Source organism: Euprymna scolopes, chromosome 40 (genome assembly GCF_053919585.1).
Source record: "Euprymna scolopes isolate OS-2025 chromosome 40, ASM5391958v1, whole genome shotgun sequence".
Taxonomy (NCBI): domain Eukaryota; kingdom Metazoa; phylum Mollusca; class Cephalopoda; order Sepiida; family Sepiolidae; genus Euprymna; species Euprymna scolopes.
In genome coordinates, this window is record NC_136521.1 from 71,822,868 (window position 1) to 71,967,046 (window position 144,179).

Genomic DNA, 144,179 nt, shown 5'->3' on the forward strand with positions numbered 1-144,179 from the left:
AATATATATATTTTTTCTACTCATTTCTATCTCTAACCTATACCAATTTCCTTATTAATTTTCTTATAAATTTTATATCCAAACCTTTTACTTCAATTTTTCAGATTCATCTGCCTTACTTTTAATGCTAGGTTTATTTTTGGTGTCTTTTCAATTCAATAGAAATCCTCCTAAATTTGCTGATGAGGAGACCGTGCTTACCAAAAAAACTATGTATAATTATTCTACGTGACTTCATGTATACCACAAATAAAAAGCACGGATTTCCGAAACGATCGTACAGATAATTGACTTTGTTGTTGTTCCTTCTTATGAAACTGATTTTTAATTTAATTAAATTTTGATTTTTAAATTTTAAAAATTTTAAAACTTTTAAATTATAAATCACATTACTTAATATATATATATGTATATATATATATATATATATGCATATATATATATATGCATATATATGTATGCATATAAGTATATGCATATATATATATGCATATACATGCATATATATCTATATATATGTTATACCTGCCGTCCTTGAACAGAGGAATTTTCACCGATTAGCACTATAAATAGCGCTAGTAATTCCAACACCGGTGAGAGAGATGCGATTGCACTTCAACTGCTAGCCGAGTGCCCAGCAGATATATACGCTTTCCTATCTTTGTACATTATTGTTAATACACTTGTTCCTTAACTGAACCTCGACTTGATTGTTCTTATTTTCACTGTTGTTCCATGACACAACAGATTGGCGACAAGGAATCGAAACGACCATCACTGCAGAGAATCACCAAAAGTGATTGAAATAAAGATTCGTAAAATCTTTACGGCGGAACACCTTCGTCATTTCAACGGATATTTTGATACGCAAGGATTAATAGCGAATTAATTACTACAATAGTGATTTGGCAATGGAAAAAAACTTGCTACCAAAAGCTATAGCGAAAAACGCGAATGTTGTCAATTATTTAATAATTGAACACACTTACCAAGTGTTTTACAAATGAAAAAAGGGTTCATTTTTTCTTCATCAAAAGCCATTTTTCCTACGGTAAGAATTTTCTTCTGCAAAGTTAAATGTCTAAAACGAACTAGCAAATACCGTGTAAGCTTATCGTTATTTCAATAACATCTAGAATTTGAAAAAAAAAAACAAAAAAAAACACGCTGAACTTTGTCAAGAGAAAAAGAGACAGACTGTGAAAAATAATTATTCGAGTACGTCATTTGTGCTTAGCAAACACGTAAAGAATCAAGTCATTTTTTCAAAAGGCAAATAGGGTAAAAAACAAATTCGTCGGATATTTAAAGCGACGGATTTTATTTTTGCTATGTAAAAACGCGTGCAAATAAAAAAAGATGTTAAACAAGTATTATTTCGCTGGATTGTCTCTAGTAAGACTAGAAAGATAGCGTTCAACAAATTAAGTTACAAAAGGACTGCTAAACTGTTGTTCTTCAAACAAAAGAATTAGAAAAGAAAACTTGGTTGATTTTTTTTTTACTAAGGAATATTTATCTAATACAAGCGTAAATTGTAAACTGAATTCGTATGATGGATGTGAAATCCCAAGATTCACTGTTGGAATTGTTTCAATTCCAGGCAGAACAAAATTTCGTGTTACAAAAGCAGCAAATTCAACAAGTAGAAAGAGAAGAGAGATTTAAACAAGCATTTGAAGGAAAAATGCTTCAACAACAGAAACGCTTTGAGGAAATATTGATGAAAACACAGGAGGAACAAAGAAAAATTCTGGAGGCGACACAATTAATTAAATGCACGATAATCATAACGCATTTTCTCAAACAGCTGTGTGTGCCGCTATTGAAAATTTCAATTATAATTCAGAGGACGATGTCACTTTCGTCCAGTAATATAGACGATATGAGGATATTTTTATATCGGATTGTAGTACCTGGTCAGACGCGAAAAAAGTTAGGCTTTTGCTAAGGAAATTGGCAACAGCCGAGCATACAAAGTTCGTGAATTTTATTCCCCCCCCCCAAAAAAAAAGACCAGTGAGTTGAGCTTCCAAGAAACAGTTACACTACTTACAGAACTGCTTTCTGCAAAAACGTCTCTCTTCCATAGGCGATATAAATGTATGAATGTTACTAGAAGAGAGGAACACGACTACACTACTTATGCAAGTACAGTGAACAAGCATTGCGACGATTTTAAACTGGAGGAATTATCAGCAGATAATTTTAAATGTCTAATATTTGTGCAAGGGCTGGTCTTAAATAAAGATGCTGAAATCAGGCGTTGTGTTTTAAATAAACTCGAAAAGGAACCGAATTTTAAACTACAAAACTTAGCAGAAGACTGTGAACGGTTTATTGCGTTGAAACAAGACAGTCGTGACATAGAGGAAAGCGGAGTGTCGCATATTAAAAAGATCCATCAAAAGAAAAATTCGACCTCAAAAAATAACCAGAGAAAGAAACAGGGAAAAGATCCACCTGGATCATGTTGGAGGTGTGGAAATAAACATCGGTACAATGAGTGTCCCTACAAATTCAAACAATGTGACAACTGTCACCAGAAAGGGCATAAAGCATCGCATTGTAGAAAAAAATCTGGTAGAAAGACATCCATTAAACTTAGGAAAATTGAACCTGAGGAACAAAATATCCGGAAATATGTACAGGTCAAAATGTTTATAAAGAAAGTAAGGCTACAGCTTGATAGTGGGTCTGATATTTCCATTATTAATGTGCAGACATGGAAGAGGCTTGGGAGACCCACTATGATTATACCACATAAAACGGCGACAAGCATCAGTGGCGACAAAATTATTGACGAATATTTTTTTCCAGAACAGGGCCGAAAAAGCAAGAAATTTTGTCATGCAAAAATCAAACAACTTCTTTGGAACTGATCTGTTCGAAAAGTTTAGACTATCGGATCTGTCTTTAAGCTATTTTGCCAAAAGGTTGAGGATTCGAATGTGGAGGCAGAAAAACTTAAGAGGAAGTTAAGAGAGAATTTCCCAGACGTATTTTCAGGCAGTTTGGGAAGGTGTACAAAAGCGGTAGCAAAATTTGACGTAAAAGTAAATGAACAGCCAGTGTTCAGAAAGAAAAGAAATGTTCCATACGCCACTATCGAACAGATAGACGGTGAATTAGAAAGGCTCGAAAACATGGGTTTCATATGAAAAATTGATCACAGTGAGTGGGTGTTATATTCCTAAATACTTAGGAAATAAAGACAAACGTGAGTTACACCGAGTGGTATGTGTAATGGGGTTTATTTATAATACAGAAACGTAAGGCTGCTCGCCTAAGGTAAATAGAAGTACATAGTAACAAGTATGGGGAAGAAAGTCTGATAATCAACACGTAAGACTATCCGTCTTACTGCGACTGCTTGTCTGCCGCTGTCTGCCGCTGTCTGCCAAACAGTCCAATATATATATACAGTTTGTAACCGGTGTATAGCCAGTTATGTTCCTTCACAACACCTCCCCCTGAAGCTGAAATCTTCCTGATTTTAGCTTAAATACCTCTTCCTTTTAGGGTCAGGGCTTAATCTCCTGGTAACTTTTCTCTTTCTTGCGCTTTTCCTTCTGGTCAGCGTTACCCGGGGTAAAGGTTTCTGTCCAGCCCGTATGGTCGGTTCAGGCAAAATATTCATTGTTTGCGGTACACACGCTGGTTTTGGTATATCAAAAATATCGCACAATGTTTCCATTGGTGTCTCTTCCACATTTGGAGACAGTCTGGGACGTATTTGATTTCTGTGTCTTTTGCAGACAAAACTTAATCCTTGGATGGTATAGACCATGCTCCCAATCCTTTTTTTGATAATACCTTCAACCCACTGATTTCGTCCATTTTGAAAATTTTTGAAATATACATTTTCACCTGGGGAGAAGCACTTGGTATTAAGGTTTTCTTTTTTGAAAACTTTCTTTTTCTCTGGTAGCAGCCTATCGAAGACAGATCTTATCTTTCTTGCAAACATTAGCTCAGCCGGGGAAGAATTGACATTATTATTAGGATTTGGTGTCACCCTGTAAATTGCTAAAAATGTTTGAATACATTGTTCGTCTGTGTCCGTAGTAAGATTTTTCTTAAGTGCCCTTTTAAACGTATCTACAAATTTTTCGGCCAACCCATTCGATCGTGGATGGTACACAGGTGTTGTCATATGTAGAATATTTAGTGAGTCACAGAATTCCTTGAATTCATGAGCAGTAAATGCTGTTCCATTATCGCTCACTAAGGTTTTTGGCACTCCAAAACGGCTAAAAATTTCATTAAGCGCACTCACAGTGTTTTTTGCTGTTGGATGTCTAAACTTAAATATTTCTGGCCATTTTGAAAAAGAATCTACAATAATCAAGTAAAAATAACCATTTATAGGTCCCGCATAATCAATATGCAGACGTGACCAGGGTAGGTCCGTCTTTGGCCATGGCGTCGTTTTTACTGGAGGATCTCGAGCTGCTAATTGACATCCTCTGCATGTCTTGACACATTTTTCAACTTCCTTGTCCATACCAGGCCAGTACACATATCCTCTCATAAGGGATTTCATTCTCGAAATGCCCGGATGACCTGTATGAAATTCCTTCAGAATTTTCCTCTGTAACGTTAGTGGAATTACGATCCTCTCACCATACATGAGCACATCTTCACAGATGGAAAAAGGCGTTGTTTGATCTACCTTTTTATTTTTTTTTATCCATCCCAATTGATTTTTCATTTTCTTAATGAAAATGTCATTTACTGCCTCTTTTTTTATTTTTTCGAAAGTTACCGGAAGTTCACGTATCATATTACACATTGAACTTGTACATTCACTTTCGTCTTTAAGCGCAGCAATTACCGTTTCTTCGAAACTTTCGCTTCTTTTAGGGATCAACCGTGATAATGCATCTGCGTGTCCTAACTTTTTTGAGGATACATGTTCCATCTTAAACTGATAGTTTAAGAGGGTTACAGCCCATCGCTGTAATCGATTCGCAGTATGTGTGGGAATGCCTTTCTTTGATCCAAATATGGTAAGTAGGGGTTTATGGTCGGTTTGCAAAATAAAAGATCGTCCATGGAGAAATCGATTGTACTTTGTAATTCCAAATATTATCGACAGCGCCTCTTTTTCAATTTGGCTGTAATTTTTCTCCGCTGCAACCAACGTTCTTGAAGCATGGGCGATAGCTTTTGTCCTACCATCCTCATACTTGTGAAGTAATACAGCGCCAACACCGTAATCACTGGCGTCCGTTGCTAGTATTAGTTCCTTTTCTGGATTGAAATGTGCCAATGCTAAGTCTGACAGTAGACATCTTTTGATATTTTGGAAAGCAGATTCACATTCCTTATTCCAGTTCCATTTAACACCCTTTTTCAGTAACTCGTTAAGAGGAGCTCTTAAATTATGTATGTTAGGGATGTAAATTGCATAGTATTGAACTAATCCCCAAAACGATTCTAATTTTGTCACTGAATCTGGAGCAGGCATCTTTTCAATTGCTTCAGTCCTTTGTGGATCCGGTCTTCGACCCTCTTTGTCGATTATTTGACCTAGATATTTAATTTTTTTCATAAAAAAATCGCATTTTTCTGGGCTCAATTTAAAACCAAATTCCTGTATTCTTTTGAATACTTCTTTTACATGCTTCTTATGATCTTGCAAATTTTCACTTTTAATTAGGATATCGTCAAGGTAGACCATTGAAAATTCCAACCCTGCCAGCATCGTGTCCATAATTTGCTGGAAAATAGCAGGAGCAACCTTTAATCCAAAAGGAAGCCTCTTTAGCTTAAAAATGCCCTTATGAGTATTTATGCCTAAGTATTTGGAGCATTCATCGCTGATCTTAATTTGCAAGTAAGCATCTGAGAGGTCTATCTTAGAAAAAATTTTTCCTCCGTTAAGCTTAGAGAACAGATCTTCTGCGGACGGAAGGGGATAATTATGGTCCAATAGACAGTCATTTAAACCCGTTGAAAAATCTCCACAGACCCTTATTCTGTTATTTTTTTTCTTTACATACACGGTTGGACTTGCCCAATCTGTGTGGTTAACTTTTTCAATGACTTCCAGTTGTTGAAGTCTATCCAACTCTTTTTCGATTGCGTCCATCGCTGAAAAAGGCACATTCCTTTTAGGTTTGAATACTGGAGTGGCATTTTTCTTTAATTCAAATTTTGCCTCTGTCTTAATACAGAGTCCTAGTCCTTCGGCAAAAACATTGGGAAATTCAGTTTTCAAATCCTTCAGGAAGTCTTCCCTTTGGTTTGCTTTTTCTGCAGTTAAAACGTTACAAAACGAATTTATGGGTTTCTCCCATAAATTAAACAGGACAATCCAATCTACCCCAAACAGGCATGTATTCTTTCCTGGTACGACGTACACTTTGGATTTATGAGTCTGGTTAGCGAATGTCACTTTGCATTTTAATTCTCCCTTGAAATCTTTTGCCGCACACACTTCTCGCCGTCTTTCTGGTTTTCGCTAATTCAGGTCGACCTATCCTTTTCCATATATCTTCATTTATAATACTAATATCTGCACCGCTATCCAGAAGCAATGTAACCAGATGTCCATTTATCCGAACATCAACATATTTCCGTCTTTCGCAGCTTTTTTCTTTATTCATGCGAAGCGTATTTACATTATCGGTCCCTTGTCTTTTCTTCTGGGCACAGTATGTTCCCTTGTGACCTCTGAGACCACATTCATAACATATTTTGTTCCTAAACCAGCAGGTCTTATTGTTGTGTCTTAAACTACCACAACATTTACACTTTAGCTTTGGGTCTTTGTATCCTTTAAGGATCCTGTGTTCTTGGAACCTGGACTTTCTTGTGGTCCCTTGCCTTTTTACTTGCTGCACCTTAAAAATATTTTTCTCTTCAATGCGAGTGTTGTCTTTCTTTATGTTAATCAGACGTTGACACTCTTCAGTGACTTTTTGCAATGTTATGTTAGGATCCGCCTCCATAATTGTTAGGATCCGTGAACGTATATCTTTGTCCCTTGGTGCTGTGAGACCTTGTACAAAGATTAAACATTTAAATTGGTTTGCGGAAATTTCATTCAATTTAAATGATTCGCATAAACAGTTCACAGTGCAAGCATATTCTAGATAGCCTTCAGCTTCTGCCTTCTGAATGTTCAAACATTTGTATCTAGAGTGAAATAGGCTATCCCTTTTATCAAATATTTTCGACAAGGTACTAATTGTTTCCTCGAACGAAACCTCCTCCGGTTTTTTTGGTAGAATTAGATTTGCATACTTGGTGTTTTCATCAGTACCCAGTTTTTGTAGTAGCAGGGTAACTTTTTCCTCATCGGTCCAGTCTAAACATCTTTTCGTAAAAATTGTTTCGTATCTTCTGTAGTATGCAGGGAAAGTAACACCAGTATCCGGGGAGTAACGAAATTCCGTTAGTGAATTTGAAATACCCTCGGCAGAAAAATTAGTCTTCTTCCCGGTCGACGTTAGAATTAGCTTTTCTAAATTCTTTTGCTGTGTCGACATTTGTCGTTGTAGTATGTTTGTTTGTTCTTGTTGTGCCTCTAAAGTTTTTTGTGTTCTTTCTTGTTGTTGTTGCAGCTGTTGCTGTAGCTGTTGTTGTTGAATTTGTTGTTGTTGTTGTTGTTGCGCTAAAAATTGTTGAGTCATTTTTGTCTGTTCCTGGATGCTAAGGGCTAGAGCCTTAGTTAACTCTGCTAATTGTTCCATGTTAGCTTCTAGTACAAAAATGTCTTTTCGAATTCTACACAATAATTCCAAAGAAAAATCGTAAATTTACGTATATCGTAAATTAGTAGCAATATGCAGACACAACACGTTTCAACAAAGTTCATCCATAGTAATTCAACAGGCTTTGTAAAATAATTCTTTTTTTTTTTTTTTTTTTTTTCAACAACGTAAGTTCATACACAAAATATTTCTTACTTCCCACGACAAATAGTTCCAATTATTTATATAAAGGCAATAACAAACAATTAATTTTCCAAAAAAAAAAAAAATATATGGCTGCCGTTCCCACGTGGCATAAAATGGTACAATAGTCGTTGTATTTATATTTTTTCTTTCGAAACTCGTAATCCTTTAGTGTAGTTTCGAATTCAACTTGCGACCATTTTTTTTTTTTTTTTTTTTTACTTGTCAAAATAAATATAAATTCCACTTTACCTTGAACATGTTTCTATAATTTCTTGTGAGTTCTTTACGAAGAAAAATCCGTACTTTTCGCTACTTTAGGTAGGAAAAATTTTTAAATTCATTGACGCACGTGGTCAAAAATCCTTGTGTAGTTTGTTTTTTTTCGTAAAACAAAAAATCCTTGCATTGTACACAGTCCTTGGTACGGTAATTTATCTCTGTTAAGAGAAAGAACATCCTTTCGTCGCCATTGTTATATTCCTAAATACTTAGGAAATAAAGACAAACGTGAGTTACACCGAGTGGTATGTGTAATGGGGTTTATTTATAATACAGAAACGTAAGGCTGCTCGCCTAAGGTAAATAGAAGTACATAGTAACAAGTATGGGGAAGAAAGTCTGATAATCAACACGTAAGACTATCCGTCTTACTGCGACTGCTTGTCTGCCGCTGTCTGCCGCTGTCTGCCAAACAGTCCAATATATATATACAGTTTGTAACCGGTGTATAGCCAGTTATGTTCCTTCACAACAGTGGGATACACCAACGGTTTACATCAAAAAGAAGAATAAGGAGATTCGGGTTTACGCCGGCTTCACGACAGGCTTAAACAGAGCATTACACGATCACCATTATTCTCTTCCGAGCCCTGAAGAGATATTTGCGAAACTGGGTGGAGGGAAATAGTTTTCTAAAATCGACCTTAGTGACGCGTACTTACAAGTTCCAGTCAATGAGGAGTGTTCAAAGCTGCTATGTATTAATACCCATAAGGTATTGTACAAATTTAACAGACTTCCTTTTGGGGTCAAAGTCGCCCCTGCGACTTTTCAGCAAATTATGGACATTATATTACATGGGTCGGATTTGGCAGTAGGGTACCTGGACGATGTGTTAATAAAAAGCCTTAGCAAAGAACAACACGAAGCTCATGTAAACCAAGTATTCAAAAGGATCCAGGATTATGGATTTAAAGTAAAACAGGAAAAATGTACAGTTTTCATGGAGAAAATAAAATACTTGGGGCAAATCATCGATAAACATCGAAGAAGGCTGGATCCAAATAGATCGAGTGCAATAAAGGATATAAAGAAAATATTGCGTCATTACAAAGTTTCTTAGGTTTGGCAAATTACTACAATGGATTTGTGCCAAATATGCATAAACTAAGGTCACCTTTAAATGAACTGTTAAGGAAAGACCAAAAATGGATCTGGACGCAAGAGGGCGAAGAAGCATTTTGGGAAATTAAAGAGACTTTAACGTCTGACTTGTTTCTGGCACATTATAATCTCAAGCGTGAAATTATAGTTGCAAGCGATGCCAGCTCCTATGGCATAGGAGCATGCATTTTACACAAAATGGATGATGGAAAAGTGAAACCCATAGCTCATTCATCCTGATCACTTTTGCCAGCTGAAAAGAACTACTCACAAATTGAAAAAGAGGCGCTAAGCATTATATTCGTGGTAAAGAAATTTCATTGTGTCCTGCACGGTAGACGATTTCTGTTAGAAACAGACCACAAACTATTATTTTCGGATCGAAAAAGGGACTACCACAACATACGGCGAATTGACTCCAAAGATGGGGTACCATACTTCTGAATTACAATTTTCAAATGGAGTGTGTACCATCTAAAAAGATTTGGTCACGCAGACGGGTTATCGAGGTTAATACCTAAGCAGATAGAACCATTTAAGGATATGGTAATAGCAGCCATTCAAGCAGAAGTTGAAGTAAAAAATATGTTATGTGACACAATAAGAGAACTTCCAGTAACACTTGATGAGATTAAGAGTAAGGCAGAGGTGGACGAATTTATTATACGCACGAAAGAAAAGATCAACAATAACGAACTGGATGAAGAAATTTATTCAATTTGCGATAACGTCCTGTTATATAGCGACAGGGTCGTAATTCCTGCGACATTGCAGAAAAGAATGCTCAAGGAATTCCATGTAGGACATCCAGGTATATCAAGAATGAAAAGCCTTATGCGCTCTTTCGTTTATTGGCCAAACATGGATAAGGATATAGAAGGAAAAATCAGGGAGTGTAGAGGATGCGCATTTGCTATGAAAGCTCCTCCAACTCAATTCGGATCGTGGGCAAAACCAGACCGACCTTGGTCTAGGATTCATTTAGATTTTGCAGGACCGCTAGATGGGTTCTACTATCTCATTGTAGACAGCCTATCTAAATGGTCGGAAGTATTAAAATGTAAGAATCCCACATCCGAGGTAACTATCAACTTCCTGTATGAACTATTCGCTAGGTTTTGGAGTAGTAGACTGCATTGTTACAGACAATAGAATACAATTTACGTCTACCGAATTTAAACATTTTTGCGAGGATCATCTAATCAAGCATATAACCATTCCACCATACCACCGGAGAAGTAATGGACAAGCATAGAAATTCGTTGACACATTCAAGAGAACTCTGAAAAAAGCTAGAGGGTCGCCGACGGATATGTCAATCCAACAGTTTTTACAAGTCTACAGAGTCACTTTGAATGCAAACATCGAAATGTCGAAGACACCTGCTGAGGTTATATCGATTTTTCGCAAGTTGTTACCAAACCAGGATAGGCCAAACCTAAAAACAAACGATAACAAAAAACAGTATAAAGTTGGCGAAAGAGTCTTTTACAAGATCCACAAAAATATTAAGACTTTCTGGGAGTCCGGCATTGTTGAGAAACAAATAGGCAACATGGTATACATGATTAAGGGACCAAACTTCGTGCACAAACGTCACACTAACCAAATTCGGAAAAGATACTCGAACAGTGAGGTGACCAGATCGCCTGAGGAAGACATCATGGGCACAGTGTTTGATACTTTTCAGGTATCCATACCAGAGACAGCTCCGAAGAACAGAAGATCAAACAGAAAACGGAAATCAACAAAATTGATTAGGGTGAACCCAAAACAAAAACGTTATTAATCCCAGACGGGATATTTTCAAAGAGGGGTGTTATACCGGCCTTCCTTGAACAGAGGAATAGTGCTAGTAATTCCAACACCGGTGAGAGAGATGCGACTTCACTTCAACTGCTAACCGAGTGCCCAGCAGATATACACGCTTACCTATCTTTGTACATTATTGTTAATACACTTGTTCCTTAACCGAACCTTAACTTGATTGCTCTTATTTTCACTGTTGTTCCACGACACAACAATATATATATATGCATATATATATGCATATATATATATATATATATATATATATATATATATATATGCACACACACATACATATATATATATATATATATATATATATATATATATATATATATATATATATATTTACCTTTTATCAATATCGGTATATGATTGACATCATCATTCCTGTCACTATCACTGTTGCTGCTATTATGTTTATTTTTATCACTAAAAAATTTTTTTAGTAATAGTAGCTTTATAAATATTATTATTATCGCCATCTTTATTAGCGCTTTTTATTATTATTACTAATTTTTTTTTATCATTTTTACTGCATTTTTAACATTATTACTAAATTTGTTCCTATCATTACTAAATTACTATTATTATTATTCATATGATCATTGACTATACGTTTATTAGAATTACTTTGCATTTATTATTATTATTATTATTATTATTATTATTATTGGCTCACATGGATCTTTCACACAAGTCAACAAACGATCTGATTGGAGACCTGTGGTATTTTCTGGAAGCTGAGTGACAAGTCTCTCTAGACGTCCAGCTCTCTCCTCCTCCTTCGATAGCATTTGCAAATAAATTTGTATCATCACAACAGCCTCTTACCATTGATTTCTCGCTGGCAGTGGCCATTGGTTTATACTGGAATTTGAGTGGCACTAAGCCTCCCCAAGATCCCAGTTCTCTTCACACTTGTCCAGCAGAGGTCTGACCAGTGCTCCCTCCTCGGTCTTTCCATCTTCCTTGATTCTTGTCGGTTCTTTGGTATCACTTTTCTATTGGGGGAAGGGTGGTGAAACAATGTAGGGGGATGCATGATGGGGGTGTATAACATGTAGTTCTGCAGCTTCGGTGTTCTTCATTCCCTGTAACACTTCTTCATTATATTGTCTTGTGTTATTCTCCGCATTCAAGGGTTTTCCTTAATATTTCAGCCGTTTTCATTATCGTTAGGTGTTGTATTTTTGCAGCTATTCCTCTGATTCCAATTTCTGCCATTCTATTTTCCAGGTTTTTCGGAATTGTTCCTAGTGCTCCTACTATCATCGGTACTATTTTGATTTTCTTCATCATCCAAATCCCTTTTAACTCTCTGGCTAGTTCTGTGTATTTGCTTCATTTCTCCTCTTCTTTCATATTCACCCTGTGGTTAGCTGGGACAGCAAAGTCTGCGATTTGACAGGATTTCTCTTTCTTGTTAATTATTATGACATCTGATCTTCTTGCTTGGATGGGTTTGTCCGTTTGTATGTCCATGTCCCATAGAATTTTGTGGTTCTCGTTTTCGAGTGCTTTTACTGGTTTTGCTTGTACCATTTTTCTGTATGCTCAAAATGCAGCCGTTAGCACAATTCCTAGTGCACCGCCCTACCCACTTGGTCATGCCTGTTTTTGTATTCATTTTGGGCCAGTTTGCTGCATTCACTTACTATATGGTTTATCGTTTCGTCTCTTTGTCCACATCGTCTACATTTGCTGTTTTCTTGTGTTTTATCGATCCTTGCTTTGATATGGTTGGTTCTTATCGAGTTATCTTGTGCTGCAGTTATTAGAAATTCAGTTTCTCGGTTTATATGTCTTTTTTGCATCCATATCCAGGTGTTTTCGTTATTCTCATCTTTTGTCATTCTTATGAATCTTCCGTGGAGTTGTTTCTCTTCCCATTTCTCTTTTCTCGTTTTGTCTTTTGTCTCTCTGTTTTCTGTTTTGTTTGTTTTCTCCGTGTCTCTCACTGCCATAATTATCCTTTCAGTGCTTTGCATTATGTATTTTTCTAGTTCTTTTTTTGTGTCCTTCACACAGTCTTCTATACAGATCAGTCCTCTCCCGCCGTCTTTCCTTTTCACGTAGAGTCTGTCAATATCGTCCTTTGGGTGTAGTGCATTATGCATGGTCATGAGTTTCCTGGTTTTCTGGTCAAGCTGTCTCAGTTCTTCTTTTGTCCATCCTATAAACGTTCCAGAGTATCTCACTAGTGACACTGCCAAGTGCCCATGTATTTATACCTTTTATTAGGTTTCTACTATATAATTTCGTTTCCAGGAGTGTTCTTGTTCTCCTGAGGTATTCCTTTCCAATTTTCTCTTTCATTTCTGTTGCTCTGATGGTGTCTGCTTCCAGAATTCCCAAGTATTTATAGTCGTCTTGTTCTCCTAGTACCCTCATTTCTGTTTGGTTGGGTAGTTCCATGCCTTCTCTCGTTTCCAGTTTTCCCTTTCTTATAACTAGTTGTGCGCACTTTTCCATTCCAAATTCCATTTGGATATCTTGGCTGAAGATCCTTGTAGTGTTAATTAGTGTCTCTAGCTCCTTTTCGGTCCTTGCAAAAAGTTTCAGATCGTCCATGGTTCATTTTTTCCTCTGTATTGAGGAACTTTATCCGGCTTGGCACATTCTCAGAATACTATTCAAGGGCATCATGGCTATGATGAACAGTAATGGTGATAATGAGTCTCCTTGGAAGATGCCTCTTTGTATGCTAATTTATGTTATGTGTTGTCCATCAGCTGTCAGCTCCAGTCTCCATGTTTTCATTGCATTTTCTATTACATTGGTGATCCCGCTTGGTATTTTGTACATTTTTAGGCATTCTATTATCTATGTTTGGGGGATCCTGTTGTACGCTTTTTTGTAGTCGATCCATGCCATGGCTAAATTTTTCCTCCTCCTTTTTACCTCCTTTAGGATCTTTTAATCAACATATAACAGATCATGTGTTCCTCTTTTCCCTTTTTGGCATCCTTTATGTTCCTCGGGGATGAGTCCACGGTTATTCAGTGAGTGGTAGATTTGTTCCCTCAGTTGTGCTGTCAGTATCTTCCACATGATGGGTAGGCACGTGATTGGCCTATAATTGCTGGGGACGGTTCCTTTCTCCGTGTCCTTCTGTAGCAGTGTGGTTCTACCTTTTGTCATCTAGTCTGGCACGTTTGCTTCCTGTATACAACTTCGCAGGTTTTAGGCTAGCCTTTTGTGTAAGGTCGTGAATTTTTTGAACCAGTATGCACGTATCCCATCGTGCCCTGGTGCTCTCCAGTTTGCCATTTTTCCTATGGTTTTCTTTAGGGTTATTTGCTGATTTCATTCACTGTTCCTTCTTCGATTTGTTGTAACTCTTCTTTCATGTCTTTCAGCCATTCAGCATTTCTATTGTGATCTCGTCGCTCTTCCCATATGTTACTCCAGTAGAGTTTTGTTTCTGTCGGATTTGGTTGTTCTGTTTTTGTTTTTCCTCCGTTCACATTTTGGTAGAATTGGCGTTCATTAGTTTCAAATGTTCTGGTTTGTTTGCATTGTTCAGATTTATATCTATATCGTCTCAATCTCGCTTCTTTTGCTTTTATTTTTTGGTCCAGTTCTTCATGTTTCTTGTGTAGCCTCTCCCTGCCAGTTACATTTCCAATATTCCGTTTTCTCCACATTGCTTTCTTCCTGTTGATCATTTTGGTTTCTTTTTTATGTTTCTGTATTTGGGTTTCTAGTCGTATTTCCCATCCAGGTTTTGTCGGTCTGCTTGTCCCCGGTTGTTTTTCTGATTTGAGATATTATTATTATTATTATTATTATTATTATTATTTTGTCATCTTTATCATCATCATGACTTTTCAACAGCCTTATAATTACTAATAAACTAAGATTCTGCCATACTTAAAACTTTATAATCCTCACTCCCCCACCTTTTTTTAATAATGATATCGAATTTAATACTTTATAAAAAGGTCGGTTTCGTTCTGTTTAGACAATTTCCATTTAGAGTAATACAAGCTTTCACAGACTGTTTTTTTTTCCGCTTAGTCTGATCTTAATTTCTTTAAAATTTATATCTGAAATCCCTTTTTCTAATTAAGCCGATGATGAAGGTTCTCATACTGGTTTTCTCTCTTTTTATTGCTCGATCCCATTTGACTGGAGATCGATTTCTCTTTGGTCTACTGCACTGTCCAGAAAAAAAAAAACAATTTTCATTATTTCAGCTGTTTTGAAGGCTTTCCAATCGGATTATATGCATCGTCACGCTGGACTTATTTTCGACTCTATTCTCTCTAAAGGACTATTTTCGCATTTTGGATCAACTTGAGAGGATTTTCATGCAAGTTGAAATACTATGCGTGGTTTGTTTTTATATTGTTTTTTACATATCTAACATTTTTTCACTTCTTTTTTTTCTTTTTGGTAATTTATAACTACAACAAATTGTGGTTTCACTTAATGCCTTAACTAGCAAATTCTAGCATTGCTACAAATATAATTTGTCTCATTTCTTTATGTCCTCTAAGAGAAGAATAACAAGAATAGCATTCTTAGAAACTCCTTGGAATAAGGACTTTGTAAATTGTTTTTTGGACTATTCAGCTGAACAATAAATTTAGATTGTAAAGTTTAACTTACAGTTTTAATTTTCTTTCTCTTATTATAAGCTCTACTCCCTATGGCGTATTGAGCTTTTTTATTCGCTTAGGATTAAATTTTCTATATAAATTTACTGTTATTTATATTAGTTTGAAGTTTACCATTGCGTATATCAGGTAAAAACTATATCCCTCTGATTTCATTACTGCACACACACACACACACACACACACACACACACACACACACACACACACACACACACACACACACAATTACAACTTCTCTTCCGATTTTCAGATTTAGTAATCATGCCCATATTCATTTATTTTCTTTTAAAGTTGATAAGTTTATATTCTTCTGATGATTATCGGCAGAATAAATTTAAAAAAATTTACATAATAATTACATGAATGATTCTGTGCTATTAAACAAGTGCTGTCAAGAATTGAACATTTTAACATGCTGAAAAAATAATGGTGACATGAACAGCATCTTGAAATTTGGAATATAGACTTTTTGTCATTTATTTATATATACTATGTAGTTATATCTAGCTTCATAAATTAAAGGATTTGTCTAAATAAAAGTGAAATATAGCTGAATAAGCACATATCTATATCTATCTATCTATCTATCTATCTATATGATTATTGCAACGTCTTATCAGACGAGTGCCACTCCCTCAGGTACTGAAAGTCCATGAGCCAAAAATGACTTTAGTCCTGCCGGCAAAATTCACACGCACAAGCAGACATGACACTGAAGACGGTCACTGGTATATATACATCTATATACATGCACGCATGCATACATATATACAAATACATACACATACACACATACAAATAACCCACATATATGCATACATACATACACATTACATATATGCATACATAGACATGCTTATACATACATAAACATACACAAGACGGTCATTCGCATACATACATACATATAGAGATATAAACGCAAATATACATATCTACACATACACACATACATATCTGTAAAAATACACACATATATACATACACCATGAATAATACACATACATACGTATACAGACACACATGCATACATACAGATATACATACATACATACATACATACACATATACAAATACATACACACATATACATACATATACACATACGTACACATATGCACATACATATATACATACACTTACCTACATATACATACATGTACATAAATATGCACGCATACACATATACATACATGCTCAGACATACATACACATATATATGCATACATACACATGCATACATCTACATACATACACACATGCATAAATACATATACACACGCCTATATACATACATGCACATACATGCATATATACACATACATACATACACACACAAACATATGTATACACATACATATATACATACATATACACATAGATATACACACATATACATACACATGTACATAAACATACATGATGATTGCAAACATACATACACCTATACATAGATACATATAATAATGGCAACTCAATTATTACATGCTTCCAGCATTTCAGACCTACACGTGTCACAACTTTTCCATCACAATAGGACCATTTTTTTTTTTAAGACAAATGCCTGAGGGAGTATCTATACCTGATGGTGTTACAGAGTTTTAGCTTTGTACGACAGCTAAATCTCTCTCTCTCGCTCTCTCTCTCTCTCTCTCTCTCTCTCTCTCTCTCTCTCTCTCTCTATATATATATATATATATATATATATATATATATATATATATATATATATACATATATATATATATATATATATATATATATATTTAGCCGGAGACTTGAGTGAATCAGGCGGTGATCAGTGGAGCATTTAGCACCACACATGACACAGGTCAAGAGTACATCACACAGAACCTTGGGTACATCCAGGACATCTTGTACATGTCACATAGTTGAAAGATGGTGTTGATAACAGAGGGACAGAAGTCGGAGACCATTTCTGTTTATGTTTCCAACTTTATGTCGTCCAATGACTCATTGCCATATCTCATGGGTTTTGCCAACTCTGGCGTTAAAATCGTCCATCAGAATAATCTTATCATTGCCTGATGGTAGCCATTAGGTTTTCATTGAAACGGTCCTTCACGTCCTCTTCGGAGTCAAGTGTGGGAGCCGTGGCACTGATCAGGGTGGCATAACGACTCCTGGTCAGTTGAAGCCATAGGATCAGTAGACGTTCATCGATGGCAGTTGATGTCTTGGGTAGATGGCAAATCAAAGATGATTTGATGGCAAAGCCGACACAGTGAATGCGATGTGCATCCTTCGGATACCTTTTCAGAAAAAGGTGTAGCCCTCACTGACCTCCTCAAGTGATCCCTCGCCAGCAAACTTCATCTCACTAAGGGCAGTGATGTCAATGTTGTAGCAGGCAAACTCCATGGAAACTAGGGTGGCGTGACACCAACGGCGATTTTCTGTAACAAAGTCCAGAAGGATTCACACATTCCAGGTAGTGACTGTCAGAGGTCACTGTTTGCTATTCTTTATGTTTTGACTGCAAGTGAGACGTCCTGGCAGATGCGATTGTCCACCCAGGAAATGTTGAACAGACAGTGTTTAGGCAACTTTTTCCAGGTCCCTCCTCCATTTGTGCAATTCCTGAATAGAACTGCTCACTCTAGTAGGACCAAAGGGAGATGCTGTTCTGGTCCCAAACTTTCAGCGACCATCTTGTCAGGGCTGCCTAATGTGCAGGACACAAGCTGAAGCTTCCAGATTGCCCCCGTCACCCATCACGGTAGGTTTTGGATGTGGGTGATGAAGAAGATACCTGTGCAAAAAGAAATTGTAAGTGTAAGGAGGGGTGAACAAGCCCCAGTTCACTATCTTGACCGCCCTCAGAGGGTTCAAGTGACACGGATGAGAGCCATAATGACTGGCTCGTTGGTTGGCTGCAGCATCTTACCAGAAATTCAGTCTGTTGGAAGTCCACATATGCGGGGATATCTCATGGGTTGTTATTATTTAGCCATAGCTGGATCAACATTTCACCATCACCAGGTCGTGTCCACATTCTGGTGTGTCATGATGCTGATACTGTAGCAGAAACAAATAGAACTCTTTTCTTGTGCATCACTGCCTCCCCTGACTGTGCGATATGGCACATATCAACCAATCAGAGGCATAGCGCAGGGACCTTCCTTATCCCCTAAGGAACTCTAACTGCTTCCGTTCCGGATGAGAAAAACTCCTCCTTTTCCAGCCAGACGCCAAAGAGAGCAAACCTGTTTCCTCACTCTACCTCTCTACCTACACCAGTATCGACGATTCCCACTTGGGAATAAACACTGACTCGCTTCAATAAACCTTTTCCTTGTTAAGTTTTATGAAGTTGTTTGTTCGTTTATTCAGTAGCTTGTGTCGAATTATTTATTTTATTAGGGAGTGCCCGAAATGCACTAACTCAACTCCCTAAAGTACTATGCGGTACTGATCCTCCAAGGTTTCTGTCAAGGACCTTACCCTTAGCCTTTGGCTCAAGAAAAGAACCTAGACTGCAAGGCAGTGGGGTATCAGTTATTTTCTAGAGCCCAAATCGCTCGCACATAGCCAGAATCCAGACTAGAAAAATAGTTTTTATCACGAGCAGGTGGAGATTGGCTACACCTAACCCTGATCATGGGGCTAAAGTGGGTACTACTTTTTAACAGAAGATCGCGACCGAGGTCTGCTCATTACACGTATCGTTTCTGTTGGACATGTATTGTTTTAATTTATTTATGTGTTCATCATCACCATCGTCATAAATATCAAAGAGATTTGGCGTCCTTAAAACGGTTTTCCTATGTAAACTTTTTAACAGAAGATCACGACTGTTACAGGTATCGCTTCTGCCGGACATGTTTTGTTTTTATTTATGTATTAATTTATAAATAAATAATAAATTATTTCACCAACAGAAGAAGTAAGGTGCCTCCTGCCTTCCGTTAGCCTGTGGGAGATCCTTGAGATAATAACAATACTTAACCCTTAAATGAAAGCAAGAAATAAGTATATTGCAAAAGTAAACAAAAACATAAAAGAGTAACAATAGCCTATTTTCTATTTAAACTTTTCTTGCACCGCCTAAATTATCGTTTCACACTCCCAGAAGGTGAAAGCACTCCTAGTTGAGAAGCCCTTATCTTTATGAATAGACGAGAAAGATTTTGTTTCATGTTTGCAACAAAGTTATGAATGAAATGTTTATTATTTTAAATTTATGTCGCAAGTATTTCAAGTAGAAAAATTTGCAAACTGATAGTGAGTCGGTAAAAACAAATAGAAATAAATGAACACAATAGAATTAGAAATCAATATTGTCGGTAAATATCGATTTTTGTAAACTTTAATGTTATATCACTTGTACTGAATAATTAAAGTGTAGGCTTATGGCCCATTTGAAACATCCCACAATTCCCTAATGAGCAAAGAGTTAACTCCCTTGGGGAAATAATCAAGAGTTCACTCCCTTTTATCTGCCACCATCCATTTTATATTTGTTGGGTGTGAACCTTTCGAAGTGGCCTTTTAAAATGTGGCACATGATAATGTCAGCTTTCAGAATAAATATTTCTACCATCATTAAATTGTTGTAGTAGCTACGTCCTTGAAGGTCTGTAACAAATTTGTCCGTCTGTCAGCAACCCATCGGTCTGTCACAAAAAATTTTAGAAGATAATTTTTCCTATTCAATGAACATATTGAATGAATGCATCTATGTTATATTACTTCCTGTTTTGTTTAAAATTGCATTATTATTAAAGAAAGTCAGATGAAACAAGTTTCCACAGACACACACACACACGCACACACACGCACACACACACACACACACACACACACACGCACACACACACACACGCACACACACACATATTTATATATATTATTTCTCTTTATTTTATATTTTATTTAACTGTATTTTATTTTATCTCATTTCTTTCTAGTTTACTTAATTTTAGTTTAGGTTACTATACCTTATCTCCATCCCTTACCCTCATCTTACCTATATGCTATATTATATTTGTATCCCTTTTCTTTTCCTCTTTACTTTTTACCTGTACTCGTGTATATATTTTTCATTGGATTTATTTACTATACTATCTACTGCATTTTAGTTTATTATATTTCATCTTACTCTACTCAACTATCTCATTAAATTTTATTCTCCGTTTCATAATCTTTAGCAATCCGTATAATCTTTAACAATTCGTACGCATCTAGTTACTCTGCTCATTGAATGTGACATTTACCTTGTTATCCAGCCCTCTTCTTTTATGCCTTCTCCCTATAGCGTCACCACCATCCTCCACATTATATTATCCCCCCATTTCTCACACCTCCTATTCCTTATAGCTCCTAATCTCTCGCAAATTCCCAGCTAACTAAAATTCACCTACGTTAGTTTAAGATCTCCTTTACCAGATACATTAACATCATTCCAATAATCTTCCTAACTAGATGTTGTAGGGAAATGTTTGCAACCTAACCCCTCTTGTGATGAAAAGCATTAGGCTTCGAAATACCTAGGTATAAAGAGTATATAACACCTCCCCCAATTACATCGACAAATAAATTTATGTATACCAATATATGGCTTTATCTGGTCTATATATATATATATATATATATATATAAAGTGAAAGTGCCTGTGTGTCTGTGTGTCTGTGTACATTTTCATACGCAATACCTCTGTCAATTTTCAATCTACAGACTCGAAATTTTATATACCGGGTACTGAGATTTGGGAAAATCGATGTGACTGGATTTCGGCCAGAAATTTGGCAATTAAGGGGTCAAAGTTCAACGATTTGACTTTTGAGAACTCTACCAAACTCCTCCGACAATTTTTGGTCTAAACACTTGAAATTTTAGATATAGGTTCTTTGGACATGGATCTAACTTAATAACTTGATTTGAGCCCAAAACAATAAATTTTAAGGGGTCATAATAGGGGTAAAATTTAAAAAAATTGACCGCTTTTTTTTTTTTGTTTTTTGCTCAACATACACCTCCAAATACCCGGGCAACGTCGGTCTGAAATGTTAGTATATATATATATATTATAGCAAATATTATTAAATGCAATGGAGAAACTTTATGATTCTTTTTTTTAATTTTTTGATTTTCCGTATAATCTTTTTTATATCCAAATCAAAAATATTAATAAAAGTTCCATAATTGTTACTATCACGAGCGCTTTCGATTCGTACACGATTCATCTTCAGGTGTTATGAAGTAAAAGTTCGAAGGAGCGAAAATGAGAATTAAAAGTGAAAACTAAAATATACATTAAACGAAACGGCGTTAGGCGATATTAAGTTAAAATATATAGAGTCGATAAAAAGTCGATCAAAAATGTAGGTCGATTTAGAATTCGAGTATTAAAATCTTGTTGATTGTAATAGTCAAATTTTTAATCGACCTATATTTATGAAAAGTCGATCAAAAATGTAGGTCGATTTAGAATTCGAGTATTAAAATCTTGTTGATTGTAATAGTCAAATTTTTAATCGACTTATATTTATGAAAAGTCGATCAAAAATGTAGGTCGATTAAGAATTCGAGTATTAAAATCTTGTTGATTTTAATGCTCAAATTTTTAATCGACCTATATTTTTGATCGACTTTTCATCGACTCTATATATTTTAACTTAGCATCGCCTTACGCCATTTACTGTATATTTTAGTTTTCACTTTTAATTTTCATTTTCGCTCCTTTGCACTTTTACTTCAACACCTGAAGATGAATCGTGGATGAATCGAAAGCGCTCGTGATAGTAACAATTATGGAACTTTTATTAATATTTTTGATTTGGATATAAAAAAGATTATGTGGAAAATCGAAAAAAAAAGAGTCATAAAGCAAAGTTTCTCCGTTGCATTTAATAATATTTGCTTGAATGAAAAAATGCTGCCTAAATATACCAATTTCAAATATATATATATATATATATATATATATATATATATATATATATATATATATATATATATAAATGTAATTCTTGGTTTGTTACAAGTGAATAAAAACATATTTCTACGTTACCAATTTATTTGAAATTTTCAGATCACCCATCTTTACAGTCGAGAGATGTTTTTATGTTATTAAAATAAATTTACCTTGCGAATTATTAAAATATTAAATAAAATAAATATATTTTTTTAACCGTTAGTGCGAACCTGCTTTGTTGATAAGACTGAACTTCCGGTCCGATTCATTTCACAGCCATGAATTGACGAAAAAGAAGTAGATTTCATTTTCTGTTTACTCGATAAGTAAAAAAAAAACAAAAAAAACATAATTCATTTGTTTATCTTCCAAATTTTTTAATTTACACATTTTTTTCTTTATTATATAAGGCCAAAAAAAAGTTTGTCGCTTGCTTTTTGAGTTTTTTTTTTGTTTTTCGATATAAGATTGGTTGGTAAAAGTACAGTTTTTTTTTTTTTTGGTGCTAATGTAAAGAGTGGTCCGCGCTATTTTTTAAATCGTATTTCCAGGTTTAATTAAAGTTTTATTATATGTTTTTTTATTCAATTGTAAGGTTAAAATACACCCTCCCCTCCCCATGTTAAGAATGGCTTTTAAAATATTAACGTTATTATTATAACACGGATCACTCTCTGCATGAGTACTGTACTTTCACCTAACAATTTAATAAACAAAACATGGTACTTATGCAGAGAAAGTACCATAATAATATAATAATAGACTAATAACGTTATTTAGAAAGCCATTCTTAATATGGGGAGGACGTTTTGTTACTATTCTATACTTTCACCTAACAATTTAATAAACAAAAGATGGTACTTATGCAGAAAAGGTACTGTGCTGAAATAACGCTATTGAGAAAGCCATTCTTAACATGGGAAAGGGAGTGTTCTGTAACTATTTTATATTTTCACCTAACAATTTAATAAACAAAAGATAGTACTTATGCAGAGAAGGTACCCTGCTGAAATAATACCGTTATTTAGAAAGCTATTCTTAACATGGGGAGGGAGTTTTGCATCTATTCTATACTTTCACCTAACAATTTAATAAACAAAAATAAATAGTACGTATGCATAGAAAATACCGTGCTGAAATAATGTTATTTAGAAAGACATTCTTAACATGGGGATGGTATTTTGTAACTATTCTGTCCTTTCACCTAACAATTTAAAAACAAAACATGGTACTTATGCAGAGAAGCTACCCCGCTGAAATAATGACGTTATTATTTAGAAAGCCATTCTTAACATGGGGATAGGGGTGTTTTGTAACTATTCTGGACTTTCACCTAACAATTTAATAAACAAAAGTTAAACTTAAGCAGACAAGGAACAGTACTGAATCATTAACATTATTTAGAAAGCCATTCTTAACATGGGGAGGGAGGATGTTTTCTAACTATTCTGTACTTTCAGTGCTGATGCAGAGGGTGATCTGCGCTATTTTTTAAATCGCATTTCCACGTTTAATTAAAGTTTTATGATATGTTTTTTATTCAGTTGTAAGGTTAAAGTACAGAATAGGTACAAAACCCCCTCCCTATGTTAAGAATGGCTTTTTAAATAATAACGTTATTATTTCAGCAAGGATCACTCTCTGCATGAATATCGATTAACGTTTTGTTCTTTGCTTTTTTTGCCGTATTTTTTTGTTTTGTTTTTCAAGAAACCCTTTTTTAACAAAGATTGAAAGTGCACGTTTTTTCTTTTTTTTTTTACAGAAGTTGTTTTTATATAAGAAAATATGAATGCTTATAAAGAAATTGGGTACTCGTGCACTTATTGATCCGTGCTAAAATAATAACATTATTATTTAAAAAGCCATTCTTTACATTGGGAGAAGAGGGTGTTTTGTACCTATTCTGTACTTTAATCTTACAATTGAATGAAAAAAACGGTAAATTTTTAGATTAGATCCTCCTCCACAATTATATAAATTGTATAATGCATTGTAATCTCTGGCAGCCATCTTTTTTACATGCTTGCGAGCGTCATAAACAAATCTATGCGCTTTACAAAGATGGCCGCCAAAGCATACAATGCATGAAACAACTATCTATATCTCGATAACTACTTATTTCTGCAAAATTTCAATGCGATTTCTGTATTCAGCATAGTCGGAAACCTTTAAAAGTCGTCATTTAAAAGAAAATTGTGGAGGTGGACCTAATCTAAAAAAATACCAAAAAAACATAAAACTTTAATTAAGCTTGGAAATACGATTTAAAAAAATAGCATGGATCAGTAAGTGCATTAGCACCCATTAATCGACGCACGTGACCTTATTAACAAATATTATCAAAGGCAAGATATGTTACTTTATTACCGAAATGGATAATTTTTTTTGTTTTTTTAATGCAAAATTTTTATTCGGCTCAAAAAACACAGTGTTTACTGTTATATTTGAAAATTACAAATGGCGGCAGACTGTGTTAACACATTAGGTTTGGGAAAATGAGTTAAAAGTGAAAAAAAAAACTATACAGAATACTGTTAAAAACCACTGAATACATGTCTGCCTATGTCACAGTAACATATATTGAGTGAGTTCCTGACAGTATTTTGTATAGTTTTTTTAGTTTTAACTCATTTTCCCAAAGTTAATGTGTTCAACAGTCTGCCGCCATTTGTATTTTTCAAATATACAGATAAACACTACATTTTTTCAAACCGATTAAACATTTTACACAAAATAAAAACACTAAAATCTTATCCAGTTAGGTAGAAAAGTAACTTATCTTGCCTTTGATAACATTTATTTGTTATATTTATTTTTCAACAACTTTTTCGTTTCTGTGTTTAGTAATACAAACCCGTTTTATTTACTATAACGTTTAGTCAGCTCGAAGAACAGTGTTTATCAGTGTATTTGAAAAATACAAACGGTGATGGACACTGTTGATGATGTTAAGTTCGAGAAAATGATTTAAAACTAAAAAACTATACAAAATACTATCAGAAACCCACCGAATATGTCAGCCTATGTCACAATAACATATAATCAGTAGGTGTCTGACATTGTTTTGTATAGTTTTTAACTGATTTTCCCAAACTTAACGTATTCAACAGAGTCCGGGATCATTCGTCTTTTTCAAATACATAAACACAGCGTTTTTCAGCCGATTAAACATTTTACATTAAATAAAAACACTAAAAAATTATCCAGTTAGATAGAAACGTAATTTACGTTACCTTTGCATTCATTTATTCGTTTTTGAGCAACTTTTTCGAATCTGTGTATAGTAACCCCCCCTTACCCAAATATTGATTAAAAACTCACATTTTTGAATACAATAAAAAAGAAAATTATTTAGCGTTTCAATGGTTTAGCAACTTTCGGCTTAATCCACTGAATGTTGGTCGAGCCCAAGCCATGATTGATGGTAACTCCCGAAGATCCGGATCCAATTCTGCAAGAGTACCATATTTTTTTTTATTTTCGCCTTTTTTTTTTACTTTTTGGAGTGGATTGCTGTACTAAGAATATAAGAAACATGCATTTCCTCTTTTTATTAGAATTTTCCATTACACGAAATTAAGCCACAGCAACGCGTGGCAGGGTACAGCTAGTATATATATATATATATATATATATATATATATATATATATATATATATATATATATATATATATATATATATATATTCAAGTAAGAATTATTAAATGCAACAGAGATACTTTGCTTTATGATTTTTTTTCGATTTTCCTTAAAATCTTTTTTATATCAAAATCGAAAATATTAATGAATGGTTCCATAATTGTTACTGTCAAGAGCGCTTTCGATTGTCCACGAATCATCTTTAGGTGCTGAGAAAGTAAAAGTGCGAAGGAGCGAAAATAGAAATTAAAAAGTGAAAATAAAATATACATTAAACCGCGGTAGGTGATGGTAAGTTAAAAAATATCAAGTCGATTAAAATATAGGTCGATTAAAGTAGTATAAAAATCAGCAAGTTCGTGGGCACTATTGGCAAAGTCCGTCCATTACACGTTATGCAAGACATTTTAACACATTGCTGCTTTTCTCAAATACAATATTATTCAAAGCTGGGTGATGAATTTTAATGTATAACGTTTCAAGAATTTTTAATTTTTTAAGATCATTTTCACGTTGTCTAATGTTTGTGTTGTCGACGAGGATTTTTCTAAGATTTGAGGGGGGGCAGTCGTGTTCTTTTATTAAATGTTGATATATAGCGCTAGTATTGTTTAAATGCATAGTGATTCGCTTGGAAAACGTTGTCGTGTATGCCCATTATATGTATTATTCTTATAATTATTTTCGGAGTTACATTCTCCTAAAGAACATTTGAATTTTCACACTGCAATGGTTTGTTCCAACGTTTTTATAGCCGGTGATGAGTAGTTTCTAACCACTTCTAAACTTCTTGTGGTAAATAATAACTTTAATTTTAGAATTGCTATCAATAGACGTCAAATATCTACAAACGATATTTTTAATTGCATTTTTTCGATTCTGAAGTTAGGTGCCATTTGATTTTGGTATAATATATTACGGTGCTGGCCAATATTATTATAAGGGTTTTCAAAGGAGTGTAGTATTCGTTTAATGTTTAATGTTTTTCATTTCAATGAGTAAATCTTGGACTCAACTGCCATCTCATACCACAATTTAGCCATAAAAACAAAAAAAAGCCGAGATATAATTGCTCTATGAATGCATGCATTACTAACCTATAAAATAAAATAAAATTACTACTCATCCTGGGTTATGGGATATTCTAAAAGCAGAGTCCATAAAACCTCGATTTTATATAAAAAAAAAAATTAACAATACAACTCAATACTAACTACCGATTTTAAAAATGCTGCCAAAGATCTACGTAACCATCCTAATATAGTTATAAAAAAAAGCTGATAAATCAAACTTCTTTGTCATCCTTAACAAATCTGATTATGATGAAAAACTTTAAAACATTCTTAATGATCATACGAATTTAAAAATAATAGTAAAAACCCTACAAATAAAAACGCAGGCTAGCAAACTAATTACAGTAAATTGGAGACTATAAAACTGGTTAACTATATGACACAGTCAAGATACACAAACCCAATTCTCCTCTCCGACCTACTATATTCCAAATTCCTACTCCCATCTATTTTCTTACAAAAACCTTAAACGAACTTATTAACCCGTATATTCCAAGCAAATATAGCATTAAGTCCACACTCGAACTAATCCAAATACTTTAATCGAAGCAACCGGAAAACAAAATAATTGCTTCTCTTGATGTAGATAGTTTATTCAATAATGTACCTGTAACAACAACATTTATAATAATCCGTCACTCCCTTCACTTAGAATTGATTTTAAAAAAATATTTAAAAAATGACTATTTATCTGCACTACACAAGTAGCCTTTTATGGCCCCAACGGTAACATGTATACCCAAATAGATAGAGTGGCAATGGGATCAGTCCTCGGATCGACCCTAAGTGAATTCTACATGGCAGATCTAGAGAACAAAATATTTAAACCCTCTATATATGTACGCTACGTTGACGACATTCTTATTTTAGCCGAAAATAATGAACAGATATACCAATTACGGGACCTTTTGAAAAAAAACAGCTAAATTCTTAAGTTCACAGTAGAGTTGAAGAAGAAGAAGAAGAAGAAGAAGAAGAAGAAATTTCATTTCTTGACGTCCTTATTGATGCGTCCAATAATACTTTCCACACCCCTGTATATAAAAAACCAACGAGCATAAATCCCAACCTCTTCAATTTTAAGAGTGAGTGCCCACAAAGATACAAAATAGCCATAATTAAAAATTTATTAAATCGCGCTAAAACGATATCATCCACAAAAAAGGCACTACTCATTGAAATAAAAAAAACATTAAACAAGTACTCATTAATAATCACTTTCCGAATTACATTGTTGATGAACAAATAAAACGAATTCTACAATCTCTTGAAAACCCTTATAATAATATTAGCCAGCACCGTAATGCAAACTCCGTTAATATATTTTCCCCAAATCAAATGACGCCTAATTTCAGAATCGAAGAAAATGCAATTAAAAAAATCGTTCGTGGATATTTTAATATTTTAGAGTTACTATCAATAAGCGTCAAATATCTATTTGACGCCTATTGATAGCAATTCTAAAATTAAATTTACTATTTACTACAAGAAGTTTAGAACACAAAACCTCGTGGTTAGAAACAATCATCACCGGCTATAAAAACGTTGAAACAAATCAATGTAATGTATAAATTCAAATGCTCTTCAGGAAAATGTAACTCCGAAAATAAATATAAGAATAATACATACATTGGGCACACAACAACGTTGTCCCGGCGAATCACCATGCATTCAAACAATACTAGAGCTATCTATCAACATTTAATAAAAGAACAGAGGGTAGAACTGCCGATTATATAGTTTTTCACTATACTCATAGCATTATATTACGTTCATTGTTTGTTTTTACTGCTCCTTTCCTCCCATTTTTCCCTTGATATAGTCGGAAGAAACTTAAATATTGGGAAACTTCCTTAATTAGTGTCTTATACCTATGGTTTGAATTTTATTTACATCGGATATTTATTTATTTTATATGCAGACTGTTATCCTTATCTTCATAGTTGTTATTTCGTCACATTTTGGTCAAGTATTCCCTTGGCTTTCTTCAGGTGGTTAACTATGACAGGATAGGAATGCTGAGTCTCTTAACTCTATCCCCAGTAATTACTTCCTTCCATAGTTTTATCCAACTAATCCTCTGTCCTGCTTTGGGTAGGATTGAAACTACTATTTCCAGACAATGCTTACCTGGAAACGTGGTGAGACAATAACAACTATGGAAAGCAGTAATGACTGCTGGAAAACTGCTTCTGTGGTACCAGTATTCAAGAATTCTGGCGAAAGAACTGACCCATTAAATTATCGCCCTATTAGCCTCCTCCCACTTTTTGCCAAAATATTTGAGACCTTAATTAACCATGCTCTAGTCCAGCACCTTACAGATGCTAAACTTCTGACCGACCATCAATATGGATTTAGACAAGCCCGTTCCACGGCAGACATCCTCACTGTAATCTCTGAACGCATATACCATTCACTGGACAAAGCGGGAGAGGGCAGAGCGGTAGCTCTAGATATATCTAAGGCTTTTGACAGGGTATGGCATGAGGGTCTCCTTAGGAAGATTAGATCTTACGGTATCACTGGTAGAATACTTAACATAATTAAATCCTTCTTAGATAAGAGAAAAATCCAGGTTGTCCTCGACGGTCGTACGTCTAAACAATATAATATAAATGCCGGAGTGCCCCAGGGATCTATCCTTGGTCCTCTGCTGTTCCTGATATTCATAAATGACCTCCCCGATAAAATTGCCTCTGAGATGGGTATATATGCTGATGACACCACACTCTATAGCAGGCACGACAGGAAAACAAATGAACATATATCTAAAGTAATGGCAGAAACACTAGAGGATGACCTCAAATCAGTAGTGGAATGGGGACAAAAATGGATGGTAACGTTCAATGCCACCAAGACAAAACTGGTTTCATTCAATAATTACAGGAAACCTTTTCTACCACCTATAGCAATGGCCAACAACTCTTTAGCTGAGAGTACGTCTTTCAAGCTCCTTGGCCTAACGTTCACAGGAAACATGAGCTGGAACAATTACATCGAGGGCATTGCCAGGGCCGCTGCGAGAAAGATGGGCTCTCTCTACCGTGCTAGAAAACTTCTAACACCCGAAAGTATCCTGTACCTCTATAAGGCCACTATTCGCCCATGTATGGAGTATTGCTGTCATATTTGGGCCGGTGCATCGGCTACTAGTCTCTCTCTCCTTGACAGGGTTCAAAAGAGAGTCGCAAATCTGATAGGCCCTAAACTGGCATCAAAACTTCAGCCTCTGTCCCATTGTCGAAACGTTGCATCCCTCTGCCTGTTCTACAAGTATTATAATGGTGAATGCTCTGAAGAACTGCAAGCACTTGTGCCCCCACGACGCGAACACCCTCGACAGACCCGACAAGCTGCAAAATCCCACCCCCACACTGTAGAGATCCCTAGATGTAAAAGATCTTTCTACTCCAGTAGTTTCTTCCCCAGAACTGCTAGACTTTGGAATTCCATTCCAGGTCACTGCTTCCCCAACTGTACTGACATGCATAAGTTCAAGTGCAACGTGAACCAACATCTCGCTGCCCTAATCCCTACATAGTGCCCCAGTAGATGTTTCCCCTGATAGTAGCCCCCTACACCAAAGTGGCAATGTGCCTTGTTTGGGGTGAAAATGTAATAAAAAAAAAAAAAAAAAAAAAAATGACTGAGGATACAGTTAAGAGACTCAGCATTCCTATCCCATTGTGGTTAACCAACTGAAGAAGGCCAGAGGAATAGTTGGCCGAAACGTGGTGAAACAACAACAATTATGAAGATGAGGATAACAGTCCGCAAATCAAAGAAATACTTATAAAAAGTACTCATCTCAAAGGATTTCAATAAAAAAAAAAAGTAATATATAAATCGGATATATCTATTTGAAGTCTTCTGTCTCCATCGATTCCTTAGAAATAGGGTCACATAGATATTCAGCATATAAAGGGTAACAGAGATTTGAGATCACTTCCATTGTATTCTCTAGATAATTCTTTACATTCAATATAAATTTCATGAAAATAGGATACATTTGAAATTTTAAAAGAAGTTTGGCCTCCACAGTTTTCTTAAATTCGGAAGGCACTTATATTCGAGGCCACTTCCAATGACTTGATTAAAAAATATCTATTTAAAACATGTTCATCAAATATAATGTGAAGACTTAGTTTTTATTCTGACGTTTTTATCTGTTAGGGGCAGTACCTTGAAGTCAACATACTCCAAATCAAATGTAGGGCACCTTGCCAGCAAATGAAAATAAAATCTCATTTTAATTGTCGGATATGTGTGGATTGAAAATTTTCAATCAAAATCTCATGTTCCATTTGGAAGTCTGGCGTTTATTTTTTATCTGTTTCTTTTCATGGGAGATAACTCTAGTTCTGATACCGCAAACAAAAGCGCATGTCGCTGAAATTAATTCATATGATAATCTTTTTTATGTAAGAGAGACGGTAAATCCATAATATAAAGCAGAACGTCTGTGTGTGTGTGTCTGGTCACGAATAGGCTCCTATATGGTTGACTATTATAGAAAACTGATCACATATAATGATAGAAGATGTATCGAGACACAGGAATGGGTATGTTTGATCTGGCATAATGATGATTCATTAAAATTGTGGGGTCTGCGTACGCGCCTGGTCCACAAAGTATGGAAATAAAAAATTTAAAAATTAAAAAAAAAACGTTTACAAGTGTTTTTGATATAGATGTACGTAATAATACGTTGATAAGTATATTTTAACTTAAATAGGGATGGTATAATAAAATTGTGGGGTCTGCGTTTGCGCCTGGCCTCCATAGAATGGAAATAGGCACAAGCTTTAATAAAGACTTTTCATATCTATCTGCGTAAGTATATTTGATAATTATGTTTCAGTTTGAAGAAATGTGATATAATAAAATTATAGGGTGTTCGTTCGCGCCTGACCTTCATAGAATGGAAATATATCAGAAAGTTTAACAACTTTTTTAATATAGATCCACAGAATATTGTGATAAGTGTTTCAGTGTGAACAGGTATGGTATAATAAATTATGGGGTCTATCTATTTTATTTTTACTTTCATCATATTTTGCTTTGGTTTTGATCCCCCCAAATTCGAAGCTATCTCTTTACAACCCTTCCTTTTCATAACCTATCATACTTTCATAAATCAGAGTCCATTTTCTGTAGGTTTTTTTTTAACCCAGTCAACGACGGGTACTTTTGCTAATATTATAATAAATCGTACAAATGTAATGCATGAAATTTGTGGAGAGTAGACTGAGTTGGAGTTTTACATAACGAGGGCCGATGTTTGAATGGAAAAGTTTGAGTGACACCTTAAATGTTAGATGTGAATCTCGAATGGAGGATGATGAAACGATGTGACTTTCGGCAAAGGTTTTTCAATCTTTTGGCTGGCAAGACTTCAAGCAGAAAAGAGATGTCATGATTGTCTCCCAATGAGAGGTGGATGTAACTAGGTGCATCTATCTGTCTGTCTCCCCCCTCTCTCATACATACATATATAGGTAACCCATCCCTCTGATATTTTCTGTGACTGTTCTTCTTATACATGTATTAGTGATTGAAAATATAGCAGGAGGATGTATGTTGAAAAGTCCAAGAAAGCATGAAGCACCAGTGACTTGCCATGGGTTAATACGGTACTAAGCTAGAAAGATCTAGTTATATCTGAACCTAGAGGAAGTACCACATCTGTGACATTTTTCTCTAATTATTACTCTCCTTATTATCTTCATTATGAATTATTATCTAATGTACGAATGACATTTCCTGTATGCTTGTTAATGGCAAATGATTAGAGAATTCCTCGGTCAGTTTTACTAAGATTTAACAAGTGAGCTTATTAAAGGGCTGTCATTTTAATTCTGATTTTTATATGCATCCAAGCATCATTGATTCAAGTTAAACTGTTGCGCTTAAATTTGAAATTATGTTTGTTTTATTTTATCCCATGCTTGCGGCTTTCCCTGTATGAAAATATATTAGATAGATACATTACAGTGTCTGTTAAGTGTACCAGAGTTTCATCGATCTGTTTATGTCGGTTTTAGGGTAGAAACTGGCTAGTAGAGAGATCAACTCTTTATCAAACTGTAATGTATAGTCATTAAATAAAATGCCTTAATTTAGCTCTTTTATAACATACGATCAAGCACTTTATTGTTTTTTCAACTAACTTTTAATACATGCTATATATGTTAAATGCAGCATTTTCTCATGGATTGCAAGATGATTATTTCTTTACCTTTAAATAAGCTAGACTCATTAAATTCATTTTAAATATATTTCAATGAAAACTTCTTGAGCAAGCATGCATTATAAACTCCGACACAGTTAAAGAACGAAAAGGCTAGTACAATTTATCTTCTTGAATCAGCAAACTAATACTAATTGGACAGAACTCCAGTTTAGATCCTGGCTAACTATTTTACACCACAATTCCAACAAAAGTTTGTATTATAACATTGGTATAAATGATTTAAAAAAATAATGTTAAACACCTTTATTCCACTTGATAAACACGCAACTTATTTTGAATTCTAATGTCTATTCTTTATTCAAGAAAACAGCAAAATTCTTTTCACATCATTAACACACAATATATTTTTAAGTGTTGACTTTATGTTTTCCTTCAAATCAGTTATCTTGAGAAGTTTTTAAATAAATATGAAACGTTAATTTTTTCATTATCCATACGTATGTGCATGTTCAATTGTTTTCCTTTTTGTTTTTTTATACATCCTGTCTTCACAGCAATTCATTGTATGATATATTGCGTATTTTATCTTTATATGTATGTATGTATGTATGTATGTATGTATGTATGTATGTATGTATGTATGTATGTATGTATGTATATATATGTGTGTGTATATATATATATATATATATATATATATATATGTATATATATACATAAATACATACATACATGCATATATATTTACATACATACATATATATATATATATAAATTTATTTAACAATCAGTTGTTATGGAAACGTGAGATTGTAAGGTTTATAAAATATTACTGGCAGTAATATTCTATAAGTTATCCCATCTAAACAAGAATTGCTCGATATGCAAGATAGAGCAAAAAAATTTAAATTGTAATTCAATAAATTTCAAAAAACTCTCATTGAAATGAAATGAAGTGGTTGAGTTTCATATCAAAGAATTTTTATTATTCTAAGCAAGGCAAAGAATGCTTTAGAAAATTAATCTCCTTAACCTATAGGGTTTCGATGTCTACCATCTTATCAGAGGAGAGAAAATATTAGCAAATACTAATAAAGGTATGCGCCCTATTTGCTAAAGTCAGTGAGACATGGAAAGTCAAAATAATAAATTTATCAGAAGTCCTGTAGCAGGCATCGAAACCCTATAGGTTAAGGAGATTAATTTTCTAAAGCATTCTTTGTCTTACTTAGAATAATATAAATTCTTTGATATGAAACTCAACCACTTCATTTCATTTCAATGAGAGTTTTTTTGAAATTCATTGAATTACAATTTATATATATATATATATATATATATATATATATATATATATATATATATATATATATATATATATATATATATATATATATACACACACACACACACACACACACACACACACATATAAGGATAAAATACGCAATATATCATACAATGAATTGCTGTGAAGACAGGATGTATAAAAAAACAAAAAGGAAAACAATTGAACATGCACATACGTATGGATAATGAAAAAATTAACGTTTCATCTTTTTCAAAACTTCTCAAGACCACTGATTTCAAGGAAAACATAAAGTCAACATTTGAAAATATGTTGTGTGTTAATGATGTGAAAAGAATTTTGTTGTCTTCTCGAACAAAGAATAGACATAGTAGTTGTCCTGAACCGTACTGGCTATATTAATAAAATGTCAAATATTTTAGATGACACTACTAAATTTCTGAAACTCTGCTCAATCAACTCGTGTGATAATAGTTTAAATATTGAAAACAAATTGCAAAAACGCTTGCACTTCTTATTAAAAAAAATTATCTCTCCAAAGAAATGTATCAGAAAATAAGACCCACTGGATCCTGGAAACCCCGACTTTATGGTCTCCCTAAAATTCATAAAGATAATATACCCTGTAGACCGATTTTATGCATGGTTGGTTCCACTCAACATGCCCTTGCCCAATCGCTCACTGAGTTACTTTCACCTGTCCATACATTCTATTCTACTTATTGCGTCTCTAAATAATTTACTTTCTCCAGAATCATTAGAGATACTACTCCTAATTAAAACAATTCTTTCTTTTGCTCGTTTGATATTTCCAGTTTATTTACTAACGTGCCTATTGATGAATCCATTAATATTTGCTGCGATGCACTTTATTGTAGTGAACTTGTTCCTTCTTATTTACAGGAAAAATATTTTATTGAACTCTTTTCTCTTTGCACAAAGTCCGTCGAATTTAAGTTTGACAATATGATGTACCAACAAATTGATGTGGGTTTCCATGGGTAGCCCCTTAGGTCCTATCCTTGCCGACATTTTCATTGGGTGTTATGAATTAAAACTTTTCAAATCACCACATTACACTCCTGCCTTATATTTTCGTTATGTGGATGATACGTCTTACCTCTCTATATAGAAAACCTGCACCTAAAACCACCAAGTTGACGTTGATTTATACGTTGGTACATAGGGCCTTGGTTATTGTTCCACTGTCAGCTAGATCCTGAAATTACAAAAATTAAGGAAATCCTGGTCGATAATGGCTACCCAGAATTCTTAATTGATAAATATATTAAATTTAAAATCAACCAATTTAATAGATATAACCTTTAGCCCTTCAAAGTGTCCTGTATATCTTAAGTTGCCATGGGTAGGAGAAAAATGTGTCCCTCTCATTAACCAACTTAAACAGACTATTAACAATTGTTTTCTGTCTATTTTACCTTGTGTGATTTTCAATATGAAACCTGCATTTTCTTGTTTCAAAAAGGATGGTTTGCCACTCACACAACAGAGTTACATTATATATTAATTCCAATGTCAGTGTGATGCTGTCTACGTCGGGCGAACCAGCGTCCACTTTGAAACAAGAATTGGACAACACGTACCTTCAGGTTTTCATAATAAAAATAAAAATCTCCTCAACCCTACCCACAATAATTTAGATTCTACAATTGGACAACGTTTATTGGATAATACAGATTGTAGTTGGTATATAGGGATGACTTCTTTTTAATTCTATTTTGAGGCCGATCAAATAGTCATCTGAAAACTCTCGAATCCGTCTCCATTGCGTGACTCAAACACTATCTCTGCAGGCAGAAGAGGCTCGTTAATACTCTGGACCTTTTGGGTGACTTGTAAAGGGATACTATAGTTAGATATGTATATTTATACATGTATATGTATAAATTTTCTACTTCTCTTATGCATGTTCTCTATGTAAGATATACAAATGCTACACATTTTTTTTTTCTTTCCCGTATATTTATATACAGGATACCATCCCTCACTCGTGTTATTTTACGAGTTTTTTTTCTCTTTTAAATAATATTATATATATATATATATATAATCGATTTTTTCTCTTCTCCCCTTCCTTCCTCCCTGTGCATATTTATTTTATGGTAATTGTAAATATATTTTTCTCATTTCATCTTAATTTCTTCCCTCTCCTTTATTTTGTAAAAATCAAAATCCCATCGTTTGCCCCTGATAAGGATGGTGAAAGATGTCTCAGGTTTAAAAGAACTCTCTTCTCCGTTATATATGAATTTTGTACCCCCAAAAAACTTTTCTAAGATATATATATATATATATATATATATATATATATATATTAGGCACCGCCAAAACTGGGGGGGCAGGTCAGTACTTTTTGACGGACCGTCTTTTTAAAAATCTACCAAAAATCAGGTAATTATCCGATCAATACGAAATTTTCAGCGATTATTAGGAGAAGAATGAACTTTATAACAGTGTACTTATTTTTCATAAACGATATTTATATATATATTTTTTTTTGCTTACAAACCCCCCCCTTGTTTTGAAGTGGGAACAAATATGCTTAAAATAATCATCTGAAACTGAATAAAACATATTGTGTTGTTGTAAGGGACAGAATTATAAATTAAAAAAAAAAAAAAAAAAAATTCATTTGCATACCTTATTTTGACGTCTGAATATCAGAACTTCGATTGTGTTTAATTATCCCGCTTTTGAGTTTTGAAGTGTGAAATTCGGTGAATATGTTAAGTAAAATAATTAATTTAAGTTAAGCAAAACAAAAAAATTTTTTTTTTAATATTTATACGAAAAAAGCCATTTCAAAATTTTTGATAAATAAATTAACAATTTTTTTTTAGCGAGCCGAATAATGCATGACCATTATTAAACAGGGCATGCTTTGAATAATCGATACCAAAAAAAAAAATTCGATAAATATTGTGCCCTTTGTGTTAAAAATAGCATCATTTTTATCGATCTCGTTTGAAAACGTTTGCCGCCTTTCGACTACGGTGGACCAAACGCGCTGAAATAATTTTTTTTTATTTTGCTTTAAATTGCCCCCCCCCCATTTTGGGGAGCCTGGCCCCCACACACATACACATTAAAAACCAAACTTATACAAATGGTCACCCATCTGGTACTGGCCAGCCTCAGCTTAATAATACATTGAAATTTTCGTCACTGAAAAATAAGTTTTTTTGGCCTGTTTGGTCTTCCATAGTTTTCTTCCCATCAAAAGAAAACGTAAACAGAGTCGATCTGAACTCTACGACGATGCGAAATATCTGGTTACCTATATGAATAAGTGGAATTATTTGAAATTCAGGTACTTATATTATAATATTTTTGCATATTCTCTTAGAAAATCATCCTAAATCTTAGTTAGACAATAAATAAATTAATTAATTATTTCAAAAACCCTTTTTTTTTAATATTTAAGTACGTTTTTTGTGCAAGACAAAAAATGTCAATTGTTAACTTTTTGGGAAAATTTAACATTTAAAATTTAATTAAAAATAGTAGAAAAAGTTTTACATTATTCTGTTTTCTATATGATAAAATTCAGGGTTTTATCTTTCTGGAAAAAAAAAAGTTACTCAGAAATAATGGATTTTAATAAATGTAATTTCGTTTTAAAAAACAACAACAACTTGATTTTGCGGCCATTTTTGGCGGTGCCTAATATATATATATATATATATATATATATGAGATGTATATACATACTATATTCATAAAGTAAAGTCGATATTTTCCTATAAATTCAGTCACAATAGAACTATAAACACAGATGCTATATATAATTCCAATATGGTAATGCTTCCTGCCAATAACTGATGCATGTTTCTAAAAAGTACCAATCCATTTCATTCGATTTCAGAATTTTCTACATTAATTCTGACCTAGCTAACTCTTATAAGTCATACATAGAGGAAATACTTACACACACTAACACACAAAAATCTACCCTCAATCTATCACTGGGGATTCTTTTTCATTGAATACATTTCAGCTCAGCCCGTCATTGTTTAATTTTCTAATTCCATTATATTATCTTTTATCCATTGTAATTTCCCTAAGTAAATACAGATTGATCCCTTCATATTATGTTCTCATTTTTATGGCGATTTGATTTGTTGATTACAAACCTATTAAGGAATAATAAAGTATAACTGCTGAATACTTAAAAAAAAAACTTTGAAAAATAAAACATTGCGTCTTCTATTCCTCAATTCAGTAAAAAAAAAAAAAAAAAATGAAAATAATGCTCATACATTCTCTCAAATATTACTAGTTCCTATTTATATGTAACTATAAAATATCCAACTAATACTGACATATCGGACTGAATATCCAATTCAATGAACGTTATACACAACAATGCTTCATGTGACTAATCCAATGTTATCATTCACATTCCGCTATTCCAAATTACATTCTCAAAAAACACAATTTCAGCAGTTAAGTTAAAAGGACATCACCTAAAGTATATTTTTAACAGCTTATAGTAGTGGTCTATTATGCTATGCAGTTTCAATTACTTCCATCAGTAAACTTAACACATAACGTTACATTTACCCACACAAACTATAAATTGCCTCAGTCTACAATGATTTCTTCAGACTGATGTTGCTAATCTCAGTGTTTTCTGTAAATATGTATTGTTCAGAATTGTCTCATCTATTTCCTCCATTTGTTCCAACTCTTTTGACTTGTTGGTCTAGTGATTTTAATCAATTCGCTATTTTGATGCCTCATTGTTATACGGCTTCCTATTCCAGTAGCTTCTTTTCAAAAACTGAAGACTTCTAGGATTCTCTTCCTACTGACTGTTTTCTTCCTACCTATAGCCTGGGTCTTTTCAAGACTAAGGTCAATAGGCATCTCCTGTCTTTGTAATGAACATCTTTCAGTCTTGTTAGTTTCTTACATCAAGTGGTTTCATGCCTTGTTTGGAGCGATTTTCAAAAAATATATATATAGTTGTATTAGAAAAGGGATTGTGAATTTTCTTAGAGATTCCATGGGTGATATTTTTGTGGGTCACTTTATATATTTTGGCATTAAATGATCCAAAACTTGTTGGTATGCTGTAAAACAGACTAAACTAAACCATCATCGACACGTTTACATATTCTTGCAGATATAAAGTATGAATGGCTTAATCATTTTCCTGACCCAGTGCCCCACATTATAAGCATTTAGATGTTTTTTCCTTGTAATATTTTGATGAATATTAATGCGGGCAAATTATGTTGTTCCCCTTCATTTAAATAATGCAAGAAGTCTTCTCTTTTACATATGCATGTTCAATCCTGTTATGTATCAGGTGATCCTGGGATTCATTGACTATTTGCTTAAATCTATTCAATCTTTCTTTCTTCTTTAACATCAGTTGAACGATCTGCTGACAAATGAATAAAAAATGTATAAAGAAAAAAAAAAAGACTAACTGCAACTATCTTTTTCATATAAACAGATACAACATCTATAAAATTGTAGTATCGTTCAAAAGACTTTTATCCCTATCAAAAATTACTGCAGGGTCTTAAAGTTTGCTACTGCTTCTGAAATGTATAGCATAGTCTAAAAGTTTTATCATCACTGAATAAAAAAAGGTATAGTGTGGTCCAAAAGTATTCTTGCTTCTACCAAAATGTAAGTATGGTTCAAAAGTCTTGTTAACCCTACCAAATTGTATAACTTGGTCCAAATGCCTAATTAATCCTATAAAAAAGTAGAGTGATTTTTCTGAAAAAAGACTTAGTATTCCTGCCAAAAGGTACAGCATGATCCAACAATCTTGTTAACCCTACCAAAAAACTACAGTATTATGGAGAAGGTCTTACCCCTACCAAAATGTACGATTTGGTCTAAAGGTCTTTTTAACTCTACCAAAATGTACAGCATAATCCAAATGTTTTGTTAATCTTACCAAAGAGATTTCTGAAAAAAGTGTTAGTACCCCAACCAAAAACTACAGCATGATCCAAAAGTCTTGTTTACCCTACGAAAAGATACAGTGATGTCTGAAAGTTTTGGTGCTTTTCTCAAAAAGTACAGCATGGTCCCAAAACCTTGTTAAGCCTATCAAAAAGTACAGCAGGGTTCAAAATTCTTCTACAAAAAAGTACATGGTCCAAAAAGTCTTGTTAACCCCATCAAAAAGTATATGGTCAAAAAGTCTTGTTGACCCTACGAAAAACCACAGTATTATGAGAAAGCCTTGTTACTCCTACCAAAAAGTACAGCATAACCTAAAAATATTTTTTTCCCTACAGAAAAATACAGCATAGTTCAAAATGTTAGCACAATCAAAATCTACAGCTTGATGTAAAATTCTTGCTTTCCTCCTAAAAAGTACAACATAGTCAGAAAGTTTTCTAAACCCTACCAAAAAGTACAGTATAAGCCAAAAGTCTTTTTTAACCAAACCAAAAAATACAGCATGGTCAAAAAGTCTTGTTAACTCCACCAAAAAAAAAAAAAAGTTAACTCCACCAAAAAACTCCAGTATTCTGAGAAGGTCTTGTTACCCCTACCAAAAAGTACTGCATGACGTGAATATGAGAAAATACAGTATGGTTCAAAATCTTGTTACGACTATAAAAAAGTAGTTTGATCCCAAATTCAAAAAAGTTCAAAAAGCACTAGGCACCATGATTAGGGGTGGCAAAAGGCTCTTTGGTTTTGACCAAGTCTTCATTATGCACCTATAGTTTAAAATAATGTTACCTGGGTACCACCCTTGTTGATATGACATTTCACCAATTGAAATTTAATTAAACATTTACCATTAAAGATTCAATTTCTATTGTCTGATGAAACATCTCGTCCATAACTCATGTTCTTGATTAACTTAGTCTTTTATGATAAAATGGAAATTCAATTATTGATTAAAGATGCGCTGCCATTCTGTTCTTTGACAGAAAGCGCTAATTAGTTGTTCGTTAATGTTGTTTGAGTTTAATTGTTTATTTTACTTATCTTACTTAAGAAGTATTTCAGAGTATATAAATATATCAATTGATGATTGTAACACCATGCAAAAAATTTTGGTAACAATAATAGCGAAATGTAAACAACTAATAATAATTTTGGAGACTAAATTAAGAAATAACACTGTCATCACATATCTTAGTCGGAATTACTGATTGATTCTGAATCACTAGGTAAAAAAATCGACTTTATTATATAGATTAACAGTACCAGTACTTTACTTCCTAATAAAAAATGTTCATTTTTTTTCAAATTTTCCTTTAAACTTTTTTAGACATACTCCCATAGTTCAATATTGGAGCATGAAATTTCTTGACTAAGCAAAAAACCAAATCGGCTATTATCCTACATCATCACATATATTAAAAAAATATATATTTCACTCTTAGCAAAAAATTTTTTCAACAGTTTAGTTCAAATTCTGTAGAACTACCAAATAAAACACACACACAAGTACACTTATTTTAGAATTTATATTGAGAATTAGTTTCAATATACCTTCAACGTTACATGGTGCTCTTTTATTAACTTACAGAGTATTCCATAATAAATATGTAAATATTAACAATATCTGTACTTCATTTACTCCCAGTTTCATCTTCAAACTGTCTTTGATGGATTATCGTCGCCAGCTATCCTAGAAGACACTGAGGATGAGTTGCAATAAAATTTCAATAGTCGTTTTTTTTCTTTTTTTTTTTTTACAAAGGAGTCACCATTTACCGAAGCCTGGAGGTCGTTCAAGGATAAGAGTTAATGAGTGTACAGTGGTCAAATGTACTTCACAAATGGTCACCTTTGCAGGCCGGAGGAGTGGGGTGCAGGTGAGGTTGCGAGAAAGCTGCAGGAGTGAGCTGGAAGTGCAGGAGTGAGCTGGAGGCACCAAGGATTGGAAGGCTGCAGGAGTGAGCTGGAGGAGCTGGAGTGAGTTGGAGGCACCAAGGGTTGGAAAGGCTGCGGGAATGAGCAGGAAGCCGCTGAAGTGAGCTGGAAGCGCTGGAGACTGGGAGTGAAGTTTGCTGCTGGTGGGTCTCAGGAGGCAAGCAGTAGTGAATCGCATTAGTAGAAAAACTTATTAGCCTTAATAAGGGCTGGTTGTTTAGTTCTGATAAGGGCTGTTTGAACTACTGCTGAGATGGCTGGTGTCGCTGGGAATTCTTCGGCTGGTGGATTTGGTCAATGTGAGTGATAGCGTCAGTCGTCGTTTTGGGAGCCTCCTCCTACTCCCCGGCCAAGTTGCCTGACTGGGCTGAAACAAGCTGTATTTATTTGGAAAGAGTGATATTACTGGTGTCGCTCCCCATAAGAAAAACAAACGACTCTAATTAATTCTAGAATGAAACTTATGCAATCAAGAGTAGCTTGGGAGTTTGTTTTCCATTTAAATTAATTTCGTCTAAAAAGTAAAAAGTCAGTTGCTTGAATTATAAGTGTTTTGTTTGATATATTTGAATTCTGACATGTGTAGCGAAGTCGACGATGAAAGAAAGGGAAGGTGAATGTATTCACTGAACCCAGATATTGTTCATACGTTAGCTCGTGTTAGCCAATCACGTCCTTTGTTTAAGGTAAGGGAAAGCGAAAAGAACAGTGGGGTGGAGAGAGAGAGAAAAAATGGAGGCAGTGATTTTGCAACATATATATTGTAATGAAGTAGAAGAAAAAATATATATATAAGACACAGCTGTTCCTTCCAAAAGGTTGAGCTCTTCAACGTCCAAAACTAATTCACCGTCACAAAAAGAATTCACCGTCATTTCTTCCAACCATCGTTTCACACTCTGCGCTCTTCGCCTGCTTAAAAAAAAAAGTACCATTTATATGCTGCCCATTTCTCCACTTATGCAAATTGACTATCAACCAGAGCCATCTAGTTTTCCATTTCTCCAAACAGCCAATTTGCAAAGGGGGACAACTCAAACCACACAGAGCCATCTAGTTTTCCATTTCTCCAAACAGCCAATTTGCAAAGGGGGATAACTCAAACCACACGCCCCCTTGATCTACACGATCATCACATGTCAACCCATTACGTAGTCGCTCGACCAACATGGCGGCCGTCTCTCTCGCTGCGATCTCCGCGGAGCCTCTTCGTGAATGTCGCTACTTGGCTCGACGTCGCTGTCTTCCTCTGATGACACCACTACCGGCCGCACATCAAGTATGTGTCGAGGGATACCGTCAATAGATACATTGTTCGGGGACTGGACACTTGTCACAATGCCCCTCCTCCAGCGTGTGGTACAGCGAGCATCAAGTGGTTTGATCCACACTTCCTCTCCCACTTGCACAGTCGCTCGCTTCTCGCCTTCCTCCGCGGGTACCTGCGCTGTTCAGGGATGCCACCACTCGTACTTGAAGACTGCCCTCTGCGGCACTGACTCGCCTTTTTGCCCTGACTTTGGAGCCATATTATACCAGAAGACAGCTTCTGGCGGCGAAATCTGGCCCCTTTCAGCTATAGTCTTAATGGTCCTGTGATGCCGCTCCACAATTCCGTTACCGCCTGGTCTATATGAAGCCCTGAAATAGCGCCGCACTCCCCACTTATCCAACACATTCTTCATGGCAGCTGAGTGAAAGGCAGTTCCATTGTCCATTAGCACTTCCGTCACTGGACCCCTCTCCAAAAACACCTCTTCCAAGACCTTTGCAATTTCACCTGCATTTTCCGCCTTGATCTCCCTCCAAACGGCTACTCTTCCTGGTCCACAGTCGACCATTGACGGATACGGCCTCTGTCGATAGTGCGTTACGTCTATCGCCAACCTGCTCCAGTTCTTTGCCACCTGAACCTCACCAGCTTTGTGTCTACTCGGCGCAGGGTTGATTGATTGACACCGGGTGTATCTCTCAACCACTGTCCTAATGGCCTCCTTTGTGATTCTGGGGTCCACCTTCCTGGCCAAGAACAAGGTTCTATCCACTCCAAAATGGTGCATGTCATGCAAATCCTCCAGAGTGTCTTCATTCACACAACATATTGCAGCAGCTGCCTCATTCGGCGCCTTTAGCCAGGTCTTCTGCACCCTCGTCATCACATCTGCTCTGTTCTTCGCTGAAGGAACGATAGTGACCCTAAGTTGAAGATCAAATTCTCTAATCAGCTCCCTTAACATCATCAATCGATGCTTTACTAGCATCTCGGCAGCGCTTTTCGTCTTCACCCTCCTTTCTCCTGTAACTTCGGACTGGATCCAAGAGAACACAGTGGCTGAGTCGGTCCTCACCTCAACATTCTGTAGCCCCCATTTCAAGGCTAAGTTGATGCCCTTCATAACTGCATCCAGTTCCGCCACATTTATGTGAGCCACGTCGTCCTTCTTCCGCAACCAAGCAGCATCTTCTGCAGTAACACCACCTATCTCCAAGGTGACCCCCACTGCTATACAGCTTGCATCACACCACACAACACCTTCTGCACTGTTGAGTACATGCCAAACACCTCTCACTGGATCCTCCCTCTTCACCTCTTCAATAATCTCTCTCATAATGTCCACAGTCTCTTTATACACTCCATCCTCCCACTTCGCTCCACTAGCTAGCCTTTTGATATAACTACATGCAGTCCATAGCCATCCTGCAATAGGGTAATGGCCCACCAGTCTTCCGCATATTGAGAAGAGTTCTCGCCTGCTCAATTTTTCCGACACCTCCGGGATCTCATTTCCCCTCCGGAACACTAACCGTCCTTTCTGGTCCTTTCTTAGTTGGAGCCCTAACACAGCTCCTCCCTCCAACGATTCCGGGCGTTTTGCAATTAGCCCAAAGCTGTTGAGATGTTTTACTATGTCCTCCGCAGTTGTTACCGTCTCATCCACCAAAATATCATCAATGTAGGAACTGGTGGCTCTTCTGACTACGTCCTCCTTGCTTAGCACCGTTTTGAGGATCGCTGCCATGATTTTTGGTGCAGAATTCAGGCCAAAACCCAACCTAGTCAGGCAGTACGTTCGGCCCTTGTACCTGACCAGCTGGTATTTCCAGAATTCTTGTGAAATGTGGATCTGTAGGTATGCAGATTTTAAATCCACAATCGTCGCAGCCTTCTGAATCTGCCTCCACTCTTGCATGGTCTCTCCGCACACATCCATCACATCACCTCCCGTGTGACACGCAACGTGTACGTTCAGCTCCCTGAAGTCCAATACTGGCCGAACTTTTTGTTTTATGGGCTGAACAACCGCCATTAACGGCAGCACACCTTCCACCTTCTCTGTCCATGATCTTAAAATCCCCTCTGAGATCCATCGGTGCACCTCCTTCTCAAATTCAACTCTTGTGCCTCCTCGCAACGTATGCTCGTAGCATTCCACTCTGTTGTTCAGTATGGGAGGTTCTCCCTTCCATGTCCACTTGACTGTCCATTTCTCACCATCAAAGTGTGCAGAGAAATCTCGGTCCTCTATCGTGCAACTTTTGTCTGACCCGGCCGTTCCTGTGACACCTTTTTCGAATTGCACACCTGCAGCCCCTTGATGTCCTCCAAATCTCACGGAGTTCCTATATACCGTAACGCTCCCTAGTCGAGCAATTGCATCCATCCCTAGCACCACATCGACACCCGTGACAATTTTGTTAATAACAATCGCCTGGATTGTTAGTGACATCCCACGCACCATCAACCGAACGATACTTGTGCCATTGCACTTCACCTCTCTGCCGTCAACTGCCGTAATGCTGCTGGTTCCATTGCATGTGTCAACCATGTCTTTGGTGACAATTGTTAACATACAGCCCGTGTTGACAAGGGCTTTTGCACTTCGTCCATTTAGGGTCACCTCTACTTGTGGTGACATACCCTGAAGCACATTCATCGAATAAGTGGGGTAGCCACCGGCGCAGTGGCTTCCCCCTGTTCGTTTCTGAGGACAGAATCTGCTGATGTGGCCGACTTCCCCACAGCGGTAACACGTGACTTCTGGCTTTGGCTCCCTGCACTCCCGCGCCATATGGGGGCCTTGGCATCGGTAGCATCTGCTAGAGAACCTGGGTCTCTGCCACAGTCCTCTCTGCTTTTTGTACTTCACAATTTCCTGCTGCAGTTTGCTTTGTTGAGCAACAGCTACGATTCCCTGCTCACTCTCTTTTTTCCTGGCCAGCACCCTAGCCTGTGTAATCAACTCCGCCACCTCCATAGTATTTACACCGGGTTGTTGCTGCAGAGCTATAGAAATATGGTCTGGGAAGCCATTGATAAAGGCCATCTTAACCATCTGTCGACGGCCTCTTCCATTGAATCCTGCTAGTCCCTTCAACCTCTTGATATTGTTGGCGTGAACATCGACAGGCTCTCCGGCCCACACCATACGGCTTAGTTTGCCATATGCCACAAACGGTCCTTCGGTAAATGCTTCCCTAAACTTTTCCTCAATGGCGTCAACAGACAGTCGATCCTCCTCCCGCATCTCCAGATATAGGGCCAGAGCATCACCATCAAGATACAGCGGTATCAAGCTGGCTACATCCGCGATGTCCCGCAACTTAGCGACAAGTTTAACCTTGGTCAGCCAGGTTATAACATCTCCCTCTCCAGAGAATGTCTTAAGCATTTCACTGCTGATCCTCTTTGCTTCCATAGTTCCTGCCGAAATAGCTTGTAGAAAAGTAGAAGAAAAAAAAAATATATATATAAGACACAGCTGTTCCTTCCAAAAGGTTGAGCTCTTCAACGTCCAAAAATAATTCACCGTCACAAAAAGAATTCACCGTCATTTCTTCCAACCATCGTTTCACACTCTGCGCTCTTCGCCTGCTTAAAAAAAAGTACCGTTTATATGCTGCCCATTTCTCCACTTATGCAAATTGACTATCAACCAGAGCCATCTAGTTTTCCATTTCTTCAAACAGCCAATTTGTAAAGGGGGACAGCTCAAACCACACAGAGCCATCTAGTTTTCCATTTCTCCAAACAGCCAATTTGCAAAGGGGGACAACTCAAACCACGATGAAAGAAAGGGAAGGTGAATGTATTCACTGAACCCGGATATTGTTCATACTTAAGCTCGTGTTAGCCAATTACGTCCTTTGTTTAAGGTAAGGGAAGGCGAAAAGAACAGTGGGGGTGGAGAGAGAGAGAAAAAATGGAGGCAGTGATTTTGCAACATATATATATATATATATATATATATATATATATATATATATATATATATATATATATATACCCCCTATAGGGGCATCACTCTAGTGAAGGCAATAATGATTTCTACTACGTAGTAAAAGGTAATGCTTTTCAAAATTATCAGTATTATGAAAATTTAAACAATTTTAATCCATATTTATATATATAAAATTAGATATTTATTTTAATTCTAGCATCACGGAATTTAAATTGTAAACGTCTTTCCTGGAACAGTGTGCATTCTCTCTGCATTTAATTAGCTTCATTGCATCTGTTTCACAGCTACAATGTGCCTTCAATAAGTTTTTAGACTTTTTGTTAATGCAAGTATTTAAAATTATCATAGACTCTTGAAAATTCACTATGTGACTGCTATACATCTTATGAGATTACTGATCAATTTTTATGATTTCAGATTCAAATGAACTGCTACATATGAAATATACTCCACTAAAGCCTATTTTTTATAGCTGATAAATTTCAAAAATGCAATTTGGACTTGAGGACACTTTAGAAGAACGATATGCAATAAAATTCTGTTTTAAACTTGGAAAAATGCTACAATAAAAATGCTATGGAATGCTTCAGTCTGCTTTTTGACCATCTTGCATTAATAAAGCATCAGTTTTTGAGTGGCATAAGAGATTCCAGGAAGGCAGATAGTCTGTGAGGGATGCTAAGAGATGTGGGAGGAGTAAGAAAGTCTGAACACCAGAGTTGATTGGCCAAATAAAGAATTTCATGGATAAGGACCAAAGGTCTATAGAGACAATAAGTAAAGAATCTGATATCAGTGTGGGAACTGTAAACAATTATTTTTAAATCCTTGTCACAGACTATTGTACCAAGATGGGCATCAAGACAGTTCCTCACCCTCCCTATAGTCCAGACCTTGCTTCTTGTTACTTTTAGTTATTCCCTAAGCTCAAGGAAAACCTTAGAGGCTGTCGAAATAAAACAATTGAGGAGATGAAAGAGGCTGTAACAAGGGTCATAAACATGCTCACAGAAGACTTCCATGGTTCCTTCCAGAAGTTGTTTGAACGATACAAGTGCATTGTAGCCGAAGGAGATTACTTTGAAGGGGACTAGAGTTAAATGTGATTACTATCAATAAAAGTGACCATACAAAAAAGTCTGGAAACTTATTGGAGGCAGTTTATATCTTTAGAAATTTTCTTTCTTTAGCTTTTTTGTTCATTTGCTTTTTCACCTGATGATAATTCAACGAAGAATCAAAAACGTTGTGATACATATGGAAAATACATGAATTTCTTTTGATTTTAGCATAAAAATAATCATTAGAAAAACCGAAAAAATGAAAATAGGTATAATTAAGAAGATTTTGCTGTTTTAATAATGTTTGCTTGAATGAAAAATGCTGCTAAATACACACATAAAGTTAGAAATGCGCATGTTTATATATTTATGTGTACAGGATTCACTCTTAAACTAATTAACTGAATTTTGAAACACAGCTGTTAAGACACAAAAGGGAGTAAGTAATATCTAGTTCAACATAGTTGTATGTAAAATTCTTTGTGAAAATTCAAATATTTCAATTTTTGTGAAATTTTAACAATTTTAGTGAATAAATATTCCCCCAAATTTCAGTTTCTTTGAAGTATTTAAAGATGCTTTAGGGGAGAAACACAATATAGACCCAATTGATATTTAAAAATTGAAATATTTCAAATTTGCGAGTTGCGAGTTTGTCTCTGATGTATCGTTATTTTCATGGAAAGTGTTCAACTGAGCTTCAATCTATGGTCCCCCCTCGCCAAACTTTCACAAGAAACACTCGTCTAGCTGTAAACACTATCAATAATTTCCCCCACTCTTTATCTGTGCCTAAACCTAAACGTAGATTCCATGAACAAAGCTTCTTTCTTAGAACTGCACGCCTGTGGAATTGTCTTCCGTTTTCCTGCTTTCCGGCTGACTACAATATGGTTGTGTTCAAGTCTAAAGTAAATAAGTTCTTGATGAGCCGTTCCATATAAGTTATTAAATTTACCAAATTTTCATTACTAATGATTACTATATTGTCCAATTTCTACTGTACACTCTTTAACCCTTATCCTTGAGTGGCCTCTGGGCCTTGATAATGTGGTGATGCCTTTGTAAAAAAAAAAAAAAAAAAAAAAAAAAAAAAAATTTGTATTAAATTTAATCCATAGTCATTAAACTTATATTTTAGACATTTTCTGGAATTAAAATCATATAATGGATTTTTGATGAAAATTATGATAAGTGTTTTAAGTAACAGGTTTTAGTAACATTATATCTTGATTTTAATCTTTGTAAGGAGTAAAATAAGGAAACATAAAAATGGTGCAAAACTGTTCTGGGAATTAGTATATATATATATATATATATATATATATATATATATATATATATATATATATATATATATATATGTTTTATTTTTTTATTACCTGTAATAAACAAAAATAAATAAATAAAACATATTTACTCTGCAATAATATTGAACACTTTCTTCAGGTTTTTACTAATTACCATTTTTGCTATGTGTATATATATATATATATATATATATATATATATATATATATATATATATATATATATATATATATATATATAGAGAGAGAGAGAGAGAGAGAGAGAGAGAGAGAGAGCGAGCGAGCGTGGTAACAGCAGTATTAAGTTATTGTGTAAAGACAGAGGAATTTTTTTTTTCATTATAACGGGGAAGTCAGCAAATGTGTAGACATCACCCGACGGAGCACTTGCTGCTCTCACCCCAGGCTTTTTCGACCAATCAAAATACAGGATTTGGGGTCACCGGTAGCGACTTCCGGGTCAACGCTGATTCTCCAGTTCATGGCTTCATGTTTGTGTGGCGCCAAAAAGACCGTACGCCGCTGTTTTCCGTTTTTTTTCTGGAATGTGCCCCTGTGAATGCAGTGATAAGAGAAAATGTCTGTGGGATTTTCTTATATGGTTTTGTCGAGTATGGGGACTGATCACGGCCGCTGGTGAGTTTACTTTTCTACTAGTATATATATATGTATATGTGTGTGTTTGCATGTGCGCTCTCTGTGCGTGTTTGATATTTTAAAAGATAGTACAAGTTATTAAAGTTTTATTTTTGCTGATTTCAAAGGAAAAGTTAACAATAATTTAGTATCTATTTAATTATATATATATATATATATATATATATATATATATATATATATATATAAACACACATAACCTTTTTAGTTATGTGTTCATATAAGCGGATTAAAAAAAAAATTGAGTTAAAAGTTTGCAATACATTGTTTTTTAATAAAGATCCCCCCCGCCGTATTTTTACCTGATTAATTAATTTTCTTTTTACATTTCGTCAACTTTAAACGAAAAGTTAATAATAAATAAATTTTCGTATTTGATGATTTTAAAAAGATATTTTTGTATATAATTTAAAAAATTTTCGTTGTCTTTTAAAAACTTTTCGTATCTTGTGTAGTTTCTGACTTTAGCTCGTCCCTCCGTGATTACTATTTTTCTTCATAATTAAAAAATTCTAAGTTGTTTTCTTTTTATAAATGAATTTAAGTTTTTCTTTTGTTTTCTGTTCTAAAGACACAGATGTTTATTTCTTTCCCCGTATTTTTACCTGATAAATTTATTTTTCCGTTTTACTGCATTTTGAGCAATTATTACTTGTATGGTTCCCTTTTTTTTTTTTTTTTCCATCTATTTTAAATCCTATGAATGTAGTTTGACCCCCGGTAATTAATTATTTGCTTTCTTTTTATTGTTTTGTTTAGGATCGGATGATTCTTTCTGTCTAATAAAATTGCACCACGTGATTTTTTTATGTTTCGTTTTTTTTTTCTCCAGGTGCGTGAGTTGTTTGTTGTTGTTTTCTGTGAAAATAATTTTTATTTTGTTACTTAATTATTATAAAAAACAAAGCAAAACGAAACAAAAAAGCAGATTGTTACTTCAGTGATGATTATTAATATTAAACTAATATATTGAAAGAAAAAGTAGACTTAATAGAAAATTTAAATGTTTTCAAACTTTTCTGTGAGCGTATTTGAAGATTTATTTTTAAATTTTCCTTAAAGTTTTTAATTTATTTAAACCTGATGCATACACTTGGTGTTGTCCGGGATCTTTTTACTTTCATTTGTTCCTCCATTCAATCCTTTTTTTTTTTTTTTTTTTTTTTTTTTTTAATAATTTATACTACTACTGCTACTAAATTATTAGGCCTATCGTTTAATTATAAAATTGACGAACCTGAAAGAGCTCCCCTCTATTTTTTTTTATTATCTTATATATATTAACGGATTATTATCGAATGGACACTAGTACCAAATAATAATAATAATAATAATAATAATAAAAAGTCAATATTTAAATATTTGTAGGGGAGTTTCTAATCCAACATTCTAGTAAGTCGATTAGTAATTAACCACTCAATGTTTTTAGACCAAATTTCGCGATTTTAGCGTTTAGTTTTTTTTTTAAATTTCGCTTTCTCCGATTATTTTATATACATATTTATGGCTATTATCAAATTTCGGCACCTGACGTTGTCAGTGGTTTTACCCGGGGGATTTCTTTATTTCATTTTTATTTTTTATTTTATACGCGTCGCATTCCTCAATTTTCGTCACCCGACATTTACAATGTAAGGCCAATGAATGTGCAATACCAACAAAAGGCTTACTTTTAAAAGGTTGATTTTTAGAGGTATACGCGCAAAAATTGAATGCACGCGCGAAAACAAACATGGCGACCAGTGAAAACAATACGAATTACAGACCCGATTACCTCCTAATTAACTAGCGCACATTAACCATTAATTATTGCCCTCAGATTGATAAATGAAAAAAAAACTTTATGTAAAAGGGATGTGCGTGTTTTCGTCAAGTGGTTCTGGTTCCAATATGGGGGATCCATTTATTGTATTAGAAACTGTACACACACGTAAGTCTACCAGAGTTTTCCTGTTAATTATAAAAATTGTAAATTTCGGGTGGCGAAAATTGGAGATTGTGTATTGAAAAAAATTTTTTTTAATTCGGCTGATGAAACTTGAAGATAACCATAACGGTAAAATTTTACTTAAAGACCCGTTTGACGTTCGTATATATATATATATATATATATATATATATATATATATATATATATATATATTTGGAGATTTTGGCGTGCTAAAAACGAATCTGCTAACCGTTTCCGTCGCAAATAAAGTTGTTCTGATATGAAGATTACTTTTTCAAAAACTGAATGATCACTTAATGTAAATTTAACTTAAAATGAGCACCCACTTTTTGGCCACTTAGTGAGGGGGGCACTTTTTGTTTGTTTATTGGCTAAAAGGTTTTTTTTCTGCTTTCATCTTTCAATAAAGATACGAGGAAACTGAAAAACAAAAAATAAAGAAACATCTGTATACAGATACGTGCAACTCAGTGGTGACCATTTCTGTACGCGTAAGTGCGCGCATATTTTGCTGCAAACAAGTAGTTTTCCGGATATCAAGCAATGTAATTCCTTATGTTATCAGTGTTTTTGACCATTTCTATACACGCAAGCGCGCATATTTTTGCCGCAAACGAGTAGTTTTCCAGATATAAAGCAATGTAATTATATATCTTATCAGTGGTGGCTGGTGGTCATCTCTGTACGCGCAAGCGTGTGCATATTTTTGACGCACGCGCGACAAAAATATGCACGCGCTTGCGCGTACAGAAATGGCCACCACTGATAACATAGAATTACATTGCTTTATACCTGAAAAACTACTCGTTTTTAATCTGATTTTAGATAGTCCGCCAACGATTACTACGTTATCTTAGAAAGCAGTTTGGTATGCGAGTGCGCGCTAAACAACCTTCGTTAATATATCGCACGTAGCGTAAACGGAGGCTGTTAAACGGCGGAAAATAGTCCCATTTAATACCATACAAACAGTAAATTTTCGATGGAAACGGTTATTGTATTCTTTTTAAAGTATACCAAAATCTACAAAAAAAAATATATTTTTCTATACGAACGTGAGACGGGCCTTAAAGTAAAATATGTATTTAAAGTAAAAATTCAAAAGCAGGCCAAACTGCTTTAAAAAGGCTAAATTCGCGAAAGTTGGCCTAAAAATGTCGAGTGGTTCTAAAATGGTTGATCAATTTACTAGCACATTGCATTGGAAAGAGACCTCCCTTACAAATATTTAAATATTGACTTTTTCATTTTTTTTTTATTATTATTTTTTTTTTATAATGTGGTAGACTAGTGCCCGTTCAATAATAATCCACTAAGAATTTGGAAAAAAAACGAAAATAATTAAAAAAAAAAAAAAAAAATAGAAAGGGGGTTGCAAGCTTCCACCATAAAATTATTGGTAATTCTACAAAATTATTTTTTAAATTTCATCTCAACATAAAGTTTAATTCGACAAAAGTCGGTTCGGTTCAAATTCTATAGAAGCACTAAATTATTAAGTAAATAAAAATTGTTATAAAATTATTGAGCTAGCCGGTTAGGATTTTTCGAAAACGTGATATAAAATGTTTTGTTTAACGCTGAACGATAATGGAGTAAGTTTGGATAAAATCTGACGAAGATACCAGTCCAAGATCCATTCAGAAAATGTTTTGTTTAACGCTGAACGATATGGAGTAAGTTTGGATAAAATCTGACGAAGATACCAGTCCAAGATCCATTCAGAAACTGACCATTCCAGTGACTATAAGCTTCTGGGCTAATGTATTGGTGCTGGCTAGTCCTAGAGTGTCCACCCTCTCTGTCCTAAGCCTAGCTCCCTTTTTGGGGTAGTTTCTTGGGCAAACGTTGAAAAATTCCATGTAGGCATAAAAAATGGTTTCATGTTGTTTGTTTTATATATCACTGAGGAATCATTTCGATTTAAAATTCATTTAGTATTACTTATATGCTTTATATATGTCTCATTATCAGAATAAGCGAAACCACATGACATCAGGTCAAATTCGGTTGCCATCTTGTTTTAATTTCGCTTATTTAGATAATGTTCGCACATTTCAAGTGTGCTTTTCTCAAGTTTACATGTGCAATACTAATTACATTTTAAATCGAAATGATTTATTATAAATAATATATAAGAAAAACAACATATACCCATTTTTAATACCTATGTTTTTCTCGAATTCTGGTTTGGCACTGACCTTTAACCTTTGCCGTTTATTGCTAACTGCCTTTCTATCTTGTACCACATATTCCTGCAGTGGGAAGAAAGTTAACACCCAGCATTAGCACACTCTCGACTCCTGTTTATCTACACACACAAAATGAGTTATGAAAACACTAAACATCTTAAATGTTTTTCACTGCACCAATTGTTCTGACTGGAAAGATTTTTCATTATATTATGGTCAGGTGAACATAGAGATATTAATGTTTATAAAGAATTAAAAAAAGATTAATTTGTTAATATTGGAAACTACTTGCACTTTATTTTTATCTCACAAACTGTAGAGTATAACATTGAAACTCCTTGGTCTAACATTGACAGGTAACATGAATTGGAACAAATACGTAAAAGATACTGCCAAGGTTGCTGCAAGGAAAATGGGCTCTCTACAAAGCTAGAAAACTTCTTGCACCTACTAATGCCATATATCTCTACAGAGCCACTATCCACTAGTTTATCTCGCTTAGATAGGCTCCACTAAAAGAACTCCTATCCCATTGTCACAATGTTGCTTGTTTTACAAGTACTCCAATAGAATGTACTCTGAACTTACTCCCTCGATATAAATACACTCGACCAACTTGAGAATCAGCTAAATTCCATCCATTCACTGTAGAAATCCCCAGATGCTTGTAACTATTCTACTCTAATAGTGTCTTTCCTCTAACTACTAGTCCTTTGACCCTCACCCGTTTTCTTGTCTGTCCTATATGTAGATATTTAAATGTAATGTGAACAAACATCTCATTGCACAATTTCTCACAATGGCACCTAAAAATCTGGCCCCCTAATTCACAATAGCCTCTTACGTCCCAGCGGCAATGTGTTTGGTGGGGAATGAAATAAATTAAAATAAAAAATAAAATAGACGTGAGATTTCTAGAAAAATATTTAAACAATGACAACTATGAATTTTTGGACATTTATTACAATAAACAACAAAACAAAAGGGCTGTGTGTGAGGAAAAAATAGACAAAAATAAATGCTGTCAAAGACAAAATAAGTTACTCATATACCTGGATAAGTTTTTTTGTGCTTTAACTGCTTTCAAAATGTTATTTTACTTAAAAACTGAAAAAGTCTATCAAGTTAGAATGAAAAAAAATGGTGCTGTGCGTTTGGAGTCTCAATAATCTATTTTATTTTATAAAGGAGTCACCACTTATCAAGGCCCGGAGGCCACTCGAGGATAAGGGTTAATGAGTGTACAGTAGTCACTGGGAAAATATCATAATTATTAGTAAAATTTGGTAAATTGAATTACTTAAGGGAACGGCTCATCAAGAACTTGTTTACGTTGGACTTGAAGACGACCATATTGTAGTCAGTTGGAAAGCAGGAAAATGGAAGAGTTCCACAGGCGTGCAATTCTAAGAAAGAAGCTTTGTTCATGGAATCTATGTTTAGGTTTAGATAAAAAGTGAAGAAAATTATTGATAGTGGTTTCAGCTAGATGAGTGTTTTTCATGAAAGTCAGGCAAAGGAAAACCATAGATTGGAGCTCAGGCAAACACTTGCCATGAAAATAACAATTTAGCAGAGACAGGCTTGCAACATTTCTGTAGGATAGATTGCAAGTAAGAGAAAAGGGTATCTCCTTCTAAACTACAAAGTCTATTTTGAACTCTGTCAAGGCAGGATAAAGCTACTTCTAGCAGTTCCTGCCCAGATGTGGCAACAGTACTCCATCATTGGATATACCTGGCTCTTATACAGGTAGAGAATTGCACCAGCAGTGAGATATCTACTGGAGCGGTAGAACGATCCCACCATTTTTCCAGCAGGCTTGGCAACAGATTTGATGTACGTGATTCATCTCCGATCAAGATTAAAGGTCAAGCCCAGAAGCTTGTCAAAACATGGAGCCTCCCCAAGATGAGAGCCATTCATTTCAATTGATGCCAGACAGAAATTAGAACATTGATGATGTAAAAATAGAAGTTTGATTTTAGATACATTAAAATTAACCAGTCACTCCTTACTCATTGCACCCCCTGATCAAGATCAGAGGAGAGAGAATCAGAGAGAACTTGGCTGTTTACGGCCTTTGATGTGTTGCTATAAATGGTAGTGTCGTCAGCATAAATGTCTACAAATTATCTTAGGATGATTTGGGAGATCAGGAAGAGAGGAGCCCAGGATGGACCCCTGAGGGACTCCAGCATTAATAATGTGAACTTCTGATTACTGCCCATCAACCACTACTCTTATGAACTTATCAGAGAGAAATGATTTAATGATCGAAAAGATTTTGTGGAGTAGACCTTTATGCCATACCTGATCAAAGCCTTTGATATGTCGAGCAATTGCCCTAGAAAGGAAGCCTCAAAAATTGAAAATTAAACAAAATGCAGATAGAAACCAATCCAATAAATGTCACAAATCATTTGAAAATGTAAGGTTCTACCAATTACAGTTTATTTAAACAAAATCTCGTATTAGTATTAAATAACTGTGGGGTATATGCGAAAGGGGAAAAAAAAGGTACCGTTTAAGGCTAGGTTATGGTTAGAAACAAGAAAAAAAGTAATATACAACGTACAGAGCGTATCTGCATTGCTCTTTAGGAAAGAAGAAGGAAAGCATGGCTAGCTCATTTATATACCCGAAGGGCATCTTGGGAAGGCAGGGCATGTGGGAGAAGCTATTTTTTTTTTTCTTGTCTCTTCCTTTTTTTTTTATAGGAGGATATAAAAGCTGGGAAAATTCCCTGCAAGGAACACAGAAAGAAAAGAGTTGTGAACATCTTCTCTTGAAAAGTGTTTCGTGTTGCTGACGTTCAGATTGTGCGGTGTGACATTGGTGGTGAGAGGCCAGGTGTGGTCGATTGGAAAAGAAGAGGGCAGAAACATGCTGTTGTCGAGCAAGTGACTCTCTCCTTCCCGAACCCCAGAACTGAATCCTGATCGTAACCTCACAAGCTATTTCGGCGAGTCAAGTAGATTAACATGGCTGACTGGAGACTGAACACTCAGATGTTGAGACCCTTCACTGGGGAGGGTGACCTAATTAAATGGCTGGAAAAATTAAAGATGGTAGCAAGGTTGTAAAAAATCGAAGACGTCGTCACCCTGCTGCCGCTATACTTAAAGGGGGAAGCCCTCACAATTTACCAGCAGATGCACGATTAAGATAAGGGAGACCTTGCCTCAGTGGAGCAAAGACTGAAATTGGCTTTAGCTGAGAGTCCATTTGAAGCACTCAGTAAGTTTGCAAGTTTGAGGTAGACTGGCAAGTCTGTTGACATCTTTGCTGCGGAGATCAGGAGAATGGCAGGATTGGCTGGTTACGTGGGAAGGAGCCTGGAGATGACGGTAAAGCCATACCTAGTGAACGGCTTCCCAGAAGAAATCTCCGCGAACATGCAGAGAATCACTGAGATCAATACTATGGAAGTGGACGATCTTCTGGGCCACACAGAGTCCTAGTCAAGAATGCAAGGGCCCAATTGTGGCTGCAGCTGTGAGTGGAAATACGTGCACGAGGCCCCACTTGACTGACGAGAGACAGGTGGCAAGGCAACAGGAGGGGAGACTTGCCATCAAGTGTTTCCGGTGCCAGGGTCCTCACCTGCTGAAGGACTGCAAAGAGCCGAGACTGGGAGTCACCTGCTACCAATGTGGACGAGTGGGCACATTAGCCGCTATTGCGTCGCTTTGCGGGACCAGGGAAACGAGTGAAAGGGAGCCATTGCACCAGTGGTTCCCCCTTCTATGTGGAAATGGTGCACAACGAAACATTGCTTCAGTTACCGGTAGTAGTAAATGGGAAGAGAGCCATGGCCCTTGTTGACACAGGCTGCACCACAACGTTGGTAGCGAAGAATGTCGCTAGGTCATGGAGCGGAGCCAGGAGTATTAAGACCGTGGATGGCAGGGAGGTGAAATGCCTAGGGAAGTACTGGTGCAAGGTGTGCCCATTGGACTGAGCCCTAGTGTTGGATTGTCTGGTAAGTGATGTTGATATGGTTTTAGGTGTAAGTGTGATCAACCAACTGGGGGGCACTACGTTGAGAGGGGGCCAAGTGGAAAATGATAGAAACATCAGAACGCAAAAACCGGAGGCTTGCTGCATCGAGGACGAGGATTTCCTGGCGAGGTTCGATGGCGAGCGGTGGACGATGGAATGGAAATGGATCTCTGGGCCTCCGGAACTACGAAACAAAGTAAGCTGCGAGGAGAAATAAGAAAAGGATGTGAGGAAGAAGTGGAGAGGTGGATAGAAGAGGGAATTCTGAAACCGTGGACAGGGGAAGAAAAAGGAGTGCTACCAATACTGGCAGTTCAAGCCACCAAGAACAAAGTTAGACCGGTACTGGATTTCAGAGAATTAAACAGACACGTAGCTTGAAGTGTTAGCTCCAGGCTGTGGGCCCCTTGATTTCTGAAAACTTCGACTGAAGTAAAATAAAACAAAAGAAGAGAAAGGAGTATACAAAAAGGGAACTGAAGGCCAGACTAGAAGGATGGCAACAACATAAGAGAGCAGGCAGGTTCATGGAAGAACTGAACCAGAGGTACATTAACAAGGAGGCCTCACTGCAATGGCTTAAAAGTGACAAATTTCCATTTGATGAAAAGCGATTAATTATAGCTTCACAAGACCAAGGCTTACTCACAAATAGATTCAAGAAAATGGCTGGTCTACAAAAAACCGACCAATGCAGATTCTGTCACTCAGCTGTTGAAAGCCCAAGCCATCTAATGTCTGGATGCAAGATCTTTCTAGCCGATGGTCATTACACTGCTCACCGCAACAAAGTATACATTGGAAGATCTGTGGTGATATGCAACTAGGTAGGTCGTCAAACATCTGGGAACATGATCCACCACCGATAACATCAAATGGAAAAGTGACAGTGTTCTATGACAAAGACATACAGGCAGGCAGATACATAAAAGACAAAGCTATCAAGCCAGATATAGTAATATGGAACAAGCCCGAAAGGACTGCACTCATTATCGACGTCACAGTTCCAAATGACTTTGGCCTCAATGGAGCAGAACAGGAAAAGATAACAAAATATCAGGACCTAAAAAATGATCTAAAAACAACATGGTCTATGAAAGAAATAAACATTATACCAGTTGTGACAGGAGCTACTGGCCTAATAAAAAAGAACCTTCAAAAATACTTAGAATCAATCCCTGGAAAACCAAGCTGTAAGGAAATACAGATAGCAGCCATAAAGGGAACAGTGTCTATTCTTAAAAGAGCCCTCGGATATAAATTTAAACTATAATAAAATCAAGTGTTAGCCCCAGGAAGGAGCCCCTTGATCTCTTCAAACTAACAAAAATAAAATAAAAAAAAAAAGAAGGGGATTGACGTCTGCAAAGAGGTTATGAGGAAATGGAGGAGGATGGAGCGGGTCACTAAGATTGTCGACCTGAAGTCGGCTTATCTCCAGATCCATGTAGATGAAAAACTCTGGCAACATCAATTGGTCCGGTACAAAGGGAAGATGTATTGCCTGACGAGGTTGGGCTTTGGACTGAGCTCAGCCCCCAAAATTATGATTGCCGTGCTGAAGACGGTACTGAATAAAGACTGTACAGTGGACTAGGCCACTAGTTCGTATATTGACGGCATTCTTGTAGAGAAAGCAGAGGTGACAGCAGAGAAAGTGAGAGGCCATGTCGAGAGGTATGGGTTGACTGCAAAACTGGCAGAGTCCCTGGATGGAGGAGTGGCGTTAGGGTTGAAACTATGCCGAGATGGAAAAGGAAGCTTTGTCTTTAGACGAGGGAATGCGATACCTGAAGTCGGAACTGACCTGACAAAACGAGAACTGTTCTTGGTCTGCGGGACACTATCAAATCGCCTGCTGGCTCAGGATAGCATGCAGCTTTATTAAACAACAAACGGGCACTGATGGCTGGGAGGGCCGTGTGATGAAGGAGGTCATGGACATGCTACAAGAAATCATCGCAAGAGTGATGAAAGAAGACCCAGTGAAGGGGGAATGGTACGCCAGCGGCGGAGACACGGAAGTGATTTGGTGCAATGCCGGCAGCCTGGCATTGGGCGTCTTATTAAAGATGGGAGGTGTAACTGTGGAAAATGCCGCGTGGCTAAGAAAGAAAAACGACTATTCCCATATCAATGTAGCCGAACTGGAGGCCGCTATGAAAGGAATCAACCTGGCCCTGAAGTGGGGATGGAAAATAATTGAAATCAAATCCGATTTGGTAACGGTAGTTTCATGGATCAGGTTGACAGTGACTGGCGATAAGAGAGTTAGGACTAGAGATGCTGCAGAAATGCTGATTAAGCGCAGGCTCGGAGCACTTGCAGATTTGATAGCGGAATTCCAGTTGAGGGTATCTGTTGTGCTGGTCCCATCAGAAAAGAATAAGGCGGATTCGATGACACGGGTAAAGAAGGCCTGGCTGCAAGAGGGAAAGGAGGTTTCCTCGGTATGCTGTGCAGGGGAGAAAAGAGTTACATGAAATGCACCATTTTGGTCGAGAACGGACGTTATTCCTAGCAAGAGAGGTTTACCCGGAAACCACCGAAAAGGAGGCCGGAGAGGTAGTGGATCACTGTCAGGAGTGCCAATCAATAGACCTTGGACTGTCCAGACACAAAGCGGAAGAGTTACACATTGCGGAGGACTGGAAGCGATTGGCCATTGATGTGACCCATTATCGCCATAAGCTGTATCTGTTGGTCGACTGTGGACCGGGGAAGTTTCTGATCTGGAGAGAGATCAGGGCAGAAGCTGCATAGGCAATCGGAGGGGTCATCGAAGAAATATTTTTGGAGAGAGAGCTGGTTGAGGAACTGTTAATGAACAATGGCCCTGCTTTCCGATCAGAAGCCTTTAAAGAGGTGTGATAAGTGGGGAGTAAGGCAAGTTTTTAGGGCGTATCGGCTGAGTGGCAATGGGATAGTGGAGAGGAATCATCGCACCATCAAGGCTGCTACAGGGAAAAAGCAACATTTCACCCATGGAGGCGGTGTTTTGGTACAACATCTCACCGAAAACCAGACAAGATGAGACAACTGTGCCTCATAGAGCCATCTTCGCATGTAAGTGGCAGCATCCATGCAGCAAAACGGTAGGAATTGAGGGTGAAGAAGCTACCATTAAAGTGGATGAGGAGGTGTGGGTGAAGCCTCCTCTCATGCAAAATGTACCACTCGCTGGAGGAGGGGGGAGGGGTTGCAATGGGAACGCAGTCGAAGAACAACGTGATGGTGAATAGCGTTCCCCGGCATATCCTAAACCTGCGTCGTGTGACCCTGCCCGTGTGCAGTGATGGCAGTGAAGAGGTGGAAGTCAAGATCCACTGAGAAGCTAACGATGCATCCCAATTCAACTTAGCCCAACATTACGGTTCGTTACAATTGGATGAGAATGTCTGTAGTGAACCTGAAAACGTCAACTCCCAAGAAGTTGTCCCCCAGAGACCTCAACGTGAGAGGAGGAGACCTACTTGGATGAAGGATTATGAAGTGTCTTATTGATCTCGAAGATCAGGGGGCGTGTGGGGTGATATGCGAAAGGGAAAAAAAGGTACCGTTTAAAGCTAGGTTATGGTTAGAAAAAAAAAAAAAAGTAATACGATGTACTGGGCGTATCTGCATCGCTCTTTAGGAAAGAAGAAGAAAAGGATGGCTAGCTCATTTATATACCCGAAGGGCATCTTGGGAAGGCATGGCATGATGGGAGAAGCTATTTTTTTTTCTTGTCTCTTCCTTTTTTTTTTAGATAGGAGGATATAAAAGCCGGGGAAAATTCCCTGCAAGGAACACAGAAAGAAAAGAGTCGTGAACATCTTCTCTTGAAAAGTATTTCGTGTTGCTGACGTTCAGCTTGTGCGGTGTGACATTGGTGGTGAGAGGCCAGGTGTGGTCGATTAGAAAAGAAGAGGGCAGAAACATGCTGTTGTCGAGCGAGTGACTCTCTCCTTCCCGAACCCCAGAACTGAATCCTGATCGTAATCTCACAATAACGTCACCTATTTTATTTATGTACTAGTTTAGTCTGATATTTAATTTATGGAATTTAAATGTAAATAAGATTGCATTGCGATGCATCAATATTTTTGATTTTATCTAGCCACTTTTTTGTTTTAGTTTGTTAGAAAAATAACTTATTCCATCTAAGACAATTTTTGATCTCAAATAATTCAAGGAGAATAATCCATATGTTTCTGGGAAACACTAGGTAGTTACAATTAGTTATCCAGTCGTATTATTTGGACGACTATTCTCATCTTGATCGCTATATTCACTGTTTTGGTCGATGTAACATTCCACCATCTTTAAGGTTATCTTTTCAAACTTGGGGACATATAGAAAATTTTGGACTGAGCCCTTTATTTAATCCACAGGAGTAAATTGTGCCCATTGCGTCAGTGTTAATTTGCTATTTTTAATCTTAGTTATCACTTGTACTAAAGATTGAACCTTCAACCTTGAGAAGAGTGTCGTTTAGAATTAATTGTTAACCAACACTCTTAATAATTAAACCATAACTTCTTGTGGACAATTCTGGTATTGATTTTAGGAATCATAAACCTAGTCTTGTGTAGCTGTGTAATGTTACTATTTATTACTATAGATGTTTTGGTAATTATGCAGAATAGCGACTGTTTTCGTGGCATATTTCGGACAGGTTATATAAATCACCGGAAGGTGTAAACAGAACTTTTGTGATTTTTCCATGGATTTATGCAAACGCTGGCCAAATTTTTCAATAAAAACAATATTTTTGTTGTTACATAGAAAATCTAATGGAAAATTTTAAAATTTAAAAGAAAAAAGTTCAAATCAAGGAAAAAAAAAATACTCATCAAATAGTAAGTTTCATGAATATTTATTTTTATAACAAACAACTGACAGCAAACATTCTCTTTTTAATGATGTTTTTTCCTATTCTCTTTCAACTGTACCTAACATAGGTTAGGGTTAGACATATTGCAATATTTTTGGCATACTAGTAGAGCATGATCACAAAGATTTAAATGATTAGATTTATAACCAGGGCTGATCAGAATGAACAAATCAGATACCAGAATCACTTTATAGCATATACTGAATCTTTGAATTATTCAGTCATAGCTTTTTGTTTTGACACAAGAAGAGAACTACACTTTGTTGATTCTGACTGGATTAATACTATCACATTTTTACTTAGAATTCTTTGTAATTCAAAGCTTCTTTGACTAATTTTTACTTATGATGACTACATTCAGTATTCGCCATTGGATAATTTTCTTTCCTCTATGATAGTTATTTCTTTTGCCATTCCTTTTTGGATCATTTTTCTATTATGAGAATGACTCTCTGCTCAAGAATAAGTTTTATGAATAAATATTTATTTCTTTTTATATTAAACTGATAGCAAACATTCTTTTTTAATGATTTTTTTCCTATGCTTTTTTCATCATACCTAATATAGGGTGTGTTTGTGTTACAATGTTTTGTTTGGAAATAAATTCCCATTTTTGACAAAATTCAATATTTGCTTCCAGAGACTGTAGCGTCTCTACTAAATTCATGGTGACAATTTTAGCCAGTTTGCCAATTGTCGGCTGCTGCAATTTTTATTAGCTATGTGTTTTGGCATCTTCTGATGGTTAACGTAACTTTGTATAGAATATGCCGATGATAATCTGATCCCTTTTCTGCATGAATACCTTTTTATTGTGTGCACCTGCTTAAGGTTTGAAGCTGCATCAGTCAAAACATGAATGTAACCATTAAGACAAGAATAATAGTCCAAATTATTAATCCTTATCTAAGAAATTCCAAAATGTAATTTATTATTTATTAAGCATCCTCTCTTTTTAAAAATAATATTCTGTCTTGCTTAGGTACGCACTCAAAAGCTCCATTATCGTAAAAATGCTATAACTATCGCAAGTTGCTCTGCTCCTAGCACTAAAATAACTTTTTATGACATTTTTCCACCATGGCTTAGTAGAAAAATGATTAATGTCATAACTGAACTTGTTGTTTAGGACTGTAAAAATACCTATTCTATGAAAAAGCAAATAAAATTAACCCAGATATTTTAATAAATATGCATAAAGCGATGTCGTACATGACTTTTTAATAGTGTAGAATAAAATAAAATCTTAATAATTTAAATCCACCAAAATATATTTTGGTTTGTGATTATTAACATTTTTAATCTTTACTGTTGATGAAAAACAATTTTGTGACATTTGAACATTTAAAAGTATTTTTTAACTTTCAAATCATTAACACCCAAGATGTCCTATTGTTGACTTACCATTACCACATCTGGAGAGCTGCTACACAAAGCACTCATTCCTTCTTTTCTAGAATTGATTTCGAAATCTAGTGGAGAATGATCTCTCCTCTTCCCTATAACCCTTTCTCATAGCGGAACTATTTCTAACTTTTCTCTATTGTTATTTTTATGGTAGGTGTTTGACTGAGGTCCAATATCTGGTTTGCCATTCTGTAAAACATTCACAGCAAAACCATGTCTAACTACAACCACTTTCTTCCTCTGTGTAGCTAGAATTAATAAGAACTGTAATAAACAATATTTTTTTTCCAAGAACTTTTCATCAGTGGAATACAATACCACTGGGTTGCTTCCCAGTTGATTATAACAAATTTAAATGATCAATCACTGTCAAATTTATGCTTTGAGGGTATGTTAGAAGGCAAAAAAGGTAGAGGGAAACCAAGGAGAAGGTGAAGAGAAAATGTTTTTGATTGGACATCTCTCAACAGTTGGTGTCCATCAACCAACTTGCCCTGGATCGGAAGGAATGGCAGAAAATAAGTCATGTGAGTTTGCAATTCACACCAAGCGGAAGATATGACTCATAATATTAACAAATTCTTGTTGAGCTGCCACTTGAATAATCAAATTTTGACCATATAATCCATTGTTTCAAAGCTTCTCAAAAATGTTGTCCATTGCCAACAGACAAACCCTTATTATCGAGTGGCCTTTGAGCCTTGTTAAATGGTGACTCATTAGTAAAAATATTTTTTTTAAATCTAAAAACTCCTGAACAATGGTGAGTAGATACAGCCAATATATAGTAAAACTTTGAAATTAACTTTGATGATTATAATTTATTTTTGCGTAAAATTCTATTAAAATGGAAGGCAAAATACTAGAATTATTTTGACTTAGTAGCTGTGGTACAAATACTGATGTTTAGTGATCTAGTGTATCATGGCCCCTGCTAATAAAACAGGAAAAAAAAAAAAAGAATCATGTAACCACAAAATGAAAGAATGTTTTTGAATTTTTGAGATGATGATTGATACTTTCTATTATTTGGACTACTATTTTCATCTTGAATGTTATTTTCTCAACATTTCATCTGATGTATCCTCAGAACTGTTTCAAGCGTCTCTTGTTGAACTTCAGAATCCGTAGTGTAACGGATAAAGTACGAAGTCAAATTGAGTTCTAAATGACACTGTTAGGTTGAAGGTTCAGTCCTTAGGGTGGGTGATATGAAGAATACAATTGCAAAGTACGTAGTAATTCTAGTCAATCATGACTAATGGAATGAGAGATATTACCCCCTTGGATTAAATAAAGGATACCGCTCAAAATTCCATGCAGATTTCTTACTGAGTTGCCACTGCTCATGATGGACTTTAGGGTGTGTTGCTGCCACTGTTTGTTGTTGTTACTGTTCAGCATCATTCTTGATGATTTTTGTTGTCATTTGTTTCCTTGATATCTTTCTAGTAAGACATTCTGTACTTATGGGTGGGACCATGTGAAAGTTACCAACATTCCTAAATTAAAGTGTTTTTGTAGAACAGATTAGATTCAAACTTGGCATGTCCAGGTTGTCAGTCTGTGTTAACCACTTAGCCATGTTGCTGCCCATTGCTGCTGTTTTGGTTGCTGTGGATGTTGCAAGTTGTTTATAAACTTTGATGATGTCAGTCTTCGGAGGTATGATTGGAAAAACATTTATAAAGGTCAGAAGCAGAATCGCTAACATGGATGTTACTGTAAGTAGAATGGAAACTATTTTAACTGCTATCATTTTTATCATTGTTCATGATGGCTGTAGAAGGAAGGGCTAGAACTGTTGCTGTTATGATCGTAGTATCATTCATTAGGGATTCTGGTGACATAAAGCAAGGATAAGGGACAAGTTTTGAGTGAAAATGGCACACTTTTTAAATATAGAATGCCACCAAAAAGAAAATTTGCACTTGTCATTTTTTCAAAAACTGCAAATTTAAGTTAAATTGATTGTAACTCTTTAAATAACCTATACGTTGTTTGATTCATCTTTTATTTCTCTATAATTTTACCTGTTTATATTTGACTTTTAATTGAAATATTCTAGTGTTCACATCAAGTTAAAAAATTAACTTCATATTGAAAAGGCAAAAAGAAACTCTGCACAATGGAAAATTGTTATTTAAATGTAACTTTAATACATTAATGCAACACAAATACAACAGGAACACAATGAACTAGTTAATATTTAGTAGCATAGCTCTTCTGCAATTTGACAGCCTGTAAATTTTGGGGCATTCTCTTGAATTATTCTGAGGCAATACTCCGGTGAAAGATCATCCCACTTCTCTTTAATTTTTGTCCAAAGTTCTTCCGTATTTGAAATTTTATCATTGCATAGCTGTTGCTTGATGTAACGCCATGTTTTTGATAGGATTAAAGTCCAGAGATTGTGCAGGCCAATCCAAACATGGAATATCATGCTCTTCAAGGAACCTCTTGACATTGCCAGCTGTGGGAATAGGAGCATTATCCTGCATGAAGATGGAATTATCATCCGGCCAAAGTATAGTAGAAAGTGCGCAGTCAACATATTAATGTACTTGGTTAAATTAATTCAACCTTGCAAGCGACCTATAGGCACTGGACCATTGGCACTAATAATGCCCCACACCAAAATTGAACCTGCACCGTTGAAACTGTGCACCTAGGATTAAGGATTAAATTCTTTGTCCTTCCTTCGATGGATGTACTTCTACCATCACTGCCTAGGCTATTGAACTTGCTTTCGCTAATAATCACTTTTGAATAATATGAAGTCATGATCTTCATTGCATCTGACGAAGTCCAGACAGCGCTTTCTGTTCTTTACAGAAATCATTGGTTTGCATCTTGGAACACAGCCTCGCAAATTAAATTCCTTCAATCTGTTCTTAACTGTAGAAAGAGAGCACTTTTTAACAAGATTGCACTGTTGTTGGATTTGGGGAGCCAGTTCAAATCTGTTTTTAAAGTTGCGGATTTTGATAGCATTGCCTTTTCTATAAGAAGTAACTCTAGGACGACCAGATTTAAGGGCATCACAAACACTGTCTGCGTTTTGGTGCTTTTGCGCAGTCATTCGTACTGTTTTCTCATCACATTTCAATCTGCGGCCAATTTCTCAATTGGATAAACCAAAAAGGTGGAGATTAATGAGCTCCTGACTATCATTAAGAGAGACCCGAAGTATATGGACTAAACGTTATGTTGTATGACCTAGGATCAACAACAATTGAGATTATAGATGCTAAAAGGCGGATATTTTAAACTGGTTTTGAGCTCAGTTGTTGTTGTGGAGTTTCTTTGTGCTTTCTTGATTTGAAGCTAATTTTTTAAATTGACATGAACACTCAGATACTTCAATTGACATGAACACTCTGTTGTATTTGTGTTGCATTAATGTTCTAAAGTTACATTTAAATAACAATTTTCCATTGTGTGGAGTTTCTTTTTGTCTTTTCAATATGAAGTTAATTTTTTAAATTGATGTGAACACTAGGATACTTCAATTAAAAGTCAAATATGAACAGGAAAAATTATAGAGGAATAAAAGACGAATTAAATGAGGTATAAGTTATTTAAACAGTTACAATCAATTTAGCTTAAATTTGCAGTTTTTGAAAAAATGACAAGTGCAAACTTTCTTTGGTAGCACTATATTTTTTATTATATACACACAGCCTAGTTTGTTACTGCTGGTTGTTTTTTTGTTATTGTTATTGGGCATCATTCATTTCGAATGAATCAGATGATTATTGTTGGCATTCTGCTTCCTGATATCTTTTAAGTTAGAAGTTTTTTTTTTTAGAAAGACAATTGGTACTTATGGGAGGGATCACGCAAAGATTGTCAACCTTCCTTAGAGAAAGTTTTTCTGTAGAATAAACTGGATTGGAATTTGGCATACCCAGGTTGTTAGTCGATGTTATTAACCACTTAGCCACTATCAGCTCCCTGTTGCTGAGGTATAGAAATTCTTTAATGGACTCAAAAAAAAAAAACAATCTAATTATGCTCTGCAAAGCTAAAACAACAACAACAACAACGTTCCTATACAAAACAACCAAACCAAAAAACATGAATAAATATTTGAAAATTTAGCAAAATGACTGGATTTGACATTAAATAACCCAGAGAGGGTTGATATATTATAAAACAAAATAACCATGCCAAACTACACAGTCAAACATTCATAGGTAATATGAATACAAAGAAGACATTGCAAAGTGTTCTATATCGCTATAAAGCCACTATTCACCCTTGTATGGAGTTTTGTTCCCACATATGGCCTGGTGCACCAATCATTAACCTCTCCTACTTAGACAGGATCTAAAAAAGTTTCTAATGTAATAGGTCCCACACTGTCTACCAAGCTTTATCCCCTGTCCCATCGCTACAGTGTTGCAGCTATGATTGTTTTACAAGTACTTTAATGACATGTACTCTGGTGCTCCTCAGTTTAAATAACCCTGACCAACCTGTCAATCAGCAAAATCTCAACTCTTCACCAGATGTTAGTGTTTTTTTACTCTAATAACTTCTTCCCTATGATTGCTAGTCTTTTGAATTCTCTCCCTGCTCTGTTTCCCTGCCTGTACCAACATGTACAAATTTAAATGTAATTTGAACAAATATATATAACTCTTCACCTAGGGGCCAATTTACAGTAGCACTTTGTCTTATTGTGTCTTGTTTGCATCGAATGAAAGTAAAAATAAATAATTATTAAACTTCTTTTTGAATGAAATAATTTATTCAAAAAAATTTTAAGAGTTTTTATATATTGTACATTGTTGTTGTAATCTGTTTTCATGTTGAAATGGAGCGTTTAGAAATTAGCTTCCAAACAAATCTATTTCTAGCCAAGCCTTTATTTATTCCATTTTCTCTAAAGTTTATCCTTATCACATCCCCCTATTTTCCCCTAACTAACCCTGGTATCTCAACTGTTCTATATATTCTAACCCAAGATTTCTCATGCATTTTTCTTTTTTTGAGTATGACCAAACCAATAAAATCCCCTATTCTGCACACATCTTCATATACTTTTTTTTTTTTTTTTTTAGGGGGGGGGGGCTACTATCTGGGTTATAATTGCAGGGATACTATGTAGGGAATTGAGCAGCAAGATGTCTGTTTACATTACACTTGATCTTCTGCATGTCAGTAAAGTCAGGAAAGCAGGAACCCGGAAGAGAAATTCCAAAGTCTAGCAGTTCTGGGAAAGAAACTATTAGAGTAGAAAGCTTTCTGGCATTTAGGGATTTCTACTCTGTAGGGCCATAGGATTTTTCTGCTTGTCGGGTTTATCGGGGGTATTTACGTTATTTATGTAAAGGAGGTACAAGGGCTTGTAGTTCTTCGGAGCATCTACCATTAAAATACTTGTAAAACAGGCAAAGGGGTGCAATATTTCATCGATGGGACAAAGACTGAAGCCTAGCTGACAGTTTGGGACCTATTAGGTTGGCGACTCTCTTTTGAACCCTGTCCAGGAGTGAAAGACTAGGTAGCAGATGGCCCAGCCCAAATGTGACAATAATACTCCATATATGGGTGAATGATAGTCTTGTAGAGGTACAGAATACTCTCTGGCATAAGTTATTTTCTAGCACGGTAGAGAGAGCCCACCTTCTTTGCAGCAGCTACGGCAATGCCCTCAATGTATCTGTTCCAACTCATGTTCCATGTGAACATTAAGCTGAGGAGTTTGCCTTAGATATGTGTTCATTTGTTTTCCGCTTGTGCCTGTTATAGAGCATGGTGTTATCTCAGAGACAATTTTAAGGTAATTTATGAATATCAGGAATAATAAAGGTCTAAAAATTGACCCCTGAGGTACACCCGCATTTATATCATTGTTTTGATGTACGACCGTCAAGGACAACCTCGATTTTTCTCTTATTTAAGAAGGATTTAATTATGTTTCTTCCAGTAATACCATATGATCTGATTTTCCTGAGATTTAGGGTTACTGCCCTACCTTTCCCTGCTTTGTCCAGTGCATGGTATATATGTTCAGAGATTGCAGTTAGGATATCTGCAGTAGAACGGGCTTGCCTAAATTCATATTGTTATTCAGACAGAAGTTTAGCAACTGTAAGATGGTGGACTAGAACTTGATTAATCATGCACTCAAATATTTTGGCAAAAAGGAAGAGGAGGCTAATGGGGTGATAATTTAATGGGTCATTTCTTTCACCAGAATTCTTGTAAACTGGTACCACAGAAGCAGTTTTCCAGCAGTCAGGAAAGCAAGATTCGTTAAGGCATTTGTTGAAAAGTTTGGAGCAACCTCATACTACAGCTGGGATGAGATCAGGTCCATATGCTTTTGAGGTGTCTGGGTTTTCTATGAAGCCAGGTACTTGAGAAGGAGTGATTTTCAGATCATCTAGCATGGTGTCTCTCTGCAAAGGAAAGTCAGGGAGGGAGTGGTTTGCTGGGTCTAATGTAGAGTTTGAGGCAAACCTATGGGCAAGCATGCTAGTCTTCTTGGTTGTTGTGCAAACAGCCTCATGATTATTGGATAGTGGGAGAATTGTTGATTGCCCATTATTTACTACACTGTTGTAGATTTTCCAGAAATCATGAGTTCCTAATTTCTGTGCTTCAATGCGTTTTCTGGTGGTTTTGGTGTATTTCTCTCTTACCTGTCACTATTTCTTTCTTACAGTTACTTCTATCTTCTATAAAGTTTTGTGTGTTTTTATTGGACTTATATTGGATGAATTTGTGGTATACATGCTGCCTTTGAGCAATGGTAGCTACATGAGTAGAAGTAGAGTGGGGGTTTGCTATAAAACTTGTGTGGGAACATGTGCTTCAATTACCACTTTGAACCACTCAGTGGTCTCATTTGTACACTGTTCTGCAGGAAGAGAAAAGATATTTCCCCATGGGGTATCTCTGATGACTTCCCAGGCAGCCTTCTTCTAGTACCTTGTCGTTTTGAGCAATGACTTTTCAGCTTTGGGTTGAGAGTTTAGGGTGATTTCTACCATTATCAATGTGATCAACATTCCTGGGTGGACTGTGTGCATTCATTAATGTCCAGTTTAATATTCCCAATTCTGTCCATAAGAATAAACTTATTTGCAAAGGAGTTCATGCGTGGATTTTTTTTTTGTTTTTTTTTAGTTGGAGAATTTCAAACAAAACAAAACGTTGGTACATAGGTTAATTCAAAAAAAGAAAAAAATGCATGAAACAAATAAACTTTTTTTTTTTTTTTTTTTTTTTTTAATTATTTGCTTGGAATATTTAGGACAAAAAAAAAAAGAAGTCCAGCATGGGTACTTAAAAATGGTTGCTTTCATCACAATATTTTTTGTCCAGTAGAAATGGTGTTTAGCGTCCAACCCTTACACATTCAGAATGCATTAGTTGACAAGTCACTAAGGGCAGCATATGAGGCCTGCTGTTGAGTGACTTAGCAGAGTTGCAGATGAGCAAGTTCATCAGATTTACTGGAGGGTGGGGCTAGTTTTAGGTACTGTCAGTTGTAGTAAAAATAATTTCAAATACTAAGAAGATAAAATAAAATAACCCAGTCTTTGTTTAATAGTATTATAATTTCAAATACTGTGTAATTGATGTACATATAAAGAGAAAGTGTGGAAAAGTTGAAATCAAAAACACAAGCTATTATTAATTTAAAAACAATTATCTCTTAATTGAAACCTTTTAAAAATATGAAACATCTCAAGTTTTCTTTACTAAAGGCATTTGAATTTTCTTTTTCTTTTTTTCTTTTTTAATAATTTATACTTTCCAGTTATTTTATGGAAGATGAAAATATCAGTTATTCTAAATTCATCAAATTTTGTCTATCAATTATCACTTTGATTTGCCTTTCATGTTTTTTACTTAGATAATAATGAATTTTAATCCACTAATCCCAAGTTAAGATTAATTAAAAACAACATAAAAAATAACCTTTTTGTTTACTATTATTATTTTATATACTGTGCTATTTTTATTATTTTTTTTTTATAAAATATTATTAAAATTTTATATAAATGTGTACACATTGTTAGTAAAATAGTAAAAATAGCAACCATTTCAATAGTAACTTTCATTTCCTCCACCCTTTCAATGAAATAATAGAAATAAAAATATGTGCTGTGTGATGACCTTATACCATAAGAGACAAGGTCATGATCAGCTATTACTTTTAAAATGAATGCCAGTTTGCCCACTTTCATGGACCTTCTTGACCTATCTTTTGAGAATAACTTAAAGATTTATCTGACAAATCTTTAAATAGAGCCTTTACCCTCTCCCACGCAACTGATTAGTTCTGTGTTAACTGGATGTGAGGTGGGTAGTGTCTGATGTGGGAAGACTCTAGGGGTGTGGGAGAGAGTAGATCATTCATGACTAAAAGGAAAACATCCACAATAATTCTCTTCAATGCTTTCGATGTATATTGTCGGTCCCCCCTTTTTTTCCTACCTAGTGTTGCTTATATACCTTCTGTTACATTTTATTACACTCTGAAGGTGTTGTTGGGAAGCTAAATTGATCCATGTCCCCCCTCTCTCCCCGATTATAACTGATTGTAGAGATGGGGGGGGGTGTAACAACTTTTTTTTTTTTTTGTTACTAGTTGACCAATGAGGGCTACAATATGCATTATCAAGGGTCTGCTTCTCTGTTTTCTACAGATTCTGGGTTTTGAACACTCATCGATTGCCCTATATTTCTTTTGCAATTGGTTCAATATAAAAGAAAAAACTGTTTGACATAGTTTCAATATGGTTTGTAGAAAAACTACCAGCTAGAAGGAAAGTAATTCCCTCTCCCCCCCAAATTGGGTGGTATATGACAGGTGAATATTATAGTGTGTGTGTGTATGTATATGTGTGTATGTGTAATATATATATACACACACACACACTAGCTGGCTGCCTGGCGTTGCCCTGTCATACTATACACTTAAACATGATATTTTGATTTATGCAGATTGCGTATGTATTATTATAGAATCAATCCTCTATTGATTATTATATATTGCGAGGAATAATTTGCCTGGTGGACTAATTAGTAAAGCAAATAAAAAAAAAAAATAATAATAATGTCGTTTATCAAATTCTGTCTGTGTTTGTTTACAATATCGCGTCAGCTTATATTTGGGTTTAACAATGAATGCCCTGGAAACTCACTTCTAATTAATGTTTAGTTTTAAAATATTCAAACAAAGAAATGATTTGCAGCGATTTTAAATATTACCTCTTTTTTTTTATCAGAAATTGAACTCTTAATAAGAAAAAATTAAATAAAATGGTAAGTTACACCCAGACTTGAACAAGGGATCATTCAATCTGTAGTTGAATGCTCTACTACTGAGTTAAGATTGAATTTTTCCGATTTTCGATACTTATCAATTGTATTTCTGTACAAAACATATCTAAGAACACTGCCAGACATAAATTAGCTTTGTGTGAAATTTGCAAAAAGGCTTAGCTGTTTCGGAACCTATGAGGAAGGAACTCTCTCTGTCTCACACACACCAAGTAACTTTTATATAATAGTATGTGCGTGTATGTATATATATATATATATATATATATATATATATATATATATATAGTAATGTGATTGATAATTTATAAGTCAAATTAAAATTAAAAATCTGTTTCATAAGAAGGAACACAACAAAGCCAATAAATTGTACGATCATTTTGGAAACAATGTTTTTATTGCAATAGACGTTAAGTCATGGACAATAATTTTAACATATAGTTATTTTAAACAAAGTCTCCTCTTATTTTCTTTTCCTGAATAAACACTTCAAAATAAATTAAACTACTAACAACTTAGCCAGCTAGGTAGAAAAATTGATTTTGCCCTTTCAAAAACAACAATAAATAAGTATATTTTAAAAAAATATTATGCGGTCTGTAGTCTCATTTTTTAACAGAATAAATGCTTTAAAATAAGTGAAACCACTAACAACTTAGCCAGTTAGTTAAAAAATGGATGCTTAGAAAATCGATTTTTTTTTTTTTTTTAAAACAGTAAACAAATAAAAATATTTTAAAAAAATATGATGGGGGGTATAGTCTCTTTTAAAAACAATATCTCCTTCAAGAAAGGTCATAAAATGTGTTTCCAATCCATATATATTCAGTAATGGACCAGTTTTCCTACCTAGCAATAATGGATGAGTTTTCCGGGTACGAGTTTTCCTAAATTCGAAATTTGCATCTATATTTTTACTTGTGGCAAAACCAAACAAAATATAAGGAAACATGAAATATTTCAAAGGATGTGGTGATCAGACAAAACCAGCGCCAGAAAAACATTCCAAGCATGTTAAATCTTTGATATTGAAGTGTGACGTAAGTGCAAAAAGCTTTTTAAAATCTGTGATATTGAATAGGAAAGTGAACTCTAGAATATTTACTTTGCTTACAATAAAAACTAATAAAAACAAATTAAATTAGGTTTGGAGAGTCTACATCTTGGAATGAGTTTTCAAATATGCTTGGAATAACAATTGCCACAGCCATGAAGGATATCCTTGTGTTCAAAGAGGTGTCTTCAGAAGCCGATGACAGACACTCCAATGTACAGTTGGTGCCAACGAAATTCCTCCCTCCCCCTTCCTCTCCCTCCAGCCCAGAGCATTTAAAACTTTTTAATAATCATATGAACTGCCTTGGATGAGCGTACATAGACATTTTAGCAAATGGATGAGGCAAGTTATCTTTCAATAAATGACCAATAAATAAGATAAATCAAACTTTGCTAATAAATCTTAAATTTGTAAATGAGATTTATAACGCATTCTGTCTGTGGCCCATCTCAGTCTTATGTTGTAAAGGAACAACTTCTAATTAAAAAAAAAAAAAATTTGTGCTTGTTTCCTTTTTTATTTAAAAATTTTAAAGAATCGGTTTGGGATCAGAAATTAGACTATAACAAACTTTATTATGTTGTCTCATGAAGACCAGTTGTCTGAAACAGCATGTTCAGTGTAGTGACTATGTAATATTTGTCTATGCAAATGGAAATAATATATTTTGCTCTTTTTTATTGAGCACTCTTAATTACCTCATTTTAATGCATGAGTTTTCTCTCCTGAATATCTTTAACTTGGTGTGTGTGTGTGTGTGTGTATGTATATATATATATATATATATATATATATATATATATATATATATATACTAGGGATGTATCGATTAGCAAATTGGCTGATTACTGATTAATCGGCTTTTAATAATCGTCTGATTACCGATTAATCATCCAATTAATAGGTTCTCTAATGCCGATTTATCAACAAATTTTGTTGTCATAAATGATACTAATATTAATTAAATTATATTGTAAAAAAAGACAAGTTAATTCCTTTTTTTTTGTTTGCCAGTGAAAATTTGTTGAGGAGGCATACATTGTCTACAACATATCAAATAACAGGCATGACATGCTGTTAACATGTAGACTTTTACATTGGATTTGTGGCAAATAGATGTAAGCATATGGAAAATTTCCCTCCTTTCTTTTCCTACTGAACTAACATTATTATTTTGTACTTTAAATCACTGAAAGAAAATTATTACTTCCTCTTTCAGTTTTCATGTTGAGGAATTGTACAGTAAATTGTGATGTGTGAGCTGAAAATAAAGTATTCTACATCAGTCATACTCTTTCTACCATTACATATATTTTTATTTTTCCGGTGTATATTTTATTGAGATAAATTACTAATTAGTTATCAAACATAAGTAATTTAAATATGTAAAAAATTAACTAAATATTGACAACAACCTTCAACCATTATGGCAACCAGTTTTTGCTGGAAGTATTTTGATGTCAATCTCAAGAAAAAGAATACAGCTGTCTGCAAGTTATGTCAAACCATTACATCAAAGGGTAACAAATCAGCAAAAACTTTTACGACTAATATGTTAAACCATTTTAGAAAGGTTCATTCAAAAGAAGTAAAAGTTGCAGATGAAGCACAATGAATATTCAGGGATAGACATTACAGGAACAAATGGCAACAATTACAAGTCTCCAGCAAAACAATAAACTACTATAGAGTCAATAATGGCAACAAAAGAAAGTTTGGGATATTAATGACTACAGGTCACGAGCGATCCATTATCTGATAAGAGAAATGATTGCTATTGATATTCAACAATGTTCTGTAACATCTTATATTGGATTTAATAGGCTTATTGCAAAACTTTGTTCAAATGACAACATTCCATCAATAAAGTATTTCACTGAAAAAAAAAAAATAATTCCCAATATATTTACAAAAGTAAAAGCAAAACTTCAATCTTCTCTTTATGAAATTAGCAACATTTCTTTGACTAGACATTTGAATAACTGCTACAAATTATGCTCCCTTTCTGAGTTTGACAGGTTATTGGCTTTCAAATGACTTTGAGCCGTGCAGAGCTGTGCTTAGAGTTGTTCTATTCCCTGGTGTGCATACAGGTGCAAGAATAAGTGAAGAATTGCACAATATGTTGGATGAGTATAAAATCTTCAAAGTTTTCTTAGTTTATGTGGTTTACATTCATTATCATGCTTCATATATTTCATTGCAACTCTCAATAAATGACTCATCATTTTCCCAACAGGTTGTGAAGACGATCATTACAATTAACAGAAATAGTCTCTCACTTAATTCAGTCTTCATTAGGAATTAGCAAATTAACTGAAATACAGGATCAGCTTAATTTAGAAAAACAAACTCATTCAAGATGTGACCACATCGTAGAATTCAACATATTATATGCTAAAAAGAAATTTAGAACAACGAAAAGCTCTTGTAATGTATGCTCTTAAGATTCTTACCATAACTTAGCAGTGGGGACTTGTTCAAAAAATTGTCAAGTTACTGAGTCCATTTGAAGAAATGACCAAAGAAGCAAGTCACAGAACATCAACTATAACGATGATAATACCTACAATTGAGGTAATTTCTTTCAAAAGCTGTCCAATCTAATTCTGATATTTCTGACTTTAATGGAATCCTTACCACCGTTGACCAATTCAATGAATCAATAGAAACAAGGTTTTCATCCAATGATAAAAACTTGTGTGCGTGTCTGCTTTTCTAGATCCAAGATTCAAATTTAAATTTCAAAAGAATGACATGGAAAACACTAAGAATTGAATTCTAAATCTACGTCTTCTACTGATGATAATGAAGCAGAATCAGCAGGATAGATTTCAAACTCTGAGGGTCAAGAAGATTAAAGTGAAAGTAAAACTGTTCTCTTTCAAGCCTGTGTGATGAATTAGCTTCAAATAAGCTTACAGTAGCAAATCAAAACCTAGAGCAGGTAGAAACTGAGTTAAACCTGGAGACTTCAACTACAAAAATGCAGCAATCATAATCTAAACTCAAAAGGAGTAAATTCCTTATGCTTAAGTGAACAAAAGAACTTGATCATTTTGTAGGTTTACTACTACTTACAAGAGGTGATCCATTTCAGTGCTGGAAGAAGACACCGGAGACCTTACCATTGCTGAGTAAACTGGCTTCAAAATATTTAAGTGCATCAACATCATCTGTGGAGAGTGTAAGGCTCTTTAGTATTGGTGATCATGTGTATGAACCTACAAGGAACAGGCTGTGTCCTGAGAATGGAGAAACTCTAATGTTTCTACATTACAACTTGAAAGTATTCAACTTTAAATACTGAGGAGACTGAAAGCAGAGGAGGCAGACAGCAAGAATAGAAGAGGAAGTAGAGCAGGTGCAGAACTTCAGCTTATAGTTATCCACTTAAAGAATTACATTTTGTACTTTGTAGTTGGTTTGTAATTTAATTTTTTTCTAATTTAAGAATTGGAAATTTTACTTTGTATTTTGTAATTTTTATTTAATAAAGGCAAAAAGCCATAATAGTGGCCAGTCACTTAACAAATGTTAAGTTAGCAGTTACTATGTGTCGGAGCAATCTGATGAGTCACTGGGCAGTGATAAAATGGCTTAAATTTAATAGGAAAGAAAAAAGTAATTAATCGGCTGATCAATCGGCAATTTAGCCGATTATTGTACACCCCTAATATATGCTTCTAAAAAAACATCCAATCAAATCAGAGGGATTTAATAAAACGATAGGTTGCAGCAATCTTTAGAGTAAATTGACTTGTTTTTATTATATATATATATTTTCTTTTTTACAATAACATCTTACAACAAAAGTATTTGTGGACAGGCATTACAAATTATATATATTAGGGGAGATAATCAAGCAAAAAAAAAACTAAGCAAAATTCATCTGAAAGCAGCAAAACTAAAACTGGCTTGCCAGGACACTATATATATATATACTAGCAATGGGTGCCCGGCGTTGCCTGGGTGTTTGGAGGTGTATACTGAGCAAAAAAAAACACAAAAACAAACGGTAATTTTTTTAAACTTTGACCCTTATTATGACCCCTTACTATTTATTGTTTGGGGCTCAAATCAAGTTATTAAGTTAAATCCATGTCCAAGGAACCAATATCTAAAATGTAAAGTGTTTAGACCCAAAATTGTCAGAGGAGTTTGGTAGAGTTCTCAAAGGTCAAATCGTTGAAATTTGACCCCTTAACAGCAAAATTTGTGGCCGAAACCCGATCACATTGATTTTCCCAAATCTCAGTATCCTGTATATCAAATTTTGAGTCTGTAGACTAAAAATTGACAGTTATTGCGTAGGGAAATGTATACACACATACACACACACACACACGTTCACTTTTATATATATATATATATATATATATATATATATATATACACACACAAATGTAGGCAAATTTGTGCATATTTTATTAGTTTTAACCATTGAATAGTATTATAATGCTTCAAAAAGCATGCAAAATTTCATGTAGTCTTGTCTCATAGAACCAAAGATATGAGCATTTCAATATTCAATTTGGCTATGAGTATAGATATATCGTTATTAGAGAAATAAAAAGGGAAATTGTGTTCAGGGGAGTTATGTGTTCATCAATGTTTCGTCTTTATTTTGAGACTTCTTAAAAGAAAGACGAAACGTTGATGAACACATAACTCAGTTTGTTCCTCTTTATTTCTCTATTTTGCTGGAATACTATTTCCATTATTTTCATATATCATTATATAGATATACCTCCTTTTTTGGCATTTTTGTAAGTTCGAAATCTCTGCGACTATTGATCAGAATTTAACAAATGAAGGCTTGTTGGAAAGGTAATGACCTAAATTGTGTAGTGGGCTATATAACATTTGCCCTTAAGATTGCACATTGTTTTAAAAAGGGGGATCACTTTTCTATATTTTTTTAACGTAAAATGAGCACCGACCTTATGACCACTTTTTTTTTGGGGGGGGGGGCGAGAGGGTTCTGTTATTTTTTTGTTTAGGGGTGGTGTTTATTATATACTGGTAGACCAATACAAAATTTATCTTAAACTTGTTTTCTATAGACTTTCGGGTGTGCTGAAAATGAATATCACATTTAAGTTTTCTACAAATAAATATTTTTTTGGAGTATTAAGCAAAAATATGTATGCGCTTGCACGTATAACTATGCCCATCACTTATAGCATAAAGAATTACATTGCTTAATACCTGGAAAAATACTTATTTGTGGAAAATTTAAATGCGATATTCATTTTCAGCACATCCGAAAACCTATAGAAAACAAGTTTTTTTAAGGTAGGTTTGTGTTGATCTACCGGACCACAATTACCAAATACCACCCCTAAAAAAAAAATAACAGACCCCCCCTCCCCCCCGGCTGTTGCTTTTAGGTTAAATTAATATAGAAAAGTGATCCCCCACTTTTAAAAACTATGTCTTCATATCTTGGAAACTACTCATTTTTTGGGATTTTAACTGCTATTTTTTGTTTTCAGCACCCCTGTAAACCTTTAATAGTGGTAATTTAAAAGAATTTTTTGTGGGTGGAAAGATACTGCACCTTTACCAATATTTCAATCATAGTCATTTGTTTTCCTAGTTTTGCATATGAATTACAAAATATCTGATATTTCCCCAAAACCTCTGGCCTTAATGGAGGGGAGACTAAAACTTGTTGCTATGGTTTGAAATGATGTGAAATAACAGCAAGGGGAGATTTAATTTAAAATATTTTTCATGTTTTATCTCCCCTCTTTGGTTTTCATACATAAAGTAAATTTCACAATGTATAAAGATTATTTGATACTGGAGATATTCATACTCGTACCCTATTTCTAAAAGAGGGGAAATATAACATATGAGAAATATTTGGAATCAAGTTTCTCCTTGCTGTTATTTCAGATTGTTTGCATAACAACAAGTTTTAGTCTCCCCTCCATCAAGGCTAGAGGTTTTAAGGAAATATATACATACTATGCACCCCTAAATTTCTAAAAAAAAAAAACAAACAAACAAACAAAATGTGTCTGTTACTCACAATGGGAACCTAGAATGTATATTCTAAAATTAATGATTTGTTCATTAGTTTAGAAGATTATGCTGTATATAATAATATATAAACATACCTGACTTTATATCGATAGATATAACAAATACTTACCAAATGGGTTATTTAGTATAATATTGATATCTAAGCAAGTATAACACCAGTTAAAATGCCCTCAATTTTAGCAGAAAGTTCAACAGTTTATTGTGCATTGACATGGTAGCATATGTTTGGAAATAGTCTGAAGGTGGGAGTTGTAATATGTATGATGTCCTGTATGTTTGCAAATGATCCGGAGGTGTTAACCAGGGGACACATATAATTAAGGGAGTTAATTATGTACTTTTTAGCATGACAACATTTACTAAAGATTTCTGACCTAGAATTTAATAATTCACTGGCTTCGGGGAAATGCCACAATAGCCAGCCGTTCCTCCACCATACCCAATGAACACATTCTATTGCCGGGTTTATAATTAGGAGCATGTTTCATAAATTTCCACTTTATTACTGGGTCAATCTTGCATTCATCTTTCATCTCTCGAACTGTATCATGCCTATATTTACCAGATGGAACAACATTTTATATATATATCATTATTTCTTCTATTATATAAAAGTCACTTTTTGTGTGTGTGTGTGTGTGAATTCCTTCCTCATAGGTTCCGAAACAGCTGAGCCTATCTTTTGCAAATTTCATACAAAGGTAATTTATGTCTGGCAGTGTTCTTAGATATGTTTTGTACAGAAATTTATCTGATAAGTATCGACCCCCCCCCCAAAAAAAAAAACCTTCCTTTAAAAATAGTTTTTTCTCTTATGAATAAAAAAATTTATACATGGGATTATTTTACATTGCACCAGCCAAGGGAAATAATAAAATCTCAAATTTCAGCAAATCATTTCTTAAAAAAAAAAACATTATCACCTGGAGATATTGCTCAGTGGTAGAACATTTGATTACAGATCAAATGATCCCCTGTTCAAGTCCAAGTGTACCTCACAATTTTATTTTAATTTTTTCTTATTAATAAATCCAATTTACAGTAAAAAGAAAGGGTTAGGGATAGGCGTTTGAAACGTGTGTTCAATTGTTAACATTAATATCGTTGAAAACAATACACATGCAAAGAAATATTGTCGCGCCGCCAAATGGAAAACTTTTCACTAAGTGACCCCCCCCATCCCCTAAATCAGCCTACCCACTCCCTACTGAATAGATAGCATCTTGGTACCACAAATGCCATTCGACCGGCGGGGCCAAGGGTAACGGCCACCGTGTTTTTAGCCTGAAGTGCCCAAGAAAAAAACGAAGCTATGTAAAATTCTTAACTGTTTCGCATGTAATTAAAGCAAATATTCTTTACATTTCCAGGCATACTGTAACCGATAATTTTTCTCCACTTAAATAGACCATTTCGCAGTTTGCAATCCCATCTCACTAAAATAATAAGTCAATGCTATAGTAAAGACAAACTCGGTAAAAAAAAAAAAGAAGAAATTATGCTAATTTATTTAGAGGACATGAAAACTTTATTAAGTACGATACTTAATATAATCAGCCATCAAAAGGCAATTTTTTTTTTTTTTTAATAAAAAAAAATAAAATAACGTTAATAAGATATCAGTAACCCCCCTCCCCCTTCCTTGTACACTGCCATTTCCTTTCCGGACACCTGTTCCGAACCTATGCTCTTGATCAATCATTTCATCAAAATACGAAGATGAGGGGCTCCTATGTCTTACACAACAGTTTATCAGTCTGTACAATTATCTATAAACTGATATCATCAAAAATTAGATAAGCTGTTTTAAATTTCCTCTCTGGACAAAATTGCCAACCGAAATACAAACGGATTTTCCTTTACGATAGAGGATAGAACTGAAGCAGTATACTTAATATGTACAATATGCGCGTACTAAACTAAACCACCTTTGCTACCTATATATAATTGCCTATACTGAATCCTCATCAGCTCACAACTTTCTGTATCCCCAGACTCTTAATTTCTCAAATCTTATATCACCAAGACATCCTTCTGAATAGATACAAGAATTCTCTTGAACGGTTCAACATCCAGTGATCATATATCTAATCCTCATGAAATTCCTTATATCACTCTGAATATTACCTTAAATTTTCATTCTATCACTAAGCTAAGTAGAACACCTCATAGTACTCTATTCAACTACTTTTAAAATTAGATAAACCCAGTTGCAATATTAGAAGTGCTTCGTCCCTGACCTAGACTACGGACTTGTACAATAAACCATGAAACTATTGTACCTAAAATTTATCTCAAAACTGCAAAATACCGCTGCTTGTATACTAAGTACATCCTATAGATACTTTACCTCCAAGATGACTGCCTTGTCTGTTTTGCATGACAAACCTTTTTATTTTTCACTTAAATTCTCTTTCTCCTGATCACTAACAAATCAAACTGCTCTATTTCCCAAGTTGCCACTAAACCTAATCCGTTTCACGTAACTTGCTCTCCGCCCTTGACCCTAACAGGCTCGTAAATCGATACCCATTAACACCTAAAAATTTCCTAGGCATGCTCCTGATTATAACTCCTAACCCATAACCAAGCTTCTAAGTAAATACTTACTAGCCATAGTCCTATACATAGACTTAAAGTAATCTATAATGAACAGCAACCATTAATATCTCTTTAAGAGATAGTATTGCAGTAATTATTACACAAACTAAACCGGTACTCATTGAAATACAAACTTCCAGATATTAAGAGAAAGGCGAAGTCATCCTCCTTCGTTGTAGTCTAAAGGCAACTTACTCAAATTGTCTAAAATTCCATGCATTCGTATACAATACTAATTATCCATCCATCTATATTTAACTATACTTACAGAATATGCAATAACCTATATCTATCAGGTATAACTGTACTCCATATCAAATGTTCTCTTGTATCTATACTGAGCATATCTTATCTTCCAGTCTTACTAAATATTCGGTTTGGGCACCAAATCAGAATTTCTAATAGCAAGTAAATCATACTTTAACACTTTATCCTAATCCTAAACCATATCTAACCATACATTCCTAAACCTACTAAACCATATCTAACCATACATTCCTAAACTTACAAAACTATATCTAACCATACATTAACTCGTCTCTCTCAATCCAATACTGTAGCAAATTTAGCTGCTTCCACTGCATGAATTTTTACCTATACCCTCTCCCATTAAAAATGAAAATGGAAAGCATAGTAATGCCCTTTTTTAACCACGTTTGAGGAGTGAAAATTTTCTGTAGAAGTTAACTTAAATACCCAATTTTTTCAGGAGATATTAACCTAAATAACCAATAAATATTAACTACCCATGCGGGGTCGCAGAAATACCTGGATTAGGACCCAGGCGCGGGGCGAACCCCCTCGGAGCTGATGGACCCGTAGGTCTTCCCAGGTTATCCGTCTAGGAGAAGGAAAACTCTAAAACTAAACCTAGTGGAGGGAGGCCTCTTCAGTCCTGGACGACAACCTTCCTAGAGCTGGTGACTCAAACAAATCACCGGTCGGCAAACCTAAACTGCTTAAGGAGGAGATAGGTTCTGTCTATGGCCTGGCTTTCATACTCCTTCTTTGCCTATTGGCCTGGCGTAGAGGTACTATCACAGGGACTTGTCTGAATCACCCAGTGGTTGATCTTGTTTCCTGACTAGGGCAATGAACGCTGCTTTTCCCCACTCCCGCCACATCCCATCCCCCTAAACTGGACACAGTGGGGTGCTTCAGTGCCATATATGTCGGTGCAGTTGGACTGGGCTGGCTTTGCCTAATGGATTGAGGGTACCGGATTGACAGTTCCTGGCTGCTGTTTCCGACTGATAGTACAGGAGCCCTAGCTCTTTGGTAGCGCTTAGAGCGGCTGCTCCATCAACAGTTGTAAAATATCGGGATGTTTGTATTGCCATATCGCGCATGGAAAGGGACCCTGCACTCATCCCCGGTGGGCTTTCCTGAGGCCACAATCCTGTGGGTGAGGGCAGCTGATGGTCTACTTATATTGCATGTCTGGTATTCTGCACAACTACTTGTCCAGCACCCCCTCACTCACTCACCCTAACTGAAACTTTTAAATAAAATGAAATGACAGCTCAAGCAAAAGTTATGTTTAAACCAGGACCAAACTCAAAGAAAACCAAACTGCATCCTCCCTTGAGGCTTGCATTTACTAATATCCGCGGGCTTAGAACTAACTTAGATGATGTTAAGTCATTTCTCCTTGTAAACACCCCGGATATCTTAGCATTGAAACTAACCTTCACTCCTCCATTCCCTCTAACCACTTTAACATGCCTGGTTATCTCCCACTCTACCGTAAGGACTTGGACAGACATATGCATGGGCTTGGAGTCTATATTCGTAACACCCTCCCCCTGACTAGAGAAATAAAACTAGAATCAAAGGACCAGGCCTTTATGTGCTTCAGACTAAATATGCAACACAATATTAGCTACTTGTATTCTCTCTACCGCTCTCCCTCAAATCAAGACTGTACCCTATTAAACAAAGTCTCAGACAGCATAGATATAGCACTCTCCCTCGATACTAGTGCACAAATACATGTATTTGGTGACTTCAATGTCCACCACAGTAACTGGCTAGGATTCTCTAATCACACAGACGTAGCTGGTAGCGCAACACATACCTTCTCTATATCCCATTCCCTATCTCAGTTGGTTACATTTCCGACACGTTTCCCAGACCAGCAAGATCAACATGCCTCACTTCTAGATCTCTTTCTGACAACGGTTCCCAATGACTGTACAACAAATGATCACAGCCCACTCGGGAATGCTGATCACACTGTGATAATGGTAGAAATCAGCCTAAATTCTCGCCCTAAATCTGAAGACCCACTACTCAAAACAACGAGGTATTACAAAAAGGCTGATTGGGAAGCCATCAGGGAGATCATCAGAGATGCCCCATGGCAAAATATCTTTACTCTTCCAGCGGAACAGTGTGCAAATGAGACCACTGAATGGTTCAAAACTGCAATTGAAGCACATGTTCCCGCACGGAAATTTTATAGCAAGCCCCACTCTCCCCAATGGTTTACTTCTGCTTGTGCAGCTGCCATTTGTCAAAGGCAGCATGCGTTCTGCAGATTCAACCGACATAAGTCCAGCTCAAATAAACAGAAGCTTATAGAAGCTAGAAATAATTATAAGAGAGTGATAGAGACAGCTAGGACAGATTACTCTGAAACCACCAGAAAATGCATCGAAGCACAAAAATTAGGAACCTGGGATTTTTGGAAAATCTACAACAGCGTAGTAAATAATGGACCGTCAACTATTCCCCCACTATCAAACAATCATGAGGTTGCTTGCACGGCAACTGACAAGGCTAATCTGCTTGCCAGTCAGTTTGCCTCAAACTCCACACTGAACTTGGTACACCACTCCCTACCTGATTTTCCTCTGCGAACAGACGCCACACTAGACGATTTGAAAATCACCCCTTCTCAGGTACATGCTATTATAAAAAACCTAGACACTTCAAAAGCATGTGGACCAGATCTCATCCCGGCTGTGCTATTAAAAAAATGCTCTGCCGAGGTTGCTCCAGTTTTGTCCAAACTTTACAATAAATGCCTTAACGCATCTTGCTTTCCCGACTGCTGGAAAACTGCCTCTGTGGTACCAGTCTTCAAGAATTCTGGTGAAAGAACTGACCCACTAAATTATCGCCCCATTAGCCTCCTCCCGCTTTTCGCCAAAATATTTGAGTCCTTAGTTAATCAAGCCCTAGTCCAGCTGCTAAACTCCTGACTGACAAACAATATGGATTCAGGCAAGCCCGTTCAACAGCAGATATCTTAACTGTTGTTTCTGAACGTATATACCGTTCATTGGACAAAACAGGGGAGGGTAGAGCGGTGACCCTTGATATATCTAAGGCTTTTGACAGGGTATGGCACGATTGTCTTCTAAGGAAAATTAGATCATATGGAATCACTGGAAGAATTACTAATGTAATTAAATCCTTCTTAAGTAATAGAAAAATCAAAGTTGTCCTGGACGGTCGTACATCTAAACAATATGACATAAATGCGGGAATACCTCAGTGGTCTATCCTTGGACCTCTATTATTCCTGGTATTCATAAATGACCTCCCTGATAAAATTGTTTCGGAGATGGGTATATTTGCCGATGACCCCACTCTCTATAACAGATATGAGGGGAAAACAAATGAACACATATCCAAGGAAATGGCAGAAACACTAGAGGATGACCTCCAATCTGTAGTGGAATGGGGACAAAAATGGTTGGTCACATTCAATGCTGCTAAGACTAAGCTTGTTTCCTTCAATAACTACAAGAAACCTTCTCTACCACCAATAGCAATGGCCAAGAACACATTGCCTGAAAGTACTTCTTTTAAACTCCTCAGCCTAACATTTACAGGGAATATGAACTGGAATAGATACATTGAGAGCATTGCCAAGGCTGCTGCAAGGAAGGTTGGCTCCCTCTACCGTGCTAGAAAACTACTTACGCCTGACAGTATCCTGTACCTCTATAAGGCCACCATTCGCCCATGTATGGAGTACTGTTGCCACATCTGGGTTGGTGCATCTGTTGCTTGTCTCTCGCTCCTGGACAGGGTTCAAGAGTCGAACTGTCATCTAGGCTTCAGCCTCTGTCTCATCGACGAGATGTTGCATCCCTCTGCCTGTTCTACAAATACTTTAATGGTGAATGCTCTGACGAACTGCAAACACTTGTACCTCCCCGACGTAACTACCCCCGATAAGCCTGACAAGCTACTAAGTCTCATCTCTTTACAGTAGAGATCCCTAGGTGCAAGAAAGCCTTTTACTCCAATAGTTTCTTTTCCAGAACTGTGGGTCTTTGGAACTCCCTTCCGGGATTCTGCTTTCCCAACTGCACTGATATGCAGAAGTTCAAGTGTAATGTTAACAAACATCTTTCTACTCATCTCCCTTCATAATGACCCCGCTAATTAAGTCCCTAATAGTAGCCCCCTGCTTCAAAGTGGCACTGTGCCTTGTTTGGGGTGAAAATTGAATTAAAAAAAAAAAAAAAAAAAAAAAAAAAAGGTACCATTTAAAATTACTGCAAATCATTTCTCCGTTTGCATATTTTAAAACTAAGCATTAATCAAAAGTGACTTCTCCGGGGCATTCATCGTCAATCCCAAATATCAAATAATGTGATATTGTAAACAAACACAGATGAAATTTGTGAATAACATCATCATTATTATTTTTTTTTTTTTTTGTGAATTAGTGTACTAGGCAATTTATTCTTTGTTAGATATAATAATCAATAGAGTATTAATTTTATAATAACGCATATGTAATCTGCATAAATTAAAATATGTTTAAGTGTATTGTACAACCGAGCAATGCCATGCATCCAGCTAGTCAATAATAATGTTTTGTGGTGATTTCAATATATCTAATAAGAAGAATATGCATTCCAGGATGGATAAATTCCTAATTACCATAAAAACACACATCGCAAATGCAGATATTTTCTCAAACGTAAAAATACACTTGTGGGGGATGATCCATAGTCAGTAATTTAAAAATCAATAAATATTTATTATTTCCCATTACTACCAGCAGTAGAATATTTTGCTTTAAACAAAAATCAAACAAAAAAAACAATTAAAACAATCGTTTTTGGCATTGGAAAATAGACACAATTTTTTCTGATTCTGATACCTCTAAATTAGATCATGATTACTCGCCCCAACATAAACATATACACATGCCGAACTTTATATAAAATCTGTTTCTCACCTAAAAATGATAATTTTCTTCACAGTTGAAAAGTATAAACATGTAGTTTCTCGTATTTCCGACAGTGGTTTCTGAATTTTTTAGATTAGGATTGATAATTTGCATAATTAGGATTCTTTGGACTACTGTTCTCATCTTGAGTGTTATTTGCAAAATGTTTCTGTTGATGTAACCTCCAACCTTTTTCAAATGTATCTTGTCAAACTCAGGAATCTGCACAGAATTTTGAATGGAACCTTTTATTCCATTCACAAAAGTAGTAAGCTTTTTTGTTAGCCATGACCGGGTAAAAGTCTGGAATAATTTGCAATTATCTGATATGGCATATTTTGGTATAATGGATAAAAAAATTCAGTTGTGACACATTCAATTCTTAATATGGATGATAACTAAGAATACAATTGTGAATTAAGATTTCTGTGGATTAAATAAATAATTTGAAATTCCATGCAAATTCCCAAGTTCAACAAGATACACCTGAAGAAGGTCGGTTACATTGGTCAAAACGTTGTGCAAATAATACAAATTTCTTACAGTTATCAGTTCTATTTTTCAAAATAAATATTTTTTGATAAAAAATTCATGAATATGAAACCGCTATGAGCAACTAGACATGTAAGAAGTTTTTTCTCTATCCTCTTTTTTTTTTTTTTTTTTTTTAATACATTAAAAAATATGAGACTGATATTGTTGCTAGTTTAATGTTTTGGACGATTAAAATAATTTCTAATGCTATTCATACTGTCCACTCATTTATTTTTTATTATTGCTTGTTTGAATTTATGTTTTCGAACATATCATAAATCTGAAGTCACACCAAAGTTATAATTATTTTGTTACTGTAATGTTTTAAGCTCTATTTATAAGAAAGTCCAAATATATCAGTTAGTAGAACCTTGCACTGAAGAGCTCAAGGTTTATTTCATGTTATCTGATTTATTTGTGATTTTATTATCAATGCAATTTCTTCCATTTTAAAAGTAAAGATTTTGCAATGTATTATATTTTAATAAATAAAATTATAAAGGGACAAAGGACAAAATCTTTCAGATTACAAGGATCATTTTTATCATCTTATATAAATGGTAAATATCTGTTTATGTGTCCAGCTAAAATTTGAAAATTACACGATAAACATGCACAAAGTTGGTATTTTTTTAATTAGAGTAAGAGAAGTAACTCTAATTTTCATAGTTATTTCCCTTATGCCAACTTAAGTTGTGTATCTCTAGAAATAGGAATGAGCTGGGTGAAGAGAAAAAAAGGGATAGGGATAGAACTTGTATTGCACTTCTACTTGGGGCAGTACTGGGTAACTCTGCTAGTTTAATATAGTACAAGATACTGAAAGGCCTTAGAATAATCCACCACACCAAAGAATACAAAAAGTTTTGCAGAGTAACAAATTATCAGATAGTGGCTAGGAATCAAACTACAGTGGTCCACTCAACAACCCAATAGACTATGCTTTCTTTTATCCCAATAGCAGGTTTACCAAAGGTGTTTACTTTAAACTGGGAAACTTCAAATTAGAGAAGGTTGAAAAGTTTGTTAGAAAATTAAGATCAAAGTACTGCCCAAAGTAAGCATACCTCACCAAAATGAAAATGAGGAGCTCTATCATTTTGTTTTGATGAGAAGAGCTGAAACGACAACTAACAATAGCCATCTTTGAACAGAGAGAACTGCTAGTATCTAACATTTTATATGTTTATTTTTCTTGTTTTTACACTATGAATGCCACTTATTGAAACTGTCCTTTGATGATGTTCTTGTATCTGTCGTCTTTCTGCAATTCTATATTTGAATTGCAAGAAGTTTTCGTCTTTATCATTATTATTAATTAATAGTGTTCAGTATACATTCGTCTGACATGTTCTCATTACTGCCACACACAAGTAATTGGTGCTGTTTCGACTTATCTACATACCATGAATATACTTTGGTTTGATATCTGCAATTACGTTGCAATCTATGTCTCATGAATCTATTTTGGTATGCAATCTACACCTCATATTGCAATCAACATGGTATAAGATCAAGGAAAACACTAATCTGAATTTATTTCAAAAGAATGTGTGTTTAGAGAACTTGGAAACATAACCTTTAGCTTAATCCATAACTATAACCCTAATGTTTAAAGAAGAGACCATGTGACATTTCAGCCAATTATTCAATGAGAAATTGCTGAAGGCTCAGTAATCTATTTCTGATATCAAACAAAAGTAGATGTGTATGGTGTAGATAAGTTTTCCTTGTAGATATGAAACCAAATTAGCACTCAAGTAATTTTATTCACAGGCAAGATGAGATTTCCCTCGGTTTGTAAAATATTTATATATATATTAATCAAAAACATTCATTTCAGAGTACAAGCCTAATTTATGTATTTTTGAATTTTTGAGATGAGGATTGATTATTTGCATTATTTTGATTCTTCAGAACTACTGTTTCATATTGAGTGTTATTTTCACGTTTCAGTCAATAACCTCTGACTGTCATCAGGGGAATCTTTCTGTCGAACTGTGAAAATGTTTCCATCAAACATTGGGAATCTTTCTGTCGAACTTTGAAATTTACGCAGAATTTCAAACAAAACCCATGATTTTTGGAAAATCTACAACAGTGTAGTAAATTATGGGCAGTCAACAATTCCCCCACTATCAAACAATCATGAGGTTGCTTGCACAGCAACTGAGAAGGCTAACCTATTTGCTAGTTGGTTTGCCTCAAACGCCACATTGGACCCGATACACCACTCCCTACCTGATTTTCCTTTGTGGACAGACACCACACTAGATGATTTGAAAATCACTCCTTCTCAGGTACATGGTATCATAAAAAACCTAGACACCTCAAAAGCATGTGGATCCGATCTCATCCTGGCTGTGCTATTAAAAAAATGTTCCGCTGAGGTTGCTCTAGTCCTCTTCAAACTTTTCAACAAATGCCTTAACGAATCTTGCTTTCCTGACTGCTGGAAAACTGCTTCTGTCGTACCAGTTTTCAAGAATTCTGGCGAAAGAACTGGCCTATTAAATTATCACCCTATTAGTTTCTCCCGCTTTTCGCCAAAATATTTGAGTCCTTAATTAAGCAAGCTCTAGTCCATCACCTTACAGCTGCTAAACTCCTGCCGACAAACAATATGGATTTAAGCAAGCCCTTCCACAGCAGATATCTTAACTGTAATCTTTGAACATATATACCGTTCACTAGACAAAACAGGGTAGGATAGAGCGGTAGACTTTGATATATCTAAGGGTATGGAACGAAGGTCTTCTAAGGGAAATTAGATCATATGGTATCACTAGAAGAATACATAATGTAATTAAATCTTTCTTAAGAGAAAAATCGAGGTTGTCTTTGACGGTCGTACATCTAAACAATATGATATAAATGCGGGAGTACCTCAGGGGTCTATCCTTGGACCATTATTATTCCTAATATTCATAAATGACCTCCCTGATAAAATTATTTCGGAGATGGGTATATTTGTTGATGAGACCACACTCTATAACAGGCACGAGGGAAAACAAATGAACACATATCTAAGGAAATGGCAGAAACACTAGAGGATGACCTTAAATCTGTAGTGGAATGGGGACAAAAATGGTTGGTCACATTCAATGTTGCCAAGATCAAGCTTGTTTCCTTCAATAATTACAAGAAACCTTCTCTACCACCAATAGCAATGGCCAAGACCACATTGCCTGAAAGTACTTCCTTTAAACTCCTCAGCCTAACGTTTACAGGGAACATGAACTGGAATAGATACATTGAGAGCATTGCCAATGCTGCTGTGAAGAAGGTGGGCTCTCTCTACCGTAATAGAAAACTACTTACTCCTGAAAGTATCCTGTACCTCTATAAGGCCACCATTCGCTCATGTATGGAGTATTGCTGTCACATTTGGGCTAGTGCATCTGCTACTAGTCTCTCACTTCTGGACAGGGTTCAAAAGATAGTCACCCACCTGATAGGTCGTGAACAGTCAGCTATGCTTCAGCCTTTGTCCCATCGATGAAATGTTGCATCTCTCTGCCTGTTCTACAAGTACTTTAATGGTGAATGCTCTGACAAACTACAAGCACTTGTACCCTCTAGACATGAATACCTCTGACAAACAGTTAAACCCCACCCCTTCACAGTAGAGATTCCTAGATGTAAGAAGGCCTTCTACTTCAATAGTTTCTTCCCCAGAACTTTTATACTTTGGAACTACCTTCCGGGATTCTGCTTTCCCAACTGTACTGACATGCAGAAGGTCAAGTGTAATATGAACAGACATCTTGCTACTCATCTCCCTTCATAATATCCCTGCAACTTATTTCTCTGATAGTAGCCCCCTACTTTAAAGTGGCACTGTGCCTTGTTTGGGGTGAAAATTTAATAATAAAAAAAAATTTTAAAACACCCCCAAAAAAAACTTTATTTAATTCATGGATGGTATGCTCTCATTCTGTGCAGATTCTTCGAACTTGGCAGAAAGATTCTTCGAACTTGGCAGAAAGATTCCACTCTAATAAACAGCAATCTTTATTTGTATATGTATGTACCATAACATAAATTTAGTGAATAAAAAAAAAAAGTTTTTTTTAATTGTCCTGATGAATCCATTTCAGATGACATCATGACCTGATTTAGTTTAAATAGTTGAAGAACTCAGTGAATTTCATGTATGTCGTGTTAGCTCAGTTGGTTAGAGCGTTGGGTCATTATCTAAACGTTTTGGGTTCGAATCGTGGTGTGAGATGTCTTTTTTTTTTTTCGATTTTTTAAATTTTAATATTGAAGCAGTGTTATTTAAGCCATTTTTCACGTAACGTTCGTTTTTCTGTTTTTTTTTTTTTTTTACTTCACTTATTCTTAGGTTTTCATTAACACCCCCAACCGACCACACCCAAAAATACCCACCGATTTTTTAAATTTTAATATCGAAACAGGCTTATTTAAGCCATTTTTCATGTTTTTTTTGTTTTTGTTTTTAGTTTTAACGTTCGTTTTTCTGTTTTCTTTTTTCGATTTTTACATTTAACATCGTTCGTTTGCCTTACGTTAGTTTTTTTGTGTTTTTTTTTTTCCGATGTTTTGACCCCCCACCCCCCCGGGTACACCCCGCTTAAGTTTTAACGTTCGTTTTTGTTTTCTTTTTTTACTTCGCTTATTCTTAGGTTTTCATTAACAATCACACACGCCTACAAACACTCGGGTAACGCCGGGTAAACCCCCCCCACACTTTATTAGTTTTAACATTCGTTTTTCTGTTTTCTTTTTTGTTTTTTCGATTTTGATTACCCCCCCCTCCCCACGTTCGTTTTTCTGTTTTCTTTTTTGTTTTTTTTACTTCGCTTAATCTTAGGTTTTCATTAACACTCCCACCCTCGTCCGACCACACACACCTCCAAACACTTGGGCAACGCCAGGTAACCCCCCCCCCAGTCATAAATAAATGAGAATACCAGCACATTTATTAATACTATTCAACCCATAGCAAGAGAAATGATAGAGTATTATGATGATTGCTACTTCTTGACAGAAGCTTGCCATCTTTTCAGATTGATGTAGAGTGTCCATGCGCTTATAAAATCATTCACAGAAGTGACAGGGGAATTTGTCAGTATTTGGTGTTGTTTGTGGTGGGACTTCATTATGCACTTTTGAGTTTTGTCAAAACGCTTGCTGAATTAGACAAAACCAGAGATATTACAGCAATACTTGTGTGGTCTGGGAAGCAGCAGTCTCATATACTTGTTGAAGACAGAAAGACAAGACACACACAGTTATCATTCCAAAGACCCAAAGATGGAATTGATTACACTTATAAATTTTTATTAGTTTTCTTTATGCAAATGCCTAAATTTTCCTTAGAGTATGTCTAACATTTTTCGTTGAATAGAGGACTACTAAACAACCGTTCAAAGACGAATAGATGTTCCTAAAAAAAAACTGTTAGATATTTCATGTATTCACATACAATTTTATGAGTTATAATACTTTGTCTTCATTTTCAGTATTTACTCCAATATTCAATATATGAATGGAACTGGTTGATAAATTATAAAAATATGACATTTAAGCTACACAGAATCTTCCATGTTTCATCCCTGTAGGGACTCAAGGCAAAATGCATTTGCATTTTACTTTAACGAGTCCCAATGAGGATGAAATGTGGAAGATTCTGTGTCGCTTAATATATAACTTATTATATCTATATTATATTTCTCTTAGTTCATCTGTCTGCTCATTCCAATTTTTCTTGGAAACTACTGAGCCGATCTGACCGAAAGTTTGTATGGACCTTTACTATGATGAAGTGCAGCGGACTAAGTGTTATGGACTCCATTCAATGTGCAAATGGGGATTTAATAGAGATTAGTATTTAATGCAAAAATGAGCACAAATTTAACCACATTCAACTATCAGTTTGGCATAAAGCAATCATTCTAAGTTAAACGGACTATAACCTCTTCCTGTTTTTAATGGGCTAAAATGTCTAGTGTATATATATGAGACTGATAGACTAATTTTAACTTTTATATAAAAAAAAAAAAAATTAAGTTTGCAGATTTTTTCTGGTTCACACAATCTAACCTGAGGCTAATGAGTGACCCAACGGATCACATTTTCTTATCACCCTCAAGCTTATATGCACACTCTGCTCTGAGGAAGTAACTTTTTCTCCCTTTTCTTTTCCAAGTTAATTCCTTGTTAAAATCCTTTTGTGTAGGAGTTTTTACTCAATTTCCGTTGCCATGAAGAAAAAGGTGTTTAGGGTGTGTGTTGGTGGATGAATGACTTTACCTGTTTGATTGTGTTTTGTCTTTTTATTTTTTTATTTTTCTTTCGTGCAGGTAAATTGTCACTCGTCTGGGAAAGACCTGATTTGGAATGTCACATGGAACACACGTGGGAACTAGACTTAGTATTTTGATGTTGAGCTTGAATGACAGGGGGGTGTCTAACAATTGATCACTTGATGGCTATCAGTGTCTTATGGTCATGAGAACTAGGTTGATTAATGTAGAATTTCGGCGATTTTTATGTACTTCATTTTATTTTTTATTTGTTCATTTTGGTGCTTAGGTAGACTAGTGATCTCTTTCAGGTGAAAACATTATGTACAAAAAATGATCCGGTAGAAAAATAATTACAAGTAAAAATAGAATTTATCCAATTATCGAGTTGTCATGTTTTAACCTGGAAGAGTTGTGCAACCAATTCAGTATGAGAAACAAGGAAGATAACCTTTGACTTAAATGGACTTTGCCATTTTTAAACAAAAAAATCTCCAAACTTAATTGGATGACTTTTTTGTTAAAAATACATCTAGCACATCTACTGGATCATTTTTTGTAATTTAGACTAATTTTTAACATAACACATGCCCCATACCCAGCTAGAACAAAATGATAAAAAAATATCAATGATCTCCTGAACTATAGTGATAAACTAACATTTGTATCAATTTGTCAGTTATGTGCTTTTCTCTCTGATGGCATCTCATAGTTCAATTCCAAATTTTTCAATTCCTTTCTGACATTTTCTACATCATCCTGCTGATGCTGAGAAAGTCTTATCTATTCTTTCAGTACAGATTTCAAGGAGAGCTCCATGCCTCTTTTACAATTATAGAGGTTCGCAAAGTTATCTATATGAATTATTCTACAAAAAAGGAAGATAAGTTTTTGTGAAAACAAGACTGGATGCTTATATAGTATTAGTCACAAGTAGAAATCGCATTTTAAATAAAAACACTATGATAAACTTGCATATAATGCAGAAATAATTATCCTAATCAAAAATTAGAAGAAAATGATTTAGATTATCTAAAAGTTTTTATTAAAAATCGGTCTTATATTTTTTTTGGTCCACCATTGATAAGAGCAGTATTGCCATAAAGCAGAAGAGATAAGTCAGACTTTCAAATAATCAAGTTGCTGAAAAGAAATAAACTACAAAAGAAACTTTTTTTCTTGGAGTTGTCCCCCCCCCCCCCGCATTTTGTTTAAAAAAAAAAATATGCATGGGTATCGATCCTCTGTTTCGTAAAACATTTTTTCACTATTATTAACAATTAGTATAGATATCCCGAAAAATTGAGTCCTAGGAAAGCCTTTAAAAAAAAAAAATCTTAGTGCTCCCTGAAGACTGACTTTCTTTATGATCTACGGACCCACCCTCAAACCCACGGTTCGAATTTTTGTAATGCAGAGCCAGCCCTTTTTTCCTTAGTAGAGAAAAAGAAGTATGTTTTTAACACCCGAAGCAGATCGCAGGTTGCAGAGACTGAAGCGTTGTGCTAATAACACCTAAGATGACAATAATAGTCCGATTAATCAACATAACACAAGATTACAGTTGTGTTTTCAAGTACATTAAACTAATTAGCATAATTAAGTTTCATTTTAACGGCTTTTACCATGACAATTATCGGGTGGGTTTCTACCACTATTTTTGTATAATTTTTTATTTTTAAGTCATTGTTGAGACTTCAAAGAATTCAAAAGACATCACGGCCATTTTTTTCTTGTTCTCATGTAATGCTTGACGCTATTTGCTTTTCGAACAGAAACATTTACAGCATCAAAAATTTATTGAGATCGATAGAAGAGTAATTTATCTTGTCTTTGGTAATATTTATTTGTTATATTTGTTTTTTGAACACTTTTTCATACCTATGTGGATTGTAAAACATAAAATCATAAAAAATAAATGTTATCATTGGCAAGATAGGTTATTTTATTTAACTGGATAAGGGGTTTGTGTTTTAACTCATTTAAAAGCGTTTTTTACTTTAGTAAAAAGTAGTTGTTGAGTGAAGCTGTTTGAATTAAAATTAGACAAAAACAATTTTTTAACAAAATAAAACAAAATTACGGCGCTATTTTTGTTATACTATTTTCAAGTTTTACGATATTCTTTTTTATTACATTGTTAGCAGAAAGTAAAGAATAGTTACAAAACATCCTCTACTCTCCATGTTAAGAATAGGTTTTAACCTTCAACCTCCAGAAGAGTGTAAGTTCACAACTGAATTTAACAAATACTTCATCCACTATGCTAAGAGTCTGCAGATTCCCAAGTTTGAGAAGATAAAACTTAAAGAATGTCAGATTACATCGACCAAAATGTGAAAAAAGCTCTCAAGATAAAACAGTAGTCTGAAGAACCAAGTACGAATTATTAATCCTTATCTCAATAATTCAGAAATATAACCTATCACGTTTAACCGTTCTGTACAATTGTCTAACTTCTAACGAAAATAATTTTTTTTCTAGACTGTTTTGCTACTTGAATTTAAAAATTGGTTATCAGTAGTGTTGATAGCTGACAATTAATCTATAACAACTACAATTTATTAATATTCTCATTAAAGTAATTTGAAAAAAATCAATTTTTCTGTTTGTAAAAACAATTAAATTTTTTTTTATTTTATTTCTTTTTTTAGGCCTTTGGGGTGTTGGAATCGAAGCAGCAGTTTACAAACACACAATTGCAGCATATTTCTTGTAAGTAAAGCTTTGAAAATATGTTTTCTCCTAGAAGAATGGTTGGATCATTCTACCATTCCATAAAGTACATGCCTCCTCATGCAATCCTCTACCTTTATAAGAGTCATTTTTGTCTTATGATGGAGGACTCACTTTCATATCTTAGGAATGGCTGTTTGGAAAATTCTTTCTTGTCTTGACAGGACTGCAGCCAATATAAATAAAGATTTTGTCCATCTGTTTGTCACAATTTTTTTAAACGCATGGGGGAATTTGTCTTATTTTGAAATATCAGATCTTAACTACTTTTAGAAATGGAGAATGTTGTATTAGTAGTAAATAATACATTCCCAACAAAAAGTGAATGCCATGACTTGAAATGGAAGATTTGAGATTTTCAGTCTGAGATTCTATTAACTGACCTATTTGGGCTTTTTTATGAATAGAGCTTAACACATTACGTAAACAAAATAATTATACCTTATAGATTGATGTCATGTTTCAGAACATAAATTCAAGCATAAGCGATTAAAAAAAAAAAAAAAAATGAATATTTAAATATTATCAATAGTGTTGAAAATTATTTTAATAGTCCAAAACAATTTATTTTTCTTTAACTACATATTGTATGTAGTTCTTTCAGAATTATAAGGACAAAAGTTACATTAGCTTAGAAATTAATGATAAAAAAGAAAAGAAAAACAATAAAAGAAAAAAATTAAAATAAAGAAATAAAATACAAGTGAATAACAGGGTTGATTATTTATATATATATATATATATATATATATATATACTAGACTACCTGTTACCCGTTGGGTCAGTATGTTATATTAGCTATGGAATTAATGTATGAGCGTGACACTTGTGACGTAAAGAAAATTTTTTGTGACATAGCAGAAATATTTCTATAAAAGTATATTAAAATGAAAAAAGAATATAGATTTCTACGAGTTGTTCTGTTTGTAATTCTTTGTTTTTTTTGTTTTTTCAAAAATAAACTTAGAGCCATTGAATTATAAGTGGTTTGCCATGCTTATAGGTAAATGTGCACTGAACAGATGCCATAATATTTTAAGTTAAATTCAAATTTGGATATATCTTTTAATTTAAACGTGAAAAAAACCCAACAATTGGGATGCTGAAAACGTACAGTAAAACAATACGTTTCATTGTCGTGTTGATTATTTATTTGTAACGCAAATTACAAAAAAACATTCTCGGTTATTTATTTATGTTGGTAGTGTAGAAGAAAATGTATGAATGTTTTTTTAAGATAGGTGTATTAAAAATTGGAGAATAAATTTTAAAAAAAGGGAAGGCGGTGGTTAAATCGCCGTTGTAAAATGCTATTATAGTTATCAATGGGTTAAAGTAGATTTATTTGTAAGAAAATTGCGTTAAAATAGCTTAAACTTAATACAAATGTGAACGATGTAAAAAAAAAAATGCAGAAAGTATTAACAATTGTTTATTTGGATAATTTAAACGCAAAAAAAAAAACCTCAAAACAAATTGGGAAGCAGAAAATTTACACAGTAAAACAATACGTTTTATTGTCTCATTGATTATTTATGTACGCATGCGCAACCGGAAGTTGTAAACCGGATGTTGGATTACAACACCCATTACAAGGTCATTGAGTTGTATAATTATATAGATATATACACTTTTTATTTATTTTTATATAAACATTCAGGTATTGCTACGCAGTCATAACTATTTTTAAATCAACTAGTTATAACTAACTAAAGACTTAGTCAGGTGATGTAGGCAGAAAATACAATCAACCTTGGGGAGGAAACAGGGGCTTAGAAGAGCATATTTGATTATTAATTTATTTATGATATAAAGAAATAAAACTACTTCATTTACTCACATAAAATTAATATACAAAAGTATAAATTTATGCGTAAACTTGAAGTATTTACTTCAACAGTGCTCAATACGTAGGTAGAGCTAGTTAGTAAGTTATAAAATATATATGGCATTAAGCTACACTGAATATTCTACGTTTCATCCACTCTAGGATTCTTCAGGCTATGAAACCTGAAGAATCCTAGAGTGGATGAAACACGGAATACTCAGTGTAGCTTAATCGCCATATATATTTTATAACTTACTATATATATATATATATATATATATAATTTTATTTCTGACTGGGCTGGTGAAAAATATGATAAATCAATTTATTTAATTTAATCATTTGCGGATAATGATTTAAAATGAAAGATTAAAAAATAAAGAGTAAAAATTAAAAATATCTATTTCATGTCACATTTTTCATGAAGAAGGGACTCCTTGTAAAGTTTCACATAATAATCACTTTAATAACAGTACAAAACAATTTCATTTTTGTTTAAATTCTCACTGTCATCCGTGTATATGGTCTCTTTAAAGCTATTTTTTTTTCCTTGGAATGTGCAAGGTTAGCTTATAATGACACTTTTTAAGAATTTATTTAAAAATTCTATATATTTTTATCAATTTCTTTTTCAGAATCATAGCTGTCATCACCATGTTTTTAGAAACAGTATTTTTAATGGATTATTGGGTTGCAGTTTGTATAAGGTAGGTCCAATTTACATGTGTTATTTTTTTGTTTGTTTCAATAACTCAAATTTAATGCAAATATGAAATATTTTAGTTTTCAAGTGGGAACTTTTTCCCATATTATGCCTACATAAAAACATTTTAAATACTTCAACGAAATTGAAGTTTGGGGATTTATTTATTCCATCCATCCAGTGCGGCAGTAGTCGAGATTGAATTCGCTACACGAGTTTGTAGTATAATTCAAATCTTGTTGTCAGGTGAATACTTGATGCTTCGCTAGGGTTATAAAGGGTATTTTTTATTGTGACACCATCACTAGACGGGGTGTCTACTACAGCTTGAGAGTCCATCTACCTTTGGGAGAAGGATAGACGGCATCAGTTTCTCAACCTGGTATTTTGCCTCGCGGTACATACAGCGCCTCGCCTTCCCAAATGGTCACCCATCTGGTACTGACCAAGCTCAACATTGCTTAACTGGTGATCTGGTGAGAACCATGTGGCAATGTGATTGTGCTGTACATTTAGTTATTAAATGATGTCTAATATCTATTAAAGTATGGCGTTAAAAGAAGCCTTTCATGAAATTTTAACAATAGGTATTAGGCATCAATTATTCCTCAAATTCATTTTCATTAGGCTGTTTAATAGTTTTTTGTTGGGGGGATGGGGGTTACTACAAAGATGGGAATAGTCCATTATATGCAAGAGGAAATAGCACTACTATACTATTGAAACCTGTAGTCAAGAGGAGAAAAGGGAGGGGAGATTTAATGAGTAGAAAGTGACTAGTTTGGGATTTTGTCTTGTTCTTTTTAAAATACTAGAATTAATGGGTTTTACAGACCCAAATTGTAGATCCTGTGAAGGGCTTGCTATTATGCGCAAGCAAAGGTTAATTATGTTGGCAACCACTATAAACACAAATTGACTCATTTTTTCTTGGACTATTGACAAATTTCCAATGCTATTTTTTTTTCCAGTGAGGAATCTACTTTTATGAAAATTTGGAAGAAAATCTTGTGGCTCGATGATTGGAAGAAAGGACTTTTATATGCAGCCTTTTCATTCACTTGTTTTATAAATCCACATGAGTTGCCATTGGGCATTGTATCAGGTATGAAATTATTAGCGGGACCATTTATAGTCTTCCCGTTTTCTTTAAATTTATTTCTATTTGTTGTAAATAGTTTCTTTTCCTTGTTTTTTTTTTCACAAAATTCTAAATGTTTTGTATTCTATTTCTCATTTCCATAAGGTTAAACACAAGGTCAGGTGAGTTTTGAAAAGCCAGAGTACATTTTAATTTACAAATAATGCCTGAGCAGCCCTGTAGATATTCTCCTGTAAGAGCATCTCAGTCGATTAGCAATAAACCAACTCCTTAGAGAGAAGATAAATCTTGGGAGACTGAACTTCTTAAGACTGAACAAAACCACATCTCAGCCAACGAGGAAACTATTGTCAGACTGATTATTGAGAATGTGTCCTTGACAAGTATGTACAACACCTACACAAGCTATTTTGCTTTATAAGTTAAGTCTTAATGCCCTATAAATAATGTTCATATTACACAACACAGCACAAGATAGCCCTTTGTTTACATTTACTTTTTAAAGACATCATTAATTGGTTTTATAAATCCATATCGTATCAGGTATGACATTATTAGCAGGACCAGATACTGTTTTCAAAGTTTCTTTGATTTCATTTCCACTTCCAGTAATTTTTATTTATTTATTCTTTTGTTCATTTTCCATTTTAACATTATTTAACAAAAAGCGTAATCTTGTTTTATTTGGATTAATCGGACGACTGTTCTCATTTTAAGTTTTATTAAAAAAAAAACGTGATGTTATGGATAAAATACTAAGTAAAATTTAGTTTTAAGTGACACTCCTTTTGAGATTGAGGATTCAATCCTCAGTCCAGTCAATACTAAAAATACAATTGCAAATTATTGAAGACTTTTACATGGTAAATGTCTGATAAAACGAGAGCATGCTATCCTTGTGGATGAAGGGCAGAGGTTATATCGACCAAAATGTTGAGAATATCTCAAAAATTCAGAAACCTGTGTAATCTTGTTATCTTCCAGAGGTAATGTTCATAGTTTCATATTCATATCTCAGTGAGAGGGAAATAACCTAACCCTATTTAATCCATAAGCATAGCTTGCTATCATTTTGTCAACCCCATAATTGGGTGTACGTTTTAAGTAATTCATGATTGTATTCTTAATATCACCTATACTGAGGATTAATCCTTCAATCATACAGAAATCTGGCACTGAAAATTTATATCCTTAGTATGGATAATAAGAATTATCATTCCTCAGAATACTAAGAATACAATTGCAAATTATTTAAGACTTCTAGCTGGTCATAAAGTAATTAAAAAAAAGTGTAGAGGAGGTAGATGATGTTTATTTTATCAAAGAATTATTATTTTTTTTTTACTAATAAGTTAGCACATATCAAGGCCCAAAGGTTATTCTAGGGTAAGGATTATAGTTATAATCTCTTTCACTATGGTGGGTAAAAATCGGAAAATGGAATTTGAAGAGCTAGCACCCTAGAGAAAGAGCACTCCGGCTTGTAAAAAATGCCTCAGAATTTTCATCAGTATTCCCAGATAGAGAACTCTCAATAAACTTCTTAAAAAGAAAAGGTAAAGCCTGAAAGAGTGGACTTTCTAGAACTGCATAGGGTCAGAAACACACCTCCGTCAACAGGAAACCAGCCATCTGAACAATGGCCTAGACTATCGGCTTTGGGGACGTGGGGAAACTTTCAGCTGCACCCTCACTTCCCTGCCGCATATCTTCTCCGTGTAATTTTAATTTTGATTTTTTAGTTAAAACTGATTGGAGATGTTTATGATTAAAGTATTTTTTTTTTATTTGTGCTACTCTTTCTACACACACATACACACACATGCTGTCCCCATCCCTTCCCTAGGTCGGTAATTCATCTCAATTTCATCTTTTTTTTTAACATTGACTACTCACATACTTGTGGCTAAGTGGATATATTGATATGGACGGAAAACCTGGGTGTGTCGGGTTCAAATCCAGTTTGTTCCACAGAAACATGTTCATCTAACCCACACCTGGCCTTGTGCATGGCCTCCTAAAAAGGTAAATACTCACATTCTTGGAACAAAGACATGTATTTCACCCCATACCTCTTATTACTCGTTCGGTTCATCTGCTTTGTTTGACTGTCTTATAAAACGTAACCAATTCTATAGAGCATTCAAATGTACACAGTTTAATTTATGAACATTTTTATCTAACTTCTCACACATTTCATTTTTGACCAAATGACCTCAGTGACAGCCATTTCAGACCATTATCTTTGGCATAAGATCCAACTTGAACAACTACAATCTTATCATAGTTGTAATTTTTATTTTTATTGTTTTTATTTCTTTTTTCCTTTTCCAGGTGTAATGCTTGTCATCAGTTTTATTTTATATGTTATAAAAACACGAAGCACTTATCAAGAACATGTTCCAGAAACGACGGAAGCAAACGAGACATATGACAGGTAAATTTCTCTGTAGTATAAGATTTCATAAAATTGGACTTTTGAGTGTTCTGCAAAATCACATTTTAGTACTTCTGTAGTTTACTGACCGTGCTATTTTGTAGATAGGATTTTTCAAGTGAAATTCAACTTTTACAGTAGCTTTTGTTTATTAAATTCTTAGGTGAAAGCACACAATAGTAAACAAAGTCCCATCTTCCCATGTTAAGAAGAGGTTTCTAAATAATATTTTAGCATGATCCATAATCTACAAAATACTCGCATTTTAAATGCAATTTAAAAGAAAATATTTCTAGGATAATTATATGAACTAGTCGGTTTTTGCAAGCTTGCTATTGCTTTGCAAATTTTGCTACTTGAAATATATAAAACCAAAATTTTTAATAAAACAACTTTTTCTTTTTCACAAAAAAGAAACATTAACATTTAGTTATATAAATAGATAAATATTAACATTTTAGTAATTTTGATACAAATTTATGTATCTTTTAAATAATAAAACATGAAAAAGAAGAAATCAATTCTATTCTGCAATTTTGTATGTGGAGGTTAACTTACAATTTAGAAATGTCTGGAAAAAGCAATTTTGAACACAAATACATGTTTATTGCTGCTTCTAACTATTAGGTCCCTCTACCTTACTACACCTGAGATTATCCTGTATCTTTACAAAGCCACCATTAGCCCATGCATAGAGTATTGTTGCCACATTTGGGCTAGTGCATCTATCACTTGTCTCTTCCTCTTAAACAAAGTTCAAAAAAGTCTCCAATCTAATAGGTTCCGGACTAGCAACTTGGTGCAATGATGGCATAAGATCCAACTTAAACAACTAACTACAATCTCATCTTCTCTAAATAGATGATTTCTATCATATTTTCACCACTAACTATTATGCGGTTGTCCCGGTAACTACCATACACTCAATAACCCTTATCCTCGAATATCATTAGGGCCTTGATAGTTGTGACTCCCTTAAAAAAATAGCACAAAAGATAGAAAAGAAAATGGTAAAGCAGTAAAGTGAAAACTATTAGAAGTATACTAGCTGAAGAAGTTTGTTTAAAGAACTGTTAGATTTTGTTTGGATACTTGCTTAAATGTTGGATAAAATGGATCATTGGTTTAAACGAGAATTTTTGTTGTAAAATTATTTTATAACATATAAAATTGAACTTTTATCAAATTCTGAAAAAATAGACATATTTAGGAGAAAAGAGATTCATAAATTGAAAATGAGTTTGTATATGTCTGTCTGTTTTAATTGCCTTACAATCTAAATCGTAAGGTGAGATCAAATTCTGAGCTGAAGTCATTGATTAAAGTTTTCCGGAGATTTTTCCGGGATTTAAGATTTTAGTATATGGGAAATATAATCAAATTGAAAGAGAAAATAAACTGAATAAAGCAGAAGACTTTAGAGTCCTCCACAAATGAAACTAAAATAACAATTCACCAACTAGTACAAAATATAAAAAAAAGTAAATGAAGCCATAAAAACAAAAACTATTTTGATTATATTAGTTGAAGTTTTTAAAAAGTCAAAACCCGTGTGGTGCAAAACAAAGGTTGCATCTTTTCCAAAAATTTGAGTTAATAACAGTGTTTTAAATAGTTCATTTTTGAATCTTTTTGAAGTTTTTATTTCAAACATAGATCATCATATTACAAGTCATTTTCAGCTTAAATTTATGTATGAACTGTTTTCACAAAAATATAGTTTTGTTACTGAGGTGTAGTGGTTGTATTTATAAGATATAGGACGAATACAAAAACAGAATTGAATAAAGTTCCTGTATATATCAACTATTAACATTTATTCTCCATTTACAAGTAGAGAAAAGAATTGCATAGTCCAAAGACATCTTAGAGAGAGATCTATAATGTGTTAATCCAAGATTTTGACTTTCTGAAATGTGCCAGGGGAGATAACTCAATTTTCCAAATCCTTTTAAGGTAAGCGAGATGAACCAAGTTACTTCCCTTCTACCCTTCCATTTTGTTCTCTAGATGAAAATTTGTTTCATCTAACAGTTACTAAAAATCTTTTTTCTAATTGTAATTTAACCAAACCAAAACACCATAAATAAATATTTTAAAATGTAAAGAACTTGAAGTATGAAACATTTACCAAAGTTAAATAAAGCATTAAATAAAGGGTTGATATGCCATAAAATAAAGCAACTAAACCAAACTCCATGAATTAATATTTGAATATATAAAGAACTTGAAGTCTAAAAACTTTCACCACAATAACTGGATTTGGCATTAAATAACTCGAAGAGTTGATATTCTGTAAAACAAAACAACCAAACCAATTAAAATTTATGTAAATTTTGAAGTTTAAATATCACCAGAACCCCTTGCACCTATCTATGTTATGTCAAAATTTTTTTTGAGCATGCCTTCAGATAGTAAAGTTCCACATAATGATCACTTTAATATCAATACAAACTATTCTAAGCGAATTTTTGAAAATTGTTGCTTTCATCTTTGTTTTTAACATCTGATTTGTATTACTATCTGCTCCAGTTCAGTTAAGGATCCTATGGATAGTGGAAATTGACAAAGTTGGCTAAGAGTATTTATGAATGCAGTTCATATTTCATTATTGCTTTCATCATATAAAATGTTTTCTCCACATAATAAGTTTTTAGTAGTTAATAATTTTCAAATATAATAAATATGAGTTATTTTTTGCCTGATTCTAATCTAATTATTTCTCATTAGAATAAGAAGTAAAGAAAATGAAAAAAATATATATAAAAAATATACAAAAGAAAAATTTTCACTTTCATTTAAAATATCCCGATGTGGAAAACGTATATTTGTATAGTGATGCAATTGAGGTTAAGAAGTTTTGTTACCATTGGAACATAGGGTGAACAGGTGCTAGTGTGATTGCAAGAATTAGGAGTGGATAGAATAAGTTCAGGGAACTTCTGCAGTGTGACCACTGTCAACCAAAGGAAGAACATTAGACATGTGTACACAATTTGATGTATGGAAATGAAACCTGGCCAATGCGGGTTACCGATATGTGTTGCATTGAGATAATTGATATTAAAATGATACAATGGATGTTTTATTTTTACTTCCTTTACAGGAGATTAAACTCAAGTCAGGTATGAGTTTGATAAAAGTGTTTCTGTAAAATGAACTGAATTTGAATTTGGCACACCCAAGTTTTCAGTCAATCCATATCATTAACCACTAAGACAGACTCAGTTCTGTAGACCTTAGATTTGGATAGTATAAAAAAATGTGTGCAGAAGAATAAACTTTGATAATATGGCCACATTAAACGGATGGATGAGAGAGTTCAGTAGATGTAGAACAGTTAAGGTAGATGGTTCAGTTTACAGGGGAAGGGCAAGGAAAATATGGGAAGCAGTGATAAAAATTGACTTTAGATGTAAATAAAGATCTGGTCAAAGACAGGTTACTGTTATGGTATAAATATTGGAAAGAATAACGAGAAGACTTAGAAACAGTGAAATGAATAATATTAGAATAATAAAAAAAATACAGAAACAATGTTAGTTGAGTGGGAACTCCGCTCCACTAAAGGACAAAGTAAAGTTATTACTGTCTCTCTCTGAGTCTTGCACTTGGACTACTGTAAAGCAGAACCTGGTCACTGGAAGTGACGTTAGGAATAGTCCATTGTTATAATCTTTAGAAGTCAGTTTCTTAAATCCATCTAATACATGACTATGTAAAATGGACGTTAAACCAAATATGATGATGAATTTGATAAAGCAAGTGACGAAATGAAAAAGTTTGCTAATATTTGTACGACCATTCTCATTTTGGTTGCTATTTGTACAATGCTTCTTCTTCGGGTACATTTTTTCAAATATGGGAATCTGATGCAACTACACTATAATAGTGAATTCGAAAAACGAAAAAATTGCCAATGGTATCTAATAACTTTTTGTGTCAATTTCAACTAAAAGTAATATCTACTTAATTGGCATGTCAGAAGTGCTTAAATATTGCCAATTATTTAAAGAAATATGAGTTTTCGATCTTTATCGTAAAAAACACTCCATAGTTCTTTGGGAACATGTAACATAATACAAGAGAAGTAACTCAGTTATGCTAAAAACAAGGCAAGTAACTCGTATCAATGATCATTAAGGCACAATTTATTAAAAAATTAGAAATAGTTACACTCTATCTCCCTTGGAACTCTCTGGTGTTTTTTAGCTAACATTTATTTTCACCAATTTTCTATCCAAAATTGTTTTCTTTAATTTCTTTTTCTAAATATTTTGAAAATATTAAACTGATAAACTCTTAAACCACTGGGCACATAACATTGAAATTAACAGGAAATAGTAATCATGCAGTAAAGATGGTTTGTAATGAGTAAAATCTTTTAGATGGATGAATAACGCGTACAGAAATATGTTGGCAAGTTTAAATGCAAAATGTTCATTTCAACTTGTCGACATATTTCTATTCTTTTGCACATGTGCAAATTCATTCATAACTTGAAGTGGTTACTTTTAAATCTTATGTCGATAGCTCAAATGGTAGGGATCGCAACTGGAATGCTAAATGTTTTTGTTTCAATTCTAGCTAATGACATCCAAGTCATTTTTTAAAAAACTTTTGAAATCTGTACTATATATTAGAAACTATGATATTCAATAGAGAATTGGCTCTGTAATAATAAGTATGAAATCTACATGAATTCAAAGATATTTAAACATATTTTATGATCAGGCAAGGCCGAGCGCCTCTTGCTAGGCCAATATAAATATGTATAAAAAGTTATCCCTTTAGATGTGACATTAGGGGAAATAATTCAATATATATTGATATGCATAAGCAGATATCCCTTCACATGTAATACTAAGAGAGGTAATTTGGAATATATATATTGCTTTTCAATATAATAGATGTCTCTCTTTCAGTATTGATATTTATAAATAGTTATTCTTTTTCATGTAATGCTAAAAGAGATAATTCAGTATATATTCATAATACATGACTTTATTTTAATATACTTAATATTGAAGCAATTTTGGGCGAATCTGCTTGTATGTAATCTATTATTAATGGAGATTTGGTATTTGAAGCTGAAACTAGTCATCTTTACTATTACTTTTTTTTTTTTTTTTTTTTTTTTTAAAGATTATGGATGTGCAAAATCAATATTATAGATGAAATAGGAAAAAGAAATTTTTAAAATTCGCCTACACATTTTTCCATAGCAAAATGCAAAGTTAGTTGATCTAAAAAGTTGGAATGGAGAAAAGTAAGACAAAGCAAAAAAGACGTATATAATTCACTAACTTTACTTTTTTTTCTGTTTGCTTTTCTTATTTTTATCCATTCCAACTTGTTAGATCAATGAAGGGAATGCCAATTTTTATTTTGCTAGGAAGCTGTGTGTGTGTGTGTGTGTGTGTGTGTGTAGACTAGTTTAAAAAAATTTGTTCCTATTTTGTACATGATACTGCATTGATTTTAATACTAATACATTGAAAATGTAATTTTTATAAAAAAATGCAATTTCTTTTTTAACTAGTACATATTCTTCTGATAGAATTATATGGGCCAGGAGACATGTTTACTGCAGTCATTCTTGTATATTTACATATGACCTTTTTTCTTTTGTGAAATTCTGTGATATTTTATCTTAATTTTTTTCTTTGTCATCTTCTGTCTTTCAGATTCGATGATTATCCTGATGATTTAGAGTTCAGCATCATTAACCCAACAAGTAACATCCCAATTATGACAAATGTTGCTGACCAGAATGAAATCCTGGAAGTATAACGCTAAATTGGTTAGACAAGTCAGCGTGTGCATCATGCTACACATATATATAACCCCCCCTCCCCTCCCCCGACTCCACTTCACTGTTTCTTAGTCCTTCCTATCTGGGACCATAGATCTGCATCCCCTACCCCTATCTCTCTCAAAGAAAAATGGAACATTGATACCTGCTTATGAGTAACCCATAGACCCCTGTCCCCAGTGTCTATTTGGGCAGTGTGCTCGTGTTGGATCATGTGTGATTTTAGCACTTCAATTATCCAGAAACTTGAAAAGAATGAGTTTAGCATGAATCTGTATCAGACTTTACCCAGACAATGCATGGGTTTTTCATAAGATAAACACCCGTTTTCAAATTAACTTGGACTTGGAATAACATTCTTAAAAAAAAAAAAAAAAAGTCTGAAACACACCCACCCACCCACATCTCTCTCTCTACATATATACCTACCTATGTAAGGTTAATGGGAGAATTAATATTTTTTAATCATACTCCCAAAAATTTAATATGGACAATATTTATTCACAAGGGTAAACATTGTTTGTGTTGAATTTTTTGAAGCATGATTATAAAATATTAATTATGTCATTACATTTTTATTCTACTGATTTATAGTACACAAGCTATTTAAATTTAAGTGTTAACCATTGGGCTCAATTTTCCTTACAGTATTTATTTGTATTCAGATTAGTAATTTTTTTTTTTTTAAATCCGTCTTCTATAGTGTTGCAATATAACTAAAGTTATAGTTATTGAACTAAACTTTTCTTTATATATATGTATATATATATATATATATATTCTTACAAAAATATATTTTTAATTTCATACAACAAATAGTTTCAATTTAACAGACGTAATTAAATAAAAATAACTATTTTTACATAGATATTTTTGCCGAAAATTATATTTAAAAAAAAAAGAGAAATATATTGAAATAAATAATCTATTGAATTAAGAAATGTGATTGTAAGTCCAATTCAATTTGATATCTAGACAGTGTTTTCAACGATATCATCTGACAGACCATGAACATTGCTGGTGTCCCATCAATCCTCAAACTATTTGGCCTCGACAGAGGGGAAGACAAATAACTTGATGGCTTGATAGTGTTTCCTTTTGCAAATAGCAAGGCGCTTTTATGGGATACGACTTGTATTTACATTTCCCGTTCTCATCACTAATAGAATCAACAGAAAATCCTGGACATGTAGCAATATGAACAGCAGATTGTAAGTGATCAAAATATGCCATTCTTTTTGAGATTTCTGTTCCAACAAATCGCTGTAGAATGATAGGCTCCGTGACATGAAACTTCCTCAACAACATTTGTCTATCAATAATGTGTTACATCAGAGACCATCGCGAATTGATTTGACTCTAGGAGCGCCTCTCTATCTTCGCTATCTAAAACGAAAATGACCTGAACAAGCTCTGTCTGCCAAGCCAGCATGACATCCGATGAAACTTCTTGATAGTCGCATCTTAGTTTTGGAAAGACATTTTATTTTACCATTATATTTTATTAAGATTCTAATTTTTTAAAGTGATCTGCGTGGAGGAAGCAACATGAGAATATATAATCCCTGTGATGCTTCTATGTATCATGGTCGTTATACATTTTCTGTTCATTTGAATATGCATTTTTACTATTTTGTTTTGGGAGCTATGACTTTTTTATGTCAAAATACAGTGTCATGCTAAACTTGTTCCTTTCAGTTGACTGGATAACTGATGTCCGGAATTTAGATATGATCCATATTCACTTGCTTCACTATGAGGAAAAAGAAATTCCATTGGGTGAGAGGGCATGTGTGTTTGCAGGATCCATCTCTCTCTTTTTGATTGGGGCAAAAAGAATTGTTTCACTCTTAAAAGATTTTTCTTCTCTGACCGAGGATAGAACAGTCACTACACTTTGATCCTAATTTGAAGGCCAGGATAATCTATTTCTAACCTGTAAAGATAAGTGGTTAAAAAAAATTATAAAATTTTTTAATTTTATTTATACATATATTTTTTCAATATTATAATATATATATTTATATTTTTAATTAATTTTTTAAAGTTAAAAATTTTTTTAAGCATAAATAATAGCAATCAACTTTCAGAGAGAAGACTGGTGATATTCATTTAGAGGGGCAGATGGGGTTTCATATAAAAAATAAATCTCCAGATTGCTATTTAAAACTTTATTTTAGTAAGTATACAAAAATATAATTTCAAAAAGTATCCTTATTACTTTTGGGGTGAGTACTGGTTGGTATGAGGCATTTATTTCACACTGCTTTTCTTTTTCTTTTTTTTTTTTTTTTTTCCTACTGGTTGAAAAATAGTTATTTTACTTGAAGAAAAGATTTACAAAAGTAAATAAAAAAAAAAAATAATCAGAAAAAATGTGAGAATCTCAATAAGATGTTTGGGTACTATTTAAAGTGAGTCTGTAAATGTCAAGAAAATAATTTGATTATACAAAATTTTATAAAGTCTGAAAAACTGCAGAAAATAAGAAAAAAAATTTCTTGTATAAAAATATTGTTTTAAATGTAGCATTTTCAATTTCAACATTTAAAATTTATTTTTTTGTAAAAACCTTAGAATTTAAATAAGGAATGTTTTCACATATTTAACAAACAAAAAGCTCTGTTCATGAAAACTATTTAAATTTAAATTAACACAAATCTATTTGTTGTACTGCATGTTTAAGAATTAAAAATATAAATTTCAATATTAAGAATTTTTTTTTATCTAATTTAAATTTTAAACACCTTTTTTATACAGTCAATAAAGTTTTCATTAATTTAATTAAAAGTATAAAATGAAGTTTCATTTTTTATCATTCAAATTAAAAAAAAAATGCAAAATATGTATCAAATGAAAGATATTTTCTCTTTTCCTAAAAAGAAATTTCTCTTATCTCCTTTAGTTTCTTTTTCTTTATATATAAAAATTGCTCCATGAAGCCATTCGTTGTATTAAGCTTAAATTATAAAAAAAATACTACTTCAAAGCTGTTAAATGTTAGATGGATAGATTATTATTTAGAAAACAGCAATTCTCCTTTGCCAGGAACATTGCTTATGGGATGTGTGGACTAAAGGATAAAATTAAGGAAGCAAGAGTTTTGCCAGGTTTTGTAAAATTTTGTATGATCAAATTATCTCATCACATTTGTAACCTCACTTAAAATAACGCTGGACTTTGAGTAAAAAATAAAACACCCAAAATTTTCTGTCATTGGGCATATTGTACATCCCATGTGAATCTCATTTGATATTTCACAGAATATCGCAAGTGTTAACAATATTACTTTGATGTTTTCCTCTTCTTTTTGATATTGTCTTTATCTTCATCCACTCCCCATTCCATCCAAATATGGCATTGTTCGAAAACAATGGACAGTTCTTGTTTTGTTTTTCCCATTGCTCCAAAACTCATATCATCTCTCAAACTCAAAAAAGAAAATGTATTAATTGATATGTCTGTCAACACTGAAAGTTGATTATTATTTAAAATTTTTTTATCACTTTTCTTTCTCCACTTTTTACATTTGGAGTTAGTCTGGCTCAGAGAAGCGGGTAAAGGGTCTATTATGTAAGTCATGTTTAGAGATAAAATTAAGTTAGTTATCTTGTCTTTCTTTTGTAAAGTGATCATCCATTTATTTATTTGGTTTCTGGTTCTATAAAGAATTTAAGATATAATTTTATTTATTCATTACTTTTATTTAAAGCAAACTTGGGTGATTTTTTTTATTATGTTTTTGTGTGGCAAAATCACCTATTTTTTAAGTGAAGGCGTATCAGTTGAAGCATTTACAATTGCCAGAACACACACAAAAAAAATGAACAGTTTTTATTTTACTTATTTATTTTTTAAATTCTACTTATAATTCCTTTTTTAAATTTCAATCAATTAGCATATTATTTATTGATATAAAATAGTATTCTTTTGAATAAATTTTAGCAAAATGTGTCATTGTATTATCATTTACAAATGAAGATCTAACAGAATCACTTTGTTTATTTATATATATATATATATATATATATATATATATATATATAATGGACATATCTGTGACAGAAAATATTGTAAATTTATCAAGTATTTTTATTTTTAAATAAGAAAATCAAATTTTGTGGTTTAATTATCAGCAATGATTTTGTGCCGCCATCTTGAAAACATTCAGAAGGAACAAAGGAGAATAACTCCAAATTGAGATTTTAGAAAGCCATTCTTAACATGGGGAGGTAGGGAGAACATGAGAAAACTGCCAATTCACTTAAAAATAGTTTTCTTTATAAAAATAAAACTGCTTTATAAATTTGTGATTTTTGGTGTATATTTTTCCAATCACAGGTATGTGCATCATAGATCTAAGAATTACTCTAAATGTCACTTCCTCCCTACCCTCTAATTAATTCTATTCTTGGTGATTCCCCAGAAAAATGAATATTAAAAAAAAATGTGCTTATATTTTGCCCAAGGCAATAAAAAAAAAAGGAGAAAATAGCAGCTTTGTGAGTAAGTCTTATATAGTTTCTGACTTTTAGCTAAATACAAAAATACAATTTTCTTTCATATAATATACTGACAAGTTAACTCATATATTAACGTAAATATTTTGTATGCTGTGAGTCATATAAAATCTTATGATTTTAATGACATTTAATTTTAATTTATTGTTGACATTTTCCTCAAGTGTCAAAAAAGAAATAACTCCTTAAGTAAATTATATTCCAAGTAATTATATCCACTATTCTAACCTTTTTTGAAATTTTCTCACCCTCAAATCACCATGTATTTATTTTGCGTCCAAGTGGGTGTTTATAGTTTTGGACAGCCACACATCTACAACTGCAATGTCCATTCCAGGATTTTGTCTATGCATTTAATGTTTAGTGACTTCCATCCCTTCTCTTTAAATGATCTTTACAGGTGTCTCTGTATCAAATCACTATATATTTATTTTTCAGCCAGGTGGGTGTTTGCGTCAATCACCTGAGTTTTATTTTTTCTGGCCAGGTGTTATATCTGGTACCTCGAACCCGATATTCACCAAAGTTCACCTTAGCCAACAAACGAATAAAATAATTTTAAAAGAAACTAAACCCTCAGGGGTCTAGACGGTTGTCTACATAAAAAATCGTAAAAGATGCCCATCTTCTTTTTATAGTTTAATAGTAACATCATCTATGCACAGTTAGTTCTCATCTCAGTTTTAATGGACGACCTCATTCACTGTGCATGGTTAGCCTTACATGTTTTACTGGGTGATACCACAAAATGATGTGTACAAGGACAACCTGTAACTACTATCATTAATTATTCTATTTTGATTTCATTCGAAAAAAAAAAAAAAAAAAAAAAATGAATGGTGATGTATATCTAAAGAAATCATGAAATAATAAGTAAATAGATGTATTTTGTCATCTGATTTACATACTTGTTTATGGTATGAACAGACATCCATATATAAATTCAATGACCATCTTGTAAAAAAAATCACTCTTTCAAAATGCTCACAGATATTAAGAAACGTTAGAATGGGTTAATAAACATATTGTGTGAAAAGTATGGTTGATTTGTTCGGTTAATTATAAATTAAAACAGTTCTTTATTCAAACATAACTCAATCCCAAAACAAAAGTATATTTTTGTATATTATGTTATTGCCATATATGGGCAAAGGTCTTAAACATTGATGATGCTTGCATTTGATATTGAAACAAAAATGTAGTAGGCAAAACAAACAAACAAAAAAAATACAACTAAAAACAGACGGAACAAAAACTTGCTTCTCGCAGACACGTGGGTCGTAACAAGCACAATCTACTCGCCAGAATCCCCTGCACACAATCTGCAGAACGCTCGCTCTCCTTTCCAGTGTCCTGCCTTGATGATGCTTGCATTTGATATAATAATAGACAAATAACGGACCAAGTAAAGATTAGATACCCTGGTAGCAGAAGACAAAGATAGATGCACATTTCAAGTGACACAGGTTGTTCAACCTTGATATTGCCATTGGTTGTTTGTAAACACGTCAAATAGCAAACATGTCCGAATGTTTGCGAAAACTTTACGATTTAAAAGAAAAAATATATATTTACAAAACATTTTCTTTAATATTAAATATTTACAAAACTTTTAAGGATTAAAAAAACTTTTTTCTATTTACACAAAACTTTTTGTGTAAGTAACAAAACAAACGTAAATTTAACAAAATATATTAAAATAAATGGGTGCCTTTCTGAGTCCGTTTTTTAATATATTTACAGAACTTTAATAAAACTAATAATAATTATAATAAAAATTAAAAAAATAAAAAGAATGAACTATATTAATTACAAAACATTAGAAACTTAAAATTTCGGACGCTAAACTTGTACTTAATTTGTCTTTATGGAGAAGTAAACAAATAGCAAGTTTTTTTTTTTTTTTTTTCTAAACAAAAATGAAAATTATAAAAAAGCTTTGTATCTTGTGATACTACACTTCATCTTTATAAAAATAAAAGTTATAAAAGATATGTGAATAAAATATATTTTTTTAAATCTCGATTGTTTATACTTGTGATTTTATTATGCATAAAAATTGCCTGTGTCTAGAAGGATTTCTCCTTTCACTGACCATCTACATACATTGCACTTTAAATAAATATTGAATTGTATTAAAAACGCACAAAGAAAGATAAACACACACACACACTGTACATAAAAATTAATCTTGGAGTGTTTATAATATACTGAGGCTGGGGCACGTCGTAAAAAATTTACCATTTATTTATATTATTATTAATCGTTTTATTAATAAGTTCTGTAAATATATAAAAAGAACTCACCCAGAAAGACACTCATTTATTAAAATATATTTTGTTTAAATACGTTCGTTTTATTACTTACATTAAGAAGTTTTGCGTAAATAGAAAAGTTTTTTGGGTTTTTTTAATCCTTAAAAGTTTTATAAATATTTTATATTAAAGAAAATGTTTTGTAAATATATATTTTTTCTTTTAAATCTTAAAAAGTTTTGTAAATATATTTTGAAAAAAATCTTGCTCGCGAACATTTGAACATATCTGCTATCTGACATATTTACAAACAACCAATGGCAATGTCGGTGTCACTTGAAATGTGCGCCTATCTTTGTCGTCTGCTACCGGGGTATCTAATCTTTACTTGATTCCAAATAACAAATGCACCTAACAAATTACTATTTTGTCATTAAAAAAATGGTGACTTACAGACATATTGAATTAAAAAATAATGTTTAACTGAGGAAAAAATAATCAAGGATTTTTAAGTTCTGGAGACTTTGAAGATTTTAACATTCCAATTAAGTTTCATGGGATATATTTAAAAAGAACAAAGATGGAAAAAATGTAAAAATCCTGGTGGGTAAGTTACCTATTTTAGAATAACAGCTATTTTGCATCTGATTGTACTTTGAGAATTGCATAAGGACATTGTTTAGTGGAGGCTATGTTTAAAAAATGTTCTATATGTGAAACAAATAGAAATTACATAATTTTGTTTACAGTTGTTTTCCCTAGTTATAGGAATATAATAGAGATTTCCATTATATGCATATTTTCAAAACCAATGTTACGATTCAATTTTCAAAACAGTTCCATTTGTCAAGTCCACATTCAATATTATGTCCAATTCTTGGATAATACTAACTTTAGGAAGAGTTAATTGTAATTCGACTTGCACAATTGAAATAGTGTAAAAAAAACAAACAAACAAAAAACATTGGATTTTTTTTAATATGGCTGATACGGAAAGTAAATATGCCACAACGGAAATAACCCAGACTTAACATTTTTAACAAAAAAAAAACACATTCTTAGGAAACTAAGGTTTAATATTGTTTATTCTATGGATTCTATTTTTATGCTTTGGTTGTGAATTCAAATTTTTTTTTCTCAATAACTTATAAATATGAGTGTTGGTTCTTAATGTTTTTTAGAACTTTATGAGCATCTGAAGAGAGTATATATATATATATATATATATATATATATATATAAAATCAGTTAATATTGTAATCATATAGTTTTGATACTGGACAATGTCGAGCAAATGGTCCTGATAGATTCCTAAATTCTTTCTATCCATCCCTTCCCTTCATGTTAACCTATTTAGAAGATGCATAATGTTGATAAAGTCAATAGTCCAAATGAAAACAATTATAATATCAATAATGAAAAGGAACATCTTTAAAACAACTCATACTGGTAGTATCATTACACAATAGGCATTCCTTTACAAAGACCACCGAGATAAAAAGCTTGTTCAAGCTGTGGTGACATCATGAAATCTAGTATAAGTTAGATATAAATCATTGCAAGAATTTGAAAAAAAAACAAAAAAAAGCAAATCAAAGATTCATTAATAAAATTTTACAGGTGGTATGAGCTTTAGAAATTTATTTGGAACTTTGTGATGTCAAATAAGTTATTCTGTATTACATATCTTCATTATGGTAACGTGTCTTGAATTATAAGTTCATGTAAATACATAATACCTGCACTAATCAAAAGGACAATTCTTGTTGTCAAGTGAGGATTGAGATGTGTTGCATAGAGAGAAATGTTATAAGAATGTTACAATGGATGTGTAATGTGAATCTTGAAGATAAGCTTAGATTTGATGACATTACAGGGAGATTATATCTGAATGGTATAGGGAGATGTGTAGAGAGCAAGAGATTTTGGTTTTGCCACATTGGAAGAATTGAAGGGGCAGTTTGCAGGAGAAGGCCAAGAAAAACAAAGTGATAAGGATGGATTTGAGAGAAAGAGGGGTAAGTAAATACCTAGGCAGAGATAGATTAGTTTGGAAGTAAATTTCTAAAAGCCGTCCAACACATGTCAGCATGTAAAATAGACATTAAACCAAGCATGACAATTAAACAGGATGACTGCTTATTGCACTACAATAAGCACATCCACCTAAAAAGTAAAAAGTGGACTCAGAACTATCTGTATTTAACTATTTGTTAAAAAAAATTAACTGAGATTATTTTATGTCTGAAATGCTGACTTGTTCATAAAAGAAAGAAAAGTGCAAGAAAACATCCAGTGATTTGTGAGTTGAATATATTTTGTATTTTTGACTGCGGCAAGAAGTTGATTATTGTTGCACAATTTTTGAGATAAGGATTGATTATTTGGATTGTTCTGACAACTGTTCTCATCTTCAGTGTTATTTTCATCATCTTTCAGCCAATGTAACCTCCAACCTTCTTCATGTGTATTTTGTTGAACTTCAAAAATCTGTACAAAATTTTGAATGAAAATCTTTATTTAATCCATGGGTGTAGCATGCTTTCATTCCGTCAACTATAACTGGGTAGAAGTCTTAAATAATTTGCAGTTGTATTTGTTGTATCGCTTGCATTGAGGATTGAATCTTCAAAAGATTTGTTTCCCTGAATATTAAATAATACGCTATCCATTATGTCACTGGTGTAGAGTTTCATGTTCAATAAGTTCCATCGGCCGAAATGTTATGCAAATAACACTCAAGATTAGAACAATTGTCTGAATTATCAAAATAATATAAAGTCAATTAGTATTTTCATTTAATCCAGTGAAATTGAGCTTTAATGGTTTCATTGAAGTCAAAATCTAAATGGTTTCTTGATCTAGTTTCTTTTTCTGGTCTGCCAGAAGAGTGAGAAAAAACAAAAAATAAGAACAACCATTGAACAATGGAAAAAGTGAAAGAACAGATTAAATTGTAAAAAGGTTTTGAAACAATTGTACTCAATAATTAATGTGGTGTTTAAAATTGCTTACCCCCCCCCCCCTCCAATCTGTACAACATTTTATCTGAAGACACAGAAACACCACTGGTTGGTGATAAGTTAATTCAGAAATCAATTTATAAAAGCCGTCCAACACATGTCATGCACAGCAGATGTTAAAGCGAATATATTAGATATATGCAGGGTAATGAGATCGATTTTTGACCGACTCTAAATAAAGGTCAGTAGTGAGGTATGTGGTTGCATGGCTTGTGTTTTGTTTAATTATGCAAAAGATAAAAATTGTAGATATGTCTGTTTTTACCGTCCAATGCATACAAGTTATAAATCATAAGGTTCTGAATACTGCTTATAGCAAGAAGTTATGTGGAGTCACTCTTTAGTTACCATTACTCCCCGGTTCACACTGAGGCCTGATCTATGATTTAAATAGAAACTACTGTTTACAGACTATTTGTTTATAAAATATACACTTACAAAAAACTTCATCTACAAATTAATTGCATACAAAACAGTTTCAAAAATAAAATGACCCACTGTTTTTTTTAATTAATTTTTTTTTTTTTTTTTAACAAAGAAGTCACTGCTTATCAAGGCCGAAAAGTAATGTAGAGAAAACGGTTAATGAGTATCAGGTGATTGGTGAAACAATATTGTAATAATTAGTAGTAGTGGAAATTGGGTAGAATTTAATTATTGACGAGAGCGACTCAACAAGGATTTGGTTATGTTGGATTTTAAAGTGACCATGTAGTCAGCTGAGGAGGAGCCCTGTGGTATTGTGTTCCACAGGTGGGCAGTACATGGAAAGAAACTTTGCTCATGGAATTTTCTGTAAAATTAAAGCACAGATATGGCAGGGGAAATTGTTGATAGTGGTTAAAGCTAGATGAGTGTTTGTTGCGAATGTTTTATGAGGGAGGGGTGCAGTTGAGCAGAGGTAATTACTGACATGCCATTAAAACCAAAAGCCAAACAACTTTTATGTTAAACCCCCAAACTTTCTCTCACAAAGACTCGTGCCTTTATGAATTATCCCTATTTATTTGCCTATCTCAAAAGAGCGGAGTTAGACGCAAGATCATTTTTTTTTTTTTTTTTAATGTGGAAGAAAATCCAACTATCCCAGAAAGGGACACTCTGAATTGAAACAAAAATAAAAATTTCTTAATCTTAAAAATATTACTCTTTCACTGACTGAAGACAGAAGATAAATATCAGTATCAGACCAGATACTACACCTTGATCCTGGACAAAAGGCCCAAAGTCTATATCTGTAAACCTTATTACACATCTCAAATAACCTTCATAAATTATCTTGTAAAAAAAAAAAACTTTTTTTTTTTTTTTTTTTTGTTAAATATCAATATTAAGTGTTTTTTGAGAAGTAAAATCTCCATATATTTATAAGAGATTGGTGTAATTTGCTTGAAACAATGTATGTATTATATAAAGTGTATTTAAGACATTTACAATGCTTGGTAAACAATAAATATAAGGACATAGAATTATATAGAAAGAAAGGAACAATAATAATACAAGCTGACAACAAAGATGGTTTCCTGGTCCAGTTTAAAAATTACCTGTAGTACATATTCATTCCTTTTCTTGATTTATATCTTTTATATTTAAATATGTTTGTCCTAATATTATGGTAATATCTCTTTTTCAAAGAAGGATAGAATTACTCATTATTTTTCAAATGAACTGGAGGTCGTAATAACCAGAAGTCATAAAAGTTGGATGCCACATCAATCATTTTCAATATGTAGCTGAATCACAAATGACAGCAATGTGTAATTGTTTATTTGTATTTTATGTTTTGCACATTTCTAAATGATGGAAAAACAAATTGTAACTTTTTTATGCTGTATTTATTATTTGAATTCTATTTCATAAGTTAATATATGATTAAAAAAAAAAATCTTAATTATTTTCTTAATTATCGTTAAAAAAAATTGTCTTTCACAATTTTTTTATGTCTGTCGTTTTGTCTTAACTTTTTCCAAAAGAAAAAAAAAAAAAAGAATGAAAATTCTTGTCTCGAGTTTTTTTTACTCGTTTATAAATTTGTAACAAAATTCTTTTTTAATTTTATAATTAAAAGAAAAAAAATGTTTTATCAATTTTTTTCTTCTTTCCTACCCCCTCCGTTTTTCTTTCCTTTTTACTCTCATTTGCTTTAACATTAATTCCTCTTATTTTACTTTCACTTCTTTACTTCCTTCGATTTTTCTGTTTTTTTAAATTTTTTTTTGTTACTTTTATTCAATTTCCTTCATTCTCCTTATTTTTCTTTGTTTCTTTCATTTTGTTCCTCCTTTTTCTTTCATTCTTCATTTCATTTTTTTTTCTTTTCTTACAATTTTTTTCTTATTCTTTTAATTTTGTTTTTATATTTTATGTTCTTTTTCCTCAGATCCTTTGTTTCCTTCCTGTTCCTTTTTTTTTTCTTCCACATTCACTATTTTTTCTTTTGAAAATAACTTACTGAGTTTGGCAACTATTCCACCAAACTGAGTTCTGTCACATTCTGAGAGTTATTTTTTTTATTTTATTTTATTTATTTTTTGCATTTGCATTTTCTGGATGAGATTCTTCCTTGTTTATATGTTGTTTTACTTTACGCCAATAAAAAAACACCCTGAAAATTTCCAAATTTTTTACAGTTTAAAAAATTCTAATTCATCTGCTGCCTTTTAATCTTCCTTCTCAATTCAGAGGAAGCCATGTACAATATTTTATGAGTTCTCTTCTTTTAGACTTAAGAAATTGAATAAAATAAACTATTTTTTTTATCTTGGTCAATTTTTTTTTTGTCTTTATTTAATTTTGAAACCATATTGTGTTATTTCATATCATATACCATGGAACATACTCCCAAATTTCCTGAAAGCATTTTAGAATTACGAAAAACTATCTTGGCTTGAAGCAGCACATAGAAAAATAATAATAAAATGAAAAAAAACAATCATTTTTTGATGGCGATTGGCAATCAGACCATTCCTTTATCTGTGACAATAAGGCAAAACAATGACCAAAAGAAGGAACATAGTTTGAATTACTGAAAAGAAAACCATTATTTTTGGATGGCAGTTAGCAATCAAAACTTCGTTTTATCCGTAATTAGTGTGGGTGGTGTGTGTTGAGCAAAAAAAAAAAAAAAAAAAAGTGGTGGCAAGCAGGCTCGAAATCGTACTGCGAAAGAAGAAAAAAGAAGGTGAAAAAAAAAAAAATGTGACATCGCCAAACTGGATGTGACATAGGTTTTAATTAAGGCTAGACAATCGAAAAGAGGGGATAACTTTCGACAATATTAGCGAAAAAGCGACCCCTCCCTGTAGAAAAGTACCCAGTTGAGGGTGAGGGAATTAATGTTTTAAGCTAATTTTTTGATATTTGTCGTCTGAAGGGGCAAGCTTCAAAACAATACCGATCTAGTGAAAATCCGTCGCCTCTGTCAAAAGTTTTAGGCAGACATACAAACATACATACATTTAAATAGGTGAGATTTATATCATAGATTTCTGAATTAATTCATTGATATATATATATAAGCCATATTATATATCATTTTAAAGCGTGTTTTTCGCTTTATCGAATTGTGTAATTCGTTACCGTTTGCAATCTCTTCATTTATTTTTTGCAAGCTTTTTGACAGCATAGACAAAATACGAATCGGCACGACTTTCTTGTTCCAATTTAAACTAGGCCGAAATGCTGCTGAGACAGCTTGTGATATCAATTATACATTTGGCCCAGGAACCACTACCGGTGGTTCAAGAAATTTTGGAATGGTGACGAGAGCCTTGAAGATGGTCGTGGCCGGCCGATCCTCACAAAGCTTCTCGAAACCGAAATTGCACCAAGAAAAGGTTATGTTGACTGTTTGGTGGTCTGCGGCCAGTTTCATCCATCACAGCTTCTTGAATCCAGGCGGACAAAATGCACCAGAAGCTCCAATGTTTGTATCCGAGATTGGTCAATATGAAGGACCAATTCTCCTCCATGACAATGCTTGCCCGCATGTTGCTCAACTGATCCTGTAGGAGCTGAACGAATTGGGCTACAAAACTCTGCCTTATTTACCATATTCCCCGGACCTCTCGCCCACTGATTATCACTTTTTCAAGCATCTCGACAACTTCCTGTGCGAAAAATGCTTCAAAAGCCAAATCGGCCTTCAATGACTTCATCCCATCCAGAACTCTGGATTTCTATGCTAATGGGATAAATAAACTTGTTTCTCGTTGGCAAAAGTGTGTTGATTCTAATGGTTCTTATTTCGATTAATAAAAGTTTGTTATGAAAGGCGTTATGATCTTTGAAGTTAAACGTCAAAGAACATTATTTTTGCACCAACTTAATACATACATAATAGTACTAACTGGATTTTAACTCAAAATAATTCCTCATTTATCAATATTTAACAACAGCATGAAATCATTTTTAATGCCTATACAAATACTATACTTCTCTAGCTGTGATTTTTAATGCTTACCAGAAAATTCTTTTGTTATAGCAGTAAATCATCATGCTACGGCTAGTGTTGAAAATCACATTGAATTCAGATGCAGGCAATTATGGCCAGTGCAGTGAATACATTAATGCAGGTCTACACAGGAACTGTTTGCTCATCTGAGAGAGAATCAAGTAGAAAATAAAAATACAATTTTTTTTATAAAATCATGCTTGTTGTTTTATTCAGGGGCACGAACTTTGCCCTCTTCCCAGTTAAAAATGAAAGCATAAATGGAGTTATGACCAATGTCTTTTAGATGAGTGATCTAAGTACAGGTTCTGCCAAATGTAAGTATAGAATGTGAGCCACCTGACATCCACCTGTAAAGTTCTGCTGATGGACAGCTACAATGCAATTCGACACAATGGATTGTGTAAATATCTTCACTGGGTGATCTGCAAAAGGAATACTGAATACAGCAGAAAATTCTGGGAACATATACTTGAAAAACAATTGGTAATAAGCCATACGCCATCCACTATGACTATACAATTCCTACAGCTACATACCTAGAAAACAGATCTATTAAACCTGACAGTGATATGGAACAAGGAGAAAGAAGCAACCTTAGTAGAAGTTAGTACTAATGATACTGGCTTAACAAAGCTGAAAGAGAAGGTAACCAAATACTAAGGTCTTATGTATGGCATGAAAAAAAAAGACGGGAATCTTAGGAAGATCTCTATGATTCTGGTAATTATAGGAGCAACTGATTTTCATGAATTTCAAAAACTACTTGGCAAATATACCTGGTGAACTAAGTGCAAGAAGATTCAAACAATTACACTTTAAGGGACGGTTAGAATTTTAAAAAGATCTCTTGATTGGTATGTGTGAGATAGCTGGTGAATGTCTGACACCTAGTAGGATGGCCCATTCCCAGTTTGAACAAAACAAGGAAATTAAAAAAAAAAAAAAAAAATGGGTTATGTCCCTTGCGTCAAGAATATTAGATTTATAACTTTGACAGGAAAATTCGATTCTTATTGTTACATTTAAAGGTATTATGTTTCAGAAGTTTTTAGATGAGGATTGATAATTGGTACTATTTGAATTATTCGAACTACAGTTTTCATCTTAGCTAATGTAAGTTCTGACCCCCAGATTGATCAAAGCATAAACATGTGCCGCACTGCATATTTAATGGAGTGCGTAGTCATAGTGTATGTAAGCGACAGGCCAGTGATGAGAAACATGTCTTGTTCAGGATTTGACCACCCTAAATTTGATTTGTCCACTTGGAAAAGGTAATATCTCCTTAAAAGGGTTTCATACTGAGAAATGAAATCACTTGAAATCCTAGCAAAATTACTTTTTTTTTTTTTTTTTACATAGACATCACCACTTATCAAGGTCAAGAGGCCACTCGAGGATAAGGGTTAAAGAGTACAGTAGAAATTGGACAATATAGTAATCGTTAGTAATGGAAATTTAGTAAATTTAGTAAATTTGTTAACTTATATGGAACGGCTCATCAAAAACTTGTTTACATTAGACTTGAAGACAACCATATTGTAGTCAGCTGAAAACAGGAAAACGGAAGACATTTCCATAGACTTGCAGTTCTAAGAAAGAAGCTTTGCTCATGGAATCTACGTTTAGGTTTAGGCACAGATAAAGAGTGAGGGAAATTAATTTTCTGCTAGACGAGTGTTTCTTATGAAAGTTTGGCGAGGGGGGACCATAGATTGGAGCTTAGCTGAGCACTTGCCATGAAAATAACGATAAAGCAGAGACAAACTCGCACCATCTCTTCTGTGAGAAAGAGGTTGCAGGGAAAAGAAAAGGATATTCCCTACGTGGCTACAAAATCTATTTTGAACTCTATCAAGGCAGGATAAGTCCTTTCTGGCAGCTCCTGCCCAGACGTGGCAGCAGTACTCCATCCTTGGACGTACCTGGCTCTTATATAGATAGAGAATTGCATCAGCAGTGAGATATCTACTGGATCGATAGAAGGATCCTACTATTTTTCCAGTGGCCTTGGCAACGGATTTAATGTATGTGTTCCATTTAAGATCAGGAGTAAAGGTCAAGCCCAGAAGCTTGTCAAAACATGAGACCTCCTCAAGACGAGAGCCATTCATTTCAATTGATGCCAGATGGGGATCAGAGCGTTGATGATGTAAAGATAAAAGCTTGGTTTTATCTGCTTAGTAAGTTTTTATGTCCAGTGATAATTTAGCTTATTTTATAAGTAGGCTGGCTGTGTGATCTATCCTAAATAACACACACACACACACACACACACACCCACACACACACACACACACAGAGGCGCTTTTGCAATCATCTTGATTGATACATGGGAGATAACTGTATTTTACTAAGCTATTCGATAGTTATTTCCCTTGAACCAATGACTACGATTGTAAAGGCGCTCTTCTCTCTTGCACTCTCTCTAGAGAGAGCGAATATAATGGAGGAGTTAAATGAAGAGAATAAGATCAATTATTTAAGAGGAGACTTCTTGGGATAATGTAAAGCTCAACAAATTAGTTGATATATATTCCAGTCAAGATTAACAGTTGAGTTTCTGCGGTTTGTTTTAAACTTGAGTTGTAATCTTGTTTGGAAGGAAAATACAATTGCGAATTGTTTGGACTTCTACCCAATCAAGGTTGGTGGAGCGAAAGCATGCTATGCCTGTGGATTAAATAAAGGGTTACGTTCAAAATTCCGTGCTGATCCCCAAGTTTGAGAGAATGATTTCTGAGTTTGATAAGTTACAACCAAAATGTGAAAATAACAGTCAAAATAGGAACTGTCTTCTGAATAATTCAAATAATATAAATAATCAATCATCATCTAAAAAATTCAGAAACATAAACTATGAGTTATAATTTTAAACTTGTCAAAATAAAATTTTGTTGTTTGAAATGAAAATTCTTTTATTACAGCAGTGAGTAAGACTACTCTACAGCTAGTGTTGAAATCAAGCATTAAATTCAGACGAAGACAATGAGCAGACAATTACAACCTGTGCAATAATGCCCACGAAAGTAGGTTCACATAGAAACTGTTTGTTTAAATAGAAAATAAAAATAGTATTTTGATAAAATCAAGGACAAAACTACCTTCTTCCCAGCCAGAAACGAAAGCATAATTAGAGTTACGTCCCTTGCGCCAAGAAAAAAACTTAGTAAAATACGATTTTTTATTGGGTTACATTTAAAGGTATCATGTTTTGGAAACTTTGAGATAAGGACTGATAACTTATACTATTTAAATTATTCGACTACAGTTTTCATCTTAGTTGTTATTCTCACCACTTTTTTCCCCGTGTGACTTCTGACCTCCAGATTGTTTTTGTATGGAATTTCGAACTGAACTTTTTATTCATGGTTTTTGCTTATTCTCATTCCATCAATCATAACTGCATGGAAGTCTTAAGTAATTTTTATGGAAATTGAAGGTTCAATACTAAGTATAGGCGATACTAAGAATATGATTACGAATTAATTGCCTTCTCAGGTCAAAATCAATATGGGAAGCAGCTTGTGTTGGCGTGTTTATATCATCGTCAATAACAGAACTGGTAATGTGTCAGTAGACATGTAAGCTATAAAAATGTATCATTTTTCTTGATGGATTCACGTTTCAATCAATCGCTATTGATACTATTGTAAGATGTTACATTGGGGATTATCTTGAATTTACTTGGCTTTTCATGTGTCTCTCTGTCATCATTATTCTATGGGAACATTCAAGAGTGCTCTCAGCTTGTCCAACCATCAGGTGATCTTGTCAAACTTCCTGATGTTTTCAATATCTCCACAAAGACTTTTTAAATTTGGCAGTTAAAATAGTTGAAATTTAGAACTAATGGGATCTGTGAAAATCACAGTTGTTTTCTTCATCTATCTATATGAAAATAAATTTCTATCGATCAGTTGTGTACAACTTTTTGACCAGCTTGATTTTGTTGTTGGCATTGGTTTCCCTGCTTCTTTTTGTTTTTCTTCTTCTAGAATAATGTACTTACAGGAGGAACCGGGTGAATGTTGTGAGCATTCATAACTGAAAGTGATCATATTGAAACCGATTGGATTCAAACTTTGCACACATAAGTTGTCAATCAGTGTTGTTAATCATTTCACAGCTACCATCTTCTATTTATGAGCATAATTTGCTATTAATTTCTGCCAGTATCCTGTATCCAATCCTTTCTAGCCAAAAGAAAGATCCAGATTGTTCTTTATGGCCGTACATCCAAACAATTTGACATTAATGCAGTAGTACCCCAGAGGTTGATCTTGAACTTTTATTGTTCCTGATCTTCATAAACAACCTCTCTTGTGCCTCAATGATTGCAAGTATCACAAAACATTTAATAATAATCACTTTCTTTCTCTTGACATGTCTAAAACCAATATTTACCACTGCTTAGCATTTAGTATCACTTTCTTGCAGATTAGGCTCATCACTGTCATGTCAATTTTGATTGCATTACCTACACTGATAAAGTCCTGACTCCAGACATCCAAATAATCACGAGGAGCAGATAACTCTTGCTGAGAATTGTATTAATTTCCATATGTAGTTAAATTTTGAAAGCACAGATAAATACAACACCATTCGAGGCTTTTTTCCTACCAACCTGTTTCTCTTCTATAAAGAGCTGATCAATATATGTTGTATCTTTGAATAACTTTTCTTTATTTATATCATTTAGTACCTAATTAATAAGTAAGGAATCACTTGTTTCTTTTCTTTTTTTTCTTTTTTTTTAATTATATCTTCACCCCAAACAAGCCACATTGCCACTTTGGTGTAGGGGGTTACTATCAGGGATATAAGCTACTGGGGTACTATGTAAGGAGTTGGGCAGTAAGATGTCGGTTCAAGGTACACTTGAACTTCTGCATGTCAGTACAGTTGGGGAAGCAGGGAACCGGAATGGAATTACAAAGTCTAGCAGTTCTGGGGAAGAAACTACTGGAGTAGAAAGCTCTCCTACATCTAGGGATCTCCACTGTGTAGGGGTGGGATTTAGCTGCTTGTCAGGTTTGTCGAGGGTATTTACGTCGTGGGAGTACAAGTGCTTGCAGTTCGTCAGAGCATTCACCATTTAAGTACTTGTAGACTTGCAACATTTCATCGGTGGGACAGAGGCTGCAGCTTAGATGACAGTTCAGGACCTATCAGGTTAGCAACTCTCTTTTGAACCTTGTCTAGGAGTGAAAGACTAGTAGCAGATGCACCAGCCCAAATATGATAATAATACTCCATACACGGGCGAATGGTGGCCTTATAGAGGTACAGGATACTTTCGGGTGTTAGTAGATTTCTAGCACAGTAGAGAGAGCCTACCTTCTTTGCAGTGGTCTTGGCAATGCTCTCAATGTAATTATTCCAACTCATGTTTCCTGTGAACGTTAGGCCAAGGAGTTTAAAAGAAGTACTTTCAGATAATGAATCTTTGGCCATTGCTATTGGTGGTAGAGAAGGTTTCTTGTAATTATTGAAGGAAACAAGTTTAGTCTCAGCAGCATTGAATGTGACCATCCATTTTTGTCCCCATTCTACTACAGATTGGAGGTCATCCTCTAGTGTTTCTGCCATTTCCTTAGATATGTGTTCATTTGTTTCCCTGTCATGCCTGTTATAGAGCGTGGTGTCATCAGCATATATACCCATCTCAGAGGCAATTTTGTCGGGGGAGTTTATTTATGAATATTAGGAATAATAAAGGTCCAAGCATAGACTCTTGAGGCACTCCTGCATTTATATCATATTGTTTAGATGTACGACCGTCGAGGACAACCTGGGTTTTTCTCTTATTTAAGAAGGATTTAATTATGTTAAGTATTCGTCCAGTGATACCGTATGATCTGATTTTCCTGAGAAGACCTTCATGCCATACCATGCCAAAAATCTTAGATATATCTAGAGCTACTGCTCTACCCTCTCCTGCTTTGTCCAGTGAATGGTATATACATTCAAAGATTACAGTTAGGATATCTGCTGTGGAACGAGCTTGCTTATATGCAAATTGTTGGTCGGTCAGAAGTTTAGTATCTGTAAGGTAATGGACTAGTGCTTGGTTAATTATGGATTAAAATATTTTAGTGAAAAGTGGGAGGAGGCTAATGGGGCGATAATTTAATGAGTCAGTTCTTTCGCCAGAATTCTTGAAAACTGGTACCACAGAAGCAGTTTTCCAGCAGTCAGGAAAGCAAGATTCATTAAGGCATTTGTTGTAAAGTTTGGAGAGAACTGGAGCTACTTTGGTGGAGCATTGTTTTAATAGCACAGCCGGGATGAGATCAAGTTCACATGCTTTGAAGTGTCAAGGTTTTTTATGATAGCATGCACCTGAGATGGGGTGATTTTCAGATCGTTTAGCGTGGCGTCTGTCTGCAAAGGAAAGTCAGGGAGGTGGTGGTTAGCAGGGTCCAGTGTGGAGTTGGAGGCAAACCGACTGGAAAGCATGTTAGCCTTCTCGGTTGCTGAGCAAATAACCTCATAATTGTTGGATAGTAGGGGAATTGTTGATTGCCCATTTTTTACTTTTACATTTTGAAAAGAATGAGAACCTATGAGATCTCACTGTGAACGTGCACCTATGTGTGTTCATTGCACAGGTAGTGATTTAAAAAAAAAATTTTTTATTACATTTTCACCCCAAACAAGGAAAATTGCCACTTTGGTGTAGGAGGCTACTATCAGGGGCAACAACTACCGGGGTACTATGTAGGGATTTGGGCAGCAAGGTGTGGGTTCACGTTACACTTGAACTTCTGCACGTCAGTACTGTTGGGGAAGCAGGGACCCGGAATGGAATTCCAAAGTCTGGCGGTTCTGGGGAAGAAACTATTGGAGTAGAAAGATCTTTTACATCTAGGGATCTCTACAGTGTGAGGGTGGGATTTAGCAGCCTGTCGGGTTTGTTGAGAGTGCTCACGTCGTGGGGGCACAAGTGCTTGCAGTTCATCAGAGCATTCACCACTAAAATACTTGTAGAACAGGCAGAGGGATGCAACATTTCGTCGATGGGACAGAGGCTGCAGCTTAGATGCCACTTCAGGACCTATCAGGTTTGCGACTCTCTTTTGAAGCCTGTCAAGGGGCGAGAGACTAGTAGCAGATGCACCAGCCCAAATGTGACAGAAATACTCCATACATGGGCTAATGGTGGCCTTACAGAGGTACAGGATACTTTCAGGTGTTAGTAGTTGTCTAGTATGGTAGAGAAAGCCCACCTTTCTTGCAGCGGCCCTGGCAATGCTTTCGCTGTAATTGTTCCAACTCATGTTTCCTGTGAACGTTAGGCCAAGGAGTTTGAAAGATGTACTCTCAGATAAAGAGTCGTTAGCCATTCCTATAGGTGGTAGAGAGGGTTTCTTGTAATTATTGAATTAAACTAGTTTAGTCTTGGCGGCATTGAAAATGACCATCCATTTTTGTCCCCATTACACTACAGATTGGAGGTCTTCCTCTAGTGTTTCTGCCATTTCTTTAGAAATGTGTTCATTTGTCTTCCTGTCGTGCCTGTTATAGAGTGTAGTGTCATCAGCATATATACCCATCTCAGAGGCAATTTCGTGCACAGAAATCACTTTTTCCATGGCTACCAACGTAATAGATGCACTGAGACTAAAGCTGCTTTCACGAACGCCAGCAACCACTGTAAAAGAGTAATAAAAAATGCAAGAGAGCTATATGCCCAGTCTGTTAAATCCAAAGTAGTTGATCAGTGGCTTGGTTCCCACCAGTTTTGGCAAATAACAAATAGAATCCTGAACAGAAGTGTGCGTTCTATCCCAACCATTATCAATGGACCTGAGGTCATCTCGTCAGCATCAGACAAGGCCAAACTATTTGTAAAGAACTTTGCAGCTAATTCTACCCTATGCGATGTAGGCCATCAACTCCCCATATTTCCTCCTATAACACAGAACACGCTAGGTAACATACAAATATCTGTGCATGAGGTCGCCAAGCTAATCAAGAACCTTGATTCCAGTAAAGCTACTGGCCCTGACGGCATCCCAATTATAGTGTTAAAAAAGCTTCAACCAGAACTTGCTCCCATACTTACGAAACTGTTTAAGCATTACCTTAAGGAGAAGTGCTTTCCAACACCCTGGAAAACGTCATCAGTATACCATGTATTTAAGAACTCAGGTGATAAGTCATCTCCCTCTCAGTACAGACCAATAAGTCTACTGTGTGTCATGAGTAAGTTGCTGGAATCCATATTAAATGGAGAAATAGTCAACCACCTCAGCAGAAATAACCTTCTTAGTGACATGCAATATGGCATACGTTCTGCAAGATCTACAGCAGATGTGCTAATGGTTATATCTCATAGGATTAGTGAATCTCTTGACAAAGGTTTTCTTTCTAGGACAATTGCTCTTGACATATCGAAGGCCTTCAACAATGGTATGACATAAAGGCCTACTTCACAAGATTTCCAGCTACGGTATAACTCGAAATGTTCTTTCTATCATTAAATCATTTCTCTCTGATAGGCTCATAAGAGTAGTGGTTGATGGACAAAAATCAGAGGCCTGCAGTATTAATGCTGGAGTCCCTCAAGGGTCCATCCTGGGCCCAACTCTCTTCCTGATCTACATCAATGATCTCCCTAAACACATACTTAAATCATTCGTTGACATCTATGCTGATGACATGACCATCTATGGCAACACATCAAAGGCTGTAAATGACAAAGCTCTCTCTAATTCTCTCTCCTCTGATCTTGAGCACGTGGTTCAGTGGGGAAAGACGTGGCTGGTTACCTTTAATGCATCTAAAACCAAACTCCTATCTTTACATCATCAACGCTTTGATCCCCATCTGGCATCAATTGAAATGGATGGCTCCCGTCTAGAAGAAGCGCCATGTTTTGACAAGCTTCTGGGCTTGACCTTTACTCCTGATCTGAAATGGAACACGTACATCAAGTCTGTTGCCAAGGTCGCTGGAAAGATGGTGGGATTCTTCTACCGCTCCAGAAAATATCTCACTACTGATGCAATTCTCTATCTATATAAAAGCTAAGTACGTCCAAGGATGGAATACTGCTGCCATATCTGAGCAGGAGCTGCTAAAAACAGCCTATCCTGCCTTGACAGAGTACAAAATAGACTTCGTGGCTTAGTGGGGGATGACCTTTTCTCTTCCCTGCAACCTCTCTTCCACAGAAGAGACGTTGCAAGCCTATCTTTGTTTTTTCCATGGCAGGTGCTCGTCTGAGCTCCAATCGCTGGTCCCTCCTTGCCAATCTTTTACGAAAAACACTCGTCTAGCTGAATCTACAGTCAAAAACTTTCCCCACTCTTTATCTATGCCTAAATCAAAACGTAGATTCCATGAACAAAGCTTTCTTAAAACTGCACGCCTGTGGAACTCTGTTCCGTCTGCCTGCTTCCCACCTGACTACAACCTGGATGTCTCCAAGTCCAACATAAACTAATTCCTGATGAACCGCCCCCTTATGTAGACACTTTATTAAATCCCCACACTAACGTACTGTACTTACAACAACCCTTATCCCTGAGTGGCTTCCGAGACTTGATAAGTGGCGACCACCTTGTAAAAAAAAAAAAAAAAGATGAAATTATATTTCCTCAAATAATGAAAACAAACGAAGACAATAAAAATGACAGAGACAAGAGTATCCATGATGATGATGATGATGATGATAAAGTCGAAAGATATCCCAAAAGAAATAGAAGGTGACCCGATTTTTTTGTGGTCGACAATATAAAAGATTATCAAATCCACTATTGCTATTCAATGGAAAATGCGCCAAAAAGTTTTAACGAAGCAATTAATTCAGAACATTGTGATGAATGGAAAATTGCCATGAAAAAAGAAATAGGTGCTTTAACCGAAAATGATATCTATACGGTAGTGCCTCTCTCAAAAGATAAACATGTTATTTCCACAAGATGGGTCTTTACAAAAAAGACTACAGCATGAGGCGTAAAACAGTACAAAGCTAGATTTGTTGCTAAAGGGTACTCTCAGATTTACGGTATAGAATATTTTTCTACGTTTTCACCGACCACAAACCTAACAACAATCAGAATTTTACTGCAAATCACATCGCAATATGACCTAAACATCCATCAAATGGATGTAAAAAATGCTTATTTGAATGCCCCAATAGACTGTGAAATTTATATTACCCCTCCAGAGGGATTTATAATGAAAAATAGAAATAACGTGTGGCGACTTAACAAGCCATTATATGGTCTAAAGCAAAGTGCTCAGTGTTGGAATACAGTATTTCATGGTTATATTATTAAACAACAATTCAGACAATGCGCTGTAGACCCCTGTTTATATACCCAACACAAAGACGATAAACTACTGATTTTGGTTTTGTGGGTCGATGATATTTTAATCGCATCAAATTGTTACATAATGTTAACCGATGTTTAGAACAAATTAAGTAAAAGATTCAAAATGACCGATCTTGGCAAAAATATCCTGGTTTTTGGGGATAGAATTTACTCAAAGCAAAGGACTTGTTACGATGAATCAATCGAAATAACTCGACAAAATACTATTAAAATTTGGAATGGGAGAGTGCAAGAAGCACTCTACACCGGTCAAAAATGATATTAATAAACATATACACACAGAATCTGAAATAATAAATGATAAACAATACCGCAAAATTATACGTATTTAATGACTGCGACAAGACCTGACATATACTATACAGTCACAAAACTGTCACAAAAATTATCACGACCGACAATGAAGGATTTAAACAGAGCTAAACAAGTCCTGAGTAATTTAAAAGGAACTAAAGAACAGAAGTTAGTATTTAGAAAATCAAAAAATCCCCTAAAATTAGAAGGATTTTCGGATTCAGATTGGGGAAACGACGAAGGTCGAAAGAGTATATCTGGATATTGTTTCAGACTCTCAGAAAATGGGCCTATTATTTCATGGAAATCTAAAAAGCAACAGATTGTATCTCTCTCTATGTGTGAAGCAGAATTTATCGCGATCACACACACAACCCAGGAAGCACTTTACCTTAAAAATATCCTAAAGACTATTTTAGAGCCAGAATTAATTAAAAGCCCCGTAGTAATTAATTGTGATAATCAAGCCAGTATAGTCTTAGCACAGAACACGATAATCAACCAAAGATCTAAGCATATAAAATGCCATTTCATAAAATCGAGGTGAAAAAGGAATCCATTATTTTGAATTACATATTATTCGAACAAAATATCGCTGATGTATTCACGAAACCCGCAACAAGAATAAAGTTAAAGCGTTTTTTCTCAAAACTTGTTGGAGTATTCGACTGAATAATTTTTTTTTCACGGCCCTGTATGTATATAAATTTCTATATATCAAAAAAAAAAAAGTCCTGGCAAGACGTTAAACTGTATCCATTTTATTTGTATTAACACTTTAACCTACTAATGCATAACTAATACTTTTGCTGAAATAAAACAAAACAAAATAAAAAAAAAATCACTTTTTTAAAAACCTCTTTGTAATTTTCTTTTTTGACAAAATACTTTTTGCATATTTATTTTAAGGTGCACAGAAATTACAATTGATTTTTATTTATTTTTTGTGTACATTAGTTTTCTTTCTTATTTTTCAAAAATGTCCTATTTTTTTGCATTGTTTTAATTAACAAAAAAGCAAAAACAAAAAAACAAACAAAACAAAAACCTCTTTAAACGGGTACATATTGCATGTATGTTTATTTTTATGTATATTTATTTATATGTATGCGTTTTTTTCTTTTTTTTTTTACAAAACTGCATAATCGAATTTAAGAAATGGCTTCTTTTTCACATACCCACCCCTTTTTAAGGTTAAAATACCTTCCATTTCTTTTATTTCTCTTCCCTGTACACATATATATCTATTTTCACATTTGAACACAATTAAAAATGGCGTCTTTTTACATGCTAAAATTCTAAGATCCAAATGATTTCTAATTTTTATGTATAATTGAATATAAAAATATATATTTATTTTTGAGCAGAACGAACACAAGGGACTTCCCCATTATAACAAAAATAGGAGGAATGTTGCAATATTTTGGACGTATAATGGGGTATGATCCCACACAGTCGAGCGATTCTATTTATAAACGATGCTGCTAGGAACTGACGAATCGAATTAATTCACGTTCTGCTACCAACCAATCAGAAACCAGAATTGCTCCATAAATATTAAACCCTTTCTATAGCAATTTCGCATGTTTTTTTCCGTCTCGATACGGTAAGAATATTTTGCTCTGTGGAACTGTCTACTGCAAACCAGTCACCTCTCTGGACTTGTGTGCAACAACGAACCATCGGAAACTGTTCTGTCTACTGCAAACCAGTCACCTCTCAAGACTTGTTTAGAACAACGAACCATCGGAAACTGTTTTGAAACTAAACATGGCTTACACTTCTAATTGTTAAAGAAGAGCAACTTAGTCATACTAGCATTACATATTAACATCCATTTGCAGCCCTATTCCACTACGGTCTTAAAGTCATTTTCTAGCGACTCTGTCATTGTCTTAGATTTATGTACTGGATGGTCCTATTGTCTAAGAAGAATCTAATTATATTTTGTATACGTCCAGTTATACTGTAGCATTTAATTTTCATTAGCAGCCTTTTGTGCTAGACTTTATCAAAGGCCTTGGATATATCAGGGCTACAACCCTCGCTTCATCCGCCTTACCCAGTACATGGTATATGCGTTCAGGGATGACTATCTAAATATCTACAGTAGAACGACATTACCAGGTAAACAATTCTGACTTTAAACATCGACAAACAGCCCAAGATAATAATAATAATAGTCAAAATAATCCAAATGTGTTATATATAACATTGTTTTTGGTTGATATAAATATAATGTGTCCAAAAAGTCAGTGAAAGGTTGCAAATTGTCATTTTATCATTAATGGTTACTTTTCCCCCCTCTATTTTAGATGTTTTACAGATAATTTTTGGAAATTAATTATGGATCAGTATAACATTAAACAATGTACGCAAGTTGTGAATGACAATGTCAAATGGCCACCACGTTCCTCAGACGATTAGGCCCGACTTTTTCTTGTGGGGATATCTTAAAGAAAGAGTCTATGTTAACAAACCCCAAACCCAGCAAGAATTGAAGAAAACATCCAGAACAACATAAGGGAGTTAAATCGCAATGCAGAGATTCTGCAATCTGTCATAAATAATGTTTTGGAAAGAACACAAATATGCAAAGCTGAAAATGGGCAACATTTAAAAGACAACGGGCCGAGGTATCATTCTTCATGGGAGGTTCTCACCCAACAGACTAATGTGTCGTTATTCATGGAAGGTCTGCACCCAATGGGTGGATGTTATTCCTTGTCCAATGGACTGATGTGCCGCTATTCTTGGTGAGAGGATAAAAAGAAAGAAAGGCAAAACAAAACAATAATGACGCTCTTGTCAGCAGCAATATGTGTAAAATGGATGACACGAGCCGCTGTTTGGTTTTCAAACATATATACTGAAAAACAATGTCAGTCACATACAATTCAATTCAGTAAAACAAAACATCAATAGATAACTGTTATAACTCTGTTTAAAGAGTTACAAGGAAAACAGAACACGGAAATAGTTAGCAAAATTTATTAACAAGAACATACAAAGTGAAAGTTGTTCGTCTAGTCCACAAACAAGCTTGGTTGGTTCACCGGATATCGATTCCTGCTTTACGGCTTTGTCTTCTGGTATTTATTGTGTATGGATCAGTTCATTTGTAGGTAACACAGGTAGTTTCGCCACAACTGATTACCCCCAAAGATGTATTTCTATTAATATAGACGGTTTCAATAGCCTCTATTTCTTGGGGAATTAATTCTTAAGGAGGAAAAAATGCTTTTCTTTGACTTGAGAAAAAATCGTTTTATTGCCATTTTATTGCCATTAATCGCGAGAATTTGATAAAACAATTGATTACTTGTGTGGGTACTTTTGGCGACAAGTAATTAAGACATAGGACCCTGTTTGACGGCTATAAACCATTGGTTAACTAACGACAGGACTACTGCATGTAGCCCATCCATCAGACAAGGGGTCATACTGCCCTAGGGGTTTTCAACTAGTGCTGCTAACCCGATTAACTGTCTATTTTGAAGAAACGCCGGGTAAAACGGTTCGACAGTTCTTCCATATTATGGAAAATCGTTTGGGTACTATTAATCTGTTGCATGTAATATCCTTGAGTGACGTTTACTGTTCGTAGATAATGTTCTAATACTGGGAAAAATAGAGTTGCAACCGGTACCTATTGCGATGTAGCTGAACTTCTGTATCCGGTGAAAAATCGTGCATAGTCGCATAGTCACCTACGACTGGGTCAGTTGGCGAGGGTGTCATTACTTTAGGACTAGCAATAGAGTGCCTGCCTGTTTTTGGTTTCTTGGTCTGTGGCCAGCCGATGTTTTCGGTAGGGGAGAGCTAGGTTTGTTCTGTCTTTAACCGGATCAGTTTGATTTTGCATTCTGTTTGGCCTTTCGTGCCTGCGCGAGCCTTTCCTAGTATCACACAAAAAAACACATTCACATTTCAAGCTATATTACTTGTCATATACATACGCGCACACAAACATACGCGCCCACGTCCACACACGTACATATATTCACGTTCGCGTACATGCACTCACATTCACGTGTATATATACATATGCTAACGTACACACATGTACTCACACATGCGCACACGTATGCACACAGATAGACGACGTCACTTCCTTTCAAAGGAAACACACACATGCGCAAAAGACCACAGGAAATAAGTATAAAAGAAAGAGCAATAAGCGGCTTCTTCCTTTTAGGACTAGCTCTCGGGCTGAGAGGTTCGACGAACCGCCGCCTCCCGGAAGGGAGGCGCGTACCTCACACCACTTGCTACTATGTGGGACAAAAAGCTAACAGACCGTACGTACACCTTTACACTCTTTCTCTCTCTACATATACAACTTGTCCCTGAGAATACCTTTGCGTAGCTGACTGCTAACATGGCGTACAGCTTAACCCAATATCTTTGTCTTTGTCTACACGCTGGACTATCATTCTCATTTCTACGACATTACTCACTTCTCTTTCCACGCGCGAACAAACGATAGTGAGATGAACACACATTTCCTTTTTCTTTCTACACCACCAGTCTCGCAACAAACGATGGTTACACCCGCGCGGACATTAATACGTGTTATATCTAAAACATTCATTGTTTCAACAGTAAATAAACGACACGTTTATCTTATCCATCAATTGAGTTTTTGTTTCCTTCAATTCCATTCGTTTCATTATTCTTTTGTAACGGGATTAGGATTTATATATACTAGTCCTCTACAGGAAAATGATGACCCCTTTATTTTAAAATGAAATGGACGAGGTTGAACGAAACACTCATACACACACTCACTCTCTCTCTACGACAATACACTTTCCTTCTCACCAGCTAACAACGAGAGACGCACGCCAAACTTTAGACCTTCCTCTTCACTAGTCAACAGCGAGAGACACACGCAAAACTAAACACGTGTGGTACCCTTTTCTTTCATTTGTTTCTTTCACGAAAGAAATTCCTGTTCATTTAATTCAATTTAACACGTCGTTCGTTTCTTCCTTGAGACAATTCATTTCCCCTATTTTGCACCACCACCACAAAATGGTGACAACCGAACGCGAGACGAACAAGCATTACCTCCTATGCCACAAGTCCACAACAAACTGGCGCCCGACTGACGTGAAACGAACAAGCATGGCGACCCTACTGTTTTGAAATTTATTGTTTTGAGCGAGACGCGCGTTTTATTTAATAAAAAAAAAAACGAACTTTTCAACAAAGAAAAACAAGTGAACTGCTATCGACAAGGACCTCAACGAACTACAATGACGAAACCCCTCGTCAGACTCGACAGAAAATAAACACGGAGTTGTCGACTTCATAGCGAATTTAAAAGAAAAATTCGAGCTCGACAAACATTTTTTACGGTTTTCTGACATTACCCTGCAACAAACGCGAGGAGCAAAATCACATAGGCCTATACACATTCTCTCCCGCACAGCAGACGCAACAAAAAAGAAACAATTACAGGACATCCCTATCAACACATAGGAAGAAGTTGAATCAACAATACAAGTTGAGATGCACCACGCACGCTGATAAACTCACAACTTGGAAGTTTCGTTGACAGACGGCAATCGGACACTATCGTTCAACCACGAACGAATGCACAACAAACACCCGTACAGACAATGTACACACACTACCGCAGATTCACATGCGAAGACAACGGCAACCAAACACCCTGTTCGACACGAACGAATGTGCAACTAGCGCCCGTCCAAACAATGCACAAACTACTGCAGACTCACAATGGCAACTGGACACACGACGTTACCACGAAACAAAAAAATTTTTCTTTCCAAACCAACAATTCACTTCTCTATCCAAGCATCTCTTTGCACATGTCAGCACACAACACAAAAACCAAATAAACAAATGTCACCCCCCCCCCAAAAAAAAGAGTAAACGCCTTTTCCAAGCATAAGTAAATACTTTTTTTTAACAACCACAACGACAGCAAAAAAACAGGACGAAAAGTCAATTGCCGAAAACATTACTTACAAATATATATATATATATATATATATATATATATATATATATATATATATATATATATATATATATATATATATATATACACTGCATGTATTTTTTTCCTAGGAAGGGGAGTATTGCGCGAGCCTTTCCTAGTGTCACACAAAAACACGTTCACATTTCAAGCTATATTACTTGTCATATACATACGCGCACACAAACATACGCGCTCACGTCCATACACGTACATATATTCACGTTCGCGTACATGCACTCACATTCACGTGTATATACACACATGCTAATGTACACACATGTACTCACACATGCGCACACGTATGCACACAGATAGACGACGTCACTTCCGTTAAAAGGAAATACACACATGCGCAAAAGACCACCGGAAACAAGTATAAAAGAAAGAGCAATAAGCGGCTTCTTCCGTTTAGGACTAGCTCTCGGGCTGAGAGGTTCGACGAACCGCTGCCTCCCTTTCGGGAGGCGCGTACCTCACACCACTTGCTACTATGTGGGACAAAAAGCTAACAGACCGTATGTACACCTTTACACTCTTTCTCTCTCTACATATACAACTTGTCCCTGAGAATACCTTTGCGTAGCTGACTGCTAACATGGCGTACAGCTTAACCCAATATCTTTGTCTTTGTCTACACGCTGGACTATCATTCTCATTTCTACGACATTACGCACTTCTCTTCCCACACGCGAACAAACGATAGTGAGATGAACACACATTTCCTTTTTCTTTCTACACCACCAGTCTCGCAACAAACGATGGTTACACCTGCGCAGACATGAACACGTGTTATATCTAAAACATTCATTGTTTCAACAATAAATAAACGACACGTTTATCTTATCCATCAATTGAGTTTTTGTTTCCTTCAATTCCATTCGTTTCATTATTCTTTTGTAACGGGATTAGGATTTATATATACTAGTCCTCTACATGCCCTAGAACATAAGTTTCCTTTTAATTTATCTTTCCAGCCTTGAGCGTTCGTTGTTTTTTTGTTTTTTTTTTAATTAAAGATTATTGGTTCCATAATTTAAATTCATGCATCCAGTCTGAAACGAATAGGTTCGTGGCTTTCCTTCGTAGATAGATTTTCAACATTTTAGTTTTTCCTAATAGTGTCACGTTGGTTAAAAATTCTCTTTTGAAATTAATTTGTGTGCCATTAACGGCTTTTGCTATTTTGTGTGATCTCAAAATTGTGGTTCTATTCAGTTTTTTTTTCACGTATTTAAATTTAATATCGAACGGTCTGAATGTGATTTTAATTGGATTTTGATTTCTTTATCCAGAATTTGTACTGTTACATATTTGCGTAAATCTTCGTTTTCGGTTTCTGTTAAACGCATCTGGGTTTTATTTTTAACTAGCAGGACCTGTTAAGCGGCGTTGCCCGGTGGAGGCCTCTCATCTCCCTCGCAAAAAAAGTAAGCTACGGTTGTTGATAACCTGTATGTACTGTTTTAATCTGACAAAAGCAACAAAGGGAATGCATAAATCCGTATACAATAATAAAATTAGGAAAAATGGAAACTCCTCATGTTAAGAATGACTTCTGGAATAGACACCGGGGATGGTAGATAAATAAATCCCCCAGATTTAACCATGAAAATCGTAGGCAGCATACCCACCCACAAATGATATGGTTGGTGACAGTGTCGATAGGAGAGGTGGATTTTTGTATCGCGCATGCGAGTACAAATCTGGCAGGCATGGATAAATGTTGATATCGGAAAACCCTGGCCAAATCCCTGCTAAAAAATTGCCCGCATCCATAAAACTTAAACATCGAATTGGAAACTTAAAAACAAAATAAAACGAACTGTATTTTTATAATTACCAAAATAGATGTATGAAAACAAAATGAAACTTTATTTTTATTATTACCAGAAAAGATGCATTTTCCCTGTTATTATTTTAGTAATAATGAATTACTAATGTGATCTTGGCCCGAAAGCCAATGAATAAAAAGTTCCTAAAACTTTCAATGTTTTGATTAAAGCGGCTTCTTCCGTTTAGGACTATCTCGCCACCCAGTTGGAAGTCTGACAATATGGTTCTCATTGAGGACATAGCCTCTGTTGATGGCTACAGCCGGAGTGAGGTGCCACAAACCATCCCAACACTGCAGCACAAAACCTCGAATGTT

General features: G+C 34.5%; 1 protein-coding gene across 1 annotated transcript; it reads left to right on the plus strand.

Moving 5' to 3' along the window:
- Nucleotides 1-50,726: 50,726 nt before the first annotated feature.
- On the plus strand, nucleotides 50,727-115,674 carry LOC145265642 (transmembrane protein 72-like). Its single transcript, XM_080121709.1, has 6 exons — nucleotides 50,727-51,023; nucleotides 99,154-99,214; nucleotides 101,699-101,770; nucleotides 102,738-102,871; nucleotides 105,203-105,305; nucleotides 110,993-115,674. The coding sequence occupies exons 1-6, from the start codon at nucleotides 50,933-50,935 to the stop codon at nucleotides 111,096-111,098; spliced, it is 567 nt and encodes a 188-aa protein (XP_079977835.1). The 5' UTR covers nucleotides 50,727-50,932; the 3' UTR covers nucleotides 111,099-115,674.
- Nucleotides 115,675-144,179: the final 28,505 nt, after the last annotated feature.

Excerpts from the sequence above, each read along its gene's own strand:
- LOC145265642 (XM_080121709.1), top strand. The coding sequence starts at position 50,933 with ATGTGCCCCTGTGAATGCAGTGATAAGAGAAAATGTCTGTGGGATTTT. Across the intron at positions 51,024-99,153 it reads GGGACTGATCACGGCCGCTG|GCCTTTGGGGTGTTGGAATC; the intron begins GTGAGTTTACTT and ends TTCTTTTTTTAG. Across the intron at positions 105,306-110,992 it reads GCAAACGAGACATATGACAG|ATTCGATGATTATCCTGATG; the intron begins GTAAATTTCTCT and ends TCTGTCTTTCAG.